Genomic DNA, 123,124 nt, shown 5'->3' with positions numbered 1-123,124 from the left:
CCCTTCCCTACCTACCTTCTTATCACTCTCTCCCTCCCTCCCTCCCTCTCTATCTCTCCCTCCCTCTCTATATCTCTCTCTTTTCTTCTCTCTCTCTCTCTCTCTCTCTCTCTCCCTCCCTCCCTCCCCCTCCCTCCATTCTCCCCCCCCTCTCTCCCCCTCCCTCCATCCCCCCCCCCTCTCTCTCCCTCCACCGTCCCTCTCTCTCTCCCTCCCTCTTAGACCCTGCGAGCGGCGGGGAAGCCCTACATGATGTTCTTTGTGTTGGTGATCTTCCTGGGTTCCTTCTACCTGGTCAACCTGATCCTGGCTGTGGTGGCCATGGCCTACGACGAGCAGAACCAGGCCACCATAGAGGAGGCAGCCCAGAAGGAGGAGGAGTTCCAGGCCATGCTGGAGCAGCTCAAGAGACAACAGGAGGAGGCATTGGTATTGGCTGATTTCTGGTTGTGCATTTGCATTGCGGAGTTTGACCTTTTTATCATTTGCATTCGAGTAATCACGCAGACCGTCTTATCCAGAGCGACGACACAGTAGTCCTCCCTGTCTTTCTCTGTCTTTCCCTACCATGCCCTCTATTGCCCTTCTCTCTTAAGTCCATAATCCTCTCTTACATAAGTATGTCTTGGTGCTTGCTTGGTGTCAAGCTTCTACAGACAATGGTGCTCCATTACTATGGAAACAAGAGGTAGATAAAGAAGGAATAATTACTCTGTGCAGTATTGGTAGTACAGTATTAGGTTCCGTGGAGGGAGGGAGGTTCCATCTGCTACACATCATTTCTTATTTACAATAACAGCTTGACCAATAGTCCAGCAATGCAATAATAACAAAAACATGGATTTCACAAAGATTTTATATACCGAGTACAATGTTGCTTTTGAAAAATGTTTGATGTTGTATCCCATGCTTTTTGTTGTTGTCAATGAATCCACAGGGATTAAGGTTGTGCAGGGCTTGTTATTATTTCAAAGAGCAATTGGGTTGTTCCCTTGCTTCTGGAACATATAACCTTTTAGTCTTTGTCAGTTTCGTTAAGAAAAACAGTCAGTTTGTGGGACAAAACACAGGCCTCCATTTTTAGAAGTTCTTTGAAGTTGATTTGGGTATTTGTGCTGCCTGCTGCTCTGCTCTGTGCTCTGTCCACCAAAGACGGGTGCCGGTTGCCATGACAACTGTGGTTGTGTGTGATTGGCTGGCAGGTTGCCGCGGCAGCAACCACAGAGAGCCACGAAGAGTACAGCGGGAGAGGGGGGCCCTCCTCAGAAGCCTCCTCAGGGACCTCCAAACTCAGCTCCAAGAGTGCCAAGGAGAGAATGAACCGTCAGAAGAAGAGAAAAGAGAGGGGCGAGCACGAGAAGTTCCACAAGTCCGAGTCAGAGGACAGTATCAAGAGGTTAAGCTTCCGGTTTTCGATAGATGCCAACCGGCTGTCCTACGAGAAGAGATGCTCCTCACCCAACCAGGCGAGTACACAGTGAGGGGAAAGGGCCATTGTCTTAGTCACCATTGTCCTCATTACCATCATCTTCCTCATCACTCCACTGGGCAGAGTGTCCTCTGAGCCACTCCAATCATGTTGATCTCCCTTCTTCTGTTTCATCGTCTCTATCACCTCCATCCTCCTCCTCTTTCTCAGTACTGATACCTTTCTCTCTCTCCTCCTTCTCCCCTTCCACCAGTCTCTCCTCAGTATCCGCGGCTCCCTCTTCTCCCCGAGGAGGAACAGCCGAGCTAGCCTGTTTAGCTTCCGAGGCCGCGCCCGCGATGTCTCCGATAATGACTTCGCCGACGACGAGCAAAGCACGTTCGAGGACACGGACAGCCGCCGCGGCTCCTTGTTCGTGCCTTGCCGTGCCGAGCGCCGCTCCAGCACGGTCAGTCAGACTAGCCTGGCCCCTCAGCGCGTCCTGCTGCCCGCCAACGGCAAGATGCACTGCACCGTGGACTGTAACGGCGTCGTCTCGCTAGTGGGAGGGACCTCGGTGCCCACCTCGCCTGTAGGACTGCTCCTGCCTGAGGTGAGCTATAGTTTTTATCAGTCCAGGCTCCAAATAGTATGACTTTTCTTTTGGTTGAGCCAGATGACACGGGTTTGCACTTTTGGGATTGTTCTATTGGTTCCATTGCCCATCTAAAGTATTTGACAGAAAATAAATACTATTTGAAGTGAACCCAACATAGATGGTATAGTCATGGTTATGATCCCTCACAGGCCACCTGGTCCATACACTGAATAACTCTTCCAGATGTTTCTTTGTCTCCAGGGGACGACCACTGACTCTGAGATGAGGCTGAAGAAGAGGAGGTCTCGCCAGTCTTCCATGGCCTACCTAGATGAGCCAGCCAGAGCCAGAGCTATGAGTGTGGCCAGTATTCTCACCAACACCATGGAGGGTTGGTGTCACAACAAGTTCTCAAATAATATGTTATAATACCAGACCGATGAACCGAACATCTTGAAGACCCATAGCCTACAACAACCATTAGTTGTGTCGACGGTGAAGAATCTGTCTGTGCCCCGTCGATGTGCCCTTGAGCAAGGCACTTAACCCTAATTGCTCCTGTGAGTCGCTCTGAAGAAGAGCGTCTGCTAAATGACTAAATCGTTTTTTTAAAAAGGAGGGAAAATGTCATTAGAAAGTGTCACTAAAATGTGTCTGTTTTAACCCTTTCCAGAGCTTGAAGAGTCCAGGCAGAAGTGTCCACCATGCTGGTATAAGTTTGCCAACACCTATCTGATCTGGGACTGCTGTCCTATGTGGTTGAGTTTCAAGGGGATCGTCAACACGGTGGTGATGGACCCCTTCGTGGACCTGGCCATCACCGTCTGCATCGTACTCAACACCCTGTTCATGGCCATGGAACATTATCCCATGACTACGGAGTTCAACCACGTCCTCTCTGTCGGGAACTTGGTAAGTGTTCGACATTATTGAGGTAAACTTGCAAGGCTTTATCGAAATATCAAGCTGTTAAAGATAGGCTGTTACTGGGGTGGTTTTCTCCCCTAACGGCCATTTCTAATTGTATATTTTTTTCTTCATTCAATGCATCGTATATATTTAGATATTTTTTTACTCCCAAACCATTTACTCAGCAATCTGATAGCATATGTCAAAATGAATCGTGAAATAGAAACACAGATAAATAAATGCCTTACATAGTACATCTATTGAACAATACTTCACAATACATAAATCAAATCAAATCAAAATCAAATCCAAATCAAATCGAATTTATTTATATAGCCCTTCGTACATCAGCTGATATCTCAAAGTGCTGTACAGAAACCCAGCCTAAAACCCCAAACAGCAAGCAATGCAGGTGTAGAAGCACGGTGGCTAGGAAAAACTCCCTAGAAAGGCCAAAACCTAGGAAGAAACCTAGAGAGGAACCAGGCTATGAGGGGTGGCCAGTCCTCTTCTGGATGTGCCGGGTGGAGATTATAACAAAACATGGTCAAGATGTTCAAATGTTCATAAATGACCAGCATGGTCGAATAATAATAAGGCAGAATAGTTGAAACTGGAGCAGCAGCACAGTCAGGTGGACTGGGGACAGCAAGGAGTCATCATGTCAGGTATTCCTGGGGCATAGTCCTAGGGCTCAGGTCCTCCGAGAGAGAGAAAGAAAGAGAGAATTAGAGAGAGCATATGTGGGATGGCCAGTCCTCTTCTGGCTGTGCCGGGTGGAGAGTATAACAGAACATGGCCAAGATGTTCAAATGTTCATAAATGACCAGCATGGTCGAATAATAATAAGGCAGAACAGTTTAAACTGGAGCAGCAGCACAGCCAGGTGGACTGGGGACAGCAAGGAGTCATCATGTCAGGTAGTCCTGGGGCATGGTCCTAGGGCTCAGGTCCTCCGAGAGAGAGAAAGAGAGAAGGAGAGAATTAGAGAACGCACACTTAGATTCACACAGGACACCAAATAGGACAGGAGAAGTACTCCAGATATAAAAAACTGACCCTAGCCCCCCGACACATAAACTACTGCAGCATAAATACTGGAGGCTGAGACAGGAGAGGTCAGGAGACACTGTGGCCCCATCCGAGGACACCCCCGGACAGGGCCAAACAGGAAGGATATAACCCCACCCACTTTGCCAAAGCACAGCCCCCACACCACTAGAGGGATATCTTCAACCACCAACTTACCATCCTGAGACAAGGCTGAGTATAGCCCACAAAGACCTCCGCCACGTCACAACCCAAGGGGGGGGGGGGGGGGGGCGCCAACCCAGACAGGATGACCACATCAGTGACTCAACCCACTCAGGTGACGCACCCCCTCCAGGGACGGCATGAGAGAGCCCCAGTAAAGCCAGTGACTCAGCCCCTGTAATAGGGTTAGAGGCAGAGAATCCCAGTGGAAAGAGGGGAACCGGCCAGGCAAAGACAGCAAGGGCGGTTCGTTGCTCCAGAGCCTTTCCGTTCACCCTCCCACTCCTGGGCCAGACTACACTCAATCATATGACCCACTGAAGAGATGAGTCTTCAGTAGAGACTTAAAGGTTGAGACCGAGTTTGCGTCTCTGACATGGGTAGGCAGACCGTTCCATAAAAATGGAGCTCTATAGGAGAAAGCCCTGCCTCCAGCTGTTTGCTTAAAAATTCTAGGGACAATTAGGAGGCCTGCGTCTTGTGACCGTAGCATACGTGTAGGTATGTACGGCAGGACCAAATCAGAGAGATAGGTAGGAGCAAGCCCATGTAATGCTTTGTAGGTTAGCAGTAAAACCTTGAAATCAGCCCTTGCTTTGACAGGAAGCCAGTGTAGAGAGGCTAGCACTGGAGTAATATGATCAAATTTTTTGGTTCTAGTCAGGATTCTAGCAGCCGTATTTAGCACTAACTGAAGTTTATTTAGTGCTTTATCCGGGTAGCCGGAAAGTAGAGCATTGCAGTAGTCTAACCTAGAAGTGACAAAAGCATGGATTAATTTTTCTGCATCATTTTTGGACAGAAAGTTTCTGATTTTTGCAATGTTACGTAGATGGAAAAAAGCTGTCCTTGAAATGGTCTTGATATGTTCTTCAAAAGAGAGATCAGGGTCCAGAGTAACGCCGAGGTCCTTCACAGTTTTATTTGAGATGACTGTACAACCATTAAGATTAATTGTCAGATTCAATAGAAGATCTCTTTGTTTCTTGGGACCTAGAACAAGCATCTCTGTTTTGTCCGAGTTTAAAAGTAGAAAGTTTGCAGCCATCCACTTCCTTATGTCTGAAACACATTCTTCTAGCAAGGGCAATTTTGGGGCTTCACCATGTTTAATTGAGATGTACAGCTGTGTGTCATCCGCATAGCAGTGAAAGTTAACATTATGTTTTCGAATAACATCCCCAAGAGGTAAAATATATAGTGAAAACAATAGTGGTCCTAAAACGGAACCTTGAGGAACACCGAAATTTACAGTTGATTTGTCAGAGGACAAACCATTCACAGAGACAAACTGATATCTTTCCGACAGATAAGATCTAAACCAGGCCAGAACTTGTCCGTGTAGACCAATTTGGGTTTCCAATCTCTCCAAAAGAATGTGGTGATCGATGGTATCAAAAGCAGCACTAAGGTCTAGGAGCACGAGGACAGATGCAGAGCCTCGGTCCAATGCCATTAAAATGTAATTTACCACCTTCACAAGTGCCGTCTCAGTGCTATGATGGGGTCTAAAACCAGACTGAAGCATTTCGTATACATTGTTTGTCTTCAGGAAGGCAGTGAGTTGTTGCGCAACAGCCTTTTCTAAAAATTTTGAGAGGAATGGAAGATTCGATATAGGCCGATAGTTTTTTATATTTTCTGGGTCAAGGTTTGGCTTCTTCAAGAGAGGCTTTATTACTGCCACTTTTAGTGAGTTTGGTACACATCCGGTGGATAGAGAGCCGTTTATTATGTTCAACATAGGAGGGCCAAGCACAGGAAGCAGCTCTTTCAGTAGTTTAGTTGGAATAGGGTCCAGTATGCAGCTTGGTTTAGAGGCCATGATTATTTTCATCATTGTGTCAAGAGATATAGTACTAAAACACTTGAGCGTCTCTCTTGATCCTAGGTCCTGGCAGAGTTGTGCAGACTCAGGACAACTGAGCTTTGAAGGAATACGCAGATTTAAGGAGGAGTCCGTAATTTGCTTTCTAATAATCATAATATTTTCCTCAAAGAAGTTCATGAATTTATCACTGCTAAAGTGAAAGTCATCCTCTCTTGGGGAATGCTGCTTTTTAGTTAGCTTTGCGACAGTATCAAAAAGGAATTTAGGATTGTTCTTATTTTCCTCAATTAAGTTAGAAAAATAGGATGATCGAGCAGCAGTAAGGGCTCTTCGGTACTGCACAGTACTGTCTTTCCAAGCTAGTCGGAAGACTTCCAGTTTGGTGTGGCGCCATTTCCGTTCCAATTTTCTGGAAGCTTGCTTCAGACCTCGGGTATTTTCTGTGTACCAGGGAGCTAGTTTCTTATGAGAAATGTTTTTAGTTTTTAGGGGTGCAACTGCATCTAGGGTATTGCGCAAGGTTAAGTTGAGTTCCTCAGTTAGGTGGTTAACTGATTTTTGTCCTCTGGCGTCCTTGGGTAGACAGAGGGAATCTGGAAGGACATCAAGGAATCTTTGTGTTGTCTGTGAATTTATAGCACGACTTTTGATGATCCTTGGTTGGGGTCTGAGCAGATTATTTGTTGCAATTGCAAACGTAATAAAATGGTGGTCCGATAGTCCAGGATTATGAGGAAAAACATTAAGATCCACAACATTTATTCCATGGGACAAAACAAGGTCCAGCGTATGACTGTGACAGTGAGTGGGTCCAGAGACATGTTGGACAAAACCCACTGAGTCGATGATGGCTCCGAAAGATACATCAGAAACAGTTACAAATGATAGAGATCCATTCCTGGATGGACAGGTCTGGTGGATAAGAGTTCCCGAAATGTCCACTGCTGCTTTATTCATGTCTAATGAATTTGTAAGGAAAATCTCTTGCGCCTGATATAGCTTCTCCTCAAAGTCACACGTGGCACCTTCCAAATCCCCAATCTGTTATTTTTCACAGTTTCATTGTCTAAGTCTATTTTAGAAGATTCAGCCACCAAGTTGGCCACATACTATTGAAACTGTATACAGCGATGTACATCTATCCACTATCCATAGGTCCAAAATAAGTATGGCTAGCCAAGCTTAACCCACACACTACCCACACAACCACTAACACTCATTCTATGGAAGTATGTCTAACCGTGCTCAAATCTAACTACTGCCTCTGTCTCTGTGTAGGTGTTCACGGGCATCTTCACGGCTGAGATGTGTTTCAAGCTAATCGCTCTGGACCCCTACTACTACTTTCAACAGGGATGGAACATATTTGACGGCATCATCGTCAGTCTGAGTCTGATGGAGCTCGGCCTGGCCAATGTAGAGGGCCTGTCTGTGCTCCGGTCTTTCCGATTGGTGAGATCCCACTTCTGACACCAGTTTCTCCCGAGTCGACCCTGTCAGAGCAGATTGTGTACCTTCTAGTTGACACATTTCTACGGGAGACATAACTATACTACCCTTCCTTAGCGGAATAACAGTTGCTCTTTCTTTTACGTACTCCTTGATACAGTGCTAATATTCATCTTCAACCTTTGTTCATTGATGCTCGCTAGATATTAATACCGTAGTCACAACCGGGGACAACAAAATTAACTCCTGATGTGATTCTTCTTGTCAACAGTTGAGGGTGTTCAAACTGGCCAAGTCTTGGCCCACCCTGAACATGCTGATCAAGATCATCGGTAACTCGGTGGGAGCGCTGGGTAACTTGACACTGGTCCTAGCCATCATCGTGTTCATCTTCGCCGTGGTGGGCATGCAGCTGTTCGGCAAGAGCTACAAGGAGTGTGTGTGTAAGATCGCAGACAACTGCCAGCTGCCCCGCTGGCACATGCACGACTTCTTCCACTCGTTCCTCATCGTGTTCCGAGTGCTGTGCGGGGAGTGGATCGAGACCATGTGGGACTGTATGGAGGTGGCTGGCCAGAGCATGTGTCTCATCGTCTTCCTGATGGTCATGGTTATAGGGAACCTGGTGGTAGGTGGTTGTACTGTCGTCATTGTATATCCCAGAATCCCCATACCTATGGATGGTATCACTGTACTTGTGATGAATCTTTTGTGGTCAATATCTGGGACAGCAGATATGTTTTAAGCATTGCCATATTCACGTGAAATGCAATTTTCAATTTGACCTGAATCTCCAAATGAACAACTGAACCCAGATCAGAATGGCCTCCAACTCTCCTCCCTCCTGGTCCTTTCCTCCCTCTGTCTCTGCAGGTCCTGAATCTGTTCCTGGCCCTGCTGCTCAGCTCCTTTAGCGCCGACAACCTGGCGGCCACAGACGACGACAGCGAGATGAACAACCTGCAGATCGCTGTGGGCCGCATCCAGAGGGGCGTGGCCTGGGTCAAGGTGACCATCCGACAGGTCATTCAGAGCCTGTTCCTCGGGGGCGGAGCCAGCAAAGGGGTCAAGGAGGGGTCACTGGAGGAGGGCAAGACCCTGGACGAGCTCCACAGCTCCATCAACGGCAAGGGGGGCAACTGCATCTCAAATCACACGTTGGTCGAGATCAGTAAAGATCCGAGTGGGGTCTATCTGAAGGAGGGGAACGGGCGGCCCGGAGGGGGGCTGGGGGTGGGGTTAGGAGACAGTACGGAGAATTACCCGAAGGAGGAGTGCAACTACATGTCGTTCATCCACAACCCCAGCCTGACGGTGAGTGTTCCCATCGCGGTGTGCGAGTCAGACTTTGAGACCGCTATCACGGAGGACTTCAGCAGCGACTCGGCCTCCGAGGAAATGTCGTTGGGCAGCAAAGAGGTAAGAGGTTTGACTAGAGACCCTGTGCTGCTCTGTTCAGTAGAAACGAGCACAGTCCCATCACATCTTTTAATTGTGGTATCTTTGAGTGGTGTCTGTGTTAGTTTTGAGTGGTGTCTGTGTTAGTTTTGAGTGGTGTCTGTGTTAGTTTTGAGTGGTGTCTGTGTTAGTTTTGAGTGCTGTCTGTGTTAGTTTTGAGTGGTGTCTGTGTTAGTTTTGAGTGCTCTCTGTGTTAGTTTTGAGTGGTGTCTGTGTTAGTTTTGAGTGGTGTCTGTGTTAGTTTTGAGTGCTGTCTGTGTTAGTTTTGAGTGGTGTCTGTGTTAGTTTTGAGTGGTGTCTGTGTTAGTTTTGAGTGGTGTCTGTGTTAGTTTTGAGTGCTGTCTGTGTTAGTTTTGAGTGGTGTCTGTGTTAGCTTTGAGTGGTGTCTGTGTGTCACATCTGGGTCAAATACACTATCCCAAATACTGGAGGTGCCGTGATTTAGCTTGACCTTAAGCAAAGTGGGCGCTTTTGGGACTATTCCATTGGTTTACACTTTTGGGACAATTCCATTGGTTTACACTTTTGGGATGATTCCATTATTTAACACTATTGGGACTGTTCCATTGGTTTACTAGCCTTGTGAACCATAACTAACCAGGTGTGCTCCCGTTTCATGTCATGTGTAGTGAAACAGAATGTGAACTCGGGAGATCAGGATGGTTGAACAAGGCTTATTGGATTACAAATGTTGGACTATTCCATTGGTTTACACTTTTGGGACTGTGCCATTGGTTCCATTTTGTCAGGCAAGCTAAATACAGCGCAACTCTATGGTATTTCAACGTTTTTGTCATATGTATTTGACCAAGAACTGCTGTGTTTGACGCAGATCTGTAAACAGAATCAGTGGTGAAGTGGAAGGGACATAATCGGCGTTCATCTCGCCAGGCGTTTAGCCACCTAAAGAGGAAGAATGCATTGGAAATATAGGCAGCGTTACTTTGTTCACCTATTCTTTTTTTACCACTACACATCAATGGATAGAATCTGAGAAGTCCAGACTTTCCAGAGGCAGTTACCAGCTAGATATTTTGCTGACTCATTGAGTCATTGCATCATGTCTTTCGAGCCTAGTCCACTATCCAGGGAGTTGTAGTGTACTTTTATAAAGCCCTAAGCGTCAAAACAATGACGTTGCATAAGACGACCGTACAGTCACTACAGATAATGAGTCAGAATGGCCTATGGCGCAAGTAGCTGGTCGTTTCTGGATGTTTTCATTCGATATCTATAATGGGCTGATGTGTGTGTGTGTGTGTGTTATCTGGTTGACTGAGTATACTCATGGATGTGTGTGGAGGCTCATGGATGTGTGTGGAGGCTCATGGATGTGTGTGGAGGCTCATGGATGTGTGTGGAGGTTCATGGATGTGTGTGGAGGCTCATGGATGTGTGTGGAGGCTCATGGATGTGTGTGGAGGTTCATGGATGTGTGTGGAGGCTCATGGATGTGTGTGGAGGCTCATGGATGTGTGTGGAGGTTCATGGATGTGTGTGGAGGCTCATGGATGTGTGTGGAGACTCATGGGATGTGTGTGGAGGCTCATGGATGTGTGTGGACGCTGATTTCTCACACATTTAATCCCAGTCATTGGAAATCACACCAGTGAGATTTTAAAATCAACAACATCTCTATGACATTTTTAATGGACAGTAAATGAAGGCCGGAAGACAGATAAAGGACTTAAAGTATCCCACTCACTGGCCCACACACACACACACACACACACACACACACACACACACACACACACACACACACACACACACACACACACACACACACACACATACAACATTCTGAAGCAGTCTGTTCTGGAGACATAATGTCCCGTTAGGCTAGGAGGGTCAGGTGGCCCCGCCCCCACATCTCCAGACGAGAGCCAGGGACAGGGAGTGGAGTGGAGCTGAGCCGACCTACGGCAGTGTCGCCAACCTGCCCCCAGCCAACTCCTTCGGTTATTAGATAACGCTAGCCTGGTCTGTTTCTGGCCATGACTCCCCATGCCCCAAATATGCATTAGAAGCCACTGCTGATCCCCTATCCCCCTTCTCCCTTATAAATAATAGCTTCTAATTAGTCTATTTATTGGGAACGGGATCATGAACCGTGTGTGTGTGTGTGTGTGTGATTTTGTGCTACGAACAGTACAGGGTCAATTGTGGCCCTCACAAACTGTTCAATCCTATTCTATATCATGCTAGAGCCTTGTCATCTAACGTGTATCTGCATGGAAGTGTTTCTCTGTGGATAACCTGTGTCGCTATGTGCCTGGCAGCTGATGAAAACAGACATAGAGGTTGTACTGTACATTATGTGCTGGCTCACGTTTGTATCACTCTACCTTGCTTAACCCACCGTTTGTTATTGCAGCTGTGTTACAGACGCTCACAAGGTTGTCAGTGAGAGAGAGGAGACTTGTAAGACCATTTTATTCTACATAGCACTAACCATGAGGACTGCCTATGCCATTTAACAGAACCAACCAATACTTGTCTTGCATTTGTTTCAATGGACTGCCTATTTTTTCGTTCTCTGCCTGAATAAACCCCTCCCCACCTGCTTTGTATTTTATCTCATTTTTTATTTCTAATTTGATCATCAGGCTTTTTTGTACTTTCCACACCATTATGAATGAGCTGCACCCACTTTTCCCATTGATAGGTGGAGTCATGTGACTTGTTTTGGATTTCCTTGCTTGGTTTGTATTGATTTTGGAGGTGATTCACATTGTACACCCCAAGATTGGAAAAAAATAACAGAGAATTGATGAAGAGAGAAAATGAGGAGAGGAAGAGACAAAGATTAAATTCATACGTTTTGCCCAAAGTACTGTAGGTTAAGATCACGAGGGTTACATTTTCTCCCTGTGCAGATCTAGCCAATGTTTTGGAGTCTGAATATTAGTCTCTTTGAACCCCTGGTAGATTAGTGGTGGCATACCGTCAGCCATACCATACTGATGCAGCAATTATAGCAAACAATTGAAATCAAGACACAAATTACATATTGCCTTCCTAAGGCATGGCAGGAGGGCACCCTCAATTTATATATAGCCTTCACCCTGAACAAAGAGAGAGAGAGATGGCAGAGAGAGAGGGAGACTGGGAAAGAGAGAAGATGTGTGAAAGAGTAGAGAGAGGGAGGGAGACGGAAAGGACGGAAGCAAGCCGGATGAGAAAATGTGTGAGACAGAGGGAGAATGTGTGTGAGAGAGGTATAGAGAGGGTGAGGAAGAAAGGAATAGAGAACATGTGCGAGAGGGGGGATATAATATGTGTGAGAGAGAGAGAGCGGTGTAGAGAGAGAAAGAAAGAGTTAGAGAGAGCGCCACCCCTCCTTCTGGAACATTGTGTATCTCGGGGCGGGAGGGGCGTGGAGCGGGCAGGGCAGCATGCTTCCATCATTCCCACTACGTATTAGCTGGGTCCCACGGCAATCAGACCTGCTGCACTGTCGAGTACTGATGGCATGTTACTCCTCTGTCTGCCAGCCAGCCTGACGCCCCAAACTCCCTAAAGATTGCAGCATGTTTTACCAATGAAAACAGGACAGGGATTCCAACCTACGGAGCTAAGCGAGGCCTTCTCACCATACAGTACACAGAACACTGTATTTCGTTTTTTTAAAAAGTGTATTTAACCTTTATTTAACTAGGTAAGTCAGTTAAGAACAAATTCTTATTTACAATGACGGCCTACTCCGGCCAAACCCGAACCCGGGACGACGCTGGGCCAATTGTGCGCCGCCCTATGGGACTCCCAATCACAGCCAGTTGTGATACAGCCTGGAAATCTAACCAGGGTCTGTAGTGACGCCTCTAGCACTGAGATGCAGTGCCTTAGACCGCTGTGCCACTCGGGAGCCAAATCAGCATATAGATTATATTTTTTATATATATATATAAAAATATCTCTAGTACTGTATTATGGATGACTTGCATGGATTGCAGGGCTCTAATGTCAAAGTGTGCATTATAATCCAATGCTTATCCTACCAATAGCAAAGAATAAGGACAGTAGTACTAGTCAGCCCCAGAGATCCCTCCAACATGATTTCCTTTTAGTGGGACATTTCCTTTTAGTCTCCAGTGGATAATCACAACAGAGTACCCCATTTAGCTGTGTCTCCCCTGTATGTTTTCTGGGTAGCATGGTAACACTGCATCTAATGTTATATTAGTATTCACGATATTATTATTATCGGATAGCTCCAGACCACATGCTGTCTTGTAGACAGTGCACAGTACTGGGTTTTGCTGGTTAGCTAACGTGGTAATACCCATTTATTTTCCCGAAACAGAGACCGAAGCTTGTGAACACTGTTTTTTTTTAAGGATGGGCAAAAAAATGTGTTTTCATGTCAAAGAGGAGAATGTTCAGTATTTCGGGGGAGGGAGGGAAGAGGGGGGAATTGATTCGTTATCGTCTTTTGATCGATGGGGCTATCAACCAATCAAATCCTGGGCCATTTTTCAGTGGACATGAAAATCCGTCAGCCTACGTTCTCTTGCTTGTTTTCCGATTTCAGGATTGGAAATGCACTGGAATACTGCATGCCCCCTTCGACTGTCTGAGCCGATATCAAACATACCCACAGTGCATTGTAACACTAACCTCTCCGTGTAGCGTGTATTGTTGCTACCAGGTGCTGTGTGATTGGATATCCCCTGATCAAACTGATCCCAAAGCCTGTAGGTACGTTTGATCGACGCTGCATGTAATGATGATTATAATGATGAAAAGGGTCCAACTCTTGAGTTTATATTTAAGCCAAAGTCATGTCTCCAGTCCAGACCAAAGTATCTGGTGGGACTACTGTACTGTTACAGTCCATGACAATGGAGAATGAACCATTGCAAGAATCTCAAGATCTCTAGTAGCTCAGAAGGTTTTCTCCTCTATGGAGGGAGCTGGTGAGAAGGGCTGGGGCTGTGTTACTGTAGACATTGTCTGGTTAAATGTGCTGGTTCCCCCCCCCCCTCCGTATAGAAGCTACCTGTAGAGTCCCGGCAACCTACCTCGTCGGAGGGCAGCTCGGTGGATATCGGGCCCCCGGGGGATGGAGCTGAGTCAGTGGAGCTGGAGGACGAGGAGTCAGAGGACCCAGAGAACTGCTTCACTGATGGTGAGGGAGGGAGGGAGGATTTGGGGGAGAGGATGAGGAAGAGGGGGGGGGGGCTGGCGAGAGGAAGGTTTGAGAGAGACTGACAGAGACAGAAGCTTTATCTTTGACATACTTTGTCCTTTCAAACATTAGAAGTAGTCTAAAGGGAATTCCGAGCTCTGATAGGGGGGCAACTGTTTGAAAAATGGGAGGACAGTTTTGTTTCAGTCAAGGACAAGGCATTATTTTATCGACTCTCTCTCTCTCTCTCTGTCTCTGTCTCTGTCTCTCCCTCTCTCTCTCTCTCTCTCTCTCTCTCTCTCTCTCTGTCTTTCTCTGTCTCTCCCTCTCTCTGATTCTCTCTCTCTGTGTCTCTCTCTGTCTCTCTCTATCTCTCTGTCTCTCTCTCCCTCTCTCTGTCTCTCTCTCTCTCTCTCTCTCTCTCTCTCTCTCTCTCTCTCTCTCTCTCTCTCTCTCTCTCTGTCTCTCTCTCTGTCTCTCCCAGGCTGTGTGCTCAGGTTCCAGTGTTGCCAGGTCAACGTTGAGCAGGGCAAGTGGAAGGTGTGGTGGACCTTGAGGAAGACGTGTTTCATCATCGTGGAACACAACTGGTTCGAGACCTTAATCATTTTCATGATCCTGCTCAGCAGTGGCGCTCTGGTGAGTGGCTGCTGCTCACCTGGCCTGTGTAATGGTGTACCGCTCCTTTAAGGAAAGTCAAGTAAACGTGGGCTCTAGTTGTCTTTGCATCACAATGGGAGTGTCAAATAATTACAGTCTGCTTACTTTGATGTAGAGTGAAGATGAGCTTTATGGCTCCTTGGTTAGACTGACCCTTCTGCTTTGAACTGAAAACTGAAACGTTGATTGATCAGAGTGTACTCCTCAGTAGGGTTGAGTCTGGACAGGGAAAACTCTGATCCATATGCATAACTAGGGCCCAGAGTATTTCCTGGTCAGGTTTTGTGTTCAGAAAAAACTCAGAGCCCTACATTTGACCCCCCCAAAAAACAACCTACTGTGTGTGACTCAAAACACTTGACAAACATGACCTTAGCCCAGACCTCAGACACTGTCAACTATCTGATGCTTGATTCCTTGTTTGTGTCTCCGTGTAGGCGTTTGAAGACATTTACATAGAGCAGAGGAAGACCATTAAGATAGTGCTGGAGTACGCAGACAAAGTCTTCACTTATATCTTCATCCTGGAGATGCTGCTGAAGTGGGTGGCCTACGGATTCAAGAAGTACTTCACCAACGCCTGGTGTTGGCTGGACTTCCTCATTGTTGATGTATGTATTTGCTGGAGTTATATGCGAACTCCGTACATGATGACCTTGAACGGGCTTTGTCAGTAGATTCATTCAAATCTTAGCTTTGGCTAGAAATTGAAAGTGATTTGATTAATTTTGTGATCATTCCTTCACCAATTGGAATGAATGGAAATCACATTACATTTTTTTAACCCATGTGCCGCACATACCTCTCCTTGTGCAAATGTCTCTCCTGACATTGCTTATTTCTCTCTCTCTCTCTCTCTCTCTCTCTCTCTCTCTCTCTCTCTCTCTCTCTCTCTCTCTCTCTCTCTCTCTCTCTCTCTCTCTCTCTCTCAGGTGTCTCTGGTGAGCTTGGTAGCCAATGCGTTAGGCTACTCTGAGCTGAGTGCCATCAAGTCCCTACGAACACTGCGGGCCTTAAGACCCCTGAGGGCCTTGTCACGGTTCGAGGGCATGAGGGTAAGGGTTACTGGAGAACATGTTTCGTACTGAACTGCAATCAGAAAGAGCCTCTCAAGCAGCTTTTAGGATATTTGTTACGACAGAAAGTCCACAGCAATTGAGTCTCTTGAAAATAACTAAATGTCAAAACTAAATGTAACTTATTTTAGGAGAGTAGTGCCTTGTTACATTTGACATCATGTAGAATTCTTAGCCGCAGTCCTTTTTAAGTGGCTGAGGCTTCTAGAAGGAGGAAAATAGGAACCAGTGATGTATTTTAAATGGACGCCTGTGGATAGAGCTGGATTTCGAGATACGTCTCTCGTTGTGTGTATCTGCGTGACGTTCTCCACATTGTGTCGATAGATTCTATATCGATGTTCTCTGACATTGCTCTGCCTCGATGTTGCTTGTGTGGGGCCTTTTGATGTGTAAATATGTTTCTTTGTGTGTCTTTTCATTTGCAGTAAAACTCTTGTTGTGACTTCATCCTGACTCTTCTAAGGTTTTTTTTTTTCTGTTTTGAGTGGTTAAATGTGCTCCGTCGCCACTCCTTTGAAAGAGCGTCTCCTCCCTTTTCCTTTCCTCAAATAGTTAACTGTCAAACTCTTGTTAACCCTCTGTGGTAGTGCTAGTAACATGCTTTCTACTGAAAATAACACAGTGGAAATACTGTACACATATTCTCATGTGTTCCTAACACAATATCTCCATATTACCAGCTCTATTAACCCTCCCTATACATGTGTGATTATATTATTATTACATATGTTATCATCTATGGTAACCAGGTTTCTTGGATAAGCCTAGAAATACATGTTTTCTTGAGCGACAAGTGTGTGCATTTCAGCTTAAACTTTATCTCACTCAACAACTTGGGTCACATTACTTTCTAGTCCTATCCAGAGAAACCTCAGCGAACCGGTTGGACCGAGCCCTCTAACCGTGTCATCTGTGATTTGACAGGTGGTGGTGAACGCCCTCCTGGGTGCCATTCCGTCCATCATGAACGTGCTGCTGGTGTGTCTCATCTTCTGGCTCATCTTCAGCATCATGGGCGTCAATCTGTTCGCAGGGAAGTACTATCACTGCGTCAACACCACCAACGACGAGACCTTTCCCATCGAGGTGGTCAACAACAAGAGCGACTGTCTGGCCCTGGCCAATGACAGCGCCCGATGGAAGAATGTCAAGATCAACTTTGATAATGTCGGGGCCGGGTACTTGGCCTTGTTGCAAGTGGTGAGTGGGACAGTTTTCTGTTGCCGTTTTACATTGTTCAGGAAGATTATGCTTTAAATCTGGTTTAAAAGTGCAGTTATTATGAAATGTGTATATAATGTTCATTTACACTGAGTGAACAAAACATGAGGAAAACCTGCACTTTCCAACAAAGTCAAGGTATTGGAGTGGCCATCACAAAGCCCTATCCTCAATCCTATAGAACATTTGTGGGCAGAACTGAAAAAGCATGTGCGAGCAAGGAGGCCCGACAATCCTGACTCAGTTACACCAGCTCTGTCAGGAGGATTGGGCCAAGATTCACCCAACTTATTGTGGGAAGCTTGTGGAATGCTACCCGAAACGTTTGACCTAAGTTAAACAATTTAAAGGCAATGCTACCAAATACTATTTGAGTGTATGTAAACTTCTGACCCACTGGGAATGTGATGAAAGAAATAAAAGCTGAAATAAATCATTCTCTCTATTATTATTCTGACATTTCACATTCTTAAAATAAAGTGGTGACCCTAACTGACCTAAGACAGGGAATTTTTACTAGGATTACATGTCAGGAATTGTGAAAAACTGAGTTTAAATGTATTTGGCTACGGTGTATGTTAACTTCCAACTTCACCTGTAGCTATGCACCTTTCACAGAGTATTGAGACTGTTCATTTCATATTTTCTACCTGCTACCAAAATAGCTCTCCTTAACTAAAAGTAGTGAAGAGGAGCCTGACTGCAAGGCTGCAGCTAGGGAACAGGGAAGTCAGATGTAAGCAACCACTCGAGAGTGACCCCTCAGAGAGTAACTCATTCTGTTCTCTGTTCTCTGCTCCTAGGCAACGTTCAAAGGTTGGATGGACATCATGTACGCAGCTGTGGACTCTCGTAATGTAAGTGTTTCTTTGGGGCTCTGGTCATGGAGAATGGCTGACAGTTTAAAGTCAGGTTGACTCTTGCATTTAAGGTTTTGAGCTGACATTTGATGGGGTTTTCGTGGCTTTTGTATAAAAATAAAAGTGTTTTTTTCCCTTAGGAATGACCTGTCAATAAGGGTTTGACTTGAATATGGTGTAATATGTGCTATGATTAGACATTTTGCTGTATATCTTTCTTGTTTGTGTTTCAGGTGGAACTTCAGCCCCAATATGAACAGAACCTCTACATGTATCTGTACTTCGTCATCTTCATCATCTTTGGCTCCTTCTTCACTCTCAACCTCTTCATTGGTGTCATCATTGACAACTTCAACCAACAGAAGAAAAAGATACGTATTCAGTATCAAAGAGGGGGAGGGGTGGGGCGGGGGCAATGCAAATAGTCTGGGTTGCCATTTGATTAGTTGTGCAGTAGTGACCAGGTGTTGGTTTACACTGCGATATTGTTAGCACATCTCTCAGCTAACCTGCTGCTAGCTGAGAGATGATTCATAATACAGCAGGCATATGAGTCAGACACACACACATTCACCTTCCAGTTGTTAAGAGAGCTAACACTGTGAATGCAGTCTCCATAATACAGAGACAGAGGAGACAAGAGAAGAAGAAAGAAAGAAAGAAAGATCAAGGAGAAAGAAGAGAGAGCGTAAAATAGCATGAGAGATATCGAGAGAAGAGAGGGATGAGAATGAGAGATCTGAAAAGGGTGCCTTGCCCTGAGCTAACAATGACTGAAAGAAACTGGAGCGAGAGACAGACAGACAGACACACACAGAGAGGGAGAGACAGACCAACAGACAGACAGAGAAACAGACACAGACAGACAGACAGACAGACAGACAGACAGACAGACAGACAGACAGACAGACAGACAGACAGACAGACAGACAGACAGACAGAGAAACAGACAGACCAACAGACAGATAGAGAAACAGACAGACAGACAGACAGACAGACAGACAGACAGACAGACAGACAGACAGACAGACAGACAGACAGACAGACAGACAGACAGACAGACAGACAGACAGACAGACAGAGAAACAGACAGACCAACAGACAGATAGAGAAACAGACACAGACAGACAGACAGACAGACAGACAGACAGACAGACAGACAGACAGACAGACAGACAGACAGACAGACAGACAGACAGACAGACAGACAGACAGACAGATAGAGAAACAGACACAGACATACATACAGACAGACAGACAGACAGACAGACAGACAGACAGACAGACAGACAGACAGACAGAGCAACAGACAGACAGAGAAACAGACAGACCAACAGACAGATAGAGAAACAGACACAGACAGACAGAGAAACAGACAGACCAACAGACAGATAGAGAAACAGACACAGACAGACAGACAGACAGACAGACAGACAGACAGACATACGCTCTGGGTGTACATGTGTTGGGTTTTTACCAGGTTTTGTATTGTTCCCTTTACTTTGGAGGTCAGGACATCTTCATGACAGAGGAACAGAAGAAGTACTACAATGCCATGAAGAAGCTCGGCTCCAAGAAGCCCCAGAAGCCTATTCCCAGGCCAACGGTTTGTCACATTCAAACAAACAGTAGCTCAAATATTCAAGACTGATTAAGAACGAATATTTAAGACTGATTTCTCATAGCAAAATAACAAATATTGTAAATCAATATTTATTTTGAATTCTCACTATAATGATCATTAAAAATATATATATATTTCTATCGCTCTCTACCTCTGTTTCTCTCTCTCCCTTCATCTGTCTTTCCGTTCTAGAATGCATTCCAAGGCTGTGTGTTTGACTTCGTAACTAAGCAGGCTTTCGACATTGTCATCATGATCCTCATCTGCCTCAACATGGTTACTATGATGGTGGAAGAGGATGACCAGACACCAGAGAGGGAAAAAATCCTCCACTGGATTAACTTTGTCTTTATAGTGCTCTTCACTGGGGAGTGTACGCTCAAAATGATATCCCTCCGCCATTACTACTTCACCATTGGCTGGAACGTGTTTGACTTTGTCGTTGTCATCCTTTCAATCGTAGGTAAGAACCCCGACTCTTCATAGTTGTTTGAATCAAAATGTAGCATTCAGAATGTTTGGAGTTGTAACTGAAAAATTGTTTGTGTTTAATTGGTGTGGTTTTTGTCTCTGTCCTTACAGGTATGTTTTTATCAGAATTGATTGAGAAGTACTTTGTTTCCCCAACGTTATTCCGAGTCATCCGACTTGCCAGAATCGGCCGCATCCTCCGTCTCATCAAGGGCGCCAAGGGCATCCGGACGCTTTTGTTCGCCTTGATGATGTCACTTCCTGCCCTGTTTAACATTGGCCTCCTGCTCTTCCTGGTCATGTTCATCTACGCCATCTTCGGCATGTCCAACTTCGCCTACGTCAAGCACGAGGCGGGAATCGACGACATGTTCAACTTCGAGACGTTCGGCAACAGCATGCTCTGCCTGTTCCAGATCACCACGTCGGCGGGCTGGGACGGCCTCCTGGCGCCCATCCTCAACAAGAAGGAGCCCGACTGTGACAGCCAGATGGAGCACCCGGGCACCTTGTACCGGGGAAACTGCGGCAACCCGCCAGTGGCCATGTTCTTTTTCGTCAGCTACATCATCATCTGTTTCCTCATCGTGGTCAACATGTACATCGCCGTCATCCTGGAGAACTTCAGCGTGGCCACCGAGGAGTCGGCCGAGCCGCTGAGCGAGGACGACTTTGAGATGTTCTACGAGGTGTGGGAGCGCTTCGACCCGGACGCCACGCAGTTCGTGGAGTACGACAAGCTGTCGGACTTTGCAGACGCTTTGGACCCACCGCTGCGAATGGCCAAGCCCAACCACATCCAGCTGATCAAAATGGATCTGCCCATGGTCAGCGGGGAGCGCATCCACTGCCTTGACATCCTGTTTGCCTTCACCAAGCGTGTCCTGGGAGAAGGCGAAGGCTTGGACCTCCTCCGGGGCCAGATGGAGGAGCGCTTCATGGCCTCCAATCCCTCCAAAGTCTCCTACGAACCCATCACCAGTACCTTGCGGCGCAAGCATGAAGACATGTCTGCCGTGGTGATCCAGAGGTCCTTCAGGCGCTACCTGGCCCGACTCGCCCTGAAGAAAGCAGCAGAGCTCTACAAGGAGCAGCCTAAAGGCAGCATGATGTGCGAGCTGGAGGACAAGGAGGTGCTGGTGATTGGGAAGTTTGCGGACAACTCCACCTCCACAGAGAAAATGGACATGACGTCCTCCACCGCCTCGCTGCCTTCGTACAACAGTGCCACAAAGTCGGAAAAGGACAAATATGAGAAAGAACAGAGGGAGAAAGAGGACAGAGAGAAAGATCTAAGAGAGCAAAATAAACAAGTGAACAAGAGGAGAAATGATGAGTACTGAGACATTTGCTTTGAAGGAAAACTTGTTTACAGTTTTGGATTATCGATGTATGCTAAATGCTAATGTGTTGGTGTAGGGTGTGTGGTGGTGTTGGGTGCTAGGCCAAACTGATATGTAGCTAGCTAAGGCTGAGGCCAGAGAGCAGGTTTGGAGCCATTTAAGGGGACTGTTCCAGGGGGTTACATAGTAACAAGGCAGGGGAAGATTATTGTTATGTATCACTGCCAGGAGTAAGTGAAAGACGGCGACTCAAAAAGCCGCTGCGAAACCGCTTGTGATTTTCTGTTGAGTGTTACTATTTGACACACCTGTGTATACTGTGAAGTTTTCTGTAGCTAGTGCTGCTGCTACCATCATACATCCAGTGTCTTGAATAACGGTCGCCGTGTTACTTAAGGTTCTTGCATTTTTGTATAACTTCTTTTTTTATGGTAAGGAATGTTTTATCGTGTAATTGTGAGAATGTGTCCACTGCTTTTCACGGTTTTAAGAACACCATGTACAGCAAAACTCAGCTACTTAACAAATCCATGTTCCAATACTAACACCACATGCGTTTTGTTACTCCCAGAACTGCTCAGGCCGCAGTTTTCGTGTATCCCTCTGGGAATAAGCATAGATACTGTATATGTAACTAACCGGGTCTCCTGCACACCACAAGACTGTGCTAGCCCGCTGAGGTAAGGTCTGAGACTTAGCTCGGGGAGCTAACCCAGGTCTTCAGATCTCAGGCAAGGTTATTTATCACGTTAACGTTACATTATGCACACGCTTAATTCCACAACCTATCATCGGTTACACTTGGCAAAGATATATCTTGTACCTCTATATGAATTGCTGTTGTTCTCCCCACACTGTTTCTATGAACACACCCACGGACACAGAGATCCTGAATGTACGTCAACAGATCCATTGGGAGTGATTCAATGAGATCTTCATCTTCGTAGACCTTCATTGTCACAAAGCAATGTGTCCGACAGATATATTTTAATCTCTCTCTCTCTCTCTCTCTCTCTCTCTCTCTCTCGCTCTCTCGCTCTCTCTCTGTGTCTCTCTCTCTCTCTGTGTCTCTCTCTCTCCCTGTGTCTCCCTCTCTCTCTCTCTCTCTCTCTCTCTCTCTCTCTCTCTCTCTCTCTCTCTCTCTCTCCACTCCTTGTTTCTGTCGAAACGCTCTTGTAAAGAAAGGTGACTAACAAAAATATAATAAAGGGAACACATTGATGGTCTTTTTCAACGGTGTCTAACTCCATTATAATATGTGCATTGAGTTTAGCACTCATCTGTACTGCCCACTGTGCTCATAGTTCATTAATGACTTTAATTCAAAGCCTGATTCTTTCAACATAGTGATTTGGTTCGATTTATAAATAGTATGGTGTACTATATAGACCCACAGTATGCATAACACTTCCATTTGATGTAAGAGCACTTTTTTAGCTTTTAATGGCCACCCCCAAAGGGTATTATGTGAGCGTGTGTGTGACTGGGGGTCTACAGTTTACTTGTATTACAAGTATCATAAATAGTGCTTCTACTGTAGCTACTGTTGCTTTTTGAAGTAAAGTTTAGGTTGCCATTTTTCTACAACTTGTTTTACATTCTGCACATATTGACACATGAAACACATGTATGGTCCACATTTCTGTAGATATGAACCATAAAGCAATCGGCAGCCATTTTTCCTTCAGGTAGTGTGTTAGTGAAGGGCATGCAGGTCAGGACTAGTATCAGCTCATCTGCTAACATGAATGGAAACGTTCTAAAGAATAAAGAGCATATTTGTTTTTACACACCTGTTACTTTCTGATAGAGCATAGCTTAAAAGAGAAAGGTATGACGATTGCTGGATATTGCTGTATATCTGGTTTGAAGGGGTCATCCATGTGGTTGAACTTCATGTTACACTGAAATGTATACATTTGCAAATGTGTGACAAGTGACATTTTTGTTAGAACCAAAGATGTGACCACAAAACACAAAATCAAGATTTCTAAAATAAAACCGATTTTGGAACGCATTCTTTCTACACAGAATATTTTCAGTCAGATGGAACTGTTGCGTTATGCAATCTATTGTTAGCATGTTGAATGGTCAATAGGCAGCTGGGAGACATACTGTATACGAGCTGTATACAGAGGGAGAGAGATTGAGATTACCCCCGCCCTTACTGCCTCAAAACACTGCTGAACCTGCCGCCAGATTCTCCCCTGCTGTTGCCTGGCAACCTTACATCACAGCTCCCCCGCTTTTGATTGATCAGTAGTGTTTCCCAACTGCCTACCCACAATACCTTGTTGCGAGCAGGCATACCCTTCCCAACCCCTTTCCTTCCCTCCTTCCCTGCATCAGAAATAAACACCATGATCAGAAGCCATGTAATACACTTATTATACTGTACAGTACTACAGTATATGCATAGTATCGATGAACTGCCTTCATATCCCTGCGCTTTAATCCATACAGACTTTTCAAGTCTTTTGCATGCTCAACACCTGCTGTAGTGGGGGTCTGTTTGAGTAAATGTTAGTTTAATACACACCCATGGGCAGTCAGCCATGACAAGGTCCCCATACAGGAACATATTAGCCTGTGTGAGGTGGGAAGACAGGACCAACTTACACCCTAACCTGCCTGCCACCAAAGAGAGGACTCCCTGCAAAACAAGGTCAGTAGCTCCACCTAGAGGTGGGGAGACACACAAACAGTCTGGGTAGCACTTCTGGCTGATTTCAATGAGCTTTTTCAATAAACATGTTCTATGAGAGCTTGTTGACTGGCTCAAATCATGCAGTAGGCTGAACTTATGTGCTCAATTAACTACTCAAATTATGTCATTATAGTAGGTTATTGTGTCTGTTGAACTCTTGAGAATAATTTCCATGATTACCTAGCAATAGTTGCTCAGCAACAGCACAAATGGGCAATAAACAATAACCCCCCATAGGCAAACACCGTAAGCAAGGGAATTTTGAATCAAGTTCCATTGAGTCAAACCGTACAACCTATTATAATTTTTTGTATTTGTATTATGTAATTGTAATAATATTTGAATTCATGTAATAATGATTATTTCAATGTTGTTACTGAACTCCTCATTAAGCCATAATTTAGACATGATTAAATCTGTTGTCAACTATCCAGGTATAGAGGTATAGCATGGGACGGACATCTAACGACGTTGATTTGACCTTCAGTTTAAAACCTATGACCTTGTTCCTGATGTATTTTCTGAATATTTCTCAATTCACTACTTTTGAAGGTATGAACAAGATCAGAATAGTATTAGCTATAACTGACTTTATACTAAATAACAATACATGCAGTGCCTTCAGAAAGTATTCAGACCCCTTGACTTTTCCCACATACCTTATTCAGCCTTATTCAAAAATGGATTAATACATTTTAAAAACTCCGCAATCTACACACACAATACCCCATAATGACAAAGCAAACACAGACATGTTTGAAAATGCATTAAACCTTAAACTGAAATACCTTATTTACATAAGTATTCAGACCCTTTGCTATCAGACTCATGTTTCCATTGATCATCCTTGAGATGTTTCTACAACTTGAATGGAGTCCACCTCTGGTAAATTCAATTGACTGGACATGATTTGGAAAGGCACACACCTGTCTATATAAGGTCCCACAGTTGACAGTGCATGTCAGAGCAAAAACCAAGCCATGAGGTCGAAGGAATTGTCAGTAGAGCTCCGAGACAGGATTATGTTGAGGCACAGATCTGAGGAAGGGTACCAAACCATTTTTGCAGCATTGAAGGTCCCCAAGAACAGTGGCCTTCATTATTCTTAAATGGAAGAACTTTGGAACCACCAAGACTCTTCCTAGAGCAGGCCGCCTGGCCAAATTGAGCAATCGTGGAGAAGGGCCTTGGTCAGGGAGGTGACCAAGAACCCAATGGTCACTGACAGAGGTCCAGAGTTCCTCTGTGGAGATGGAAGAACCTTCCAGAAGGACAACCATCTCTGCAACACTCCACCAATCACGCCTTTATGGTAGAGTGGCCAGACAGAAGCCACTCCAAAGTAAAAGGCATATGACAGCCCACTTGGAAGTTTGCCAAAAATGCACCTAAAGCCTCTCAGACCATAAGGAACAAGATTCTCTGGTCTGATGAAACCAAGATTCAACTCTTTGGCCTGAATGCCAAGCATCACATCTGGAGGAAACCTGGCAGAATCCCTACGGTGAAGCATGGTGGTGACAGCATCATGCTGTGAGGGTGTTTTTCAGCGGCAGGGACTGGGTGACCAGTCAGGATCGAGGGAATGATGAACAGAGCAAAGCACAGAGAGATCCTTGATGAAAACGTGCTCCAGAGTGCTCAGGACCTCAGACTGGGGGGCGAAGGTTCACCTTCCAACAGGACAACAACCCTAAGCACACAGCCAAGACAACGCAGGAGTGGCTTCGGGACAAGTCTCCGAATCAAATCAAATCAAATGTATTTATATATAGCCCTTCGTACATCAGCTGATATCTCAAAGTGCTGTACAGAAACCCAGCCTAAAACCCCAAATAGCAAGCAATGCAGGTGTAGAAGCACGGTGGCTAGGAAAAACTCCCTAGAAAGGCCAAAACCTAGGAAGAAACCTAGAGAGGAACCAGGCTATGTGGGGTGGCCAGTCCTCTTCTGGCTGTGCCGGGTGGAGATTATAACAGAACATGGCCAAGATGTTCAAATGTTCATAAATGACCAGCATGGTCGAATAATAATAAGGCAGAACAGTTGAAACTGGAGCAGCAGCACGGCCAGGTGGACTGGGGACAGCAAGGAGTCATCATGTCAGGTAGTCCTGGGGCATGGTCCTAGGGCTCAAGTTCTCCGAGAGAGAAAAAAAGAGAGAAGGAGAGAATTAGAGAACGCACACTTAGATTCACACAGGACACCGATTAGGACAGGAGAAGTACTCCAGATATAACAAACTGACCCTAGCCCCCCGACACATAAACACTGCAGCATAAATACTGGAGGCTGAGACAGGAGAGGTCAGGAGACACTGTGGCCCCATCCGAGGACACCCCCGGACAGGGCCAAACAGGAAGGATATTACCCCACCCACTTTACCAAAGCACAGCCCCCACACCACTAGAGGGATATCTTCAACCACCAACTTACCGTCCTGAGACAAGGCTGAGTATAGCCCACAAAGATCTCCGTCATGGCATAACCCAAGGGGGCGCGCCAACCCAGACAGGATGACCACATCAGTGAATCAACCCACTCAGGTGTCGCACCCCTTCCAGGGACGGCATGAGAGAGCCCCAGTAAGCCAGTGACTCAGCCCCTTTAATAGGGTTAGAGGCAGAGAATCCCAGTGGAAAGAGGGGAACCGGCAAGGGCGGTTCGTTGCTCCAGAGCCTTTCCGTTCACCTTCCCACTCTTGGGCCAGACTACACTCAATCATATGACCCACTGAAGAGATGAGTCTTCAGTAAAGACTTAAAGGTTGAGACCGAGTTTGCGTCTCTGACATGGGTAGGCAGACCGTTCCATAAAAATGGAGCTCTATAGGAGAAAGCCCTGCCTCCAGCTGTTTGCTTAGAAATTCTAGGGACAATTAGGAGGCCTGCGTCTTGTGACCGTAGCGTACGTGTAGGTATGTACGGCAGGACCAAATCAGAGAGATAGGTAGGAGCAAGCCCATGTAATGCTTTGTAGGTTAGCAGTAAAACCTTGAAATCCGCCCTTGCTTTGATAAAATGTCCTTAATTGGCCCAGACAGAGCCTAAAAAACAGGTTTTCTTTGTCATTATGGGGTATTGTGTGTAGATTGATGAGGAAAACTGTTTTTTTAAATACATTTTAGAATACGGCTGTAACCTAACAAAATGTGGAAAAACTCAAGGTGTCTGAATACTCTCCGAAGGCACTGTACATCCTGGAATAATCCGTTGCTGAGATCAGTTGCATTACCTAATGTCATTTTTTTTAAACCTTTATTTAACTAGGCAAGTCAGTTAAGAACAAATTCTTACTTTCAATGACGGCCTAGGAACAGAGGGTTAACTGCCTGTTCAGGGGCAGAACGACAGATTTGTACCTTGTTAGCTCGGTGGTTTGAACTTGCAACCTTCCGGTCTTGAGCGCAAGACAGCAGTCTTAGCTATGTGTTACCCTGGGAAACAGACACATTCCGGAGAATCCATCTCACTCTGACTCTGTGGGCGGGACAGACAACATGGCACTGGTTTTCTCTGGGGATTTCAGAGGCTACATTTGGAACTGAAAAATGGGTGTTGACACAGACTTACATTTTTTTTTTTTAAACTATAAACTGAAACAGCAATATTAATGTGTATTTAGATGTACATTTTGTCTTCCTTTAATAATTACAACAATACATTGCTGATATGTATGATTCATCTTGACAAAATGTCAAGGTCATAATAATCCGTAACCAAAATGATTGACAAGGGACACAATTATTCCATTGGTTATTTATTCTCAAAGTCTGATGTTTGTGGAAAAAGGAACAAATGTTGGTGTAAAAAAGAAGAGACAAACAGAGAAAATCTATTTTTGGCCCCCAGTTCTAGACAGTCTTGATAAACAAAGAGACATTCTGGAACAAAACTAAACTGAACAGGACGTCTGTGTCCCAAATACCCTATAAGGGTACTACTTCCCTGTTCAAAAGAAGTGCACTATATAGGGAATAAGGTGCCATTTGGGACAAAGTTAAAAAAAAATAAAAAAAACATGAGCTCTGTGAACTTCAAGGCCTTCATGACACAATAGACTGCTGCGAGAATTAATCACAATAAAATACCCAGTTTCACATTTACCACAATATAGACTACAAAATCATATCTACAGCAGAATAGCAGAGACTGCAGAGACTGGTACAGTAGCTTACTTCACTATAGATCACCTGAACATGAACGCTTTGGCACCCTTACGCTACACACCACCTCATTGGCTGACGTGATATGATGTCACAGGATGGGAGAGAGGAGAGAGAGGTCATGAGAGCGAGAGAAAGAGAGCGTGAGAGAGCAAGAAAGACAGAGAGAGCGAGAGCGAGGAGAACCATAAAGGGGCTAGATGAAGAGACTGGATACATAGAGAAAAGAGAGAGGAGAACCATAAAGGGGCTAGATGAAGAGACTGGATACATAGAGAAAAGAGAGAGGAGACAAAGAACATGTTGTGATGGAGTAGGTTCATTCCTTCCTCAATCCCTCCAGTACCCCCTGCACACTGTAATAACAGTACTGGTACTGCACTGACCTGTATATTAGAACGTTATAGAACTCCCTTCTCCTGTTTCTTTTATTTTCATCTTCTGTCGCATTTCATGTGTTTTATTTCTTATCTGTAATACTACCGCTATTGCGCATTTTTTTGGTAAAGAGCCCCCAATTAAGGTTCTCCCTGCACTGTTTTACACCTGCTGTGTCCTGTGCATGTGACAATAAAGCTTGATGACAAGTCATAATAGCAGCACTGAAAATATAGCGTGTCTCATGAAATTTGGCAAGACGTTTAAAACGATTTCAAACGACGTACATCTTCCAGGTTTCATGGTCCTTTTGGAATTGGACCTAAATGTAAGGGTACGACTAGAGATGATTATACGTCTGTGGCTCTAACTACAGTATCTTGGAGTATTGTCCAATCTAATGTAAAGTATAAATGTTATTTCATTTGTTTCCTTTTGACATTCTCACTGTATATATATATATATATATATATATATATATATATAAAAAAACTCATTTTTAAACATTGTGTTTCCTTTTAACAAAATACATGCAAAGTATTCAACATCTATGAGACAACACAAATAAACACGAGACCAACACTTAATAATTGTAGTACCTCAAAATCGTGTTGATTTGTCATCAATACTAACCACAGCATGCTCGCATTATCAAAACTTACATAACATTACATAAACGTTGTATAGCCATAAATAAACTGCAGCTATATACATTTTCCAGTTGACCCCATATAAAAGTTCAATCTACTAAGGCTGTGACTATACCAGTATTGCAATATTTTTTCCATGGCAATTTTTTCTTTTTTTACACGAAGCAGACAAAACTCTTTGGTCTATTAAAAACCTGCTATATGTAAATAACGCGTGCGATAGCATGGGAAATAAATACATGTGAGTCTGGGTGACAACATAATGTTTATTTCCAACATTAGGGCTGTTTTCCCCAAATAAGTGAAATCCGCTTCGTGTTTTGTTTCATTGCCACGCTACCAACAAGTATTGCGTTACTGATATCGTCCAAGCCCTAGCGTCTATCTTAGCTCATTCATTTAACTCAAATAAGATGATCTTTTCATTTTCCCATTCGTCATGGTTATATTGTTGAAATAAGGAATCATTTTGTTTCATTCTAACTATTTCACAGTCATCGTCCAATAGCTGTTAGACACTCAGATCCAGGACATGGAAACTGTGTGCATAATAATGTGCAAAGATCCTTCTGAGGCAAAACCCCACAACTTGCCTTTGCAACCTAATCGTTCACTTTAAAAAGGTACATTCGTCGGGAGTTAAAAACAACAAACACCGTCCTTCAGGTTCTATTCAATCAAACGGGCGACCCGGTTTCTAGGATAGGTCACAAACAGCATTATTCCTGTACAGAAAATGAATTGATATTGACATCATGTAGTTTCACTGGTAAAGGGATACTTCAGGATTTTGGCAATGAAGCCCATTATCTACTTCCCCAGTCGGATGAACTCATGGATACCATTTTTATGTCCCTGCATCCTTCATCCAGTACAAAGGAAGTTAAGAGGTAGTTTTGCAAGCCAATGCTAACTAGTGTTAGTGCAATGACTAGAAGTCTATGGTCACAGCTAGCATCTGGTACTATAGACTTCCAGTCATTGCGCTAACGCTAGTTAGCAACTTCTTTCAAACTACATGCAGAGACATAAAAATGGTATCCACAAGTTCAACTGGATCTGGGGAAGTCGATAAAGGGCTTCATTTCCAACATCCTGTAGTATCCCTTTAATTAAGTTGGTCAGCACATTAATCCAAATGTACATACTTGCTGCAAAGGAATACTAATTTCACTTATCACACTAACCAGTTTTCATTGAACTTGCCACAAGTCTACCTGACACTATGCTAGTGACTAGTGTTAGTCTCTAGAATTGGTGGATCCCTTCTATTCTCAGGCAGGAGAGAGGATGACTCAGCCAGCCCGTTGACAGAACGCTGGCTTTGCTGCTCCTCAGTCCCCACAGATACCTCAGACCGTGTGCTATTCTTCAGTGACAGTGTAATATCATTACCGTTCATGTCTGTCTGAAAGGCAGATTGACAATTATTGTCATAAGTCTTGTCCTGGAGGCAGAACTGAGCGATTTCCCTTTAGATAGGCCAGCTGCTGAGTCAAAATTGGCTATATTGTAAAAATATATGAAAACAAACATGTGCTTTTGATCTTAAGGTTAAGGTTAGGCATTAGGGTCAGCAGTGTGGTTACGTTTAGGGATAAGGTTAGGTTTAACATCTGATTTTATGACTTTGTGGCTGTGCCAGCTAGTGACCACTCCGCAGAGCTGCCTCTAGAACAAGATTCACGATGAAAAACGCTAACCTGTGTCTGATAGGGCTGCTCATGGTGTAGTGTACTAGTCTCCCCACTGTGGGGAGTGTTGCTCTGCTGCGGGGCTGAGGAACAGGCGTTGGCTGCTGGTGCTTTGTCAGTGTGGGGAAAATGCATATACAGTCGCTCTATCTGGCTGAGGTGGTCTGTGTGCGGCTCAGAGGTGGTTTTAGGCTGCTCCTGTGACACGACCGTGGGGCCATCCGTGGCCCCCTGCCTATTGGGGAGTGAGGAAGCTTCACTAGGGGCTTTGGGTGTGGGGTTCAAGTTGGCTGAGTTGTCCATCTGGTAGTACCCTGATGAAGGGTTGTGGTAGTATGAGTTGGGGTTAGCGTGGTTGGTGTTGGTGTGTGTGACATCAGTGTAACCCAACACAGAGGAGAGAGGAACCACCTCTGTGTGAGAGACTGGGGGTCCACTCACCCCCTCCTCCATAGACTCACAGTCATCTTCCTCCTCCTCCTCTTCTTCCTCCTCAGAGTCACTAGTGTGCAGGCTGTCGGTGCTGCAGTCAGAGAGGCCGCTACATAAACTACTACCATCGTCCTCATCCTCGTACTCCTCCTCATCGTCTTCCTCATCTTCATCTACTTCCTCTTCTAGATGCTGCTCTGCGTCGCTGGCGCTTGGCATGTGCATGATGGGAGCCTGCAGGACTGGGATGTTGTCAGACATCAGGGGGAACTGCAGAGCACGCTGGACAGGGACGTTGACTGGTAGTTCTCCATGGTAACCATTGCCATTGGTGACCTGTGGTTGTTGTTGTTGCTCGCGGCTCTTTTCCAGCTCCAGCTTCATGATGGTGTGCAAGAAGTGGGTGCGAACACGGATGGGGTTGAACTCGATGCGGCCTGTGCTGTTACTGCAGCCCTCCTTGCTGCAACCGCACGGGAATGACATTCGATCTACCTGTACAGACAGACAACCAACGCCTCAGTTAGCCTCCAAAACTGGACGGTTCCCATTTCCAATGAATAACTAACACATAGACAGAGGCATAAACATAGCAGACGGTCAAACAGACAGACAGACAGACAAGGAAAAAGACAAGCAAACAGCCAGACAAACATCCAGCCAGCCAATAGCGGGCCAGCGGGCCAGCGGGCCAGCTATCATTTAACAGGCAAACATACTGACAGAGGTAATTCAGGAGACCCTCACCACAGCTCCATTTACCTGGCACTTGATGCCGGCCAGGCTGCAAGCGCAGGTCGCGGGGTTGCACAGCCCCCTGCAGTCACAGCCGCACTCCTCCCGGGACACCCGGATGGCCCGCAGCTCATGCTTCTCCTCCACGTCGATGCGTCGCACCCCGGACTCCCGGAGGAGAGCGCGGCGCCGCCTGGTGGTCATCGGCTGCAGGAAGAAGTACTCGTCCACCTCCGTGTTGTCCAGGTCGATGTCGTCCTCTGAGATGTCGTCCAGGGTCAGCGACTCGGCCTCGTCCGACTCCACAGTGCCATTATTGGTCAGCTGGAGGAAAATCACACGAGTAGATGGTGATGCTCTCTAGCGATGCACACTGAGTATACCGAACACCTTCCGAATACTGACCGCTTGTGTTAGCGCATCCCCTTGTGTTGGATTAGAATCACTGCGATAACGCAGCTTAAAGTGCTAGTGAATACACTGAATAAATACATTATAAACAATGTGAAAGGTCATTTTGACGAGAAAGGACTGTGGCACTCAGGTTATTCATGTAATTTGTCATTAACCTTGAATTCATAACCTAGCTTACAAATGGGAAAACATTCCTTCCTCATCTCTCTGCTATGTTAGCTGATTTCTAGCACAACAAATAGTTGGCATGCTACACATCGGTGTACAATGTAATGCACTTGGAGAAGTGCCACTGTGAATGCTTTACGCAATCTATTATTAATAAACTGCCTTTGCCACTGCACTAGTGGATACTTTAATACAAAGGCGTTAAAAGGCACAGTCCAAACCTTTAGTTAGACGGAGTTTACTACCTTAAGTTCTGATGGGGGTTGACTAGGCAGAGTTGATTACTTTGAGTTACATTCACTACCTTTAGTTATATGGAATTGACTAAAGTTGACTAGCTTTAGTTTGATGGAGAACTAAAGTTGACTACATTTAGGTTGATGGCGTTGACTAAAGTTGACTACCATAAGTTTGATGGAGTTGACTACCTATAGTTAAGACTAGTGGTTCCTAAACTTGGGGTCGTGACCCCGTGTGGGGTCATGAAAATGGGGTCGCGGGAAATTTTCCAAAACCCTGAAGAAAAACAACGTACACTAGTGTTCAAATGTTTGGGGTCACTTAGAAATGTCCTGGTTTTTGAAAGAAAAGCACATTTTTTATCCATTAAAATAACAGAATACAGTGTAGACATTGTTAATGTTGTAAATAACTATTGTAGCTGGAAACGGCAGATTGTTTATGGAATATCTACATAGGCGTACAGAGGCCCATTATCAGAAAACATCACTCCTGTGTTCCAAAGGCACGTTGTGTTAGCTAATCCAAGTTTATCATTTTAAAAGGCTAATTGATCATTAGAAAACCCTTTTGCAATTATGTTAGCACAGCTGAAAACTGTCGTCCTGATTAAAGAAGCAATAAAACTGGCCTTCTTTAGACTAGTTGAGTATCTGAAGCGCCAGCATTTGTGGGTTCGATTACAGGCTCAAAATGGCCAGAAACAAAGACCTTTCTTCTGAAACTCGTCAGTCTATTCTTGTTCTGAGAAATTAAGGCTATTCCATGCGAGAAATTGCCAAGAAACTGAAGATCTCGTGCAATGCTGTGTACTACTCTCTTACAGAACAGCGCAAACTTGCTCTAACCAAGATAGAAAGAGGTGTGGGAGGCCCCGGTGCACAACTGAGCATGAGGACAAGTGTCTCACAAGTAAGTGTCACATAAGAGTCTCACAAGTCCTCAACTGGCAGCATCATTAAATAGTACCCGCAAAACACCAGTCTCAATGTCAACAATGAAGAGGCGACTCCGGGATGCTGGATACCTTATGTCAGACTAATTTGCAAAAGCCCCATATTAAAAGTATGTGATGGTCACAAGAATTTTCAGATATCAAAATGGGGTTCTGGGCTAAAACAAAGTTTAGGAAAGTTAGATGGAGTTGACCAGGTTATCTCTTGACTACCTTGAGTTTGATGGAGTTGAGTTTCTCCTCTTTGAGGTGGTCTCGCAGCATGTCTCGGTGGCTTCTCTCCTGCTCCACGGCGAACTCCCCCAGAGTGTAGCGCTGCACCCAGCTGTGGCGCGTGGACATGCCTAGGGTGCTGCCGCCCTGCGTGGGCACGCTGGTGAAGCCCTGGCGCCGGCTGAAGTAGTACACCGTCACACTCTCAAAGTGCACATTGCGCACCAGCAGGCGCTTTTCACGCCTCAAGATAGAGGAGGCTGTTAGAGGGAGGGAGAGAAGGAGGGATAGGGAGAGAAGGAGAGAGAGGGAGAGAAGGAGAGAGAGGGAGTGAAGGAGGGATAGGGAGAGAAGGAGAGAGAGGGAGAGGAGGAGGTATAGGGAGAGAAGGAGAGATAGGGAGAGAAGGAGGGATAGGGAGAGAAGGAGGGATAGGGAGAGAAGGAGGGATAGGGAGAGAAGGAGAGAGAAGGAGGGATAGGGAGAGAATGAGAGATAGGGAGAGAAGGAGGGATAGGGAGAGAAGGAGAGAGAAGGAGGGATAGGGAGAGAAGGAGGGATAGGGAGAGAAGGAGAGAGAGGGAGAGAAGGAGAGAGAGAGAGAAGGAGGGATAGGGAGAGAAGGAGAGAGAGAGAGAGAAGGAGAGATAGGGAGAGAAGGAGAGAGAGAGAAGGAGAGAAGGAGAGAGAAGGAGGGATAGGGAGAGAAGGAGAGAGAGGGAGAGAAGGAGAGAGAGGGAGAGAGAAGGAGAGAGAGGGGGCATTTAGAGACAAAGTATCACTATAGAAATGTTTTACTTAACCTTTATTTAACTAGCCAAGTCAGTTAAGAACAAATTACAATGACAGCCTACCACAACCAAACCTGGACGACGCTGGGCCAATTGTGCACCACCCTATGGGACGCCCAATCACAGCCAGATGTGATACAGCCTGGGTTTGAACCGGGGACTGCAGTGACACCTCTTGCACTGAGAAGCAGTGCCTTACGACCGCTGCGCCAATCGAGAGTATTGCTGCTATTGATATCCCTATGGACCCTTTGAGTGAGTTCTAGCATCCCTAATATCCTCCCTGTCATCTAAAAACCCACAGGGAGCAGGAACTAGGGGAGATCACCAGCTATGACTCCTAAAGAGAGATGAAATCACACTACTCCCAAGAGTTACTTCCTGTTTCTCCCTATCATTCTAATACCGCTGAGGCTCTCTATGCTGGTGGGGCTTGAAGGAATCCCAGCTGATTTGAAAAGCAGTAGGTGAGGAAGAGGTTCTCGTAACTGGGAGTTTTTCCACTGAAAAGATGGAAGGCTACTCACTAGCTAAATGTAAGGCGCTATTTCATTCACTTGGGGTCAAATAGTTGACAGTGTTGTCCAAAGTTGGAAAAGCTGGCTTTGTTAGTTAAGCAGTCAAGCACATGCATGCTGGGTAAGAAACTCACGGGCGACGTGGGTGGAGGGGCCGGGGTTGACGCTGTCGCTGCTGTTCCCGCTGTCGCTGCCGGCAGAGACCTCGTCATCGGACCCCCGGAGAGAGAGGCAGGGGGAGGGGCTGTCCACCTCCACCTCCTCAAACTTCCTCTTCAGGATCCCACTCATACTGCCGTAGGTCTACCACCCAACGTCTGCCCCTGAGAGAGAGAGAAAGAATGTGGTAAGAAATGTTATTACCGTTATTGCACAAGAGTGTACATGGTCGCTGAGCAAACCCATGCTACTGTACATGGTTGCTCAGTTCATGCCATGGTGGGCATTGATCTCTCCCAACAGGTATAGGCGATAAGGTAAGTTGCTAGCTAGCATTAAACTTATCTTATAAAAAACAATCAATCAATCAATCATAATCACTAGTTAACTACACATGGTTGATGATATTACTAGTTTATCTAGCATGTCCTGCGTTGCATATAATTGATGCGGTGCGTATCGTTGCTCCAATGTGTACCTAAACATAAACATCAATGCCTTTCTTAAAATCAATACACAGAAGTATATATTTTTAAATCTGCATATTTAGCTAAAAGAAATCCAGGTTAGCATTGAATATTAACCAGGTGAAATTTTGTCACTTCTCTTGCGTTCATTGCATGCAGAGTCAGTGTATATGCAACAGTTTGGGCCGCCTAATTTGCCAGAATTTTATGTAATTATGACATAACATTCAAGGTTGTGCAATGTAACAGGAATATTTAGACTAATGGATGCCACCCCTTAGATAAAATACGGAACGATTCCGTATTTCACTGAAAGAATAAACGTCTTGTTTTCGAGATGATAGTTTCCGGATTTGACCATATTAATGACCTAAGGCTCGTATTTCTGTGTGTTATTATGTTATAACTAAGTCTATGATTTGATAGAGCAGTCTGACTGAGCGTTGGTGGGTAGCAGCAGGCTGCACTTTCGTGCATTTTGCCAGCAGCTCTTCGTTGTGCGTCAAGCATTGCTCTGTTTATGACCTCAAGCCTATCAACTCCCGAGATTAGGCTGGTGTAACCGATGTGAAATGGCTAGCTAGTTAGCGGGGTGCGTGCTAATTGCGTTTCAAACGTCACTCGCTCTGAGACTTGGAGTGGTTGTTCCCCTTGCTCTGCATGGGTAATGTTGCTTCGAGGGTGGCTGCTGTCGTTGTGTTCCTGGTTCGAGCCCAGGGAGGAGCGAGGAGAGGGACGGAAGCTATACTGTTACACTGGCAATACTAAAGTGCCTATAAGAACATCCAATAGTCAAAGGTTAATGAAATACAAATGGTATAGAGAGAAATAGTCCTAAAATTCCTATAATAACTACAACCTAAAACTTCATACCTGGGAATATTGAAGACTCATGTTAAAAGGAACCACCAGCTTTCATATGTTCTTATGTTCTGAGCAAGGAACTTAAACGTTAGCTTTCTTACATGGCACATATTGCACTTACTTTCTTCTCCAACACTTTGTTTTGCATTATTTAAACCAAATTGAACATGTTTCATTATTTATTTGAGGCTAAATAGATTTTATTGATGTATTATATTAAGTTAAAATAAGTGTTCATTCAGTATTGTTGTAATTGTTATTATTACGAATAAATAAAATAAAAAATAGTCAGATTAATCGGTATCGGCTTTTTATGGCCGTCCAATAATCGGTATCGGCGTTGAAAAAGCATAATCGGTCGACCTCTAACCACTATCTACTGGATTTAATGGCTGTGTCACGTCTACTCCCACTCCTCCCCTTCGGCGTTTGACGTAGCGGGTATACTAACCATCATGGGATCCATCCTTACACACACCTGGCATCAATCATTACGCACACCTGCACGTCATCATTATGCACACCTGGACTCCATTACCTCACTTATTACCTCCCCTATATCTGGCACTCCCTTAGGTTCTTTCCCCAGTCGGTATTATTCCTGTGTTTATGTGTAGACGCTACTGTTGTCTCGGTTCATGGTTGTTTTATTAAACGTTTCACCTGCTTCTCGACTCTCGGCGTCTCTGTTACAGAATACTGACTACAACAATGGAAGCAGCAGGAAAACAGAGTATCTCCCAGACGGTCGACGAGCAGGGATACCTTCTACGTCAACACCATGACCAGCTAGTACAACAGCTTTGGAAGAGGTTCTTCACAGTGTGCAACGTCTTGAACATAACCGGAAGCGTTGCCGTCAACTAGCGTAGGATACTCTACAACTAATTGACCCAGCGAGCCGGCACAACCAGCACATTTAGCAACCCGCTCAGGTCAGGGAAGCCTGTTTGTCCCTCCCGGATAAATATGACGGCACCCCATCTAAATGCCGTGGCTTCCTACTTCAGTGCTCCCTCTACTTCATGCACCAAATGGGAGCCCCCACCACGAGAGGTCCAATGTTGCCACGGTTATTTCTCTGCTGACTGGGCGAGTGTTGGAATGGGCCACGGCCGTATGGGAGAGGAGAGTAGGAGCTAGATTCATGAGGGGTTCATGGCTCTGTTCAAATGCATCTTTGATCATCCCTGGAGGGCAGAGGGGGGTGAGCGCCTACTCCAATTACAGCAGGGGGACCAGACGGCTGCCGAGTCTTTGCTCACCTCCCGAACAGTAGCAGCATCCAGCGGATGGATCGAGTGGGTGTTTCGTACGCTATTCAGAAGAGGTCTGCACGAGTAGGTCCAGATGGAACTGGCCTGTCGATGACAACCTCTGCTTGGACGCACTCATTGTGATGGCCGTCCCTCTGGATATTCTACTTCGGCAGCGTCGGTACTCATCGCTTCTCTCAGTGAACACTCTGGATCAGAGCCTGAACATATGGAGCTAGGGGTCACATGCTTCCCCGTGACGCAGACTGAGCCAGATGGCGTTCTGTCTGTATTGTGGTCAAGGACTTCCTACTCTGGGATCCACAAGAGCAGAGTCACGTCATCTTCCACCTCCTGGGGCAGGAGTGAGTATTCCACCTTCATCACTTTCTGCTAAACTCTTTTTGGTGTCCATCATACTAGTTGACTGTCCCTCATGTACTGTGTCTACAGCGTTAGTGGATTCCGGTGCCACAGGGAACTTTATTGACCAGACTCTTGCCTCCTCTCTTAACATCTCATATCTCCTTTCCCGGTTCAAGCCCTCAATAGTCGGCCACTAGGATCCGGAACCATTACACACTTCACCCAACCACTCACCCTCACCGTGGCGTCCATTCATCAGGAGAACACCCCCTTCTACATTACCAGTTCACAAGATCTCCCTTGGCTTCAATGCCATAACCCCACCATCTCATGGTCGAGAATGAGAATCAGACTGGTTACCCGAATGCTGGTTCTACGTCGGTTGAGAGTCCTGTGGTTGCCCTTCAGCCCAACAACCCAGGTATATCAGGACGTGGAGGAGGTATTCTCCAAGACCTGTGCCACCTGTCTTCCTCCTCATCGCCCCTGGGACTGTGCCATCAACCTGCTGGCAGGGTCTGTGCCTCCTCGCAGGAGCATCTACTCTCTGTCGGTGGCTGAAACCCAGGCCACGGAGGATTACATCCAAGAGGCGCTACAACAAGGATTCATCCGCACGTCCTCTTCTCCTGCGTCAGCTGGCTTCATCTTTGTGCCCAAGAAAGATGGAGGGTTACGCCCATGTATTGATTACAGAGGACTCAATGAAATCGGCACAAAGTACTATTACACTCTCCCATTGTTTTCCGGCAGTTGTCGAAAAGCTCCGTGGGGCCCGTTTTATTTTATTTTTTTTACCAAATTGGACCTGCGGAGTGCAAACAAGCTCATCCACATCCGGGAGGGGGATGAATGGAAGACTGTTTAGCACGATGTCTGGTCACCACGAGTATTTGGTGATACCATTTGGCTGAGCCAATGCTCCATCAGTGTTTCAGGCATTCGTTAACTTCTTGATGCACCCATCCTGTTAGCGGGATCATTTTCGTCAACACCCGCTGAATTGCAGAGCGCCAAATTCAAATTAAATTACTAAAAATATTTTATTTTCACGAAATCACAAGTGCAATATAGCAAAACACAGCTTAGCTTGTTGTTAATCCACCTGACGTGTCAGATTTCAAAAAAGCTTTTCGGCGAAAGCTATCCAAGCATTTATGTTAGGACATCTCTCTCAGTAGACAAAACATTACAAACAGATAGCAGCAAAGTAGATTGGTCACGAAAGTCAGAAAAGCAATCAAATGAATCGCTTACCTTTGATGATCTTCGGATGTTTGCGCTCACGAGACTCCCAGTTACACAATAAATGTTACATAAAGATTATTTTTAAATCCAAAAACCTCCATTTACAGGTGGTGGGGATACCCACAGAACCTTGTCGCCCTTCAAGTAGCCTCCCGTAACCGGCGACAGTGCGCACAGGAGCCGGGAGACATTCTACCCGACCAACGACCCAAACCATCAGCCGAGGTACAGGCACCCGGGAGAGGAAGTCACTATCGGAAACACGAAGCCCCCTAAAGAATGCTACTCGATTGTCAAGAGAACCTGTGCCACGGATAAGTAGGGGAACAGTGCCAGACATCCCCTAGTCTCGCACACAAATAGATTCAAGTGAGGGCAGTCTGAGCATGCACCGAGCCGAGACATACAAGACAACCAACGTGAGTATCTTGGGGCATGGTCGCGAATCCGATCCCGGCTTGTTAGCCGGCTTACTTATTGCTATAGCCAGGCCAAGCAATTCGAAGAATAACTAATTGTTTGTGATTGGGAAACGTATGAGAATCGTACACACTTCAGCACACAACATCCAGAGGGTGAGCAGTCTCTACCACTACGGGACAGTTGAGATGGCACAACGTAAGACAGTCTCGTGTTCCAATTGTGTTTTCACCAGGGTGCGACTCCCCATAGTGTGTTGTACCGAAGTTGACTGACTGAAAGGGAACACGCATCAAGGAATGTACACACACACATGTAATCACCTGTACTCTGCGTGCACACACATGTAATCCCCTGCACTCTGCGTGCACACACATGTAATCACCTGTACTCTGCGTGCACACACATGTAATCCCCTGCACTCTGCGTGCACACACATGTAATCACCTGCACTCTGCGTGCACACACACAGGACTCATAGAGGGATGCTTTAGACATAATACACAGATGTTGCAGTGGCAGCTCTGTCCACCCCTTCCCATCCCCACTCCACATACAGCACAGGACATCTCGCTGTCATACTGTGTTCAACCGGGCTGCATCTTGCCTAGCCATCTTGTTTCAAGAGGACCACAACGGAAATAAGTCCCAGACGTTGTTGTGTGTTATCCTCCATGATGTTACTCATGTGCCTGTATGGCTTCTCAAGTTTTATGTGTTCTTGTTTTTTGTTTTTAAATGGTCGAGTGAATAAACTAAACTACAATTCAAACACAAACCCCCACGGTGACAGTATGGGGAGATGGTGGGAACTGGGTAAGGGTTTCCGTGGCTATATCCAAGCATCATGTACCGACTTCCTACACTTCATTTCAGTCATGTATTCTCATTCCCATCTTCAGAATCCAGCACTCCGTGCACCATGCTACCTATTTCTTGAAAACCCTGCGGTGGTTGCCATGACAACAGTGTCATCGTATACATGTTTAATTCGGACAGTCGTCGCCTGTTTTAGACATTATGGATACTATGTGCAAAACAATACCACTTAAAACGGTGGTTTACTGTCCACACAAATCCCAATCTCATAATAAATGCCTCCTTACTGATGGCCACACAACAGGACCTGAGGCTGCGAGCTTCTCCCTCTGTGAACTGGTACCGGATGACATCATGCATCACAACAGAACAGAACACAGGAGCAGACTACCCTGCAATGGTAGTGAGAGAATAGGTGGAGGGAGACTCGCCCTCCCCTTCGCTCGCTAACCACCCCTCTCTCTCTCTCTCTCTCTCTCTCTCTCTCTCGGAAGAACAGTAAGCTGTGCAGCAGGATATACACTGGGAACACAACGTTACATAAGTTCCCTCCACACTAGATGCTACACATAGTGTCCTGTGCTGAATGGATCCCATTCACGAGTTCCCCCCATAAAATGTAAAAGTGCCAAAGGTGAGGAAATATTACCACCACACTTCAATAATGTATGTGACCACTGACTGACTGACCTGTGTCGTATCGCCTTGCAAACTCCAGGAATCCTCTAGCGCTTCCCCACGTTATTCACTACATAAACGTCCACAACGATAGGGCTCCCAGAAGAACAGACCTTGCTGCTACCCTCTTACTCTGTTGTTTAGCACCCAGGAGTCTGTCTAGGGTTCACAATCTTTCTCTCAATTCAATTCAATTCAATTCAAAGGGGCTTTATTGGCATGGGAAACATGTGTTAACATTGTGAAAGCAAGTGAAGTAGATAATATACAAGAGTGAAATAAACAATAAAAATGAACAGTAGACATCAGAAGAATAAAAAAGAATAAAGACATTACAAATGTCAAATTGTGTTTATATACTGTACATTGTTGTAATGATGTGCAAATGGTTAAAGTACAACAAGGTCAAATAAATAAACATAAATATGGGTTGTATTTACAATGGTGTTTGTTCTTCACTGGTTGACCTTTTCTTGTGGCAACAGGTCACACATCTTGCTACTGTGATGGCACACTGTGGAATTTCACCCAGTAGATATGGGAATTCATCAAAATCGGGTTTGTTTTCGAATTCTTTGTGGATGTGTGTAATCTGAGAGAAATATGTGTCTCTAATATGGTCATACATTGGGCAGGAGGTTAGGAAGTGCAGCTCAGTTCCCACCTCATTTTGTGGCAGTGTGCATATAGCCTGTCTTCTCTTGAGAGCCAGGTCTGCCTACGGCGGCCTTTCTCAATAGCAAGGCTACGCTCACTGAGTCTGTACATCATCAAAGCTTTCCTTAAGTTTGGGTCAGTCACAGTGGTCAGGTATTCTGCCACTGTCTACTCTCTGTATAGGGCCAAATAGCATTCTAGTTTGCTATTTTTTTTGTTAATTCTTTCCAATGTGTCAAGTAATTATCTTTTTGATTTCTCATGATTTGGTTGTGTCTTAATTGTGTTGCTGTCCTGGGGCTCTGTGGGGTCTGTTTGTGTTTATGAACAGAGCCCCAGGACCAGCGTGCTTAGGGGACTCTTCTCCAGGTTCATCTCTCTGTAGGTGATGTCTTTGTTATGGAAGGTTTGGGAATCGCTTCCTTTTAGGTGGTTGTAGAATTTAACGTCTCTTTTCTGGATTTTGATAATTAGCGGGTATCGGCCTAATTCTGCTCTGCATGCATTATCTCTCTCTACCCCCTCTCTGCCTCTCTCTCTCTCTGGTGTTGCTTGCTGTCAGCTTTCTCAGACAGTTTCTCTCTCCCCTCTAGCTCTCTCTCTATCTCGCTTTCTCTCACCCTCCGTTTCCACACAAAGACTCGTTAGCTTGTGCTGGCTGAAGTGCCGAAGCCTGACTGAGGTAGAGGAGGAAGTCCTTGGAGATCACATAAAGAGAAAGAGGATAGAATGAAAGAAGAGGGGAGAGAGGGGGGGGGGGTGTACTCAGACAATTTCGACAAAATAGCAAAAAGGGCAAGGAGACAAAATTTCCCTTTTATAATCCCAAACCCTGCACTGCCCCCTGTATAACAGACAGACACAACAACACTGTGACACTTTACAGGCTCAGGTTGCCACAAATAGCATGGAGATGAGTGACAAAGCTTAGTGGGAAGCACCGATGCCAGTCCTGACCCTGTCCACAGACACTCAGTCTCGATTATGAATACGGGCCAACTGTCAACTCAACTTAACTCACTGCCCTAAATACCCTTTTGCATCTCCTATCTTCCTCTCTCTCTACTTCCCCTTTCCTCTCATCTCTACTCCTCCTCCTACATTCATGTTGGGATTCATTGGGTTAATGGTGTGTGTGTGTCATTCAGCAGAGGAGCCCTGACTCACTCACTGCAGTGAGACTGGTTGAATTAGCGCTAGGCTAGCTAGCCAGCCTCCATTCAGCCTCCAGGCAGGGAGGTTGAGAAATGAGGCCCTCTCTAGATTCTAGAATGACCTCACAGAGAGGGTCAGTTGAATGGGATTCCTAAAGGAGCGGCCCCTAGTGTCATCTGGCGCTGAAGAAGTCTACTGCCACAGACATGCACGCCCCCATGCACACACTCACACACACGGAGGCAGGCAGACACACACAAAGACACACAGGCCTGTTTTCACCTCTGGGTACAGGGAGTACAGGGGAGTAGGGCTGGGTAAGGCAGGGAGGGGGCTGATGGAGATGTGAGGGAGTTGACTTTGTGGAACAATGTTTCCTCTTCCTATCCACCCACCCACCTACACAAATGTGCTCTTTCTTTCAGTTGAAAATGTTGCTGGATTGCCAGAATTGAGAGAAAGAGAAAGAGAGAGAGCGAGAGAGAGAGTTTTGAGTTTTTATAAAACCTTTATTTTTTACTCAAATGTTAACATAAAATAATGACACACTGCCTTTTCAGAAATAAAACAACAAATGTAATTCCTAAACAAAAATAAATACATAACATATACATTCAACTTATTTCAGCAGCAAAAAATAATTTCCCCTCCTCTACAAAACAAAGCGCTCCTTCGTAGGCCCACTTCTCCTCAAATAATAGGAGATCTTTTACAGCTGAAAAGAACTCAAAATCTACTTTTATTCTTGCTTTCACTAAACCTTTAAAAACACATCTTACATCCTGCCCATATCCCGTTTCTATCTTATGTTTCCTACTCAGAAAAATTGACATCTTAGCTTGTCCCAAAACAAAATTTAACATTTGACATTTTCTTTTCTGTTGTTTACTATAATGAAACCCCAAAATAAAAACAGTGTTATTGAAAAACTCCCCTACAGCTTTAAACAAAGATTCCAGCATTTCGAATAGAGGTTTTATCCTCTCACACTCCATAAAACAGTGAAAAATGGTTTCTCTTATATTACAAAAAGGACATCCATCTCTAACATCTGAGTTAATAACAGATACAAAAGCATTAACTGCAATGATGCCATGTAAAACCCTCCATTGCATATCACCAGTACCCTTTTGTAACGGTGGTTTGTACAGTGCTCTCCATGCTGGCTTTACCTTGTCATCAATGCCCAATTTTACCCTCCATGGAGTATCTTTTCTATTTTTCAATTTATCTTTATTCAACACCTTGACACACCCTCTATACAATTCCTTCCCATTCACCTCATCCAAACCCACCTCCTCCAACCCTCTCAAATCCAGCAATAACGCCTTTCTTTCTGACTCTGGGATATTTGGTGTAATCCCTAGTTTTGGAAATGAGACGTCTTCATCTTGCACAATCTTCTTGTGGCTACTAAGCATACCCCATTCTTCCGCTGACAGAGCCTTCCTACAGCTCCCCAGCATTTGTCCGACAATCCTTTCCGACCTCATCCCCAAATGTTCTGCCATCCGTCTTCTATCCATTAAGGCGGGCCCAGCCATGGCCATTAACTGTCTTAAGGTGATGATTTTCCCCTTCACCAGAATCTTGGAGAAATGTGGAACAGCTGCAGTTGTACAGTCCAGTCTTGCCCCATACACCAGAGGTTCCTCCAACAGCCAATGCACTGACTCCGCTGAAGTTCTTCTGGACACCTTCATTACGCTCCACACTCTGAGAAGGCCTCTGTAAAACGGAGGTACTCCCTCCCTAGAAATCTGGCTACTATCAACCAGAAATAAAGCCTTCTTTAAACCTAATCCTCCAACCCGCTGTAATATAAGACCTGCCACCCCTCTCCACACCACATTTTCCGGTCCATAAAGCAACCTTTGAATAAACTGAAACCGGAAAGCAGCAGCCCTACTAGCAAGATGTACAAGACCTTGTCCCCCCTCCTCTTTTGACAAATACAAAACACTTTGTGGAACCCAGTGATATTTATCCCAAAAGAAATCCACAATAATTGCCTGTATCTTAGCCAGAAGGCCAGATGGTGGTTCTAAAACTGACAACCGATGCCACAGTGCAGATGCAATCACATTGTTAACTATAATAGTACGCCCCCTATATGACATACGAGATAGTAACCAACGCCATCTCCTCATCCTCCCTTCCACCATTTCAACCACCCCACTCCAATTTTTTTCCATAGTCCCCTCATCTCCTAGGTACACTCCAAGATACTTAAAACCTCCCTTACACCATTCTAGCCCCCCTGGCAAAGCCATGATCCCCCCAGACCATTCTCCAATCTGTAAAGCACAACTCTTTTCCCAATTTACCTTTGCAGAGGATATTCCCCTAAAACGATCAACCATTAGACTCAAACTATCCACCTCCGCTTGATTTTTCACTAGCACAACTACATCATCAGCATAGGCTGAAAGACGAATAGGAGGAATATCCTCTGAAAGGCACACCCCTGCAATACGACTTCTAATGCTATTTAGTAGTGGCTCTATAGCAATAGCATATAACATCCCTGACATAGAACATCCCTGCCTAATACCTCTACACACTTTAAAAGGAGCACTCAAACCACCGTTAACTTTCAATACACTTTCAATGTCACCATATATCACCTTTATCATGGCAATAAAACCAGAGCTGAACCCAAACGCTTCAAACGTGTGCCATAAATATTGATGTTCAACTCGGTCAAATGCCTTTTCCTGATCAATTGAAATTAGACCAGCATCCAACCCAATAGCCCTAGAGACGTCCAAAAAATCACGAATCAGAGAAATGTTATCCCCTATCTGCCTGCCAGGAACACAGTAGGACTGATCCGTATGTATGATTTGCCCCATCACCTCCCTCAGCCTGTTGGACAAAGCCTTTGACAATATTTTATAATCAGTACACAATAAAGCCACCGGCCTCCAGTTCTTCACCTCCCTCGGGTCACCCTTTTTAGGCAGTAGGGTGAGGACAGCCCTTCTGCAGCTTATTGGTAGTAACCCTCCGGTTAAACTATCATTAGCTACTTCTAACCAATCCTCTCCCAACATAGCCCAAAAAGACTTAAAAAAGTCAACGGGAAGCCCATCAATGCCTGGTGCCCTTCCATTTTCCATTCCTTTTAATGCAGTGTATAAATCCTGCAAAGACAATGGTTGCTCAAGCTCAACCTGAGCTTCTGCAGGCACCTTTGGGAGCCCATCAAAGAACTGCTGTGTCACTGTTTTGTCCTCTTTGTACTCACACTTGTAGAGCTCAGCATAGAACTCTACTGCCCTCTTTCTAATTTCACTAGGGCTAGTGAGCTCTTGTCCAACAGCTGATTTGAGACAATGAATAATTTTTCTTTGTCCATTCTTTTTCTCTAAACCAAAGAAAAATTTGGATGAGGCATCCATTTCAGATATGCCCTGAAATTTACTTCTCACCAATGCCCCCTGTGCTCTGATACCCAGCAGATCTGCCAATGCAGCTTTTCTCCTCTTGAGGGCCTGAGTATGGCCTCGATCTCCTGTGGTCTCAACCAACGTCATGAGTTCCACTATTTCAATCTCTAGGGCTTTCATTGATCTGGTGATATCCTTGGTGACATTCCTCGTGTATTGATTACAAAATTGTTGAATCTGGATTTTCCCTATATCCCACCATTGTTGAAGGGATACAAAACTGGCCTTTTGAGACCTCCACCTCTCCCAAAAAAAACTGAAACAATTCCTGAAGTGAGCATCACTCAATAAAGTTATATTAAAATGCCAGTATGCGCTTTTAGGTTTTACATCGTTAATGAACACCACCTCTGTTATTAAACAATGATCAGAAAATCCCACTGGAGTTATCACACTTGATTTACAGACCTGAGATTGATGCTCAAAAACATAAAACCTATCTAACCTGGCCATAGAGATGATGTTCTCTCTCACATGCGCCCAGGTGTACTGCCTTGTTCCTCCATGTTGACTCCTCCAAATATCACACAGTTCATTTGTTACAATAAGGCGTTTTAAAAACGTCCTTGAGGCTATATGAGGTTCTTGGTGATTTCTATCTAAATCACTAACTGTGCAGTTAAAATCCCCAGCAATAAACAAATAATCTTCTTTGTTACATTTCTCAATGGTATTTGATAATGTCTCTAAAAAACATACCCTCTCAACTGTCACCACTGGGGCATATACATTTATCAGACACATATTGATGTTTTCATACCTTGCTCTAACTTTTAATAACCTCCCCTCAACTACCTCTTCAACCTCATATGACAAAGGCAAAAACCCTTTTGAGAACAAGATAACCACACCCCCACTTTTTGAGTTTTTATGACTACACACCACTGTCCCCCCCCACTCCTGTTGCCACATAACTTCATTTTCCAAATTACTATGCGTTTCTTGTAGAAAAATTATGTCACTTCCCTTTCCCCTCATTAACTCATACACCATGGCTCTTTTTTTAACATCTCTTGCCCCATTTACGTTTAAAGAAGAGATCTTAAAACTGCTCATGGATAAGAAAAAAATACAGAGGAAGATACAGCCACCACATCTCTTTACAGAGTTAAAACTGCAACTGAACTCTTTCATTTTCTTTAGAATTTGCATCACTTATTACTCTCGTGACCACTTTCTTGAGTCTAGCAATTTCAGGGCTTTTCAAACCTCCCCCTGTAATTTTTGACATCAGAAACTTTGCTGATTCAATAAACAATTCACGTTCAGGGAAAAAATCAGTTACATTGTAATCCTGCATATATTTCTTCCCTTTTGTCAACTTCAGAAATTGACGTATCTTCTCAATCCCATACCTCCCTTCCACCCCATCTATCTCACTATATTGTTGTGACGCGTCAGATGACTCACTCTCGCTATCCTCCCCAGAAGAAAACCCCATCTCTACAACCTGTTCATCTTCACCTGATTTATCCATCTCTACCTTTCTCTTAGAATTAGACCCTTCACCACCCCTTAAATTCTTCCTTTTACTCCTCGGTATTTTGAAAACATCCGCTTCCTTTTCCGTTATTTCAATCTCCTCTTGACCTCCAATTTCATTTTCCAGCACCACCTCAGCGACAGCAGTCGCAATCTCACCTAGTGTTTCCCCTCCCTCTTTGTTCTGATCTACCACAATTGCCCCCGTATCCACAATGCCTTCCTCTCCTACTTTTCCAACCACATCTGCCCACCTTCTCTCTTCCCCTACACCTGTAGTATTTTCATCCCTTCGCTGTGGTACGTTAGTTGCACCCGCACTAAAGCTACTACCAGGCTCAGCGCGTTCATTCTCGGGACAATTACGCACCAAATGCCCCTCTCTTCCACATCCAAAACATTTCATTGATTCAGTAGATGCATAGAAGACATAATCAAATCCATCAATCTTAAAACTAAACGCTAAATTCAGTTCATCTCCTTCCTTTTTTAAAATCATATGCACTTGTCTCCTATGAGACACGACATGTTTCAACAACGGAGATTTGCATCCAAAAAGAACCTTCTTTATTGTAGATACGATTTGACCATGACGAGATAACTCTCGCTCTAACACTTCATCTCTAACAAATGGTGGCACGTTAGAAAGCATAACTTTCTTCGCCGGATTCATAAGCGGAAATACCGGCGTCTGTGTCTCCCGCAACACAACACCCCTCTCAACTATCTTATTCACCTTTTCAATTGAATCTAAGAATATCACTACAGCGCTATTCATCCTTGAGGCTGATTTGATGCTATCATACCCAATGATAGCACCCACAGCCAAGCTACATTCTTCCACTGAACACCCAGCCGCAGCAGGAATTTTTACTCCATGCCTCCGACTAAGTTTTTCAAACTCTACATTTCCGCGAGTGGCCATTGCAACCAGCCCCACCCGCTGGTTGTGCCCTCGCGAAAAACCAACCTCAAAGATCCCACCACCCCTATACGTGCTTAGTGATAGTTAAACAATATACCCTTAAAACAACTAAACTAATCAATATATATATATGTACATACCAAAACCCAATAGAGTGAAAAGAAATTTCATTCGCGCTCACAAACACTCTGCTTGACGACTCACTCCCAGCATGCACTCCGACGAGAGAGAGAGAGAGAGAGAGAGAGAGAGAGAGAGACTAAGAGGAAAATCTAAAATTAGACTAGGCGCCATCGAACAAATCACGGAACGATGCCATTCATATGTTCTGCCATTATATTCCAAATAGACATGAGTCATGAGCAATACCAGACAGAGAGCTGTATCTCCCTTATTCAGAGAGCTGTATCTCCCTTATTCAGAGAGCTGTATCTCCCTTATTCAGAGAGCTGTATCTCCCTTATTCAGAGAGCTGTATCTCCCTTATTCAGAGGGCTGTATCTCCCTTATTCAGAGAGCTGTATCTCCCTTATTCAGAGGGCTGTATCTCCCTTATTCAGAGAGCTGTATCTCCCTTATTCAGAGAGCTGTATCTCCCTTATTCAGAGAGCTGTATCTCCCTTATTCAGAGAGCTGTATCTCCCTTATTCAGAGAGCTGTATCTCCCTTAATCAGAGAGCTGTATCTCCCTTATTCAGAGGGCTGTATCTCCCTTATTCAGAGAGCTGTATCTCCCTTATTCAGAGAGCTGTATCTCCCTTATTCAGAGAGCTGTATCTCCCTTATTCAGAGGGCTGTATCTCCCTTATTCAGAGGGCTGTATCTCCCTTATTCAGAGGGCTGTATCTCCCTTATTCAGAGAGCTGTATCTCCCTTATTCAGAGGGTTGTATCTCCCTTATTCAGAGAGCTGTATCTCCCTTATTCAGAGAGCTGTATCTCCCTTATTCAGAGGGCTGTATCTCCCTTATTCAGAGGGCTGTATCTCCCTTATTCAGAGATCTGTATCTCCCTTATTCAGAGGGCTGTATCTCCCTTATTCAGAGGGCTGTATCTCCCTTATTCAGAGAGCTGTATCTCGCTTATTCAGAGGGCTGTATCTCCCTTTTTCAGAGAGCTGTATCTCCCTTATTCAGAGAGCTGTATCTACCTTATTCAGAGGGCTGTATCTCCCTTATTCAGAGGGCTGTATCTCCCTTATTCAGAGATCTGTATCTCCCTTATTCAGAGGGCTGTATCTCCCTTATTCAGAGAGCTGTATCTCCCTTATTCAGAGAGCTGTATCTCCCTTATTCAGAGAGCTGTATCCCCCTTATTCAGAGGGCTGTATCTCCCTTATTCAGAGGGCTGTATCTCCCTTATTCAGAGGGCTGTATCTCCCTTATTCAGAGGGCTGTATCTCCCTTATTCAGAGAGCTGTATCTCCCTTATTCAGAGAGCTGTATCTCCCTTATTCAGAGGGCTGTATCTCCCTTATTCAGGGCTGTATCTCCCTTATTCAGAGAGCTGTATCTCCCTTATTCAGAGAGCTGTATCTCCCTTATTCAGAGGGCTGTATCTCCCTTATTCAGAGGGCTGTATCTCCCTTATTCAGAGAGCTGTATCTCCCTTATTCAGAGAGCTGTATCTCCCTTATTCAGAGAGCTGTATCTCCCTTATTCAGAGAGCTGTATCTCCCTTATTCAGAGAGATGTATCTCCCTTATTCAGAGAGATGTATCTCCCTTATTCAGAGAGCTGTATCTCCCTTATTCAGAGGGCTGTATCTCCCTTATTCAGAGAGATGTATCTCCCTTATTCAGAGAGCTGTATCTCCATTATTCAGAGAGCTTTATCTCCCTTATTCAGAGGGCTGTATCTCCCTTATTCAGGGCTGTATCTCCCTTATTCAGAGAGCTGTATCTCCCTTATTCAGAGAGCTGTATCTCCCTTATTCAGAGGGCTGTATCTCCCTTATTCAGAGAGCTGTATCTCCCTTATTCAGAGGGCTCTTCAGAGTCACTATGGTCGTATAATGGTACCATGGGTGAAAATAACAAGAGAAACTTCTGCTTTAAGATGGAAGGTGACAGAAAGGCGTTACACCATCAGTCCCTCTACGACTATTCTGACTGTCCTCTGTGTGTGTGTGTGTGTGTGTGTGTGTGTGTGTGTGTGTCTGTGTGTGTAGCAGCTACAGTTTACCCATACATGAATGAAAACTGGTTGCTATAGCAATACCAGACATATAGCACCCAGACACACATCCCACAGCCTATCGAGAGAAGGAATACCCTTCCATCTTAAACCAGCACACCACTCAAATCCTATAAGGGACATTCTACTTCTAAATTCTACTTAGACATAACAGAATAGAATGGCTTGTTAGGCTGATATAGTATTGGGGAGGGCTGACATTCTGTCAGTATGCACTCACAGTTTAAAGCTTTTGGAGAACAAAGACCAACGTAAGATCATGAACTATTTGCAAAGTTAATCTACGGACACTTGTCTCATGAGCTAACGCGTCACTGGAAATCACATTCAGTCTGTCGAAAATGTCAAACAAATGCACTCTAATGAGAGGTATAACATAGATTCATTTACCACTGACTGAATAAACAGTAGCCTTTACCACTGCACAAAATATGGACTAGCTGTTGGAAGCACGATAAGAGGAGATAGTGGAGACGTCCAATTACTACTGTATGTGTCCTAGAGCGAGTTAGTGAGCCCTTTTCCGTTGCTCTCCTCTCCCTCTCTTCTCCTAGTGACTGGTGAAACTAATTGTGCTGCATTTAAAAATCTGCTACTGATTTCTCTCCCAGCCACTGCTCTCTCTCTCTCTCTTTCTCTCCTCTCTCTCTCTCACCCACACTTCCTCTTTCTGTCTATTTCTCTCTCTCTTTCTCACTTCAACTTCTCTCTCCCTTTCCCTCTCTATCTGTCTCTCTCACTCTGTCTGTTTCTCTCTCTCGCTCAACATCCCTCTCTCACTCTGTCTGTTTCTCTCTCTCAACATCCCCCTCTCTCTTTCTGTGTTTCTCTCTCACTCTGTTTCTCTCTATATATATGTCTCTCTCTCTCTCTCTAATCTCCCTTTCTCTATCCATATCAACTTGTTTCTCTCTCCCTTGCTCTCTCTCATATTATCTCTCTCCAATCAAACGTGGAGCAAGGGGATGCAAAGTAATTACCTCAATAAATGTGGAAGGTGAGAGGTGCTGTGTATCTCCTGTCCGCATTCTGTCTGAGAGTTTATTTCATGGAAAGTCTCCAGACAGAATCCTTAAAGAGGTGTGAGCATGGTTGGCTATGATTGGGGGGTTGGAGAATAAGTTTACTAAACCTGCAAATAAAACCCAGATGAACATTTGTCCACTAAACCAAGGCAAATACAAAGAATACTATACTTTTAGTGGTTAATATATATAATATATATATTTAAAAAAATATTATACTAAATAATCCCAAATAATGACCATCTCTTACAAGTAATAAACATGCGAAATGAATGAATCACACTTTCAGCTGACCTCAGCACACTGGTTAATTCCTAGATGTTACCTTTTGTAAGCGGCTTGTCCTCTCCTAGGGGGTGAACAGCAATATGCTGCTGGAGACTGAGTGAACATTCCAATCAGCTGCCATGGCAACCAGCCACGAGGGGGAGGAGGGTGGAGTGAGGGGAGGGGGGTGGAGGCGAGGGGAGAGCACTATGCTGAAGCATGAGTTGGACTGGGAAGTATACCACATCTCACAAAGAAGAACTGTTATGTATGCTAGCCAGGAGGGGCGATGAGTATAGATGTAATTAATATACAGTGTGGTTGCACACAATAGTTATGGAGCTGTATCAATGACAATACAGAACGATCCATTGAAATATAGGATAGTAATACAATTCTACATGTAAAATACAGTATAGACTATCATATTATTACTATGCATTATGAAGCATTCATTGGAAGTGTGACTAGAATACTATCTTTAACAGACAATGATGCAACCGCTTTCTCTCTCTCTCTCTCTCCCTCTCTCTCTCTCCCTCTCTCTCTCTCTCTCTCTCTCTCTCCCTCTCTCTCTCTCTCCCTCCCTCTCTCTCTCTCCCTCCCTCCCTCTCTCTCTCTCCCTCCATCCCTCCCTCTCTCTCTCTCTCTCCCTCCCTCCCTCCCTCTCTCTCTCTCTCTCTCTCTCCCTCCCTCCCTCTCTCTCTCTCCCTCCCTCCCTCCCTCCCTCTCTCTCTCTCTCTCTCTCCCTCCCTCCCTCCCTCTCTCTCTCTCTCTCCCTCCCTCCCTCCCTCCCTCTCTCTCCCTCCCTCCCTCCCTCCCTCTCTCTCTCTCTCTCCCTCCCTCCCTCCCTCCCTCCCTCCCTCCCTCCCTCCCTCCCTAGCTATGAAATTGTAACAATGTATCCTTCACCTTAATAATATACAGTCAAAGCCTGATGAAAACATGGCATGACACTTAGTAATATAATTTATGCATTGGGAATTGCTTGATGATGGATTTGATAGACAGATGTTGACAGACAGAGAATCAGGGTGACCTTTACAGTGTGTGTGTGTGTGTGTGTGTGTGTGTGTGTGTGTGTGTGTGTGTGTGTGTGTGTGTCTTTGCATTGTATTGTGTAATAACACCCCATACTTCTCCAGTTCTATTTTCTCTCCCCTGATATCTCCTGTAGAGATAATAACCATGTGGTGGTGGACAAAGAGAGGCTCTACCCAGATAAATCAAGTATCATTCAGCCTGCACGGACACTTAGCTGCCCCACTCACTCACTACATGATGACTTCTCCCATCAGGAACCTTTTAGGAAACGCCAGACAGCTAACAGGGCTGCTAGTTGGACAGACCTTATATGGAGTTTATGTTTAAAATCAGTCTATACAAACTGGAACAACAATGCTTGGACAAGTTAAAGCCAACCTACCTTAGATGCTGAGAGATCAAGTTAGGTTGTTTGCATGAGAAGTCGCTGGCCTGTAAGGAAATGCGCACAGGTGAGGACTGATGAGCTAATGTATTCTTATAGTGAGACACAATTCACTAATAGTGTGGATTGGGTTCTCATAGAAACTACTCATGCAGTGAGACACAGCCTATAGTGAGAGTTTGGCTTGGGGAAGTGGAAAGCAGGCATTGCTGCCCCCCCTACCACTACCCCCTCCTCCCCCTTCTCCTCTTGTGATGAATAATTGGTTCCCAGGGGACTCAGGAGTGGGGCCCAGCAGTTCTACACACACAGTTTCCCTTTCTCAACAGACTGACTCGGGCAGTAGCCTCCTCTCTGCAGCACTGAAGTGTGTGTGTGTGTGTGTGTTTACAAGAGCATAGATTTGTTATGATAAGACATGTAAGTACAGTTTAATCAATCTGTTTTAACTATGCATAACCTTGGAATAAGTTCAACAGAAAAGGTTCAACTATGATGTCATTAATTATACATGTTTTGGGGGGTAGTAGCATATAAACTACAACTTATATATAACCAATGTCAAATTGTTTTAATAATACAACATAGTGGTGAAACCTATTGAGTGAAAACGTAATGTAGTTATGCCTGTGACAAAGCAAGAAAACCTGAAGGCTCTGAGGCCTCTATGACAAACCACGTATCCTACAACAAAATGTACTATTCTATTCCAAAACACTTTATATTTGCAAAATATGTGCATTGTTAGCCTAACATCTCTCAAATCATGCACTCACTCAGCTTGTTTAAGATTCAGATAGTGAAAAAGCACAGTAATGCGCTCAGGGTATCGCGGTATACCGTGCTATATAGGAATTGAAAAGGCTAGAGGGAAATACTAATACAGAGGTATCAAAAACTGTGACTTACCAATCATCTTGTCAAACCCATCACGAAAAACTGGCAACTGTATAAAATTACGTCCCGTACTGGCTAAAATAAACAAATCTCAATGACAACTGTTAAATTAAAGGCTAATTGTCAATGCAGCTTAAATTATATTTGCGCACCATACACACAAACGCATAACAGAGTGATATGGTCCTGTAACTGATTATGTTGTAAATGAATTAGTAGGTTTTGCAGCACGACTGATGCGTGGAGGTCTTTTCGGCTGCGCGCGCTGACAATGGTGGAGAGAAAGGGGTTGACACGAGCACTACAGGCAACGTGACTACGGTTAGCCAATCATTCCCAGGTGAATGAAATTATACGTGGACTACCAAAGTGTCGGCTACTGTAGCAAACGATTACACGTTTTTGAAACATGGCAGCCTATCTTTGAAAACATAAAACAGTATTTTTGTCAACTCCAACAAAAATAATGGTGGTCTTTGGTCTTTGGTCTTCAGATAAGAAGCTGTGCGCGTGCGCGTGCGCGCGTGCGAGTGTGTGTGTGTGTGTGTGTGTGGCCTAGCTATGGATTTGGTGCGGTGGAAATGTTTTGCTGCCATCCAGTGGAAAGCTTGGCTAGCCTCTCAGCAGGGTATTTAAATACTTAACCATGTATTGTTGTATGTATTGAGCTGTCAAGAACAAGTCTTATTTTGAATGTCGTAGCTGAGGTACAGAAACACCCTGCCAGGATGTGTCCACAAGTTGTTATAGTTGTATAATAACTAATATATATAGTATATTCTGTATAATTATCACGTTATATTTCATTACATTTGTTTTATCCAAGTGTTGGATTTGGGTATAGCACATCGTTTATTTGTATAGATTACTTAATAGCAACTACTTGGGGACATTTGCAGCATTGGCCTAATTATTTTTTTTTATCAATGGGTACTGGAGAGCGTGATATTAGAGCCAGGAGACAGTAGAGGGCGCTCACAGCCCACACTCTGCACTGGCTCCGTTCTGTTCCATTTCCAGTCTGGTTTTACAGACGTATTTGATCATTCTTTTGTTGCTGAGAATTTTCCTGCACAACAGGAAATGTAAACCTGTAGTGTGTTTGGGTTTACAAAAAGCTTCTAAATTTGTCATTTCCACTTTGACATTTCAGACTTGATTTACCTTAACGAAAAATGTATCAACCCCTTCAAAAATATCCATCAATTGTAATCCACATAATAATTCAAATGTCCTTTCCTGCTGTAACAAACTGGCTCAAATTAAGATCCTGCATCTGTATTAATGACAGGCACTGTAGGGCTCGTTGCAGTCTACATACACTAAGGTAACTCATGTTGATTGTCTTGCACATTCATCGTCTTCCATCTGTCTTTGTAACAGAAAGTCTTACTTTAGTACCTGGTGAAACATAGGTTCTATGGGACCCTTGTCCCCTGTTGACTCTAGCTGCATTGTAATGAGAGCTAAATGAGACAGAGTCACTTTTTCCAGCAGCAGCAGCAATAGAGAGAGAGAGAGAGAGAGGTGGCTGAGAAATGTCCAGATACCATCTGAGTTTGTGTTTAAAGAACGGTCTGGTCTGGGCAGAGTACCAAGACAAACAAGCTAACTTTGGCCTAAAGCTTAGGATAAGTTAAATAGCTCTTTGCTTGTAGCCTAGTCATCCCCCTCCAAAACTTCAAGATGAAGCTTTCCCTCACTAAAATGGTGAACTTTCAACTGTCTATGTTGCAATCTGTCTCTTCAGTCTGGTTTCCGGGAAGTCAGTCATTAAACTATTCCCCCCGGCTGTCAAGAGAACATGACGAATGATTGAACGGGGGAAGCTGTGTAACGTTTGGGGAAAAAATCTTCAATAACAGTTAATGCATTGTTCTTTTTGGTCAAGCATTGTTAGAAGTTAAATCAAATGGACGTTTGGTTAAAGATGTATAGTCAATAAATAAGGAAGGTCAATACACTGTTTAACACCTATCGTGAAATAAGCACAACTAAATCATATAAAAGGAAATGTTTGATAAAGTCCCATAACGTCCAAGGCATTGAGTGCCGTGTGCATCTCTGTTGTAGCTGTTGAGCTACACGAACACCCCATGAAACGTTGTGTAAACATAGGCTGCAGTATTAGTGTCACTATTCACTAGGTAGAGTGTCCCTTCTCACCTGCCGTATCGGTGACGTGTGAAAACCAAGCTCTGAAGTAAACCTCAGTAACTGGAGTATGCGAGACAGAGATCTGATACTGAGTGACTAGAAAGCCAGGAATAGATTGTACCTACCCAAATGTCTAGTACTGCATGCAGCAATTCCCCGTCTGCTGAAAAAAAGCCCACGTTAATCTAATGAACGTTTAGAAATAAGAGCTTTTATTTTGACGTTTTTTTAATGGAGAACTTCTCTGTAGAGAAATACACCCCCATCCTACTTTTTGCATTCCATGATAACAAATGATATTCCTACTTGTCATGACATGGCTGGTATGTAACTGTTGAGTTATGTCTTTTCCATGGGAATGAAGAGGACTTTAGGGCTACACAATATGAGGCCCATTTCTTACTTCTGATCCGCTTTCGGAGGCAGAGGGCAGTGTGTGTGTGTGTGTGTGTAAACCTCATCAAAAAAAGAAATGTCCCTTTTTCAGGGTACTGTCTTTCAAAGATAATTCCTAAAAATCCAAATAACTTCACAGCTCTTCTTTGTAAAGGGTTTAAACACTGTTTCCCATGCTTGTTCAATGAACCATAAACAATGAATGAACATGCACCTGTGGAACGGACGTTAAGACACTAACAGTTTACAGACGGTAGGCAATTAAGGTCACAGTTATGAAAACCTAGGACACTAAAGAGTCATACCTACTGACTCTGAAAAACACCAAAATAAAGATGCCCAGGGTCCCTGCCCATCTGCGTGAACGTGCCTTAGGCATGAGAACTGCAGATGTGGCCAGGGCAATAAATTGCAATGTCCGTACTGTGAGACGCCTAAGACAGCGCTACAGGGAGACATGAGGGACAGCTGATCGTCCTCGCAGTGACAGACCACATGTAACAACACCTGCATAGGATCGGTACATCCCAACATCACACCTGCGGGACAGGTACAGGATGGCAACAACAACTGCCAGAGTTACACCAGGAACGCACAATCCCTCCATCAGTGCTCAGACTGTCCTCAATAGGATGAGAGAGGCTGGACTGAGGGCTTGTAGGCCTGTTGTTTGGCAGGTCCTCACCAGACCACAGGAAACAACATTGCCTATGAGCACAAACACACCATCGCTGGACCAGACAGGACTGGCAAAAAGTGCTCTTCACTGAGGAGTCGCAGTTTTGTCTCACCAGGGGTGATGGTCGGATTCGCGTTTATCGTCAAAGGAATGAGCGTAACACCGAGGGCTGTACTCTGGAGCGGGATCGTTTTGGATGTGGAGGGTACGTCATGGTCTGGGGCGGTGTGTCACAGCATCATCGGACTGAGCTTGTTGTCATTGCAGGCAATCGCAACGCTGTGCATTACAGGGAAGACATCCTCCTCCCTCATGTGGTACCCTTCCTGCAGGCTCATCCTGACATGACCCTCCAGCATGACAATGCCACCAGCCATACTGCTAGTTCTGTGCGGGATTTCCTGCAAGACAGGATTTTTAGTGTTCTGCCATGGCTAGCGAAGAGCCCAGATCTCAATCCCATTGAGCACGTCTGGAACCTGTTGGATCGGAAGGTGAGGGCTAGGACCTTTCCCCCCCAAAATGTCTGGGAACTTGCAGGTGCCTTGGTAGAAGAGTGGGGTCACAGCAACACCTCACAGCAAGAACGGGCAAATCTGGTGCAGTCCATGAGGAGGAGATGCACTGTAGTACTTAATGCAGCTGGTGGCCACACCAGATACTCACTGTTACTTTTGATTTTGACCCCCCCCCCCTTTGTTCAGGGACACATTATTCAATTTCTGTTAGTCACATGTCTGTGAAACTTGTTCAGTTTATGTCTCAGTTGTTGAATCTTGTCATGTTCATACAAATACTTACACATGTTAAGTTTGCTGAAAATATACGCAGTTGACAGTGAGGGGACATTTCTTTTTTTGCTGAGTTCATGTGCATGTGTCTGTGTGCATGCGTATGCATGCACGTGAGTGTTGCAACTCCTGTAAGATGAGTGTGCCAGGCGGATACAGGATCCATTTGAAAGTGACACACATACCTTTGGCCTCCACTAAATAATGTATTTGCCACAGGTTCAAATGAACCTGGATACTATATCCCCACAGTACTATCAGATGCATCTGCCACATGGCCTCGCACTCATTAAGATGATCTGATGGCTCAATCTGTGTCCCTTTCTCATATCCCGCTGTATCCCTTTCTCATATCCCGCTGTGTCCCTTTCTCATATCCCGCTGTGTCCCTTTCTCATATCCCACTGTGTCCTTTTCTCATATCCCGCTGTGTCCCTTTCTCATATCCCACTGTATCCCTTTCTCATATCCCCTGTGTCCCTTTCTCATATCCCGCTGTGTCCCTTTCTCATATCCCGCTGTGTCCCTTTCTCATATCCCCCTGTGTCCCTTCCTCATATCTCCTGTGTCCCTTCCTCATATCCCCTGTGTCCCTTCCTCATTTCTCCTGTGTCCCTTCCTCATATCCCACTGTATCCCTTTCTCATATCCCGCTATGTCCCTTCCTCATATCTCCTGTGTCCCTTCCTCATATCCCGCTGTGTCCCTTTCTCATATCTCCTGTGTCCCTTTCTCATATCCCCTGTATCCCTTTCTCATATCCCGCTGTCCCTTTCTCATATCCCTCCGTATCCCTTTCTCATATCCCGCCGTATCCCTTTCTCATATCCCGCTGTGTCCCTTTCTCATATCCCCTGTGTCCCTTTCTCATATCCCGCCGTGTCCCTTTCTCATATCCCGCCGTGTCCCTTTCTCATATCCCCTGTGTCCCTTTCTCATATCCCCTGTGTTCCTTTCTCATATCCCCTGTGTCCCTTTCTCATATCCCGCTGTGTCCCTTTCTCATATTCCCTGTGTCCCCTTCTCATATCCCCTGTGTCCCTTTCTCATATCCCCTGTGTCCATTTCTCGTATCCCCTGTGTCCCTTTCTCATATCCCCTGTGTCCCTTTCTCATATCCCGCTGTATCCCTTTCTCATATCCAGCCGTATCCCTTTTCTCATACCCCGCTTTGTCCCTTTCTCATATCCCGCTGTGTCCCTTTCTCATATCCAGCTGTGTCCCTTTCTCATATCCAGCCGTATCCCTTTCTCATATCCCACCGTGTCCCCTTCTCATATCCCCTGTGTCCCTTTCTCATATCCCCTGTGTTCCTTTCTCATATACCCTGTGTCCCTTTCTCATATCCCCTGTGTCCCTTTCTCATATCCCCTGTGTCCCTTTCTCATATCCCGCTGTATCCCTTTCTCATATCCAGCCGTATCCCTTTCTCATACCCCGCTGTGTCCCTTTCTCATATCCCCTGTGTCCCTTTCTCATATCCCCTGTGTTCCTTTCTCATATCCCCTGTGTCCCTTTCTCATATCCCGCTGTGTCCCTTTCTCATATTCCCTGTGTCCCCTTCTCATATTCCCTGTGTCCCCTTCTCATATCCCCTGTGTCCATTTCTCATATCCCCTGTGTCCCTTTCTCATATCCCGCTGTGTCCCTTTCTCATATTCCCTGTGTCCCCTTCTCATATCCCCTGTGTCCCTTTCTCATATCCCCTGTGTCCATTTCTCATATCCCCTGTGTCCCTTTCTCATATCCCGCTGTATCCCTTTCTCATATCCAGCCGTATCCCTTTTCTCATACCCCGCTGTGTCCCTTTCTCATATCCCGCTGTGTCCCTTTCTCATACCCCGCTGTGTCCCTTTCTCATATCCCGCTGTGTCCCTTTCTCATATCCAGCTGTGTCCCTTTCTCATATCCAGCCGTATCCCTTTCTCATATCCCACCGTGTCCCCTTCTCATATCCCCTGTGTCCCTTTCTCACATACCCTGTGTCCCTTTCTCATATCCCCTGTGTCCCTTTCTCATATCCCCTGTGTCCCTTTCTCACATACCCTGTGTCCCTTTCTCATATCCCGCTGTGTCCCTTTCTCATATCCCGCTGTGTCCCTTTCTCATATTCCCTGTGTCCCTTTCTCATATCCCGCCGTGTCCCTTTTTCATATCCCGCCGTGTCCCTTTCTCATATCCCCTGTGTCCCTTTCTCATATCCCGCCGTGTCCCTTTCTCATATCCCCTGTGTCCCTTTCTCATATCTCCTGTGTTCCTTTCTCATATACCCTGTGTCCCTTTCTCATATCCCGCTGTGTCCCTTTCTCATATCCTGCTGTGTCCCTTTCTCATATTCCCTGTGTTCCCCTTCTCATATCCCCTGTGTCCCTTTCTCATATCCCCTGTGTCCCTTTCTCATATCCCATGTGTCCCTTTCTCATATCCCCTGTGTCCCTTTCTCATATCCCGCTGTCCCTTTCTCATATCCCCTGTGTCCCTTTCTCATATCCCCTGTGTCCCTTTCTCATATCCCATGTGTCCCTTTCTCATATCCCCTGTGTCCCTTTCTCATATCCCGCTATCCCTTTCTCATATCCCTCCGTATCCCTTTCTCATATCCCGCCGTATCCCTTTCTCATAACCCGCTGTGTCCCTTTCTCATATCCCGCCGTATCCCTTTCTCATATCCCGCTGTGTCCCTTTCTCATATCCCTCCGTATCCCTTTCTCATATCCCGCCGTATCCCTTTCTCATATCCCGCTGTGTCCCTTTCTCATATCCCGCCGTATCCCTTTCTCATATCCCGCTGTGTCCCTTTCTCATAACCCGCTGTGTCCCTTTCTCATATCCCGCCGTATCCCTTTCTCATATCCCGCTGTGTCCCTTTCTCATATCCCGCTGTGTCCCTTTCTCATATCCCGCTGTGTCCCTTTCTCATATCCCGCTGTGTCCCTTTCTCATATCCCGCTGTGTCCCTTTCTCATAACCCGCTGTGTCCCTTTCTCATATCCCGCTGTGTCCCTTTCTCATATCCCGCTGTGTCCCTTTCTCATAACCCGCTGTGTCCCTTTCTCATATCCCGCCGTATCCTTCTCTTTCTTCCCTGAGTCAAACGACTTTTGGGGATTTTACTATTTTCTAATAATGTGGCCCGAATCAACGACTTCTATCGGACGTAATTTAAGGCATTTTCAAATAATATGCTTTAAATAGCCTACTATTTGAAAGTATTTTCAAATACGTAATTTAAATACTATTTTAAAACGCATGGGAGTGTATTTGGCTATTTTTCCAATAGCTTCTAAGTGTATTTTAAAATATATTCAACTACTTCCTCTGAGATGGTTGCCAAGGTACTCTTTGAAATGCTATTGCTTAAAAAAGTCCCTTTGACACACTTGAGAGGACCACAGAGTTGCCTTGACGGATTTCACAACCTATGCATAAGTAATTCAATTCATTTCACATGGTTGACGATTCATTGCTTAAATTCATTAAGAAAACCCAGGAAAACCTTGCAGTACAGTTAGCATATGCTCACATAGCACAAAGTCCCCACACTGAATGGCCCTTGTCTTGACACAAAAAACATTCAACGCAAAGCTGTGAGAGACACCATTATTGTCACAGGGGGACAAAGAAAAACAGTAGAAAAGTTGTGCTCCAATTGTGTAAGTAGAGGAAAAAATGTGTTTAAACCGTCAAACAATCATTAGCCGTGCCCAGTCAAGTAAAACCCTCCCAAGGAAAGGAAGGGCAATAAAACAACTATCACACTGGCGACTGGGGTGGGAGGTTAATTGTGACAGAGCTTCCATGATTTGTTCAGGAAAAATAGGATTGGAGCCAGACAAGGCTAGGGCTGGGCTCAACCCTGGGTCTCAACTGTTTCCTGTCAGCCTGACCTGGGTGGTACTGACAGAGGGAGGGAGAAAGGGGTCTGTTCAGTCTAAACTGGGTTCTGGAGTTCCTTGCTTCAGGATTAAGCTGAAAGGTAGGTTATGATACCTCTATTAGTGTAATATTACATTTATAAAGTAGGCCCTATCTTGGTCAGTCTGTCTGTCAGTCTGTCAGTCTGTCAGTCTGTCAGTCTGTCTGTCTGTCTGTCTGTCTGTCTGTCTGTCTGTCTGTCTCTTTCGCTCTCTCTCTCTCTTTCTCTCTCTCTCTCTCTCTCTCTCTCTCTCTCTCTCTCTCTCTCTGTCCCTTTGTCTCCCTCTGTCTCTCTCTCTAAAGTGAATATTTATTTCTCATAGCTATGTAGCTGACGTTACTATGAGCTGCATCCAAGACCCAAAACAGTGTGTCACTGGGAAAACATTTTCCTCTCTCCTCTCCCTCTCTCCTCCTCTGAAGGCCAGCCTCTCTGTGTCGTCTATCAGCCTGGTGTGTCTAGAGCTAGCCACAGGGTCAGAACAGAGCAGAGAAAGGCATCTACCCCATCTACTCCTCTTTCTCTCATTCTCTCACTCACAATACTCACAAATCTCTCTTCCTTTCTCCCCCTTTTACCTCCCAGTTATACAATAGACTTCCCATGTACGCTCCTGCCCAGAAGAAAGAACAGGGGGATACGGTTTCCACAACAATGGAAATTCAATCAGGAAATGGAGAGGAGTTGGAGGTGGTGAGTGGCGAGTCATTAGCGACCTCGGGCTCTGTTTCCTCCTCGCCGTATCTCTCTGTCCCTCAGGCAGACGGCACGGACGACCAAGTACTCCGGGAGGACCTCCAGGCTGCCAAGACCATTGAGAGGTTTGACATCCCTCTGAGTAACTTGAAGAGGATGTTTGAGAAGCCCCCAGGAGCAGCCAACACTGTAAGTACACTTCTTTTCTTATTATGCAGTACAGCTTTATGTGAATTGAATGTTTAAGCCAAACAGTGCCCTAACTTACTGTGGCCCAAAGCACTCTGTCCATGGACTGTTTGGGAGGGAACCAACTGATGGGCAATTATGTGCTACATTTACCGTGAGAAACTGAATAAAACTTTAGTGGAAAGTTAAAAAAGTAAGTTTAGTGAAGTAGGTTCATTGAAGATTTTGTCACAGTTGTAATGCATCTATCTGTCTCCTAGATTCTGAGAGACGGGAAGCAGAGTATCAGTGTAGATAGAGGGGGGTCTGGTGACCAATGGCATCACACTTTTTAAAAAACATCAACTCTGCTGCTTGTTTTTGTGTTCTTGTTGCGTCTCTCACTTAATTCCATAAATACGTCTATTCTAGTTTCAGGGTGGCTATGTGGGATCCTCTGAAAGACGTCCGTGTGATCACTGACAAATAGAAAACCCCTGGTGCAGCACCTGGTTGCAGTATTTTGGCCCCTCTTTTTATTGCATTTGGTTTTTACACAGTTAGAAAATGCACTATTTACTAAGATGGTTTAAATGTCAAGATAGAACAAGATGACAAGGGATAGAAAGTATGATTCAAAGAGCAGTGGATACCACGGTCTAGGGGTTAGGAGTATTGTTACCAAGAGCAGTGGATACCACGGTCTAGGGGTTAGGAGTATTGTTACAAAGAGCAGTGGATACCACGGTCTAGGGGTTAGGAGTATTGTTACAAAGAGCAGTGGATACCACGGTCTAGGGGTTAGGAGTATTGTTACAAAGAGCAGTGGATACCACGGTCTAGGGGTTAGGAGTATTGTTACAAAGAGCAGTGGATACCACGGTCTAGGGGTTAGGAGTATTGTTACAAAGAGCAGTAGATACCACGGTCTAGGGGTTAGGAGTATTGTTACAAAGAGCAGTGGATACCACGGTCTAGGGGTTAGGAGTATTGTTACAAAGAGCAGTGGATACCACGGTCTAGGGGTTAGGAGTATTGTCACAAAGAGCAGTGGATACCACGGTCTAGGGGTTAGGAGTATTGTTACAAAGAGCAGTGGATACCACGGTCTAGGGGTTAGGAGTATTGTTACCAAGAGCAGTGGATACCACAGTCTAGGGGTTAGGAGTATTGTTACCAAGAGCAGTGGATACCACGGTCTAGGGGTTAGGAGTATTGTTACCAAGAGCAGTGGATACCACGGTCTAGGGGTTAGGAGTATTGTTACAAAGAGCAGTGGATACCACGGTCTAGGGGTTAGGAGTATTGTTACAAAGAGCAGTGGATACCACGGTCTAGGGGTTAGGAGTATTGTTACAAAGAGCAGTGGATACCACGGTCTAGGGGTTAGGAGTATTGTTACAAAGAGCAGTGGATACCACGGTCTAGGGGTTAGGAGTATTGTTACAAAGAGCAGTGGATACTACGGTCTAGGGGTTAGGAGTATTGTTACAAAGAGCAGTAGATACCACGGTCTAGGGGTTAGGAGTATTGTTACAAAGAGCAGTGGATACCACGGTCTAGGGGTTAGGAGTATTGTTACAAAGAGCAGTAGATACCACGGTCTAGGGGTTAGGAGTATTGTTACAAAGAGCAGTGGATACCACGGTCTAGGGGTTAGGAGTATTGTTACAAAGAGCAGTGGATACCACGGTCTAGGGGTTAGGAGTATTGTTACAAAGAGCAGTGGATACCACGGTCTAGGGGTTAGGAGTATTGTTACAAAGAGCAGTGGATACCACGGTCTAGGGGTTAGGAGTATTGTTACAAAGAGCAGTGGATACTACGGTCTAGGGGTTAGGAGTATTGTTACAAAGAGCAGTAGATACCACGGTCTAGGGGTTAGGAGTATTGTTACAAAGAGCAGTGGATACCACGGTCTAGGGGTTAGGAGTATTGTTACAAAGAGCAGTAGATACCACGGTCTAGGGGTTAGGAGTATTGTTACAAAGAGCAGTGGATACCACGGTCTAGGGGTTAGGAGTATTGTTACAAAGAGCAGTGGATACCACGGTCTAGGGGTTAGGAGTATTGTTACAAAGAGCAGTGGATACTACGGTCTAGGGGTTAGGAGTATTGTTACAAAGAGCAGTAGATACCACGGTCTAGGGGTTAGGAGTATTGTTACAAAGAGCAGTGGATACCACGGTCTAGGGGTTAGGAGTATTGTTACAAAGAGCAGTAGATACCACGGTCTAGGGGTTAGGAGTATTGTTACAAAGAGCAGTGGATACCACGGTCTAGGGGTTAGGAGTATTGTTACAAAGAGCAGTGGATACCACGGTCTAGGGGTTAGGAGTATTGTTACAAAGAGCAGTGGATACCACGGTCTAGGGGTTAGGAGTATTGTTACAAAGAGGAGTGGATACTACGGTCTAGGGGTTAGGAGTATTGTTACAAAGAGCAGTGGATACCACGGTCTAGGGGTTAGGAGTATTGTTACAAAGAGCAGTGGATACCACGGTCTAGGGGTTAGGAGTATTGTTACAAAGAGCAGTGGATACCACGGTCTAGGGGTTAGGAGTATTGTTACCAAGAGCAGTGGATACCACGGTCTAGGGGTTAGGAGTATTGTTACAAAGAGCAGTGGATACCACGGTCTAGGGGTTAGGAGTATTGTTACAAAGAGCACTGGATACCACGGTCTAGGGGTTAGGAGTATTGTTACCAAGAGCAGTGGATACCACGGTCTAGGGGTTAGGAGTATTGTTACAAAGAGCAGTGGATACCACGGTCTAGAGGTTAGGAGTATTGTTACCAAGAGCAGTGGATACCACGGTCTAGGGGTTAGGAGTATTGTTACAAAGAGCAGTGGATACCACGGTCTAGGGGTTAGAAGTATTGTTACAAAGAGCAGTGGATACCACGGTCTAGGGGTTAGGAGTATTGTTACCAAGAGCAGTGGATACCACGGTCTAGGGGTTAGGAGTATTGTTTCAAAGCCAGAGAATATGATTCAGCCTTTGGCAAAGGGTTTACCCAAAGTTTGTTGACTCTGGTAAAAGTGCTTACGTCTTCTTTTTTCACTGAAGTCAAGGGCGAATTACTCACCACCTGGTTTTCCATCACATTACAGCTGGCTGCTCTCAGAGGAACATCTACTGTAAGACACTTGGAAGCAAAGTTGGTCATTTTTGGGCAAACTATCCCACTGCCAAATGTCTACCGTGGAGTAACGAATGGTCCATCTGACCTAGTTATGCTCTTAGTTGGTTTTAACATCGTCATGATGTCCAACCATATTCTTCCCAAATCTGGCCGTGATGTGTTCGTAATGCCAAAGATCCACCGCAGATTCGATCGGTTTAATCAAAACTATAATACAAATATTATTACAACATCCTTAGTGAATCTATAAGCTACCAGCAGATGGTATGAAGAGCACAGCAAAAGTGAAAGAAATGAGTGAAGTCTCCCCATTAGCTGCACAGAGAGATCTGTATTGATCTCTAGTCCATCCTCCTGTCTATGGAGTGGAGCCTAAATACACAACTGATGTTTCTTAGCCCCCGGCCATGGCATTACTGTCCTCTTGAGAGTTGTAAAGGGAACTTAGTCATGCTGTAAACAAAGTAGATGACCATGTCTCAGTGTCAACCACCTGAAAGCAGCTTTAGTTATTCATAAACTAGATCAATACACTGACAGTGTTTATTGGCTTATTCAGATGTCCGTTAGCTTTTGACGAAGCAGCAGCTACTCTTCCTGGAGTCCACACGAAACACAGAACATGACGAGGAACCAAGCACATGGTACACTGATAGACAAGAGCAGTCACACAAATGTAGAATGCAACGGTGTACAACTGAAGAATAACACGTGTGTGGATTGTGTTCGAGTGCGTCTGTGTGTGTGTCATTTCACAGTCGCTATTTTGCCATCAGACGTTGTTTAATCCATTTTTTAAAGGTAATTTTCCTGTTTCTTGGAATAATTGGATCATGCCTCTGTATAATACTGCGTGTTGTCGGGAATTGGTTTTGAACTTGGGGAATGTGAAGAGACCCCTGGTGGCATGTCTTGTGAGGTATGTATGGCTGTCTGCGCTGAATGTTATTGGATTATACAGACAATCTGGAATTTACATTACAGTAATACTTCTCATAAAAATAAAAAGACAAGCAGTTCATCTCTCATCAACCCTCAACCAGGAAGGACCATCATGGATGTTGTTGATGCTAGTTCTGTGCAGTTAAGGGTGAGGCGTGCTGTTCTGTTTTGAACTAGCTGCAGCTTTGCTATGTCTTTCTTTGCTGCACTTGACCATATTACCGGACAGTAATCAAGTTGGGACAAGACCAGAGCCTGAACAACTAGTGCAGTTGATTTTTGTGTCAAAAGCGCAGAACATATTTTCAGAACAGACATACCCCTCCCCATCTTTACGACACATTTTTCAATATGACTTGACCATGATAATTGACCATCCAATGATATACAGTTGAAGTCAGAAGTTTACATACACCTTAGCCAACTACGTTTAAACTCAGTTTTTCACAATTCCTGACATTTAATCCAAGTAAAACATTCCCTGTTTTAGGTCAGTTAGGATCACCAGTTTATTTTAAGAATGTGAAATGTCAGAATAATAGTAGAGAGAATTATTTATTTCAGCTTTTATTTCTTTCATCACATTCCCAGTGGGTCAGAAGTTCACATACACTCAATTAGTATTTGGTAGCATTGCCTTTAAATTGTTTAACTTGGGTCTAACATTTCTGGTAGCCTTCCACAAGCTTCCCACAAGAAGTTGGGTGAATTTTGGCCATATCCTCCTGACAGAGCTGGTGTAACTGAGTCAGGTTTGTAGGCCTCTTTGCTCGCACATGCTTTTTCAGTTCTGCCCACACATTTTCTATACGATTGAGGTCAAGGCTTTGTGATTGCCACTCTAATACCTTGACTTTGTTGTCCTTAAGCCATTTTGCCATAACTTTGGAAGTATGCTTGGGGTCATTGTCCATTTGGAAGACCAATTTGCGACCAGGCTTTAAACTTCTTGACTAATGTCTTGAGATGTTGCTTCAATATATCCACATCATTTTACTCCCTCACGATGCCATCTATTTTGTGAAGTGCACCAGTCCCTCATGCAGCAAAGCACCCCCACAACATAATGCTGCCACCCCCGTGCTTTAAGGTTGGGATGGTGTTATTCGGTTTGCAAGCCTCCCCTGTCTTCCTTCAAACATAACAATGGTCATTATGGCCAAACAGTTCTATTTTTGTTTCATCAGACCAGAGGACATTTCTACAAAAAGTACGATCTTTGTCCCCATGTGCAGTTGCAAACCGTAGTCTGGCTTTTTTATGGTGGTTTTGGAGCAATGGCTTCTTCCTTGCTGAGCAGCCTTTCAGGTTATGTCGATATAGCACATGTTTTACTGTGAATATAGATACTTTTGTACCTGTTTCCTCCAGCATCTTCACAAGGTCCTTTGCTGTTGTTCTGGGATTGATTTGCACTTTTCGCACCAAAGTACATTCATATCTAGGAAACAGAAAGCGTCTCCTTCCTGAGTGGAATGACAGCTGCGTGGTCCCATGGTGTTTATACTTGCGTGCTATTGTTTGTACAGATGAATATGATAACTTCAGGCATTTTGAAATTGCTGGTTGAACCAGACTTGTGGAGGTCTACAATTTTTTTCTGAGGTCTTGGCTGATTTTTGATTTTCCCATGATGTCAAGCAAAGAGGCACTGAAGGTAGGCCTTGAAATACATCCACAGGTACACCTCCAATTGACTCAAATTATGTCAATTAGCCTATCAGAAGCTTCTAAAGCCATGACATTCTTTTCGGGAATTTTCCAAGCTGTTTAAAGGCACAGTCAACTTAGTGTGTGTAAACTTCTGACCCAGTGGAATTGTGATACAGTGAATTATAAGTGAAAGAATCTGTCTGTAAACAATTGTTGGAAAAATGATTTGTGTCATGCACAAAGTAGATGTCCTAACCGACTTGCCAAAACTATAGTTTGTTAACAAGAAATTTGTGAAGTGGTTGAAAAATGAGTTTTAATGTCTCCAACCTAAGTGTATGTAAACTTCCGACTTCAACTGTACCTAGGAGTTTAGCTTCCTCAACTTGCTCAATGGTCACACACTTAATGCATAACTCCAGTTGAGGTTTGGGTCTTAGATTCTTTTTTTTTTTTTTTTACCAAATACAATACTTTTAGTTTTAGATGTATTGAAGAACTGTGTGTTATTAATCACCCATTCTGATACTGATTAACTTCTTATTTATCTATTCAGTGAGCTCACTGGCTTTGATTGCTTAGTTGTGGGACTCATAGTAGCTCTGACTAGTCCATAATTAGGTTCTAGAGTTGTTCCTGACCATATAGCCTTAACTTAACCAAAGTTGTTCCTAGTTAGCTCATGGTCAGGGAAAACTCTGAGCCCTACTCATAATATACATACAGTTGTGACCAACTCTGTAGGTTTTAGAGGTCTTGAGGCGGCAGCACAGCTGCAGTATGGTGTCTCTAGCCTGCCGACTGTGGGTTGAAACCTGTAGGTGGCACATGCTGTCTGTGCAGTGCAGTGCCATGCACAGACGACGGGGCTTATTCCACACTGTGCTATTTAAGACCTATTCCTGGGGTTGTATGGTTAAGCCGCATTTTAAAAATAACCCTGTAATTGGTATGTCGGCTGTGGCTGACAGCGCGGGAGTGGAGGGCCTTTAGGTACTGCCAGCCTGCCTCAGATCAGATGGGAGCGCAGGCAGAGTGGAGACGTGGATCTATAGAGAGCTGGATCATGCCTGTCGTAGTCAGAGTTCTGGACTGGGTCCTGCTGTCTGTCAGTCTTCTTATGTGGATCTGTGGGTTCTGGTGTTGCTTCAGATCACAAAGAGGAAGGTGAAGTCAGCTGAACTGATTAAAGGCCAGCTGAAAAGCTTCACTCTTCGTAGTTTAACTACAAGAGCAGAAGTGTACAAAAACGAAATAGTTAGGGGTTTGTTTAATTGAACGTTTTTTTCTTTGTGATGGGCTTGTTGTTTTTTTGGTGAGGGTTTTTATCTTTACTGTTCTTTAATTAGTACTTATGTGTGAAAGGAAATGTGAGAGGTTTCTCAGATGACTGTACCGTAGTTTGCTGCGACCACAACACTGAACCACTGATGCCAAAGGTCCAAAAGATGCAATCTTTCACAGACATTCTTTGGCTCAGAACCACTGGCCATGTCTCAAATACACAGTAAAAAACTTCATCTGGTACTGAGTGAAATGTAGTATTTTAGGGAAAGTTAAGCCTTGTTAAGTATATTTAGACGAGTGTGGCGAGACAGAGTGGAACGAAGCCATAATAAACCAAACACATCCTGATAAGAACAGAGTTTGGCTATTCCCCAATGGACCTTGTCCTATTATACATTTAGGAGACATTTGCTTCAAAGGTGAATTATTGTATTCCCTTGACATGAGCTGACTGACAATCATGATGAGACTGAGACAATGTAGGTTAGGCTAACAGATGCTCTTATACAGAATGACTTACAGGAGCAATTAGGTTTAAGTGCTTTGCTCAAGGGCACATCAACAGATTTCTCACCTAGTGAGCTCAGGGACTTGAACCAGCAACTTTTTGGTTACTGGCTCAACGTTCTTAACCGCCAGGCTACCTGCCGCCCCCAAACCCCATACAACTGTACCGTTGTGATATACTAACGCTGAACTGCTTGTATTTCTGTAGGGATCCAATACGATGACTCTCAATCCTTCTTCTACCTCCTCATTCAAGTCAAGGAAAGAGGGATAAAGACTTACTTTTACTCTGCCACGCCCATTTGGAATTCATCCTTTATTTTGCATGACCAAAATTTGCAAAGAAACCGATCTTTGTGTCATTATCTTGAATCTTAATTTTGAGAACGCGGATACTTGTCACTGTTTAATTCTTCCTTTGAATCTGACCTTTCTCTTTGACATTTGATTCTTAATGAATGATAATCCAATTTGCCGTTTCCTTTCAATTTCCTCTGCAGAAGATTTCATTCCCGTTTTTTAATTTTCGTTCTGTGTTGCCCATGGTGTTAAAGTGCTTTTTTATTCCCCCAAATCAGATGAATTCTGCCCCCTTTTGGGGCAAGGTGACCTGAGAAACAATAAAGCGGAATATTAATATTTGATTAATTCCCCTTTAGAACATTTAATTAATAAAGGAGACCTTGAATGAAGCACAATCATCTGGCTGTTAATTTGTCTCTGTTTCACTCTGGCTTCTAATAACATTCTCAGCCACACATTATTCACAGGCAGCGGGAAGGTCATCTTCTTATCTCTGATTTAGTCGTCTAACAAAAGCCTGTGTCAGTTCAACACAGGGCCAGTGTTCACAGATCACAGAAAGAAAAGGAGTGCAGCTCACTATAAAACATGACTCTGTCTCTTGCCTCATCTGTAGGGTTGTAATGCAAATGTCAGCTTTGGTGGGATATTGTATTATTTATACAGTGGAATGCCTGGGATGTCATTGAGAGGTTGGACATAACAATGGAGGATGGATCATCGCCGGGTGGCCGTATAAGTAGTGTCAAAACTTCACTGATTCCACTGGTGAGGAGGACAGGCATGTTTCCATTATCCACAGATGTGGAGTGATGCAATAGTTTATGTTCGGAGCAAAGAGTTCCTTTTTTTGCTCGAGTGGACTAGCTGACTAGCCGACCCCCCTTCTGTTTCTGTTTATGACAGTGGAATCAGATGTCGTTACCAGTCCCAACCAGAGGGGGGCAATCAAATGTCTGGGAGTCACATCAATTAGTCCTGCTCTAACAGTGCAGCAAAAATGTAAAATAATAATAAAAAACGATAAATCACAAATGTCAGAACGAATCCAGTTAACAACCCACATAACACGCTATCAGTAATCCAAATGCAATCTAAAGCAATCCATAAAAGTTGCATACCAAAACAGGTAGGACTATAATGAAGAAACCAAAGTCATACAGCATGTATCACTCCACAGAGATAGGATCAATGTCACCACACCATGCCACAGAGATAGGATCTATGTCACCACACCATGCCACAGAGATAGGATCTATGTCACCACACCATGCCACAGAGATAGGATCTATGTCACCACACCATGCCACAGAGATAGGATCTATGTCACCACACCATGCCACAGAGATATAATCTATGTCACCAAACCATGGCACATCCTATGTCATTGTCCTGTTATTTCACCAGGGATTTAATCTCGGTTAGTTTGTTTTTGAAGGTCCTAGGGGTTCTCTGAGATCGATAGCCCACTCCCCATCCTCACTTCATGGGACATCCAGACTCTAAATATACAGCCCACTGTGACCTATGAAGCTTGATGTCATGGGTGGCTTTAAATGTGACATATCCTGAAGTCCAGTTGGACACTTAAATGTGAGGCGTCTGCACACATTCAGATGGTGGGAATGTACATGGGAGCTTGGGTTGATCTTCACAGCTTGAGTAGCTACCGTACCTCTGTACTGTGTTGGATGTACTGCAAAAGCATTTCTCTTTATTTAACTAGGCAAGCCAGTTAAGAACACATTTTTATTTACAACGCTGGGCAAATTGCACACCGCCCCTATGGGACTCCCAATCATGGTGATACAGCCTGGAATTGAACCAGGGTCTGTAGTGACACCTCTAGCACTGCAATGCTATGTCTTAGACCACCGCGCCACTCGGGAGAATGATTGTTTTTCATTTTTATGGAGGCTTTGAACATTGCTTAATGTGTCCCATATGCATAATTTTCAGCTAGGTAACTTGACACTTGACACAACATTATGTGTATGCTTGTGTGTTTTATTTTGGGGTTAGTCAATTGTGTTTACTGTCATTTCATTGGCTGCCCCGGTTGACAGGAAGTGGTATTGGGCAAACAGGTTTGAGAGACTCTTTTAAAGCTGCAAATGGTTAATGTTATGTTGACATTGAGGCTACAGTTTACTAACACCCACATCAAAACCCCTTCATTCTGACCCATTCTTACAGCCCTCTCTTGTCCAGCCCGGCCCGGCCCAAAGTGGCTCAACGGCTCACTCGTAAGATTCCATTAGCTCTATGAGACACTTCCACCTCGTCTCAGTTTCACTGATTCAAATCATTTAATGGAGTCACGGATGTATGAGTCCAACCACACGGCCCAATGACAAAGGAGTGGGTCTCTGAACGCTAGACATTCCAATTATTACCAGCACTTATCTGTTGTATAGTTAAACCAATGGCCAGGCCAGGTCGTCACCTGGTTTTCCATTTCCATTGACTTGCCCTAAAACAGGTTCTATTCTAGATACTGTATGGGTGGGGAGTTTGATTGGGGGGTTTCCCTTTCTAAAGCATTCATCTTGTACTTATCTGTTATGTGCATATGAGCATTCCTTTCCTATCGTTCACCAGTCATCTTCATTATCGTCATAATCCATCTTCACCACCAGCATGATTCTGTGTTTCAGGGCCCTTTTCTTTTTTTTCCAGCGGTATTATGATGACACCCAGAACGGCACCGGAGCGTGCACGCTAACGGATTACCACCCGACCCACAGGGCTTACAGTTTAATCATTTATGTAGATATTGCTCTGAGACAAAGACAGCACTATAATTCATAACGTCCCCTCACTCAGACCTGGCTGCTACTGTGACGGTTGCCATGGCGAAATAGATTCAATTGTTGTTGTTTTTTTCAAACCCGTTAAAGCTTTATTTATAACTTACTGGATGACGAACGGTATTCGGGGTGACGGATTAATCATTAACAGCAGCACCGTTGGTCAAACTGAGAACACACTCGCAGCTAGTTTATTTTGCTTCCACCTGTCTATGTCCATGTAAACAAAGATAGACTAGGCCTATATCCCCAGAACATTGGATCGGCATTGATGGACAAGGGGCCCCCTGATTATGTCCAAAGTCACTGTCTGGACATGGAGAAGGTTCTGGATATACTGGTTTAGATCCGCCACTCATACGTATAAATAGTGTCGGATGGAGTTGGTGTTTGGCAGCGCTCAGTAAACATTAGGAGGCAGAGGAGCCTGATGAAAGGGAGTGAAACATGATTTGCGTTCATTACGCATAGGCCCAGTGGGAAGAGACAGAGAGAATGGCCTAGTCAGAGAGAGAGAGAGAGAGAGAGAGTGAATGGAGAGAGTGACATTGGAAAGAATTAACAAAAAAAACAGAGCAAACTAGAATGCTATTTGGCCTTAAACAGAGAGTACACAGTGGCAGAATGCCTGACCACTGTAACTGACCCAAACTTAAGGAAAGCTTTGACTATGTACAGACTCCGTGAGCATAGCTGCCGTAGGCAGACCTGGCTCTCAAGAGAAGACAGGCTATGTGCAAACTGCCCACAAAATGAGGTGGAAACTGAGCTGCACTTCCTAACCTCCTGCCCAATGTACGATATTAGAGACACATTTCCCTCAGATTACACACATCCACAACATTTTGAAAACTAATCCATTTTTGATAAACTCCCATATCTACTGGGTGAAATACCACAGTGTGCCATCACAGCAGCAAGATTTGTGAACTGTTGCCGCAAGAAAAGGTCAACCAGTGAAGAACAAACACCATTGTAAATACAACCCATATTTATGTTTATTTATTTTCCCTTTTGTACTTTAACTATTTGCGCATAATATGACATTTGTAATGTCTTTATTCTTTTGGAACTTTTGTGAGTGTAATGTTTACTGTTCATTTTTATTGTTTATTTCACTTTTGTATATTATCTAGTTCACTTGCTTTGGCAATGTTAACATATGTTTCCCATGCCAATAAAGTCCTTAAATTGAATTGAAATTGAGAAAGAGAGAGAAAGAGAGAGAGAGAGAAAGAGAGTGAACGAGAGAGTGAGAGAGCGAGAGAAAGAGAAAGAGTGAGAGAGAGAGAGAGAGAGAGAGAGAGAGAGAGAGAGAGAGAGAGAGAGAGAGAGATGTTGGTTCTCGGGACTTAACAAGCAGGTCACTGTACTTCATAAACAAGTCCCATCTACGGTGGAGCATGACGAGCACATTTCAGAACCACACTATTTTGTTCATGCTGACTCTCTGTACTTCCAACTCGCTATCTCTCTATACATCTCTCTCAGAAATGTTCAGTGAAAAAAATGATCATGCATGTTATATCAACATGGGCAACGTCCTACACGTTCCATAAAGTACGTCCTACACCTTCCATAAAGTACGTCCTACACCTTCCACAAATCAAGTGCAAAGTAGCCTACACTCAGAGGAGTGTTACATCATCACTAACCCACCACTGTAGCTGGGGCTTTTCTGGGTTTGATGTACTGTGTTGTGATGAGTGTGATAGAGTGAGAGGTGTTACCAACAATAAAGCCTGGTGCCTAGAATAGTCCTCTCCACCCATACAACATATGACACTTCTGCAGCCTGTCTGTCTGGCCGTCTGGCCATCTGGCACACAGTACTGTTTAGCTCCTCTGTGTGTGTCAGCTGGCCCAGCGAGACAGAGGCTCCTAATCATCTCAAACCTGCTTGGAGACGCCACAGCCAAGCTGTCTCTCTCTCTACTCGGCCTCTCTCTTTCTCTCCACTATGTGCCTGTCTGTATGTCTCCTCTCTCACTCTCTGTTTTCGCTCTCTTGCTCCCTTTCTGTCTCTCTCTCTCTGTATCCCTCTCTCTACCTCTCAATTCAATTCAAATGGCTTTATTGGTATGGGAAACATATGTTTACAGTGTCAAAGCAAGTTAAATAGACAATAAACAGAAGTTGAATAAACAATCAGAAATGAACAGTAACCATTAGGCTCATAAAAGTTTCAAAGGAATAGAGACATCTCAAATATATTATGGCTATGTACAGTGTTATAACGAGTAGATAATAGTTCAAGTACAAAAGGGAAAATAAATGAACAAACACCATTGTAAATACAACCCATATTTATGTTTTTCACTGGTTGCCCTTTTCTTGTGGCAACAGGTCACAAAACGGCACACTGTCGTATTTCACCCAATAGATATGGGAGTTTATCAAAATTGGATTTGTTTTGAAATTCTTTGTGGATCTGTGTAATCTGAGATAAATATGTGTCTCATACATCCTAATTGGGATGTCGAATTTTATGTTCCTTTCGATGGTGTAGAAGGCCCTTCTTGCCTCAGACTGTTCACAGCTTTGTGGAAGTTACCTGTGGTGTTGATGTTTAGGCCGAGGTACGCATCATGTTTTGTGTGCTCTAGGTTAACAGAGTCTAGATGAAATTTGTATTTGTGGTCCTGGCAACTGGACCTTTTTTGGAACACCATTATTTTTTGTCTTACTCAGATTTACTGTCAGGGCCCGGGTCTGGCAGAATCTGTGCAGAAGATGTAGGTGCTGCTGTAGGCCCTCCTTGGTTGGGGACAGAAGCACCAAATCATCAGAAAACAGTAGACATTTGACTTCAGATTCTAGGAGGGTGAGGCGGGGTGCTCCAGTCTGTTCTAGTGCCCTCGCCAATTCGTTGATATACAGTGGGGCAAAAAAGTATTTAGTCATCCACCAATTGTGCAAGTTCTCCCACTTAAAAAGATGAGAGAGGCCTGTAATTTTCATCATAGGTACACTTCAACCATGACAGACAAAATGAGAGAAAAAAAAATCCAGAAAATCACATTGTAGGATTTTTCATGAATTTATTTGCAAATTATGGTGGAAAATAAGTATTTGGTCAATAACAAAAGTTTATCTCAATACTTTGTTATATACCCTTTGTTGGCAATGACAGAGGTCAAACGTTTTCTTTAAGTCTTCACAAGGTTTTCACACACTGTTGCTGTTATTTTAGCCCATTCCTCGATGCAGATCTCATCTAGAGGAGTGATGTTTTGGGGCTGTTGCTGGGCAACATGGACTTTCAACTCCCTCCAAAGATTTTCTATGGGGTTGAGATCTGGAGACTGGCTAGGCCACTCCAGGACCTTGAAATGCTTCTTACGAAGCCACTCCTTCGTTGCCCGGGCGGTGTGTTTGGGATCATTGTCATGCTGAGAGACCTAGCCACATTTCATCTTCAATGCCCTTGCTGATGGAAGGAGGTTTTCACTCAAAATCTCACGATACATGGCCCCATTAATTCTTTCCTTTACACAGATCAGTCGTCTTGGTCCCTTTGCAGAAAAATAGCCCCAAAGTATGATGTTTCCACCCCCATGCTTCACAGTAGGTATGGTGTTCTTTGGATGCAACTCAGCATTCTTTGTCCTCCGAACACGACGAGTTGATTTTTTACCAAAAAGTTATATTTTGGTTTCATCTGACCATATGACATTCTCCCAATCTTCTTCTGGATCATCCAAATGCTCTCTAGCAAACTTCAGACGGGCCTGGACATGTACTGGCTTAAGCAGGAAGACACGTCTGGCACTGCAGGATTTGAGTCCCTGGCGGCATGGTATGTTACTGATGGTAGGCTTTGTTACTTTGGTCCCAGCTCTCTGCAGGTCATTCACTAGGTCCCCCACGGGGTGAGATCTTGCGTGGAGCCCCAGATCGAGGGAGATTATCAGTGGTCTTGTATGTCTTCCATTTCCTAATAATTGCTCCCACAGTTGATTTCTTCAAACCAAGCTGCTTACCTATTGCAGATTCAGTCTTCCCAGCCTGGTGCAGGTCTACAATTTTGTTTCTGGTGTCCTTTGACAGCTCTTTGGTCTTGGCCATAGTGGAGTTTGGAGTGTGACTGTTTGAGGTTGTGGACAGGTGTCCCCGTGGGGGACCTAGTTCACTGAAGAAATTGCCCTGTAGTTCATTCAATGTAATTGGAGAATCCAGTGGGTTCTGGTAGTCTTTAATAGTTGATTCTAAGATTTGAATTGATAATGTCTTTGCTGTTTGATCTTTGTTATAGGGTCAAAAGATTGGAGAAGTGGTTTACCAATACATCTCCGTTTTGCATAGATAACCATTCGTGTTGTTGTTTCTTTAGTGTGTTCCAATTTTACCAGAAGTGGTTAGATTCTATGGGTTCTTCAATTACATTGAGCTGTATTCTGACGTGCTGTTCCTTCTTTTTCCGTAGTGTATTTCTGTATTGTTTTAGTGATTCACCATAGTGAAAGCGTAGGCTGTGGTTTTCTGGATCTCTATGTTTTTGGTTGGATAGGTTTCCCAATTTCTTTCTTAGGTTTTTGCATCAAATCATTTGTCATTGTTGTTAATTGTTGTCATGTACTGTCATGTTGTCTTGTCTCTGTCCTTTCCCTTCACCCTGTCTCCCTCTGCTGGTCGTGTTAGGTTACCTTTTCTCCCCCGCTTTCCCCCAGCTGTCCCTTGTCTCCTCTAACTACCCATTCACCCCGTTCCCCACCTGTTCCCTTTTTCCCTCTGATTAGGTCCCTATATCTCTCTCTGTTTCTGCTCCTGTCCTTGTCGGATTCTTGTTTGTTTGTGTCATTCATGCCTGAACCAGACTGTCGTCATGTTTGCTGTAACCTTGTCCTGTCCTGTCGGAATCTGCCGGTCCATCTGAGCCTACCTATGTTTGGTAATTAAAGAAGCTCTGTTTAAGTTGATTCGCTTTTGGGTCCTCATTCACGCACCGTAACAGAAGAATCCGACCAAGAATGGACCCAGCGACTTCGGATCCTCTCCACTCAGCCGTCGAGATCCAGGGAGCGATGCTAGGCAGACACAAGCAGGAATTGTCTGCTGCTCGACATGCCGTTGAGACCCTGGCCACCCAAGTCTCCAACCTCACAGAACAGGTTCACCATCTCCGCCTCGATCCACCGGCCACTTCCAGGGCTTTCGAATCTCCGGAGCCCAGAATCAATAACCCGCCGTGTTACTCTGGGGAGCCCACTGAATGCCGCTCGTTCCTCACCCAGTGTGATATTGTGTTTTCTCTCCAGCCCAACACTTACTCCAGGAGCACTGCTCGTGTCGCCTACGTCATATCTCTCCTTATTGGACGGGCTCGTGAGTGGGGCACGGCAATCTGGGAGGCAAGGGCTGAGTGTACTAACCAGTATCAAGACTTTAAGGAGGAGATGATACGGGTTTTTGATCGATCTGTTTTTGGGGAGGAGGCTTCCAGGGCCCTGTCTTCCCTATGTCAAGGCAATCGATCCATAACAGACTACTCTATTGAGTTTCGCACTCTTGCTGTCTCCAGTGGCTGGAACGAGACGGCCTTGCTCGCTCGTCTTCTGGAGGGTTTCCGCGCAGAGGTAAAGGATGAGATTATCTCCCGGGAGGTTCCTTCCAGCGTGGATTCCTTGATTGAACTCGCTATTCGCATTGAGCGACGGGTTGATCTTCGTCACCGAGCTCGTGGAAAGGAGCTCGCGCTCTCCGTCGCCTCCCTCTCCGCATCACTACCATCTTCCTCTGCCGGCTCGGGTGCTGAGTCCATGCAGCTGGGAGGTATCCGCATCTCGACTGAGGAGAGGGAACGGAGAATCACCAACCGCCTCTGTCTCTATTGCGGTTCCGCTGGTCATTTTGTCACTTCATGTCCAGTAAAAGGCCAGAGCTCGTCAGTAAGCGGAGGGCTACTGGTGAGCGCTACTACTCCTGTCTCTCCTTCAAGATCCTGCACTACCTTGTCGGTCCATCTACGCTGGACCGGTTCGTCAGCTTCCTGCAGTGCCTTAATAGACTCTGGGGCGGAGGGCTGTTTTATGGACGAGACCTGGGCTCGGGAACATGACATTCCTCTCAGACAGTTAAAGGAGCCCACGGCCTTGTTCGCCCTGGATGGTAGTCCTCTCCCCAGGATTCAGCGTGAGACGCTACCTTTAACCCTCACTGTTTCTGGTAATCATAGTGAAACCATTTCTTTTTTAATTTTTCGTTCACCTTTTACACCTGTTGTTTTGGGCCATCCCTGGCTAGTTTGTCATAATCCTTCCATTAATTGGTCTAGTAATTCTATCCTCTCCTGGAACGTCTCTTGTCATGTGAAATGTTTAATGTCTGCTATCCCTCCTGTTTCCTCTGTCTCTTCTTCACAGGAGGAGCCTGGTGATTTGACAGGGGTGCCGGAGGAATATCACGATCTGCGCACGGTGTTCAGTCGGTCCAGGGCCACCTCTCTTCCTCCACACCGGTCGTATGATTGTAGTATTGATCTCCTTCCGGGAACCACCCCCCCCCCGGGGTAGACTATACTCTCTGTCGGCTCCCGAACGTAAGGCTCTCGAAGATTATTTGTCTGTAGCTCTTGACGCCGGTACCATAGTCCCCTCCTCCTCTCCCGCCGGAGCTGGGTTTTTTTTTGTCAAGAAGAAGGACGGGTCTCTGCGCCCCTGCATAGATTATCGAGGGCTGAATGACATAACAGTGAAGAATCGTTATCCGCTTCCTCTTATGTCTTCAGCCTTCGAGATCCTGCAGGGAGCCAGGTTTTTCACTAAGTTGGACCTTCGTAACGCTTACCATCTCGTGCGCATCAGGGAGGGGGACGAGTGGAAGACGGCGTTTAACACTCCGTTAGGGCACTTTGAATACCGGGTTCTTCCTTTCGGCCTCGCTAACGCTCCAGCTGTCTTTCAGGCATTAGTCAATGATGTCCTGAGAGACATGCTGAACATCTTTGTTTTCGTTTACCTTGACGATATCCTGATTTTTTCACCGTCACTCCAGATTCATGTTCAGCACGTTCGACGTGTCCTCCAGCGCCTTTTAGAGAATTGTCTTTTTGTGAAGGCTGAGAAGTGCACTTTTCATGCCTCCTCCGTCACATTTCTCGGTTCTGTTATTTCCGCTGAAGGCATTAAGATGGATCCCGCTAAGGTCCAAGCTGTCATTGATTGGCCCGTCCCTAAGTCACGCGTCGAGCTGCAGCGCTTTCTCGGCTTCGCGAACTTCTATCGTCGTTTCATCCGTAATTTCGGTCAGGTGGCAGCTCCTCTCACAGCCCTTACTTCTGTCAAGACGTGCTTTAAGTGGTCCGTTTCCGCCCAGGGAGCTTTTGATCTCCTCAAGAATCGTTTTACATCCGCTCCTATCCTTGTTACACCTGACGTCTCTAGACAGTTCGTTGTCGAGGTTGACGCGTCAGAGGTGGGAGTGGGAGCCATCCTTTCTCAGCGCTCCCTCTCTGACGACAAGGTCCACCCATGCGCGTATTTTTCTCATCGCCTGTCGCCGTCGGAACGTAACTATGATGTGGGTAACCGCGAACTGCTCGCCATCCGGTTAGCCCTAGGCGAATGGCGACAGTGGTTGGAGGGGGCGACCGTTCCTTTTGTCGTTTGGACTGACCATAGGAACCTTGAGTACATCCGTTCTGCCAAACGACTTAATGCGCGTCAGGCGCGTTGGGCGCTGTTTTTCGCTCGTTTCGAGTTCGTGATTTCTTATCGTCCGGGCTCTAAGAACACCAAGCCTGATGCTTTGTCTCGTCTCTTCAGTTCTTCAGTAGCCTCCACTGACCCCGAGGGGATTCTCCCTGAGGGGCGTGTTGTCGGGTTGACTGTCTGGGGAATTGAGAGGCAGGTAAAGCAAGCACTCACTCAAACTCCGTCGCCGCGCGCTTGTCCTAGGAACCTTCTTTTCGTTCCCGTTCCTACTCGTCTGGCCGTTCTTCAGTGGGCTCACTCTGCCAAGTTAGCCGGCCACCCTGGCGTTCGGGGTACGCTTGCTTCCATTCGCCAGCGTTTCTGGTGGCCCACCCGGGAGCATGACACGCGTCGTTTCGTGGCTGCTTGTTCGGTCTGCGCGCAGACTAAGTCCGGTAACTCTCCTCCTGCCGGCCGTCTCAGGCCGCTTCCTATTCCCTCTCGACCGTGGTCTCACATCGCCTTAGATTTTGTCACCGGACTGCCTTCGTCAGCGGGGAAGACTGTTATTCTTACGGTTGTCGATAGGTTCTCTAAGGCGGCTCATTTCATTCCCCTTGCTAAGCTTCCTTCTGCTAAAGAGACGGCACAAATCATCATCGAGAATGTTTTCAGAATTCATGGCCTTCCGTCAGACGTCGTTTCGGACAGAGGTCCGCAATTCACGTCTCAATTTTGGAGGGAGTTTTGCCGTTTGATTGGGGCTTCCGTCAGTCTCTCTTCCGGCTTTCACCCCCAGTCTAACGGTCAAGCAGAACGGGCCAATCAGACTATTGGTCGCATCTTACGCAGTCTTTCTTTTCGCAACCCTGCGTCTTGGTCAGAACAGCTCCCCTGGGCAGAATACGCCCACAACTCGCTTCCTTCGTCTGCGACCGGGCTATCTCCTTTTCAGAGTAGCCTCGGGTACCAGCCTCCGTTGTTCTCATCTCAGTTCGCCGAGTCCAGCGTCCCCTCCGCTCAGGCTTTTGTCCAACGTTGCGAGCGCACCTGGAAGAGGGTCAGGTCTGCACTTTGCCGTTATAGGGCGCAGACTGTGAGAGCTGCTAATAAGCGTAGAACTAAGAGCCCTAGATATTGTCGCGGTCAGAGAGTTTGGCTCTCCACTCAGAACCTTCCTCTTAAGACGGCTTCTCGCAAGTTGACCCCGCGGTTCATTGGTCCATTCCGTATCTCTCAGGTCATTAATCCTGTCGCAGTGCGACTTCTTCTTCCGCGATATCTTCGTCGCGTCCACCCGGTCTTCCATGTCTCCTGTGTTAAGCCCGTTCTTCGCGCCCCCGCTCGTCTTCCCCCCCCCCCCCCATCCTTGTCGAGGGCGCACCTATCTACAGGGTCCGTAAAATCTTGGACATGCGTCCTCGGGGCCGTGGTCATCAGTACCTAGTTGACTGGGAGGGGTACGGTCCTGAGGAGAGGAGTTGGGTTCCCTCTCGGGACGTGCTGGACCGTGCGCTGATTGATGATTTCCTCCGTTGCCGCCAGGTTTCCTCCTCGAGTGCGCCAGGAGGCGCTCGGTGAGTGGGGGGGTACTGTCATGTACTGTCATGTTGTCTTGTCTCTGTCCTTTCCCTTCACCCTGTCTCCCTCTGCTGGTCGTGTTAGGTTACCTTTTCTCCCCCGCTTTCCCCCAGCTGTCCCTTGTCTCCTCTAACTACCCATTCACCCCGTTCCCCACCTGTTCCCTTTTTCCCTCTGATTAGGTCCCTATATCTCTCTCTGTTTCTGCTCCTGTCCTTGTCGGATTCTTGTTTGTTTGTGTCATTCATGCCTGAACCAGACTGTCGTCATGTTTGCTGTAACCTTGTCCTGTCCTGTCGGAATCTGCCGGTCCATCTGAGCCTACCTATGTTTGGTAATTAAAGAAGCTCTGTTTAAGTTGATTCGCTTTTGGGTCCTCATTCACGCACCGTAACAATTGTCTGCTTGAAATGTCTAGATTTGATATGGAAGCTGAAAGGTCAAATATACTATTTAGGCTTTCTACTGCCAACTATCGTCACTAACTCTTACAGTTGAATGCATTCAGTCGTACAACTGACTAGGTATCCCCCTTTATCTCTTGCTCTCATCTCTATCTTTCTATCCTCACTGCAACTCTTTTGTGACTGTGTTGGCTTGAGAGTGAAATATAAGTGGGTGGATCTCAGTGGCCTGTGTTTCCTAATAATGGTGAGAGTCAATAGAGAATTGTACTGTACAATATTCTTCACTGCAAACGTTTGGATTGTGAGGAAAGCTTATGGCATTGGATGCAAACAAATAACTCAGATGGAAAGAGAAGCTCGTGCCAAGGTTTGGATGAGACACTCTGGAGTCTGTTAAGTGCCTCTGGGTGACCTTCAAAGACAGGAAATATCTGCTGTTTCAGCAAAAGCTTCCAAACCAGGAACTAAAGCTTTGTTATTTCAATAAGAGGAGGAGAACGTGAAATCAAACTTGTTCAGGTACAGTACGTGCTCAGGTGAAGCAAGTTTTGTGACGCTGTAACTGAAAACATCGGATCGATTAGTAAAGAATTGGATTGATTTAAGGCGAGGAAAGAAACATGAGATGTTCTCCACCAGCAGCAAGGCAGATGCCTCCTACAGCCTAATGGTATGTCTCTGTCTTGACTATCAACTGTGGATCCTGATGAGTCATCTTCATGTCACTTCATGTTGTGCCAGGAAAGCGATAAGGCAGCTCTCACAACATTAGACCTCCTAGCCAGGAGCCATCGGGCTTGGTGGTGTGTATATGTGCGTCTGTGTGTGCATCATTTGACACAAAGCATCCCTCCAAGCGGTGAGCCAGTCACATATGAGCTGCCATTTCCCTCAACAACCCCTTCTAGTCCGTCATCTCAGCCAGAACTCATTTTTCTAGAGAGAGAGAGAGAGAGAGAGAGAGAGAGAGAGAGAGAGAGAGAGAGAGAGAGAGAGAGAGAGAGAGAGAGAGAGAGAGAGAGAGAGAGAGAGAGAGAGAGAGAGAGAGAGAGAGAGAGAGAGAGAGAGAGAGAGAGAGAGAGAGAGAGAGAGAGAGAGAGAGAGAGAGAGAGAGAGAGAGAGAGAGAGAGAGAGAGAGAGAGAGAGAGAGAGAGAGAGAGAGAGAGAGAGAGAGAGAGATATCACCTATAGCTGCTGTATGACGTGCTTTACTGGATTTTAATAGGCATGGTTGTGCATTAGTGCACCCCCAGGTGACACAAAACAACAGGTCGCGATGTCACTTCCTAATCTGCAGCTCCATATAAAAAACTGATGTCATCGCCATGGTTTCCCCTGACAAGTGTCCGACCGGCCTCACCGTTTTACTGTGCACGCTGTCATATCAGCATTAATGTCATGGATGGGTGGCATTGAATTCATTAGTGAGACACCCTTAAAAGGGTTATGTATTTTTCCTGCAGGATTGTCTCTGAGGCTGGTAGATTTCCTGAAGTACGAACCTTATTAATGATTTCAGTCTGTCAAGGGGAGCGTAAGGGGAGTGATTCCCCAGGCTGGACGGGAAGGCTGACGGGGAAGCTGATGTTGGAGACATGGCAGGGCCAACGAGAACATATGGAGGACAAGATCTGGCTAACAGGGAGCCCTGGGAAATGGCCTCCTGTCTGTGGTTTATCTGACCCCCATTCCTCTTCAGAACAGGAGATGCTGTGGCATGATAGTGAAGAAAAGCAGAATTTTTAAAATCCATTTTAATGGGAATGGATGATGAAATACATGAGTAACTGCTGAATGACCATATGTGTATTGATGTTTACATACACCTTAGCCAAATACATTTCATTTCAGTTTTTCACAATTCCTGACATTTAATACTAATAAAAATGTCCTGTCTTAGGTCAGTTAAGATCACCACTTCATTTTAAGAATGTGAAATGTCAGAATAATAGTAGAGAGAATGATTTATTTCAGCTTTTATTTCTTTCATCACATTCCCAGTGGGTCAGAAGTTTACATACACTCAATTAGTATTTGGTAGCATTGCCTTGAAATTGTTTAACTTGGGTCAAACGTTTCGGGTAGCCTTCCACAAGCTTCCCACAATAAGTTGGGTGAATTTTGGCCTATTCCTCCTGACAGTGCTGGTGTAACTGAGTCAGGTTTGTAGGCCTCCTTGCTGGCACACGCTTTTTCAGTTCTGCCCACAAATTATCTATAGGATTGAGGTCAGGGCTTTGTGATGGCCACTCCAATACCTTGACTTTGTTGTCCTTAAAACTTCTTTGGGATAGGGGGCAGCATTTTCACTTTTGGATTAATAGCGTGCCCAGAGTGAACTGCCTCCTACTCTGTCAATAGATGCTAATATATGCATATTATTATTAGTATTGGATAGAAAACACTCTGAAGTTTCTAAAACTGTTTGAATGATGTCTGTGAGTATAACAGAACTCATATGGCAGGCAAAAACCTGAGAAGAAATCCAAACAGGAAGTGGGAAATCTGAGGTTTGTAGCTTTTGAACTCAGCCCCTATCAAATTAACAGTGGGATATGGGTTATTTTGCACTTCCTAAGGCTTCCACTAGATGTCAACCGTCTTTAGAACATTGTTTCAGGCTGCTCCTGTGAAGGGGGGCCGGATGAGAGCTGTTTGACTAAGGGGTCTTCCAGCAGCCTCGTTCTCAGTCATGCGCTTTCACATGAGAGGTATCTCTCGTTCCATTGCTTTTCTTGGTTGGAATATTATTAAACATTTATGATAAAAACATCCTAAAGATTGATTCTATACTTAGTTTGACAAGTTTCTTCGACCTGTAATATAACTTTTTGAACTTTTCGTCCGACTGGACCAGAACGCGCTTTTGGATTTGTTTACCAAACGCCCTAACAAATGAAGCTATTTGGACATAAATGGACATAAATGACGGACATTATCGAACAAAACAAGCATTTATTGTGGAACTGCGATTCCTGGGAGTGCATTCGGATGAAGATCATTAAAGGTAAGTGAATATTTATAATGCTATTTATGACTAATGTTGACTACCCAACATGGTGGATATTTCTCTGGCTGGTTTGGGCTCTGAGCGCCGTTCTCAGATTATGCTTTTTACGTAAAGTTGTTTTGAAATCTGACACAGCGATTGCATGAAGGAGAAGGGTATCTAAAGTTCCATGCATAACACTTGAATTTTCATCAACATTTCTAATGAGTATTTCTGTGAATTCATGTGGCTCTCTGCAATATCACTGCATGTTTTGGAAATACTGAACATAACACGCCAATGTAAAATAAGATTTTGGGATATAAATATGAACTTGATCGAACAAAACGTACATGCATTGTGTAACATGAAGTCCTATGAGTGTCATCTGATGGAGATCATCAAAGGTTAGTGATTAATTTAATCTCTATTTGTGCTTTTTGTGACTCCTCTCTTTGGCTGGAAAAATGGCTGGGTTTTTCTGTGAGTTGGTGGTGACCTAACATAATCGTTTGTGGAGCTTTCGCTGTAACGCATTTTTTAAATCAGACACTGTGGCTGGATTAATGAGAATTGTATCTTTAAAATGGTGCCTAATACTTGTATGTTTGAGAAATTTGATGTATGAGATTTCTGTTGATTTGTATTTGGAGCCCTGCAATTTCATTGGCTGTTGGCGAGGGGTTCCGCTAGCGGAACAGGGTTTTGCCACAACTTTGGAAGTATGCTTGGGGTCATTGTCCATTTGGAAGACCCATTTGCAAAGCTTTAACTTCCTGACTGATGTCTTGAGATGTTGCTTCAGTATATCCACATAATTGTCCTCCCTCATGATGTCATCTATTTTGTGAAGTACACCAGTCCCTCCTGAAGCAAAGCACCCCCACTACATGATGCTGCCACCCTCGTGCTTCACGGTTGGGATGGTGTTCTTCGGCTTGCAAGCCTCCCCCTTCTTCCTCCAAACATAACGATGGTCATTATGGCGAAACAGTTCAATTTTTGTTTCATCAGGCCAGAGGACATTTCTACAAAAAGTACGATCTTTGTCCCCATGTGCAGTTGCAAAACGTAGTCTGCCATTTTTATGACGGTTTTTGAGCAGTGGCTTCTTCCTTGCTGAGCGGCCTTTCAGGTTATGTTAATATAGGACTCGTTTTTACTGTGGATGTAGATACTTTCGTACCTGTTTCCTCCAGCATCTTCACAAGGTCCTTTGCTGTTGTTCTGGGATTGATTTGCACTTTTTGCACCAAAGTACGTTCATCTCTAGGAGACAGAACGCGTCTCCAACTGAGCGGTATGACGGCTGCGTGGTCCCATGGTGTTTATACTTGCATACTATTGTTTGTACAGATGAATGTGGTACCTTCAGGCGTTTGGAGATTGCTCACAAGGATGAACCAGACTTGTGGAGGTCTACAATTTTTTTTCTGAGGTCATGGCTGATTTTCTCATGAAAATGGCACCGAGTTTGAAGGTAGGCCTTGCAATACATCCACAGATACACTTCCGATTGACTCAAATGATGCCAATTAGCCTATCAAAAGCTTCTAAACATCCTTTTCGGGAATTTTCCAAGCTGTTTAAAGGCACTGTCAACAGTGTGTATGTAAACTTCTGTCATTGGAATTGTGATACAGTGAATTATAAGTGAAATAATCTGTCTGTAACAATTGTTGAAAAAATGACTTGTGTCATGCACAAAGTAGATGTCCTAACCGACTATAGTTTGTTAACAAGGAATTTGTGGAGTGGCTGAAAAACAAGTTTTAATGACTCCAACCTAAGTGTATGTAAACTTCCGACTTCAACTGTATATATACACAGTAGGGATATGGCATGTTTTGTATAGGAATATGTCACATAATTGCTGCCTATATTATGTGATGTAAATGCTCACTCCGCTGATAAAGATGTTTGACATCCTGCCCTGTTTGTTGAAATCATGACCTCAGAGCTGAATAGCCACAGAGAGGCTCGAGCCCAGTCTGCCCGGTAACATGACTGCGGGCCCTATCCAATGAAATCAATTAGAATACACCACTTGCCTGCTGTGATACAATGTGCAACTGGATTGTTGTAAACAGTAAAATAAGATCACTGTGCCAACATGTTTGCAGTGGAGCATTATTATTTACAGGAGATTTAACTCCAAAAATCCCCTTGTGGATTAGATTGAATGGAACCCTAATCTTGAGATTAGCACACAGTCCTCTCTATACCATCAATCCCCACTTCACAGACACAAATGCTGTTCAAACAGCAGTTTTATTGCCACTAATGACGCTCTTAAACATCTCCGGAGCAACACACAGCGCTGCCGTAGACTTACTATTTATCATTATTAAATAACGGGAGACGTCAACAGAACTGGTAAGACGATCCAGTGGGAGGCTGGGAACTCGTTCCTGAGGAGAGGAGTGGTTCGAGCTTTACAGTCTCAGAATGGAGCGTTCAGCGACATGGTGTTTACCACTGTACTGCTGTTGACAAAGCTTGAAGTGTGAGGGACTAAATCCCACATTCAGTCAATCGAAGAACCCAGACCACAGGTTAACTCTGTTCACGCTGTTTTGGGACCTGTAACCTCGACACACCGCACAAGCTGTTCCTCTCATGGACATGCCCTTCAAATACATTGTGTCTTTGTGTCTTTGTGTGTGTCCCAGATTTGTCTCAGGTGCGCTCCTCTGATTGTGGCAGTGTGTTTTGGAGCATCGTCTGTTGTGTCCTTGTGTTGTTGTTTGCTTGTTGTCACTCTTCCCCAGGTCCCGCTGGGAATCTGTAGATGAAATACCACAGGGAACACATTTGATTTGCAAATCGTTTTTGGAAAGACAGTGCTGATTTGCAAGAACATTTGCAATAAAACTAGGCGTGCTTATTTTACTGGTTTCTACATTTGACACAAAAAAAAACACTTCAGGAAACACAAGATTGTATGCCTCAAGGATATACCACTGACAACGAGACATGTTTTGCATTATAATATTGCGTTTTGTCTAACACGGTAGTTGTGTAACCTATGATTCTGTTGAAGGGTGGAGCCTTAAGCTGCTACACACACCAAGAGTTTGCCAATTAAAATTCACTGGAGTGTTTTGTCTGCTGTAACTTTCCAGTCGATGCCTGTTTTGCACATTCCAGTCAAGGTCGTCAGTGTTTGCGCTGTAAGTTCAGAGGTTTGTTTGCCATCCAGTCAACAGACACAGCCATCCTCGCTACCAACGATAATGTTCCACTGTTGTCCAGGGGTTCAATGACACCTATCACTCACTGGGTGGATCATTTTTCAGATATGGGCATGTGTGTGTGTGTGTGTATACCAGCCTGTGTGTGTGTGCCGATTTGAGCTATGACCTGTACCTCAATCACCACCCCCTTCTGGAAAGTACAGGTGTTTCCTCTGATAATATACTCACCTACCCCTCTTGTCTCTCTCTCCTCCCTCCCTCCCTCTCTTTCCCTAACCAGGAAGTGAGAGCCGTACAGTCCAGCCCATCCAGAAGAGCCCCAGCCAGTAGCTACCAGCTTGACCAGAAGAGGGACCCATCACCTGGTGAGAAAATGGCCTCAGCTCATGACCCCAGCCTCTGTAAGTAGTTAATTACTGTAGTATTAAACACTGCCCTACCTCCTCCTCCTCCAGGACTTTTACTCCATCAGAAATCAGGTAGCACAACTTTCATAGAATTTCCTCAAATCCACATAGCAGCTACAGAATGTGATACCGGTTATGTGTACTTGAGAGAGAAATGTCTGTTGAGAATGTACTGTGTTGTCCTGTGTGGGATAAAATCAACTCTGGGAATGGAGTATCATCCAAGGCAGAAAATGAACAACCCTAGATACACAAACAGTGTTTCCATTACTGTGATAAGAGAAGTTGCTGAGTGGCTGCATTGTGGGTTTCCCCTTTTCCACTGAAACTGATAACACTGTCTGTACAGAGTAGTCGTGGGGAAGGTGCAGTATTCTCCGTCTAAAAAACTGCAGTATTTCTAATTTAAAAAGGTCCACAGATATATGTTTCTTTATGGAAAACCATCCACAAATAATTTCACTGTTTCACTCCATTTAAATGATTTACACATGTGAAGGCAGAGGACGTGACCTGAGAGAGATAGTGCTTGAGTGTGTGACATGAGTGTGTGACATTGGGGTCATGTTGAGGTGCTTCTGTGAATGAGTGTGTGTGTGTGTGAGAGAGAGACAGAAAGGCTCAGTGGATTGATGGACAGCTCACTGTGTGTTCCACTCACATACTTACTGACAGACACACACACACTCACACACACACAGACAGACAGACAGACAGACAGACAGACAGACAGACAGACAGACAGACAGACAGACAGACAGACAGACAGACAGACAGACAGACAGACAGACAGACAGACAGACAGACAGACAGACAGACAGACAGACAGACACACACACACACACACACACACACACTCACAGACACACACACACGACATTACTCCTAGTTGTTGTTGTGGTTTCAGTAACAACCTATATACAGCAGTTCAATCTCCAGAATGTTTTTTTTCTCTTCTCAAATGTTACCTCGGCCATGTGAAATGGTTAACCAGTCCTAAATCACTGTGGTGGCTAAAGTTGGATGACACTGTGGCCTTTGCGGACCAGTGTGGGTGTAAGTGATGAGGGTTTGTGAGAGCTGACCGATTGACAGTGTCATGCTAGTGACAGCATCATGTGATTTACAGCTCACAGTGAGTGACAGAGGAGGTAAAGGAGCTGTTTTCCCGAAGCCACCGTGTTAAATAAAGACCTGTGAACGACACACTGAGCTTTGTGCTTTAAACAAGCACCAACCTCACCTCTGAAGCAGCATGCTTTTGTCTTTTAAATAGACAACCTTGGTTACAATATCTCCCTTTTGTATATCCCACTGGATTCTGGGTCTGGTTTATATATCCCACACCTGTGGGTCCAAACAACACTATATTTTTGACATGGAATGTAACAGTTGTAGTGATATTATTTTAGAATATCAGGGGATACGCCCCGTTGGGAAAAGCACCACTGATTTTGTTAAACAAGGCAAATTTGTTTTGGGATTTTACCCAACAAAGGTTATTGGAGGAGATTTTAGCCTCAGGATACCTGCTTGAATTGGAAATCGAAGCTCCAGTCACTCAGATTGACACCTATTGATCCACATTGTTTCTCTTAGGGCTTCTCTAAATGGCAAAAGTTCACTTCCTCCCATTATCTTCCATTAAGCACAATACTCAAACAGAATCAGAGGGCTAAGGTGCTTTGAGGGACAACAGTCTCCACCTAGACAGTCAGCTCATAACATAAACTGTTGTCTAAACACTGACCTGAAAATAAGTCTTGCCAGTGAATGTGCATACACATCTACTGTGCCTTAGCAAAAAAAGTTTCCAGAATTTGTGAAATGCGTTCATTATTAACCCTTTGAAGGCCTGCAGGCGTTAGCTAGCTGATAAAGCGCCAAGGGATACCGTCTATGACATCAGATATTCCGGGCGAGTTTGTTTACACTCCACGAACAGGAAATCCATGTGCAATTTCAGAGGGATTATCAGCATGGCACAGGTTCCTACAGCAGAGATAACCAGGCTTTCCTTTCGTCGATGCACTGCTATGTCTGACTCTGGGGGTACTTACACACCAGAGGAGGCTGGTTGGAGGAGATATAGGAGGAAGGGCTCATTGTAACGGCTGGAATGGAATTTATGGAATGGAGTCAATCATGTGGTTTCCATATGCTTGATACTGTTCCATTCATTCCTTTCCAGCCAATACAATGAAACCCTTCCTCCTATAGCTCCTCCCAATAGCCTCCTATGGTGTGCACTGTGTTTCCTCTGCAGGGCCAGAAAACAACAATCACTGCTATCTATTTGAATGTAGTGAACTATACAATACCTGGAGGCTTTCTGAACAGAACCAGGGGTACCCTGGGTAGAATGTTAAGATATGTCAGGGTCTGCACATTGGTGCCTTGAGCGAGCTAATGCTAATCAGTCTTTGATTACAGGCCTGAATGAGAGAAGTTAGTGTGATGAAGCTACTCTCACAAGGTCATTGGCTTAAGGGGAGCTCGTTCTTGTTGGGCAAAGTTTACTCCCCTCTTTCATGCTGAGCTCTTTTCTCCTTCTGCAGGTTAGTGAGAAAGTTACAGAGGGTCAAAGACCGTACCCCCAAGACATGCTAACCTCTTCGTCATTACCAATAACAGGGAGGATAGCCTGTCCTGGGGGTATGATCTTTGACACTGTAACTTTCTCATTCATCATTATTCACAATTCATTTAGGATTATCCGTAATCATTGTGGCATCCACATTAATGTAGTAGCGTTTAGAAACATATTATGTTTACAATAAAATTTACCACGCATTTCTATTGGACACAAAATAATCGGAAACACAACCAAAACGAACAAGTTTGTAGAGTCATTGCTACGAATATGGGACCAAATACTACACTTTTGACTGCTTTATTTATATTAATCTTCAAGGGTGTCAATAAATTTGATAACTACCTTAAAACTTCTTCAGGATTGGTGCATCCCCTAACGTAGAACATTTTTCAGGACGTAGACATATCTAATATCGGCAGAAATATTAAATTCTTGTTAATCTAACTGCACTGTCCAATTTACAGTAGCTACTACAGTGAAAGAATACCATGCTATTGTTTGAGGAGAGTGGACCGTTTTGAAATTGATAAGTTATTATTAAACAAATTAGGCACATTTGGGCAGTCTTGATACAACATTTTGAACAGAAATGCAATGATTCATTGGATCAGTCAAAACTATGCACATACACTGCTGGCATCTAGTGACCAAAATCTAAATTGCACCTGGGCTGGAATAATACATTATGGCCTTTGTTTTTTTCTTTGCATTATCTTTTACCAGATCTATTGTGTTATATTATCCTATATTCCTACATTCACATTTCCACAAACTTCAAAGTGTTTCCTTTCAAATGGTATCAAGAATATGCATATCCTTGCTTCAGGGCCTGAGCTACAGGCAGTTAGATTTGGGTATGTCATTTTAGGCGAAAATTGAAAAAAAGGGGCGAATCCTTAAGAGGTAAAAAATAAAATGTCTTTCTTGTTAAACAAAATCTCTTTCTCTGATCAATTTTTTGGAGCATATAACACAGCTCAGTATTTTAATTATTTATTTTATACACTTATTATTAATCATCTTTAACAAGGGTATCAATACATTTGGACCCCACTGTATGTAAACACTGGTTTGGTGCTGGAGATGGTGAATATGAGGTTGAATAGTGGCTGAATTGCCCTTTAACTACAACATGATGTCAGTTCAATGATAAATTATTGAATGATACTTCTTGTATGTCACATAAAGGGACAAGTTTCCAGTCACAAAATATTGTATTTAATTTATGTGTGTTCTTAAGATAGAATTCTTAATTGAAACAATAACAAAACACACTCCCCGCCCCTGTTTAGCTAAAAAGCTAAGTAATGGTGCTGGAGAAATTTAACCACTCTCAAATTTATGATATCAAATGTATAGTTTTAACCATGTTTTGAATCTCTACAGTGTTTGTTTACATTCATGATGTTTTATAAACATTGGAGTAAAGCTATTTGGGGTTCTGATGGGGTACGACAGTTGAACTAAACTAATTAAGCATTTATAAGATATTCTTCAAGAATCAATGGGAATCAATCAAGTCCAAAAATGGATCTAGCAACTAAGGATTCTAGCTTTAAGGCGTGCATTTATGTAACAGTTCCTGGAAATGTTTCGATTCCCAGAACACAAGTGGCTTTAATAATAATAATAAAAGCAATAATAATAGATTTATTTTATGTAGTGCTTTTCATTACAAAGATCATTTTAAATACGCTTGTTAAAACAAACTAAGCTAATGTAGAGATCTGGCAGGTGTTGGGCGATGTTCTTCCATCTTCAGGTGATAAGGTGCTGTTCAGCCAGGCAGTTCAGAAAGGCTGGACAGTAACTTAAGGGGAGGGAGCCTCGATGGCACAAAGAGAGAGCAGCGTCACTCAGTTACTTAGACAGGCCCGGTACCACAAACACACACACACTAAGATCTGAGATATATTTGTATATAGTGTGTTGTAAATGCCATGATCATGGCTGATGCATCAGGGCGAGCTATGACAGGCGGCTCTGTTGTGGTCTCAGAGGGGACTCCTGTCCATCTGGTATCCCTGTTCCCCATCTGGGCCCGGGCAGCCAAGGGAGATCCCTGAACCTCAGGTGTCTGCCCTCTACTCAGTCCCCTTTATTTTCTACTTTTCAGTTTTTGGCATGTAAAAAGTCCTGCTGTCTGTGGCTCTTAAAAGGGAGCCTAGGGTGGATTCACACATTTCATCATCAAAGATATTAAAAGAACGTCATCATGGTGAATCATCGCTGTCAATATTTCTGGATTTGGATACGTGTATGAGGTTATCTGGGTCGGTCCTCTCACTGGGTTGATTACCCACCCCATCCCTTCGTCTTTTCCCCTCCACTCTGAGAAACGAGGGATGTGGGTCCGGTTTCGAGGTCTCAGTGAGGAACGTCTGTTCCGTTAGGTCCGTGTGACTTAAGGTAAAGGGAATGTAGGGTACCTCATCTAAAAAAAGCCCCCCTACCCCTCCTGAGCTCCGTCTTTTAGGAAGGGGGGGCATCTAAAATAAAATCAGCTGTCACTGTCCACTAGGCCCCACAGAGCTGAGCTGATCGCAACACTGCTGGAGCCGGTCTCCAACCCTCATTAAATCACCTCCAAGGGTTTTGTTTAGTTTTCTCTTTTAACGGCTGGGCGAAAATACCCTGCTGCTGGCTCTCAGGGGATTTCAAGGCCCTTCAACATTATCTGAGGGATTGTATTGTCTGAGGTACACGGTCGTGCTAAAGGCATAGAGAGCACTACAGTAAGTAAGCCAGTCTTTACAACCTTCATAGCCTTTCAGTGTGGTGTTGCAATACTCTGCATGTAAAGGTGGACTGACATTCATTGTCACATGATTGATTTGAGTGAGACACACAAAGACACTTCGAGAGATATGTAGAGAGAGAGCGAGAGAGAGAGAGAGAGATATACTATATGTACTGGATGAATGAGAGGCTGAATGGTGAATTGACTGTGTTGACAGTAGATTGCCTTTTCAGTTTTATACAGCTTTTGCTTGCGTGTACTGTACGACTAGGTTGTTTTACCATGTAAAACAGGACTGGAATTACAGCAAGAGTCTTCTAAATGTGTTCCAGAAGTATAGAGTTGTCAGATGATGCTGATTGGACCGGTGACCGAGGGGTCGGTGGTTCGAATCCCTGCGTTATCTAGGCGAGGGATCTGTCGATGTGCCCTTAAGCAAGGCACTTGACCCTAGTTGCTCCTGTAAGATGCTCTGGATAAGAGCGTCTGCTAAATGAATAAAATGTAAAATTGCGAAAGGAAGCATGATTCCACGAGGATGTGGGATTGTTAAGTATGCATGAAGTCAGCTTGTTTTTCCTGATCTGATATGACTTAGTTATTTCGCCTGGAATGCTCTCCGACTGTCCGACTGTGAGCGTACTCAGTAGAGACATCGTGACCAAGTACTTGAGGCCGATCCAGTGGTCTCTTTGATCCATTTGACAGCTTAATAATTGTGCGTCGTCTCTGTGCCTGGGGAACAGCCAGTTGAACTGGAGTCACAGAACAGCGAGCTTTGGCTCAGGATCTCAGCTGCTGCTCTGGGTCTGTGGTTCCATGAGGCTAGCTAGCTAGTAGTGTAGCCCACCTCTGATCACATAACCACAGGCAGAGCAGCAGCAGTGACCGTGGGTGGGGGGGCTGGCTCAGCTCAATATAGCCACTGAGCCATGCATACCAGATGCAAGGCCTCCCCCACACATACTGTCTCCCCCATAGACTTTTCCATGTGGAGTTTCCGCAAACGCACTGCTGACTAATGATACAGTAGGTGGCCTTCCATGGAAGGGAAGTTAATATAGGAAAATAAAATCAGTGAAAGCACCTCTGCTTTTAAGACAGCGATGTCAAAACGCAAACAGATGGTAATCTGCTGGAAGATTATGGCATCTTACCCAGTAAGTCATTTGTAAATGTTATAATCATTGAAATCGGTTGATATCACTAATTAAACAGACGAACGCGCCAGTGATGTAGATGAAAAAGCTTTTAGGCTTCTGGAGAAACTGAGCTCTTTTGAGATGTCCTTGTGTTTGACCTCTCTCTCTCTCTCTCTCTCTCTCTCTCCCTTCATTAGAATAAGCCTCCTCAATATTTGTAGCCGTAGGTGGTAATATCTCTCTAGGAGCTGATCCATTGTCAGTATTGTGGAATAATTATAATGTCAAGGAAAGATTTGAATGGAGAAAGCTGATCCAAGAGCAGCACTCCCTTACTGGGAAACATGACTGCAGACAGGGCCGGAGAAAAAGAAGAGGATTTATTTTGCGACTCTCATGGAGCCTGGTTTAGTTACCTCACTTCCCCGCTACGGCGAGCTTTGCATTCATTCACCACCATACCTCCGCTCGCAGGCTGAACATACCAAGGGACTGTTGTCAATGTTTTTATGGCATCAGAACCGCTTGTATGTCTGTCTGTCTTACTGACAGCCCAGGGCCCAGTTTCCTGATAGCCATGTAATTTAGGGCCAGGATTGTATAAAATATGCATCTTTCCTACAACGTCCGAAGACATAACACACGTTTCCCAAAGCACCAGGCAGAGAGAACGGTCAGTAAGTGTGTTGTTGGCGCATGTGTCAATACTGATAGGATCAATAGAAAGGGAGTGCTGCTCTCGCATCAGCTTTCTCCATTCAAATCTTTCCTTGACATTATAATTATTCCACAATACTGACAACGGATCAGCTCCTAGAGAGATATTACCACCTACGGCTACAAATATTGAGGTGGCTTAGTCTAATTACCGGAGATCTGCTGTGGATAAAGTGACGCAGGAACGCAAACAAGCCTCTAACAACGCACTTTGCTGTTTACGAGTGGTCCGAGGCAGGCGTTAGATTACAAACGTTTTCCAGTGCAACGTCAATAATGGTTTTGGGAAATAGCTTGGAGATTTAATGATGCTCCTATGAAGGTTCTAACGAGCAATTTAGCCGTAAGATGCCTTTGGGAAACCGAGACCAGAACCATGACGTGTGGTACACACTTATCCCCAGTGATAAATGAGGGCATTATCCCTCGTTCGCTGTGTTAAACGAGTGTCAGGTTTCAGGTGACCTCAGGTGCAGAGTATCTGACCCGTATTTATAGTCAAGAGTGGGTAAAACCCAGATTTATTTTTGGACGTTGCTGTGCGGGTCAGTAATCCTCTAGGTATCTCTCTCGGCAGCGCAGGGTGATTGGTTAACACTAACACGCCCGCCATAGCAGGAGGATCTAAAAATGGTGGTTTAAGGGAACGTGCTTTCATCACATGGTAGCCAATCCAAGTACTTGGCTCCTGTGAGAAATATTTTGGCCCTGTTTTAAAAGACTTGAAGTAGGGAGCATGTTTGACTTGTGTCATCCGGTCAGACAACCAGTCAATTCCAGGAATAGGAAATCAAACCGGCAGATAGTAACACATGTATTCATAGGACTTTTCTAAAAGTGGTCTGACAGCCATTAGGGCGACTAGCTCTTCTCCATAGGGGTATATGCGTACGGTATGTACCCAGCAAAGAATAGTTTTATTCTCTAATAGTTGTAGCTGAGATACCATTGGAACAGTTCCTTAAAATATACCAGTGTTCTATCCATGTGCGTCTGTTTTGGCTACGACCCCCCCCCCAGTATGTGGAACAGCAGAGAAAATCCACAACGTAGAAATGTCAACGTGTACTACATAACACAATTACCATTTCCATCCGTGCCCTCTTTAATCTCAATGCATTATAACCCCGGCAGACTCAACATGCTAAAAGCCTTGAGGTCCAGTGTGGGTGTTAGAGAGATCCTCAGTGGAGTCATCTCACTGGCTTAATGATGCCTTGTAGCGTAGCGGAGTCAACCATAAATCAATACTTGACTCTAATTGGACGTCTACAGGGATGTACTGTACTAACCACTAATCAGTGTGCGCGTCCATTTGTGTGTGTGATGTTAGAGCAGTCCTGTTTGATTGATGAGTTTGACTCGCTTCAGTTCCATGACGACATCCTTTGTGAATCTCCATTGTCTTGCCTATGGCTATGTGTAGAGGGGTCCTGTAAGGGACATGTGACAGGACGTGGTTCTGGAACAAGCCGGACGGAGGTGTGAAGCTAACTTGGATGGCAGAAGAGATGAGTGGAGGCTGCTGAGGGGAGGACGGCTCATTAATAACGGCTGGAATGGAGTCAATGGGAGGGTATAAACTACATGGAAACCACGTGTTTGACACCATTCCACTGACTCCATTCCAGCCATGATTATGAGCCGTCCTCCCTACAGCAGCCTCCACTGGTGGAGGTGGTCACTGTTGTCGCTCTGCCGCTCGCAGTTACATCATGGGCCCCGTCCTTACAGATAATAGGACGTAGCTAGCACAGCTGTTTTCCAATACGTCCTGTTAAAATGTCCTCTGTGGTGTTTTCAACAAGTATCTCTTGAAAGTATCTATTCTGTTGGTACATGGTTTTTTTATTTGACCATTAGTCTATTGGCACCACGAAATGGTGGACACCAATGAGCTGAAACGCAGAAAGGTTGACTCATAACTGATCCGACTCTTACGTAAACCACGGATTTACTGTAAATCAAGGATGAGAACGAACGCAGACATTCGTGTGACAAACGACGCTTTCAAGTCAGGATTCCGGCTCTTTATGTGCATGAACTGCATTCTCATGTCCTGGAGTGTAAACTGTTGCGTTTTGCAGCTGCGGGTGGAACCAGGTCAGGACGTCCTGAGGAAAGGGAAGGGGTGGCGAGTCAGAGGAAAGGAGACGGAGGAGCGCCCACCAGCAAGGAGGCGGAGTCCGTGTCACTAAAGGAACGCATGGCCATGTATCAGGCTGCCGTGTCCAAGAAGGAGGCCAGCAGCTCATCCGCCACGGTAAGGGGATACTTCCACAAGGACGTAAAGAGAGATGGAGAGAAAGACACTCCAAGGATAATAACTAGACAGGCTGATAAGCAGGCAGGACAGGAAGACAGACACTATGCCTTCAAAAACACACACATTGAAATATGCGCGCTATAATTGGCAGTGCATCCCATTTTAGACTTTATTAACAGAACATTTTCACATACCTCCAAATATGACGCATTCTCAAAACTGTTCTACACAGACATCCATGACCACACAAACATGCTGTGTAAAAAAAACAAAACAAAAAAGAGCTTTACGTGCCTGGTTCATCAGAGTAAAGAAACACCTCTCTGAAAGCAGCTTAGACTTTGTCCAACCTGTAATTGAAAACGAGGGCATGTATTAAGCCGAGGCCATTAATTCAACTCAGTCTGTGGACTGAAGCCATCGGAGCCACAACCTTTTAGCCTTTTACTGTACGTGACTCAGCGGTTCACTATTATTCACGATTATATGGCTTGTCTTCCCTGGTCTGTTGCATTCCATTCAAACTTCTCTATACCCAGGTCACGGTTATCTGATTGGAACTGAAAGGAACGTCAGGAAGACATTTTTATATTCCTAAGCCTTTTTATATTGAGAATCCTCATCATTAGAAATAATTCCTCTTTTGTCATGAAGAAACCCAGTGTTGAATATTCCTGGACACGACAAAGATCTTCCAGCAACCACATATTCCAGGAACCTCTGTCCACACAGTAATATGTAACATTCTGAAGACAAGTAGTGGGATATCAACATTCATCAAGCATCATTTACTTTTACATTCAGTACTGAATAATGACAGCAATATAGATTTGCTCTGAGGCCATCGGTGTCCTTTGCCAGTGCCTCTGCGGTGACCTCCGTTGATCCCAGTGTCACAGCCCATGTGGAGGCTGCTGACAGCTGGCGGTGGGAGGCTGGGCTGTAGGGTTACTGCACACAATGAGGGGAAACAGACAGAATCTGGACCAGAGTTATCCATCAATACATTGACAGCCACTGTCTGCATATGCCGCTAAAACATTGCTTGATACTGTTATACTGTGTTGTACTAGTTAGTTTGATTTGACTTGATGTCACAGATGTTTGGGATTTCCATTTGTGTGGGGAGACTGGGGACATCCTTCTCTTTCAAACGTCATGAGGTCCAAGTCATAACTCCCTACTGTATTTAGGGAAAGTAGTCCAGTCCTGTGGAATATGCTGCTCACTTATGCCCCCTTCAGGAAGTCCCGGGAACTATCACTTCTGCATTAACTACCACTGTACCCCTGAAGATACTTTAATGAGAACTGTTTGCATGGCGAGGACTCGAACGAATGATGCCTATGTCTTCTCTTCATAGGTTATGGAGGAGTCGGAAGCCTGTTCTCTGCCAGGGGGTCTGGCCAGCGTGAAGAAACAGTTTGAGAGCCAGGAGTACACGTCATCCTCCCAGTCCCAGACCAGCGTTACCCAGGCCCATGTAGAAAAGAGATCCGTGCAGGTACTGCAACTAAACAGGCAAAGCATAAGCCATACATAGAAATGTATTCTTATTTATTTATATTGCACTACCATAGTAAAGCATACTGAGTCATACAAATCCCGAGTAAAACAAGGCAGAAAGCCCATATACAGGTCACAGCCACACGGGGATAGAGGTGTGTGATGACTCAGCATGCTGTAGTGATCTCACTGGATCTCATAGAAGTCGGTTCAATTTTGCCCAGTCTCTCTCATCCTGCCGAGCTTTAAAAACAGGCTGGATTCAGAGAGTGGGCTTGTGTAAATACTTCATGATGCATGGGGCTGTGGTCAGATGTGGAGCAGTGGGTTTTGTTGAGTTGTTGTTACTGTGCGTCAAAAGCCTTTTCATGTGTCTCTGCAGCTCAGGTAATGGGGTCCACCTGCTGTTTTGTTTTCGCTGTATGGCAAGTTGTACAGCAACAACATGTTATACCAGACCTAGGTGGTCTCAGGGAGGCAGTACTATTCTGGCATGTATGCTTCTATGCTCTAAATGCCAGGGAAAGAAAGTCCAATTTCAGGTATTCAATTTACGAAAACCTATTTGAGGTGCATTTGGTGTATTTTCAAATTACTGCAATTGATAGGAAATCATGTCTCATGTATCAGGAACACAATACTGCTGTGTGTATGTGACTGCTAGCTACAGTGTTTGTGTGAGAGTGTGTTGCTGGCGACCTGTCAGCGACAGGAACAGACGCTAGTCGAGCGGGTCCCGTGACAAAATACTGTATGCCGCCGTAACCCCGTAAAGTAGAACCGGTGTAAACCACACCCACCGGCATCTGGAAACATTTGTGTTTGTGAATCATAAATATGTAGGCCGAATGTGTGAACGGTCTGTGTGGTCTTTCTTGACAGGTGTCCAGCTCACAGGAGGTGACAGTGAGGAGCAGTGTCAGGGAGGTCAGTCCCACCACTCAGCAAGTGGCCTACTTCCATGGCCAGGAGGTAATATACACTTAAACCTTATTACAAATCGTTACTTACCTGGTATTATTATTGACATTTCACATTCTTAAAATAAAGTGGTGATCCTAACTAGGATTAAATGTCAGGAATTGTGTAAAAACTGAGTTTAAATGTATTTGGCTATGGTGTATGTAAACTTCCAACTTCAACTGTTGAACTGACATTTAATATTAGTAGAAATTCCCTGTCTTAGGTCAGTTAGGATCACCACTTTAAGAATGTGAAATGTCAGACTAATAGAAGAGATAATTATTTATTTCAGCTTTTATTTCTTTCATCACATTCCCAGTGGGTCAGAAGTTTACATACACTCAATTAGTATTTGGTAGCATTGCCATTAAATTGTTTAACTTGGGTCAAACATTTCGGGTAGCCTTCCACAAGCTTCCCACAATAAGTTGGGTGAATTTTGGCCCATTCCTCTTGACAGAGCTGGTGAAACTGAGTCAGGTTTGTACGCATCCTCGCTCGCACACGCTTTTCCAGTTCTGCCCACAAATGTTCTATAGGATTGAGGTCAGGGCTTTGTGATGGCCACTCCAATACTTTGACTTTGTTGTCCTTAAGCTATTTTGCCACAACGTTGTAAGTATGCTTGGTGTCATTGTCCATTTGGAAGACCCATATTTGACCAAGCTTTAACTTCCTGAATGATGTCTTGAGATGTTGCTTCAATATATCCACATAATTTTCCTCCCTCGTGATGCCATCTATTTTGTGAAGTGCACCAGTCCCTCCTGCAGTAAAGCACCCCCACAACATGATGCATGCTGTGCTTCACGTTTGGGATGGTGTTCTTCGGCTTGCAAGCCTCCCCCTTTTACCTCCAAACATAAAGATGGCCATTATAGCCAAACTTTTTTATTTGTGATTCATCAGACCAGAGGACATTCCTCCAACAAGTACGATCTTTGTCCCCATATGCAGTTTCAAACCGTAGTCTGGCCTTTTTATGGCGGTTTTGGAGCAGTTTATTTTTCCTTGCTGAGCAGCCTTTCAGGTTGCGTCAATATAGGACTTGCTTTACTGTGGATGTAGATACTTTTGTACGTGTTTTCTCCAGCATCTTCTTGGATTGTTTTGCACTTTTCGCACTGAAGTACGTTCATCTCTAGGAGACAGAACACGTCTCCTTCCTGAGCGGTATGACGGCTGCGTGGACCCATGGTGTTTATACTTGCGTACTATTGTTTGTACAGATGAACGTGGTACCTTCAGGCATTTGGAAATTGCTCCCAAGGATGAACCAGACTTGTGGAGGTCTACAATTTTTTTTCTGAGGTCTTGGCTGATTTCTTTAGATTTTCCCATGATGTCAAGCAAAGAGGCACGGAGTTTGAAGGTAGGCCTTGAAATACATCCACAGGTACACCTCCAATTGACTCAAATTATGTCAATTAGCCTATCAAAATCTTCTAAAGCCATGACATCATTTTCTGGAATTTTCCAAGCTATTTAAAGGCACATTCAATTTAGTGTATGTAAACTTCTGACCCACTGGAAGTGAAATAATCTGTCTGTAAACAACTGTTGGACAAATTACTTGTGTCATGCACAAAGTAGATGTCCTAACCGACTTGCCAAAACTATAGTTTGTTAACAAGAAATTTGTGGAGTGGTTGAAAAACGAGTTTTAATGACTCCAACCTAGGTGTCTGTAAACTTCCGACTTCAACTGTATATATATTTTAATTAGTCTTTATATTCAGTTGGACCCTTAACCCTGCAACTGTGCAGTCTCAAACTCAACCTATTTCTCACAAACGGATATTGAGCCCATCATGAAGCCTGCTAGGCCGTTTCCCATAATTTCAGCCAACATCTACTCAATAAGTCTAATTGTTTAAACTCAATATGTTAGCTGCCCCTGCAACTACCCGCAACATCTATAATTAAGTGTACGTGAATAAATGTAACACTTTTTGTTTCACATATCACTTTATTTGTTTACCAAAGTGTTCCTACATCGAGTAAAGTAAAACAAAAACAGATGCAGGACTAAATGAATCTTACGTGGTAAGAAAAATGCTGTTTTCATTACGAATGAACATTCCACTTACACACCCTTTCTGTTGTCAGTGTGTGGAAAGGAAATCAATTTGAAGAATTGCCTATTGTGCTCACCGCTTGCCTCCATCTCACTGCAGGTGACTCATGATCAAAGAGTTCAACAAAGCAACGTGGCCTCCAGTTATGAAAACCATTATGATGAAACGGGTAGAGTATAATACCATTCATATTTACATTTTGGCCTTTTTTGATCACACCCTAGAGAGTACGTTGTATAGTAATGACTGTTGAAAATCTGGAGATTATTCTCCAAGCCTAAATTACAGAGGAGGTGTCGAATTGAATTGTATCGCAGGTGCTTTTCTATTAGAAATTCAGTGCATGGCCACAAATTAAATCAAGGCATAGGAAGGTAAAAAATATTGCAACTGGGAATAGGTTAATCAGTGCCACTTTCGGAATTGGAAATGGTAGGTTTTAAAGACACAATTTTAGTTTCCTCCAAACCAACTGGGCTTCAAACTGAGAATCATTTAATGAGACAACTGCTTCCTGTTTCTATTTCAGTTCGGGTCATAGGAGGAGAGGACTTACCAAAGGTCTCCACTCAGGCTTTGAAGCAGCAGTATGAGAAGACGATAGAACAGGCCACGCCGGGCAAGCAAATTAAGGTAATGATGAAGTCTGTTTATCTACATGGCCATTATAGTGTGTCTATAGACGATGCCATGATATCAACATCAAAGCAGGGGAAATCACTTTCAGGGTAGTGTGTACTGAGTAAATTGGATGACGTGAGAATTTTGTGTAAAAACAAACATATTCAGAGATCTCATTATCTGCTTAAATCTACTCTACGCTTTTTTTCTGCTCTTTTCCATTTCTCTCACTTCATATTCTGACTGCAACTATCACTGTCCTTCTTTCCATCAATCATTAAACCATAGATTGATCTGGATTACAACCAGTTTCAATGGGCACCGGTAAACCAGTCCTCCTCAGCAGCAGCTAGCTATGAAAGTTCCTCCACTGTTAAACAGTCATCCAAAGCTTCAGCAGCAACGAGCTATGAAACCTCATCCACTATGAGGACAGAGGCTGTCTCCTCATCTACCGCTGCCTCAGCCTCATCCACTATGAGGACAGGGGCCGTCTCCTCATCTACCGCTGCCTCAGCCTCATCCACTATGAGGACAGGGGCTGTCTCCTCATCTACCGCTGCCTCAGCCTCATCCACTATGAGGACAGGGGCTGTCTCCTCATCTACCGATGCCTCAACCTCATCCACCATGAGAACAGGGGCTGTCTCTTCCTCTACCGCTGCCTCAGCCTCATCCATGGATTATGAGACCATGGAGCACTTCCCTCCTCCACCCGCTGAACTAATGCCCCAGGAGGTCCCCGAGTGCTGTGACTCTCTCCCGCCTCAGGAGCAGCCTGGCCAACAGAGATACATATTCAACAAGGAGCAGTACTCCAAGCAGAGGAACCTCAATGAGCTGAAGCGCCTGTACAAGCACATGCACCCAGAGGTTCGGAGGACCATGGAGAAGGACTACTTCACCGACGTCACTGAGATCGAGCAGGCACAGCTGGATAGTGAAGATGAGATGACCGGGGAAGTCCAGCAGGCTTGCTATGTGTTTGAGAACAGTGGTGGGGATGAATGTATGAGCCCTGAGGGAGATTACCTGGAGTGGGACGAGATCCTTAAAGGGGAGGTGCAGTCCATGCGCTGGATGTTTGAGAATAAGCCGCTGGATACCATTAAAGATGACACCCCAGATGAGGATGATGAAGTGAAGAACATTACTGAGCAGGAAATCATTGCAGGAAGTGATGTCAAATACACAGCCTGGATGTTTGAGACCCAGCCCATGGATGCGCTGCGTGCAGACACCCCAGACTCCACCGTACAGACAGGGAAATTGACCGAGCTGGCGAGAGGAGACGTACGAACAGCCACATATCTTTTTGAGACCCAGCCACTGGATTGTCTGAATAAAATCTACCAGGAGGATGAGCAAGCCTTGGAGGTTGTCTTCACTAAAGATATTACAGGAGGGGACGTGAAAACAGCCAGGTATCTGTTTGAAACTCAACACTTGGATTCCCTCAGCCACACAGAGACCATTGAGGAGAGCCACTTCTTGAACCTGAAGTCAGAGCTTGAGGAGATCAAAGGGGAAGTGAAGACAACCACACGGATGTTTGAGACCCAGCCCATGTGTGTCATCAGGGGCAACTCTGGAAATATACTGGAGATCACCGCAATCCGCAGGGAGGAGATGGAGAAAGGAGACGTGAAGACCTCCCGCTGGCTTTTTGAGACCCAGCCTCTGGACATGATCAACAAAGACCCTGCCAAGGTGAAGCTGATCTGTGGAGTCTCCATGGAGGGCAACTCGCAGGGAGACGTGAACCGGGGGAGGTGGCTGTTCGAGACAAAGACACTGGACTCCATTAAAGACGAGGAATGGCAAAGCATCAGGCAAAAGGAGGAGATTATTGGAGCTGATGTGCGGAAGCACTGCCTGGTTTTCGAGACACAGCAGATGGATACTCTGAAAGACAACGCCAATGCCAGACATTTACTCTCAGAGGCGATTGTAGGAGGTGATGTGCGATCAGCAAAACATCTGTTTGAGACAGTGCCAATAGAGAACCTGAAGGATCTGGCTGAAGTAGGGAAACTTCAGAAGATGGTTGCGTCCGAGGAGGAGAAGGGTGATGTTAGACATCAGAAGTGGGTTTTTGAAAGTCAACCACTTGAAAACATAAGGGAGGAGAAGAAGGAAATGACACGCTCTATAAACCTTGAAGAAATTGATAAGGGCGACGTCACAAATCACAAGGAAAGATTTGAAACCTTGGATTTAAGCAGATGTGAGGGGGCACAGAGAATTCAAGTTGAAGGTGTTACCAGTGGGTCTGTGAAATCAAACAAAGTTCTTTTTGAATCCACCCCGATGTATGCCATGCAAGACAGCGAGGGACACTACCACGAGGTGAAAACCGTGCGACGTGAGGAGATAGTAAAAGGAGATGTTCGCAGCTGCAGGTGGATGTTTGAAACACATCCTATCGATGGGTTTGATGAAAGTAGCAATAAATTCCAGATTATAAAAGGTATATCAAAGGAGGAGATTGAATCGGGTGATGTCAAGACAGCCAAGTGGTTATTCGAAACTCAACCCCTTGATGGTATTAAACATTTCAGCAACACTGTAGAAGATGAAACTAAGACAAAGGAGAGTGTTGAAATTGAGAAGGGTGACGTGAAAACCTGCAGGTGGCTGTTTGAGACTCAACCAATGGATAATCTGTATGAGAAAGCAGATAAGGTGAAGAATGAGACTGAGGTTGAGGAGGTCAACAAAGGGGACGTCAAAACATGCACATGGCTCTTTGAGACTCAGAACCTCGATAACATCTGTGACCATTCCGAGTCCGAATCGGAGACCGTTCTCAAAACCTGCACTGTCAAACAAGAGGACGTCCAAGGCAAAGATGTGCATCACGCTCGCTTCCTCTTTGAGACAGAGAACCTGGAGAACCTCACAGGGGAGGAGAGTGGTGCCTTCAGGAGGGTGACTAAGATTGATGTCCAGTCTGGAGATGTGTCTAGGATGAAGTTTCTCTTTCAGAATCGGTCTTCCGACATCATGACCTCAACCTCATCTGAAACAATGCATAAGCTGAAGACCCTGACGGCGGAGGAAATTCAGAAAGGAAATGTGGTGAACAACACTTGGCTTTTTGAAAACCAACCTATAGACACTATCCGCGAGGATACAGAGGAAGCCAAGGACACTCGCACAGTAACCGATGTGCTGGGAGGAAATGTTGGTCAAGGACGCTTCGTTTTTGAGACTTACTCTCTCGATAAAATCCAGGAGGAGTCCACCGAGACTGAAATTTCAAAACTCCAGAGCATCATCAGGGACGATATAGAGAAAGGGGATGTGAAAAGCTACACCATGATGTTTGAAAATCAGCCACTGTATGCAATCTGTGACAAAGAGGGCCACTACCATGAAGTAACCACTATGACAAAGGAAGAAATCATGAGAGGAGATGTGGTGGGGGCCCGGTGGTTATTTGAGACAAAACCTCTGGATTCAATAAGGGACACAGATGACGTCTATGTCATCAAATCTGTCACTGAGGAGGACGTCCAGAAAGGTGATGTCAGCACGGCCAGGTGGAGGTTCGAAACACAACCTCTTGATGAAATCGCTGAGGACATGAAAGTGTTGACTAAAACAGTTGACGATATCCAGGGTGGGGATGTGAAGACAAACAAACACCTTTTTGAGACAGATGAACTGTCCCAGAAGTATGTTAGAACTGTTAGCGTGAGTGAGATCCAAAAAGGGGACGTCAGGACTGCCTCGTGGATGTTTGAAACACACAGCATCGATAAGATCCGTGGCGAGGGCTCAGAATATGATGAAATGGAGACAGTGACAAAAGAAGAAGTGATGAAAGGAGATGTCAAACAGTCTGTGTGGCTCTTTGAAAAACAGCCGCTTGACAGCATTAAAGAGTCTGACGGAACAGAGACTGTTGTCACCCGGGAGGAGATCCCACAAGCAGATGTAAAGACAACAACATGGCTTTTTGAAACCACTCCTTTAACCAAATTTAATGAGAACAGTGTAGAAAGAACTGAAATAATGGGGAAGAGCATCAAAGAGACCCTTGAAGAGCTGTATTGTCAGAAAATGGTTGACTCACAAGGGATTCTCATTGAGACGGATGAGATCGGAGATGTCAGAATGGCAAAATACAGACTCATGAACCAAGATGCTCCAGAAATCCAGAAGGAGGAGGTGATCAGAGGGGATCTGAACAACATCATGATGAACCTCCTAAACAGACGAGAAATGACAGAAAAAGGGATAGTCATAGACCAGGACGAGAGAGGCAACATCAACACAACAGTAAAACAGCTATTCAACCAAGAAAAGGGATTCAATGTTGAGAAGGAGGAAATCCTCAGAGGCGACATTCAAGAGGCCATCAACAACCTACTGAAGGAGGAGGGCTCCTCAAAACGTGGAATTCTGATTCAAGAAGATGAAAAGGGAGATGTGCGAATGACTATATACTCCCTCCTCAATAAGGAAGACGGTGGTGGCATTGAGAAGGAGGTTATCATCAAAGGCAATGTCAGTAGGACCCTTCACAGTCTCTTGTCCAACCCAGGGTCAGAGGAATCTAAAAGGATAAGGGTGGAAGACACGGAGAGGGGTAACGTTAGCTTTTACTCCACCTGTATTGAATCTGGGGCACTGGATTACCTCAAACAACTCCAGTTTGAACCTAATGAGGAAGAAGAACAGGCGCAGAAGGAACGTATCATTGGCGGCGACGTTATGGAAACCAAAATGACACTAAGGAAGAATCAACAGCAGATTGAACGCACAGTAGCTGACGACGATATTGTCCCTGGTGATGTCAACAACACTGTGAAGGTGTTCATGATGGAACCTGCTCTCTTGCTGGACAACCTGCAGAAAGAGGAAATTGTCAAGGGAGATCTGAGGGCGGCCCTGGACTCACTAACCAAAACTATTAGCAAGAGAGTCGTGATAGAGAAAGAGGAAGTGGTGAAAGGGGACCTGCACACCACTCTGAGGTCTTTGGAGGAGGCTCAAAACCAAGCCAAGGAAATGGAAAAGCCAGAAATTGTCCGAGGTGATATCCGAGGAGCCCTCCAATCATTAGAGAAGTCGGCGACCACCAAGACTGAGGTAACTGTTGAGGATTTAGTGCCCGGCGATATCAAAGGCACCTTGAAATCACTAGAAGAGGCTAAGCAGGCAGTGAAAGAGATGGAAAAGGAGGAGATTGTAAAGGGAGACATTCATATTGCGCTGAAGGGTTTGCATGAGGCCTCGAGTGAGAAAAAGCTTTACCAGCACCAAGTGAGTGAACAGGGGGACGTGAGAGGCACAATACAGCTGTTACTAGAACCATCCACATCCCCACGAATGCAACGCAGGGGAAGCACTGAGGGAGATGTGAAGAGCTCCATAAAATGCCTCTACGAAGGGCAGGGGCAGGACCAGGATGAGGAGCAATCACAGATGGAGAAGGAGGAGGTGATAAAGGGAGATGTTAAAGGAGCGATAAAGAATCTGATGCAGAGAAAAGAATATTCCAATCGGAAAGTACGAAAGTATCCTCCCAGGAAAGCTCCCAGAGCTCATGTGAAAAATCCATTACCCACACAGCAAGTGATGGACCATGAATACCCAGATGTGGCTAAGAATGAGAACGTCACAGTCAATCTAGCCCCTGCTGTGAAAAACCTGTCTCAGAGTCAGAGCAGTAAATCACAGGACACCACACAAAAGCACACTGGGACGTACACCGAGAACAAATCAGTGAAGAGCAGCAGGACCCTCACCCAAGAGGAACACTCTATGACAACACAGGTACAAACAGTAAATATTTTGGAGGCCTCACAGCAGGAACATGTAAAAGAACAGACTGAAGTTAAAGAACAGACACGTGTTGAACAGAGTGTGAAACTGAAAATGCAACCCCCTCCTAAGAACATGATCATAAAGAAGAAAAACCAGACCAATCAGATGACTGATAATACATCAATGAATCAGATGACAGAGACTAAAGCAGCCAATCAGATGACTGTGAATCAATCATCCCATCAGATGACTGAAAATAAAGCATCCAATCAGATGAGTGTGAATAAATCAGCCAATCATATGATTGAGAATAAAGCAGCCAATCAGATGATTGTGAATACATCAGCCAATCATATGACTGAGAATAAAGCAGTCTCAGACATAAATGTGATGAAAGAAACACAGAGAGAAACACAAGTCTCACACATGAACGTGACCACACAGGTCAAAACAGTCAATATGTCTGAGTCCTCACAGCAGACACATGTTAAAGAACAGGCTGTGAAACAGAAAATACCACCACCCCCTAAACCCATCTTCATAAACAAGAAAAACATGACCAATCAGATGACTGATATTACATCAACGAATCAGATGAAGGAGATTAAAGCAGCCAATCAGATAACTGAGAATGAAGCAGCCTCAGACATAAATGTGATGAAAGAAAGACAAAGCACATCTCAAACTAATATTGTTTCAAAGCAAACACAGGAAACAAAAACAATGAAACAGTTGCAAACAACAGTGACAGAGCATAAGACTGTCACACAAAAACACAACGTCAAAAATCTGAATACAAATTTCCGGAACCTGGACATGAAGGGAAAAGGTATGCTAAAGAAAGGGGCGCCTGAGATTCATTTCCCTCCTCCTCCCACGTCCCCGCCTCCACCCTCTGAGTCTGAGATGTCTCTTCCTCCAGCGCCCTCACCAGTGGCAGGCTGCCCAATGTCCCTGTCAAGCCGTAGCCCAATGTTTCCCACATCCCGTCCCCTGATTATGAGACAGGACAGTGACCTTCCTCCTCCACCTCCTCCACCCCCAGTAGAATGCGGGGAGCCCGACTTTTTCCCTTCTCCCCCACCCCCACCATCCGTGGCAGGGCAAGACTTTCTTCCTCCACCGCCCTCACAGCAAGAGCTAAACTCAATACCACACCAAGTGCCTACACCACCACCTGGAAAGCCATTTAAAGCTAGGCCTTTATTCAAAATCCCAAAACCTGAGCCACCCAAGCAACCAATACTGGTCAAACCAAAATGGCAGAAAAAGCCAGCAGCACCACCACCAACTCCTCCACCTTTTCAACCAATGACGGTTCAAACAGAACATAAAGAGGAAGGAGTAGTCCAGGAAGTCAAAAGTGAAATCAGTTGTAAACAGGAAGAAAATACAAATACTACCAACACACAGGTTCAATCTGATTTGACAGTGTCCATGACTAAAATCCCTTCACCAATCCCAGTGGCAAAACCACCACAGGAAGTGTTGCCACGACCACCTAAAAAGGCATTCATCCCTCCAATCAAAATACCCCCACCTGCAGAACTTGCACCAGTGGCAAAACCTAAACCATATGCCCGTAAATTCAAAACCCCACTGATGCTGGCAGAGGAAAGGTATCGTGTGCAGAGAGAGGAGGCTGAGAGAAACAAGTCACAAGACACAACTCCCGCCACTTCACGAGTCACATCTCCCTCCTCTCCTCCAACTAATATGATGCAGATGATGGGCTCAACCAATGTTGCAAGTGAACAACACTCAGTTGCACACAAAACAGAGCAGTCAAAAGTGACCTCAGAGGTAACACATGAACAGGCTGAGGAAACTCAGTCTAAAAGCAAAGTACGCACAGCATCACAAGAGCCGCCCATGAAGAAAGCTCTATCACATATCCCCCTGAGCAAACCGTTGATCTCCATGGTAAATAAGAAATCAAACTCTGAATCTGGAAATATTTCCTCAGATAAGAAACACATTACCACTGATCAGTCCTCGATGGCCTCTTCTGGGAAAGAACTCGCCTCATCTGTTGCCTCCAGAAAACATCAGTCTGTTTCCTCTGGCAAGCATCAGTCTGTTGCAGTCCCTGCTGCTCACCCTCACCATGAGTCCAACATTAATGTCCAATCTGGATCTAATGTGATTTTGTCCTCAGTAGCTGAGCAGCAGAGTGGTATGAATGCTAGCTCACGGTCTATCATCTCCACTCAGAGTATTGTCCAGGAAAATGTACATCTTCAAACCCAATCCGCCGTCACATCCGTAGCAGAGGATGCAAAGAATACTAACGCCTTACTCACACAGGAAGTAAAAAAGATTCCATCTCAGCCCACCAAAATCAAAATTCCAAAAGTGACACCAAATTTCAAGGTGAGAACAGTGAAGTTGCCAACAGAGAAGAAGGAAGAGAAAAGCGAGGTGGTGGAAAAAGATCAACGAGCAGTGAAAAACGAATTACATGTACATCAAATGGATATGGAGACTATTTCTAAGAGTGAGACCAGAGTAGTTCAGGAGAGCACCCAGATGGCCACCAGTAGCTCAGCAAAAAATGACGTAAAGGTGGGGATGAATGTGACACAGGAGAAAGCTGAGGAGGTTGAGAAAACTGCAGTTGCCAAGGAAACATGGCTGGAAAGTCAAATGAAGACAAAGGCAAAGCAGAAAGCCATTAAAGTCCCTTTGCCCAAAGAGCCAAAGCTAGTTCCCATGCCAGTAGCTCAAGCTCCAGGGCACTGCCACATATCTGTCTCCCATAGTCAACAAAGCATGCAGGAACAGCACATTCAGAAGCACGAACAAGTGATTGTTAATGCGAGAGTAGTTCAACAGAGCTTCCAGAAACAGGAACAGCAGGTTCGCACACACAAGCAGCAGGTCGAGTCTTTCCAACAACAAGGAGAAGTAAGCAAAATGCAGCACCATCAGGAGAGGTCGAAGGCAGAGTCTACGGCTGTCTCCATGAACATTGCAGGGAAGGCAGCAGCACAGACAGAAGCAGCTCAATCAATGGTGGAAAGCTCAGCTCAATCAGTGGAGGAGAGCACAGATGCAGAGAAATGTGTAATGGTACAGAAGCTGCTATTTAACATTAAGCAACTTCATCCAGCGAAAATGGATTCAAACTCAGTGAGGACAATACTTAGTGGGGTCCCTGACTGGTTGATGAGGGCGGAGGAAACGCGTGATTTAACACAGGTTGCTGTTCAGCAGAATAAGAAGAAGCTCACAGAGATCATTTTCCGTGTGAGAAACCTAGCACAAGCAAAACTTGTATTCTTAGAAGGACACATGGCAGCCACGGCAAAACAGGAAAGTGAACCGGCACCTGCATCATCACCTGCCCAACCACCTGCACCACAACCTGCACCACCACCTACATCAGCACCTGCACCACCACCTGCACCACAACCTGCACCACCACCTACATCAGCACCTGCACCACCACCTGCACCAGCACTGGAAAAGAAAGGATTTGGAGGAGCAACAGCCAAAATATCTAAAATAAGCATTGGCTCGTCAAGAGTCGAAACCCATAAGAAAGTGGTTGAGGAGAGGAAGATCTCTCATGAGAGCAAAAAGCCGGAGCTGACTGAAGTAAAAGGTCCTGATCCCAGAGTTCCTTCTCCCATGCTTGCAATGCGAACACCTTCACCTACCTTCATAAGCATTGAATCAGTGAGGAGAACAAACTCACCCCTCACAGTGACACCCTCACCTCCTCTGTCATACAGGTCTGGTGCCACCCCAACCCCACCACCTCCCCCTCCCCGCACCCCTACCTCTCGGTTCTGTAGGGCCACGCCCTCTCCCACCTTGAGCCGCTCAGAAAAGCTAGCCAAGTTGAAGGACACCACTGCGAAGCTCTCTCGAGGCATGACCCCTCCCCCACCCATGCCTGAGTTTCTGACCACAGAGCAAGCCTCTGACAGAGAGGATTCCCCAGCGCTGATTGAACCTGAGATCCACATGCAGACACAGGAGATGGAGACTGGGACGACGACTCCGGATGTGGCTGATATGGTTGACTCCATGATGACTGTCAGAGACAAGAAGTTCTTCTTTGAGGAAGCTCAGAAGGCAGAGGTGAGCAGGACATACATGCGGAAGGACCCCATTGAAATCCCGGAGCGCCTGGGTCCAGAGGATCTAGAGGAAGTTCCTGAGGGTGTGAATATAGACATAATGAAAGAGGATCTCCCTAGGCTTGACCTGTCAAAGCTGGTCAATCAATTTGAATCCCCACAACCAAAGCTGTACATCAGAAAAGATCCCATGATCATCACGGATAGACTGGGAAGTGACACGGAAGATCCAGAGGCAGACCCCAAAACGCCAAAAACCGGTGAAACACCTGCCTTCAACATCAAGGCCATCAAGAATGCCTTTGACTTGGGTGATCATAATGCTCTCAAAGAAGTGAGGGAGAAACAAGAGGAGAGAGAGAGGAGAGAATCAGAGTCTGCCGAACCGACGGGGCACTCCAAAACAAAGTCCGTCACTGAGGAGTTCTCTGGCACGGATGAATTTGGCACCGTAACAAGAGGGGTGAGGAGCGAGACCAGCATGCACTCTGAGAGCCACATGACCCGCCCCCTCCCTCCCTCCTATGCCGACGTGGTGAAAGGGACGGTTGAAGAGATGGCAGTTCCTGTGGAGGCCGCCACCGAGGACCTACTGAAGAGCTTCCACCAGTCCTGGGCCGAAAGCGAGAGTGTGTTCCAGAATCTGGGATTCAGTGTCTCAGAACAGAGGACATCACAGATCGTAACACACCAGCAGGAGACTGTCGTGACGGGTAAACCAACGTGTGGAGCATGAGGGGAGACTAATAGAGAGTGATGGTGTGTTTAACATATTTTTTGTGTGAAAGTAAAAAGCTATTAACAGTACCTTCAAATTCAGCATTAAAGTTTTGCATCTGCACTGTTTTTAATGATGCATTTCCCCTTTGTTGCTCTTCTTCTTTAGTCTTATCTGACAGACACTAACACTTCTAAAGCATAATGAATCTAATGGGTACTGGCAGTCTGTTTAGAATGCATTAAAACACAGCAAGAGAGCGCCTCATGATGTGCTTGTCTACAGGGGGGTGGTTTTGTTGATGCCTAAGATATAGAGCTGCTTTTACAAAAAGCAGTGTTGGGAAGTTATGGATTCATGTTTTCATGCTTGGAGGAGGATGCGGTTGTATATTTCTAATTATAAACTGGGTGGGTCGAGCCATAAATGCTGATTGGCTGATTGGCCGTGGTATTTCAGACCGTATACCACAGGTATGACAAAATATTTATTTTTACTGCTCTAATTACGTTGGTAACCAGTTTATAATAGCAATAAGGCACCTCGGGGGCTGCGTAGTGCCTAAAAACAGCCCTTAGCCGTGGTATATTGGTCATATACCACACCTCCTCGGACCGTATGCTTAAGTATAGAATTAGCATGTATATTCCATTAAAAAAAAGTAACAAGTTATATGATCATTCTGATTAGGATTTAAAGCTGCAATATGTAACTTTTTGGGGGACCTGACCAAAGTCACATAGAAATGTGAGTTATAGATCTGTCATTCTCATTGAAAGCAAGTCTAAGAAGCGGTAGATCTGTTCTATCTGTGTTATTACAATGCTTCCATTTCTTAAGTTTCGTTTTTGAGTCTTTCACTTTTGGTTTTGTACACCATCTTCAAACAGCTGAAAATACAATATGTTTGGTTATGTAAAATATATTTCACAGCGGTTTAGATGGTACAATGATTCTCTACACTAAATTCACTTGCTTTGTCACTAAAAATCAAATTAGGCGAACTATTCGAATTTTAGCAACCAGGAAATGGCGGCTCGATTTCTGCATAGTGTACCTTTAAATCTAAATTGAAATGATCTAAACATGAACTACAATTTATAATGGACTCATATAGTATAATATAAAGTCTTCATGAGCACTACATACAGTGGGGTCCTAAATTATTGACACCCTTAATAAATATGAGCAATAATGACTGATGACTAATAAACAATTAAAATACTGAGCTCATGTATATTGTATGTGACATTTTATAGGGAAATTATATTATTTTATACTAATACAATTGCTCAGAGAAAGAGATTTTATTGAATAAGTCACATACATAAAAATAAAAAAATCTTATATATAAAGTAGTCAAAAGTTGAGTTCCCATATTCCGAACACGTGACTCTACAAACTTGTTGGATGCATTTGCCTAATTACATAGTTTTGGTTGTGTTTCAGATTATTTTGTGGCCAATAGTAATGAATGGTAAATCATGTATTGTGTCATTTTGGATTCACTTTTAATGCAAATAAGAATAAAATGTGTTTCTAAACACTTCCACATTAATATGAATGCTACCATGGTTACGGATCATCCTGAATGAATCCTGAATAATGATGAGTGAGAAAGTTACAGAGGTTCAAAGATCGTACCCCCAAGACATGCTATCCTCTCACCATAACCAATAACGGGGAGGATAGCATGTCTTGGGGGTATGATCTTTGACCTTCTGTAACTTTCTCACTCATCATTATTCACAATTCATTCAAGATTATCTGTAATCCGTAGTCATTGCGTGCTAGGAATATGGGACCAAATACTAAACATTTGACTACTTTATTTATTTATTTAAGAATCTTTAGGTGTTTGTTTTTTTGAGAAAAAAGTATTACTTGTTAAAACAAAATATATTTTTCTGAGCAATTGTATTAGTGTAAAACGATATAATAAAAAACATTTTTTTTTAGCATACAATAGAGCTCAGCATTTGAATTCTGTATTTTATACAGTCATTATTGCTGATCTTTATCAAGGGTGTCGGAACCGACAGTAGATGTTTCACGAGTCACCTATAAAGCACTATATAGATGGTTAACATAACCGCTCCATATGTAGGGTGCACTGCTAAACGCATAACGCACTATGCTAATTCCCCCCAAAATCTGTGTTTATAAAGGGTGACATGACGAATGCTTATTGGTAGGGACCGGACGATACCAGTATCGCGATACACATTAGTATAATGTCAAGGAAACATAACTGAAAGCGGATTCAATTTCTTCAGGAAAACATCCTTTATGTTGGAAACAAACATCATTATGTCATCAACCAGTCACATGTGTTTATTGTCCAAGCTATAGCACACAATATTTTAAATACAGCAAATTTTTTAAGGACCAGCCATGTAAAAAAATATTGCAATATTGGTATCGTCACAGCCCTACTAGTTAGGAGGCAATTCTGATGGTGACATTACTTGTCTTCAGGAAAGCCCTCAACGAGGGCCTTAAAAGGGGATAGAAAGCAGACAACCGGTATTATAACACCTACCACCAAGTTACATCTTTCTCAGTGCCAATACATACCGATAGACACGTGGACCCAGTCACCACGTATAGTCATACACGCAAATGTTTGATTGGCATAGGTAGGCCACATGGTGTATGCTACAGATTTACTTTAATATTGCCTTGTTGTACATACCTTGCATGAAGAGGCCTCCATCTACGCCACAAAAAGCATTGCCGATCTGATGTCACACACCCTATCACACCTAAAGTAACCAATCATTCCCGATACTACCTTTATAATAGGGTAGATTCATTTAGATCACACTCATGACTACTTTGGGTAGTGCTTTGTCATACTTCCTTTAAAGTGACACACCTATTGACATTCATAACACACCTAAAAAGATCTTGCTGCATTGTGCTTGGTTAATTCCTATTGGAAACAATGCATCTGAACTACATTAGGTTAGCTATAGGAATCTTGGCTTTAGACATTCGTATAACAGAGATGCATGCTGAATAAGTGTGTTACAGGCCTCTGACATGTGGTCTCATACACTTACAGCTATTAACAGCCAAGTTAATTCTCCTGTTATTGACCTCTTCTTTTATCTGTTATAAACAGATCAAAGAAGACGCAGGAGAAGAGGTTTTGGAAAAGAAGGTAATCTGTTTTTTGAAAATTAATAGGAAACCCTTATACCCTTGAAATTAGCAAGGCTAAACGGCCTGAACAATACCTTGTTAGATAACTAGCTTAGCTATTATTTCAAAATACCCTACCCGCTAACTAGCCAAATAGAAATTCCACTAGGCTTGTTTTCTTCCAAATTATAACTAGATAAAAAGTCCCGTTAATGTGTCTGGGTGAACAATTATGTTACAGGAGTGTTATTTTAACGTACAATCAGTATCGGAACACGCAATCATCATCATTAACATACAATCATCATCATTAACATCAGCACAAACGCCATCTTTATGAGGCCTACTTAGCTTAGCTTGGTAACATCTGTGTGTCGGTGTGTGTTATGTCTGTCTTGGTTAAGTCACATTTGGCAATGCAGCTACTGCATCTCAGTGCTCGAGGCGTCCCTACAGACCCTGGTACGATCCCAGACTGTATCACAACCATCCGTGATCGGGAGACCCATAGGATGGCGCACAATTGGCACAGCGTCGTCTGGGTTAGGGGAGGGTTTTGCCGGGGTAGGCCGTAATTGTGAAACTCATTTGCCTGATTTGCCTAGTTAAAAATAAAGGTTAAAAAAAATGGTAGACTCTGTCACCTTTTCTACACCCTTTATAGAGTATGGAATTAACAGATTTGTGAAGCATCTGTGTAGTGCTTGGCAAGATGTTACTGTATGTTAGCTATATAAAGCCTTCATAATTTGTAGTTTGTTTCAAGTGGGAACATTTTTTTTTGTGATTTCATAAATTACTTACAGTCCAGTAGGTATCGTAATAATGACAAATTATTAACTAATAGTGTTGTCGCTTTGTTTGTTTTTACTGAAAAGGTCCATAAAATAAGGCACTAACGCCATCTTTCTCCTGCAGAAAATTCGAGTTCCAGAGTCCGAACTGTGTACGGTGTGTCGGAAGAGGGTGTATCCGATGGAGTGTCTGGTCGCAGACAAACACAATTTCCATAAAAGCTGCTTCCGCTGTGAGCACTGCAGTGGCAAACTAAGGTAAACCACAAACCTCGACTTATAACCCGTACAAATAATAACAACTATCTTATTTCAAATGTTGTGTCTGAATAGTTACAACATTTGTCTTTCTCAGCCTTGGCAACTACGCCTCTCTCCATGGACGAATGTACTGCAAGCCCCACTTCAAACAGCTGTTCAAGTCCAAAGGAAATTATGACGAAGGATTCGGACAGAAGCCTCACAAAGACCTTTGGAGTGCTAAAAATCAAGAGTATTCCATTGAAAATGAAAAGACTAAGCTAAAATCCCTGTCCCCTGAAAAACTAGATTCCAGAAATTCCACAGCCAGGAGCAGTGTCAGTTCGACGAAGATAGAGGTACCACCTCCACAGGAAAAGGAAGTGAACAAATCACAGGATGAAAACAAAAAGCCCACTAGTAAGATTGCGGTTGTATGGCCCCCTCAGAATGATTCTCCCAAGAAAGTGTTCATGATGGAGGATGAGGTGAAGCTGGTTAAACCCTCATGGCCCCCCCAGGATAGCTCTCCACAGACTGACACCGATGCCCATAAAAGCCAGATCAATGAACCTTCTTTAAATGATAGCCCTGCTATAAAAACACAAAATTGTTCTCAAGAAACTGCATGGGAAAGTGCCGTTGTAACTGTAGAAACTCCAGCAGAGAAGAAGGATTTGACCACCCCTGTAGACCTAGTAGAGGTAACAGAGAGTACTCCCACCCATGAACCCCCAAGAGACGGTGGCATAGAGGTAGCTGGGAAAGTGGAAGCCAATGTGGAAGTGACACGTGAGGTGAACGAGGAAGGAGCTGTGGAAAGTGGGAATGTGACAGAGAAAGATGAAAAGGAAAGTGGAGAGAAGGTAGAGGATGTGAGAGTAAATGGGCATAGCGGGGAGGCTGAGGCAGAGAACCCTTATAAAGAGGAGAAGGAGAAACCCGAGAAAGTAAATGGGAGTGAGGAGGTTAAGGTCAAGGTCACAGTGATAGATGGTGAGGCATCAGGTGAGCCAGCAGTAAATGCAAACTCCAACAACAACAATAACGGACTATTATTATTTGACCATGAACCAATGTTCAAAATGCTTGATGACTACAAAACGGAAGAAAGAGATTTAATACTTCAGTCCACAGAACCAGCGGCTGCCGAAAGCGATTTTAAGGAGGGCATATTCGGGGATGAAGAACTAAAATGGATGCCAACCGACGTTCTAGACATGGCACAGAGGGATGACGCTTTTGTGCCAATGGGTGCCAAATGTATGGAGGCCATAGACGACAGTCTAGATGAACATGTCTTCACAGAGGCGACTCAGAGTACATTTTCTTTTGAAGCGGAACCAAAGATTAGCACCTCTAGCTTCCTGGAGGACATTTTTGCTGGGCTCGATAACAGTTCCATCCTCCTGTCTGATTTCAAGTCTGACCTCTTCAGTGAGTCTGTCAGTGAGAGGCCCTTGGTGTCATCTCTGGACGACCTTTTGGATTTTGGAATGGAGTCAAGAGGAAACACAGATAAGCCCAAAGACGGGTGGAAAGGGGATGAACAGCTTGACAGCTTTGCCATGAAGGATGTCTGTGCACAGGGGGAAAGCAGCATGCTGTGGAAAGATGATTATGACTCGCTGTCAGTGGAGGAACAAATCAAGAGGAACAGATATTATGACGAGGACGACAGTGACAACTCCTAAATCTGATAACATTTAATCCATATTTTCTAGCACTCAATTAGTTAATTCTGTCCTCATACAATCCCTAATTTCATTTTTGTCCGTGGAGAGAAGAATCAAGCTAATATCACAACTTCCCTATAACTATTTTTGTACTGTGTTTTGGCAATGATATCGATGCTCTTTATTACAATATCTTGATTTGATCTTGCTGTTTAAAAGCACCTGGTGTGCAGTTTTTAAAAACTATAAAGGGATTTTCTGTTTCATGTTTTTCTGTATACATTGATTCTGATATTTTAAAATCATCAAAACAGAACCTATTCATATTTTGCAAAACATTCATTATAATTTCTTTCTACAGTATAATGGTTTTCGATTTGCTTGGTTTGTTGGAATGAATGTCTGTGAGGTTTAATCTTCTGAGTCTGATTAAAGATGATTTACTTTTCCTATTCTATTGTTTCTACATTAGTAATGTAGTTATTAATAAAGACATGTTTCTGGTACATTACATTTTAATCAGTGGGGGGAAGAGAAACTATGGTAAACATTGTGTGTAGAGGTGTAGTTTGGTCTACAGTCTGTATGGTTGGCCAGCTGAGATCTCTTAAGTTAGAGCCATATTGAATTTCCATTGAGGGAACCAGAGGGTTGTAGGAGGAATACAGACTTTAACATGTACAGTGCCTTCAGAAAAAATTCATACCCCTTGACTTATTCCACATTTTGTTGTATTACAGCCTGAATTCAATAAATATATATATATATATATTTGTCTCACTCATCTACACACACTACCCCATAATGACAAAGTGAAAACATGTTTTTGGAAATGTTTGCTAATTTATTGAAAATGAAATACAAAAATATCTAATTTACATAAGTATTCATACCCCTGAGTCAATAAATGTTAGAATCACCTTTGGCAGTGATTACACCTGTGAGTCTTTTTGGGTAAGTCTCTAAGAGCTCTGTACACCTGGATTGTACAATATTTGCCCATTATTCTTTTTTAAATTATTCAAGCTCCATCAAGTTGATTGTTGATATTGCTAGACAGCCATTTATAAGTCTCGCCATAGATTTTCAAGCCGATTTAAGTCAAACTGTAACTAGGTCGCTCAGGAACATTCAATGACATCTTGGTAAGCAACTCCAGTGTAGATTTGGGCTTGAGTTTTTAGGTTATTGTCCTGCTGAATGGTGAATTTGTCTCCCAGTGTCTGTTGGAAAGCAAATTTAAACCGTTTTTTTCTCTAAGATTTTGCCTGAGT

General features: G+C 44.5%; 3 protein-coding genes across 12 annotated transcripts in view; 2 read left to right on the top strand and 1 right to left on the bottom strand.

The window, feature by feature from the left end:
- scn1lab (sodium channel, voltage-gated, type I like, alpha b) overlaps window positions 1–22,530 on the top strand; it is a 46,407-nt gene extending 23,877 nt beyond the window's left edge. For 2 of the 4 annotated variants that reach the window (XM_090240316.1, XM_090240317.1), the window contains exons 10-18: window positions 223–429; window positions 1,203–1,466; window positions 1,683–2,021; window positions 2,268–2,397; window positions 2,680–2,918; window positions 7,279–7,452; window positions 7,721–8,077; window positions 8,323–8,868; window positions 11,285–11,471. In XM_090240316.1, the coding sequence (XP_090096442.1) occupies window positions 223–429; window positions 1,203–1,466; window positions 1,683–2,021; window positions 2,268–2,397; window positions 2,680–2,918; window positions 7,279–7,452; window positions 7,721–8,077; window positions 8,323–8,868; window positions 11,285–11,317 (2,289 nt within the window). In that variant the 3' untranslated portion in view covers window positions 11,318–11,471. Of the gene's footprint in view, window positions 1–222; window positions 430–1,202; window positions 1,467–1,682; window positions 2,022–2,267; window positions 2,398–2,679; window positions 2,919–7,278; window positions 7,453–7,720; window positions 8,078–8,322; window positions 8,869–11,284; window positions 11,472–13,902; window positions 14,039–14,522; window positions 14,678–15,135; window positions 15,310–15,630; window positions 15,754–16,701; window positions 16,978–17,801; window positions 17,856–18,091; window positions 18,523–19,359; window positions 19,465–19,674; window positions 19,946–20,064 lie in introns of those variants that run through there. The other 2 variants (XM_036982843.2, XM_090240315.1) reach the window with 2 other exon arrangements.
- Window positions 22,531–27,749: 5,219 nt separating this feature from the next.
- LOC110527418 (cysteine/serine-rich nuclear protein 3) lies at window positions 27,750–55,404 on the bottom strand. 3 transcript variants are annotated; one of them, XM_036982842.2, is made up of 6 exons: window positions 55,129–55,404; window positions 54,217–54,266; window positions 35,491–35,679; window positions 34,048–34,307; window positions 32,070–32,381; window positions 27,750–31,817 (listed from the first exon to the last, which is right to left on the bottom strand). In XM_036982842.2, the coding sequence occupies exons 3-6, from the start codon at window positions 35,645–35,647 to the stop codon at window positions 30,819–30,821; spliced, it is 1,728 nt and encodes a 575-aa protein (XP_036838737.2). In that variant the 5' UTR covers window positions 35,648–35,679; window positions 54,217–54,266; window positions 55,129–55,404; the 3' UTR covers window positions 27,750–30,818. The 3 variants fall into 3 exon arrangements, with proteins under 3 accessions (XP_036838737.2, XP_021464355.3, XP_090096440.1); XM_021608680.3 differs by having other exon boundaries at window positions 32,085–32,381; window positions 55,129–55,400; XM_090240314.1 differs by lacking the exon at window positions 55,129–55,404 and having other exon boundaries at window positions 54,217–54,293.
- Window positions 55,405–62,969: 7,565 nt separating this feature from the next.
- On the top strand, window positions 62,970–122,621 carry LOC110528801 (uncharacterized). Of its 5 annotated transcripts, XM_036982838.2 has the most exons (12): window positions 62,970–63,115; window positions 63,641–63,940; window positions 90,654–90,774; window positions 100,063–100,238; window positions 101,605–101,745; window positions 102,630–102,719; window positions 104,888–104,957; window positions 105,318–105,421; window positions 105,698–115,988; window positions 119,121–119,159; window positions 120,059–120,192; window positions 120,290–122,621. In XM_036982838.2, exons 2-11 carry the CDS (start codon window positions 63,659–63,661, stop codon window positions 120,151–120,153), a joined length of 11,409 nt encoding a protein of 3,802 aa, XP_036838733.2. In that variant the 5' UTR covers window positions 62,970–63,115; window positions 63,641–63,658; the 3' UTR covers window positions 120,154–120,192; window positions 120,290–122,621. The 5 variants fall into 5 exon arrangements, with proteins under 5 accessions (XP_036838733.2, XP_090096437.1, XP_036838735.2 ...); XM_090240311.1 differs by lacking the exon at window positions 62,970–63,115 and having other exon boundaries at window positions 63,279–63,940; XM_036982840.2 differs by lacking the exons at window positions 62,970–63,115; window positions 119,121–119,159 and having other exon boundaries at window positions 63,279–63,940.
- The last annotated feature ends 503 nt before the right edge of the window (window positions 122,622–123,124 follow it).

This window comes from Oncorhynchus mykiss, chromosome 7 (assembly GCF_057628025.1).
Source record: "Oncorhynchus mykiss isolate SJ-2025 chromosome 7, ASM5762802v1, whole genome shotgun sequence".
In the NCBI taxonomy this organism is placed as follows: Eukaryota; Metazoa; Chordata; class Actinopteri; order Salmoniformes; family Salmonidae; genus Oncorhynchus; species Oncorhynchus mykiss.
This window is presented reverse-complemented; position numbering and strand designations above follow the sequence as displayed.

Bases quoted from the DNA above. Each gene is read 5' to 3' on its own strand.
- LOC110528801 (XM_036982838.2), top strand. From the start codon at position 63,659: ATGTACGCTCCTGCCCAGAAGAAAGAACAGGGGGATACGGTTTCCACA. The intron at 101,746-102,629 runs GTACTGCAACTA...CTTTCTTGACAG, and splicing joins TAGAAAAGAGATCCGTGCAG to GTGTCCAGCTCACAGGAGGT. The intron at 119,160-120,058 runs GTAATCTGTTTT...TTTCTCCTGCAG, and splicing joins AAGAGGTTTTGGAAAAGAAG to AAAATTCGAGTTCCAGAGTC.
- LOC110527418 (XM_036982842.2), bottom strand. From the start codon at position 35,647: ATGAGTGGGATCCTGAAGAGGAAGTTTGAGGAGGTGGAGGTGGACAGC. The intron at 34,308-35,490 runs GTGAGTTTCTTA...TCCCTCTAACAG, and splicing joins CCCCTCCACCCACGTCGCCC to CCTCCTCTATCTTGAGGCGT. The intron at 32,382-34,047 runs GTAGTCAAGAGA...ATTTTCCTCCAG, and splicing joins TCAACTCCATCAAACTCAAG to CTGACCAATAATGGCACTGT.